Raw genomic sequence first — 136,537 nt, forward strand, 5'->3', positions numbered from 1 at the left:
CTCCTGAATATGGCCCCAGGATAAGGAGGTACCTCTGTCACCCGCGGAACTGTAGGAGGGTGAGAGACACACAGCTTTGGAAAGCCACAGCCTGTGCCTTTCAGTAAAACTGGGATTGTGTAAACATCTGCAGTTTTTTCTGGGCTGCCTGAGCGAGGTGTGAAGACCCGATTCTGTGAACTCACCAGGAAAATACCTGCAGCACAGGAGCCTGGCGCAGGTGCCGCGGGCACAGAACAGGCAGCAAAAGCTCCCCTGGCAGCAGCTGTCAGGGACTGACAGGGGACAAGCTAATCAGGTTTGGGTGAAAAACTAAAGCAAGGCTCCCCCTCTCAGAGGGCTGCCAAGCAGCCGTGCAGGGGAGCGCGTCACCACTAACATCATCGTGTTTCCATGGGGACCAGATTAACAGCACGGTGAGAGAAACCGCACGCCTAATCTCTTCCAGAGAAAAGAGCTTGCTGATACAAGAGATTTTCAAATGTCTTTAATCCAAACTCAGGGTTCTCATTTCCATGTTCTCTCTGATCCTGCTGGAGGTTACCACCCCTTTGCAGCTCCCAGCCCAGCACAATGGCACCAAGCAGCCCAGGTACCCCCAGCCTCCACAGTCCCATGCTACAGTAAAATCTGCCCTCCATCTCTGCAGAAGTTCAGCTGTCTTAAAAAACAGCACGTAAGTACCCCAGCTCATCATGGACAAGTGGCCTGCATAAAGACGTGTGCGTTGGTGCGCTCAGCGTGCATTCTGGCGACGGGATAAGGCACTGAGGGCAAAGACATGAATGCACCACCTCCATCAACAAAAAGGAGAAAAAAAAAAGGAAAAGAAAAAGAAAAAGAAAGATCCAGGTCCTGTCATCTGTATAGCATCAGGCACCTTTTATTCACTTTCTTCCCCTGAGCTTTAGTCCTAGCTGTGTGTCACCCCAGGTAAGAGCAGATCCCACCAGAGTGCCAGCCAGTTTGCCCAGTGTAGTTTGCCCAGTGCAATGGTACACGGCAGTTTTAGAATCATAAAATCAAGTAGGTTGGAAAAGACCTCTAAGATCATCAAGTCCAACCTTTTAGCTAAAAACTTGCTGATAACAACTTCCACAAAGACACATTTGATCAGTGTCACTACAAAAAACACCTTACTATACCTATAGTCACACACATGCTTTGGTTGTGTTTTCTGGGGGACTGGAGACCAGAGCAGTTTCCAGCAAAAGTGGTAAGAAGACAAAGCCTCTGATGAGATGTCGCGGCTGGAATAGTAAGGGCTCCTGAGCCCAGCCTACACGGGCCAGGAAATCCTCCTTCCTAAGCCCTAACCTTCCCCAGACGAACACCCACACCCCAAATTTAATTCCAGTTTGGGAGGTTGGAAGATAGTTACCATGTCCTCTTTTTCTAGTGGCCCTTCAAATTTAAGTACAGCAGAATGAGGTCTGCTTACCTTCATCTGATTTTGGTTCGGTGTGACCTTTTCCTGACAGACACCTTCATATCTCTAAATTCTTTGGGAGTTCTTCCCAGTCCTTCCTCCCCATCCAAGGCAGGCACCCACATTTTCAAGCCATCAGGAAGGGTCTTTCCACACAGGTTTTGATGATTTTTTTTTTTCCAGTGGGTTGCATGCTGTTTTAGCTTCAGCTACTTCTCTAATACCCCATGCAGGTGGGATGCTGCACACCTTTTTGCTTTTCATCAAGGGGGTGCACTGAGCACTACAGATGTGGCCCATACTCTTCTCCAGCTGTGCTGAATCAGAGCCATGCAGAACAGCTCTGGCTGCTGAGCTGAACAAGACATTCAAGGCTCTGCCACCTCCCTGTTGCCTTCAGGAGTTAAGAGGAATTTGGCTACTTGCTTTCTCTTCCCTTCACCCTAGTACCTTGTCAGGAAGTTCCTGACAAAGTCTGACGGTGCCAGAAAGAGATAAAGGAGGGAGTGTGACCAGGAAAGTTCAGTTCAATCTCAATTTCATTCTCATTCCCTTCGCCAAAGGGGTTGATGGTGTTCTGCACATCCAGAGGCATAGTCATGGTTATGTGTTTACGCAGCCTTATCCTAGAGGGCTGGAACTTGTAAGTCAGCTGTAATACAAGGTCTCACCTGAGTCAGCCCTCTGGCCTTCCCCTGGGATCCTGTAGGTGCTGAGGTTTCTCTTTGCAGACCATATATATGCAAGCCCAAAGGTTCCCAAAAGCAGAGCTCTGACACAGGCACAATGCCTTTGGAAAGGGTCAGGCACCAGCAGATGTGTCCTACAGCTGTGAGCAATGAAGGCTTGTTTTCCTCTCCAGCCTCAGTGGAAGCACATTGCAGAAGCACCAGACTACTTCTGATGAGCATCTTTGATTACAGATGAGAGCTGCTGTGGGGTACAGCTGGCTTGCAGGACAAGAGGGAGCAAAGTTAAATGCAGCATATTTTGGGGCAGGGTTTAATCATTCTACTTCCACAAATCCTTTGACTTAAGGGCCCCTGCAGTTTAGCTCATGCCTGGGCATGGTGGCTGGAGTGCAGCAGATGTGGAAGCAAGGGGCGAGTTAACACAGACAGCTGTAAAGGCTGTATTGATGGCAGCTACATCCACAGGTGATTTTTATTTTTGGCTGGCCAGATGATGGGCCCCTGGGCTCTGCCTTGTATCCACAGCCCCTCTGGGTCCGGCAACCAAGACTATTTCATCTGAACATGACCCCAAACTCCTCTAGCTCATCCCTTTGGCCAGTCTCTGGTGAAAGCCCTGATGCCCAGCACAGAAGACAAAAATGCAAAATGTTCCTGTTTGTGTACAAAGAGGTTGTACCATCGCCACCAAGGCCATGTCCAGAGGCCCATGGACCACAACTGAAGACTTCCAGGAGGATGATCTGCAGCCTGATGGTGTCCAGTGCGGCCAGCACCGCCCCGCGATCTGCCCCATCAATCCTTCAGTGCTCCCAGGGGAGCATGGACAAGAGGAAGGGTAGGGAAGAAGCTGGCCTGAGCACACCACGTAGGTGTAGGAGGCAGTATCCGCCTTCTCACCTGCAGCTTTTGGGCACCTTGGTTGGCCTCGGGGAGCAGAAGCAGCAGGACATCTGATGTGTCCAAGGAGCTGGCGGGGACCGAGTACCTCGGAGCTCCCTCCCATGCTCCGGCCGGGTGCCAGGGGAGCATGAGCGGGGACCGGCTTTGCTGACTCGGTCCCAGCTGTCGGGCCCGATGTGTCTCCAGTGGGGTCTGTCACGCTCCGCCGCCGAGGCTTGTTTTTGCTGGCGGGCAGGAGCTCAGCAATGGACAGGCAACCAGAGAGAGGAAAGCGGGGAGAAGAGGGGGCAGATGAGATAAATAGGTACTGTGAGGATAATAAAGGAGGACAGCTGGCCTAGAAAGCTCAAAAGATAAATCGGCAAGAAAAAACTGAAGCTAATTCCGTAGTGCGAGGCTCCTGCTGAGCCCACAGGAGAGAGGCTCCCGCTGTGCCTCCCTGCTGCCGAGCGGAACTGGCGGCCTGTGCCTGGCCATGGCTGGCAGCTGCTGAAGCCCTTCATGTCAGCATAGTTTGCAGCCAAGGAAAGCAGGTGGCTGCACGGCCTTCCCCACGAGCAGGGGACCTTCTCTGCAGGATGGAGGTGGCTGTTGGACAGGCAACACGCTCCCAGTGCAGACTCAGGGATCTGGGCTGTACCAAGCCTCTGCATGCCAGCAAACAAGGCCGAAGTGGGCTGCAGGGTCTTCTGGTTTCTGTACTCCAGTCCTTTCCTTACAGTGTCATTATCTGAGAGACTCCGCTCCTCCAAAGGAGGTAGGCAGAAGTCTTGGTACTACCTCAATGCAGCACTAAGCCCCACGAAGCCCCGGGGAGGCCAGAGATGAAGGCTTGCCACCCTCACCAGGGCTGGCGGGGCTGCATGAAGCACTGAAGCAGTTCACCATCAGTCACCCAGACAATTCGGGCTAAAGGATTTATTACCACTCAGGCCCCCTTATGCACCACGGCACCAGAGGCAGGCAACAGAGGCTATGGTGCCGAGGCAGCCATGTCAGTGTTCCCTAGGATCCCACAGGAGGGCCAGGGCCTGGGCAGGGAGGTAAGCCCACATCTCAGCTCAGTGATTTTCCTGTCCGGGTGAGGTCTGCTCATAAACACGGGGCACTGGCACCTTCACTGATGGCATCAGCAAGCTAGGTCGTTTTGCAAGGTTCCAGACAAAGATGAGGGAAAGTTAGGGAGGAAACAAGGGAGCAGGGAGCAGGCTGTGCTTCCCAGGTTGGTGGAAAAGGGGCAGGGGGGCTAACAAAGAAACCAGAGCCTTGCTTTAATTCCCTGCCAGCCACCACGTCCACAAGCCTTTCTCTCCCAGCACAGGAAAGGCTGCTCACACTTAATCCTCCCCACACGTATTCACACCCCTCCCCTCAGAGCCTGGAGCCTGACTTGGAGAAGTGAAAACAGCCACTGCAAAGTCAAAACTAAGTGGCAGCTTCCCATTTAACCAGCCCTAATTGCCAGCTGAGCAGACGGTTAATCTCCGAGAACATGCTGTGGTACGGGTGTTGCTGAGTCCCCGTAATTGCTTAAGAGCAGCCATTGAGGATGCCAGGAATCAGCCAATTATTCTGCCTAGTTTCTTTTCTTCTTTTTTTTTTTTGTTATTTTTTGTTATTTTTTCCCAGCGTTGTGAATTTGCAAAGAACTTTCTTTGCCCAAAAGCAGCCAGCGCAGGATCTCTCAGCAGTTCGGTAGGGATGAAGAGATTATATCTGGGCTGGCTATTCCAGTGTGGGCAGGAAATGGGGGCAACAGTGGGGACCCCACTCTCACTCCCACCATGGGGAAGGGGGGGGTCCACTGTGAAATCCTTCCATACTGTTACTCTGGAAGTGAAGGGGAGGGAAGGCAGCAGTCACAGAGGTGACTCCCTGAACAGAATTCATCCCAGCAAGCCACTGCTGGCCCTGAGTACAAATCACATCCAATTTCCAGTTCCTCAATGGCTCTATTGAGCAATAAATCAGCTCGGCGTCCAAGCTGGCTGAAGCACTCGAGTTTGCGCAGTTATCTTATTCAGCCCTGAGAAGCTAAAGCCTTCTTTCTTGCCAAGGCCAGCAGGCTGGGGAGAGTCAACCATCCAAATCCCTTCAGAGCTCACCAATAAAAAATAAAACAAAACAAAACAAGCCAAAAAAAAAAAAAAGACAGAAAGCAAGTCCCTGAACTGCAGATCACCTGCACATCTCCATTTGTTCAGCTATTTTTCTCCACACCAGAAGAAATGCGTTTGCCAACCCCTTTCCCAGCAGCAGCAGCAGCAGCCAGTGTGACTTTCCTGTTTCTGCTGCGAGCAGAGTGGTACAGACACGTGGCACTCAGCTGCCCAGGGCGCCTTTGCCTGTCCCCATACAGATGCAAAATTCAGAATCAAGTGATTTTCTCCAGATCCTACAAGGGTCTCACAGTGAACTCCAGGCACGCATCCTAACCCAGCTGCAAGCCACAGCAACCACAGCAACTGCAGCTCCACCACCTTACATTTGTACGTGGCTCTCCATCTCGCAGCCCATCCCTCCTATTATTTCCACCCTTGAAGATACCAAGTGGAATCCATCACTGGCTTAGTGTAGGGAATCTCTTGGTGTCCTCTCTCAGCTGGGATGGGATTGGGGAGCTAACACTGACCCCCAGAACACAAATCCACCCCATCCGACTCAGGCAGGCTGGAAAGCTCCCTGAGAGCTGAAACAAGAGAGGATGTGGGATGTCAGCAAAGGAAAAAAACAGAGCAGAGCAGGAGAAAAGATGACTTAAAATCCCCCAGTGCACCTTCAACTCAAGGAATGCCAGCTACAGTCCTAAAGCCATTATCACAGCAAATCGAGGAAGGCACCTTCGGTAGCATGTCTGATCTCTATGCAACTTCAAAACATGCCCTACAGATGCTGCCAAACCTTCTAGGCAGAGATGGGGGGGGGGTCCACCCTGCCAGGGCTGGGCTCTGCTCATACCCACCAGCCAGCCCCCCAGCAGGGGCTCTGGAGAGCACAGCTGCCCTGGGCATGGGTCTGTGAGTGACCAGGGCTCATGAGCAGCCACAAGCACATCTCCATCCTGCCTTGCATATGGATGCAGCAGAGACAGCATCAAATGATGGACCATGAGCACAACAGCAAGTGACAACCTTCCTACAGGAGGATTTTGTGCTTACCCAGCAAGGCCTCTGTTGTGCTGGAAAGTGACAGTCCTGGGGCTTCCCAGAAGCTCTCTGAGGACAGGAGAGAAACCAGGGGAACATGAGAGCAAAGGTCTGGAGGGCTCTCATCCCAAATAAAAGGCTCTCTTTACCCACAGCATGCCCCTAATCTCTGCATCCCCTCCTGGGCAGCCCTCTCCTCCCCCTGCATGTCCCTGGCACCCACCTTGCTCTGGGGCTGCTCACTTCAGCCTGCAGACGTGATGCTGCAAGAGCCATAATCAGCCCTGAGACACCCCGTGCATCTAAGCCCAATGCAAGGAGGAGGGAAATCATACATTAAAGTAATGAAATAACAAAAAGGTGATTTTCCATCCAAAGTCAAATTGATCCTATCTGTTAAGACTCTCCCCTCATGGGGAAGAGCTGAGGGGAACCAGCCCAGGGCATGTGCTTGCCCTCCCTCCCCTCCAAACCACACAGCCTGGGGAGCAGTGACTTCTCCTTTCTCCACCGCACACATTTACAATTCTCATGCTGACACAGGGACTAAGCACCCTTGCAGGTGAAGGTCCCAGCCCCACTAGTTACTCCGTGGTCTGTGCCATAGCCCCAGGAAATCTTCCACTTGACACCTCCCCTTGGCTCTAGAGAAACCAAGTCCTAACCTATGGGGTTGCTCAGGCTGGTGCTGGAGCAGGCTGTTCCCACAGGGTTGAAAGGATCACAGCGCTTTCATTTTGCACAAACACAAAGCTGAGCCCAGCACTAAGGCCTCCTCCTCCCCCTGCCTTGCCCAGCCCCGTGCCCACGCCACCTTGCTGCCACCCTCCTCCCTAGAGGCAGCTGCACTCCGACACCGTCGCACCTGGGCAAATGGGGGGAGCCACACTGGGGCTGCAGCGGTGTTTCCACGAGGTGCCCCTGCCCTCCTGCTGCCTCTTCTTGCCAGTTGTCCAGCTGTGGATATCAGATTTGGCTGTCCAGGGGGAGAACCACTAAGCCTTCTCACAGCTGCTCCTCGTGCAGAAACCTTTGCACAGGGCAGCGTTAAGGCAGGCGACCATATGCTCCAGCACGGGGGACAACGAGCCACTCGCTGCGATTAGCACCGTCGTGATGAACCGTTGTCATGACTGATGGCACGAGGACTCTGGGGGAGTGGGGAAGGAGCAGATTTTCACAGCAGATAAGGCCTAATGAGCAGAGAAATAACCTCAGCGTGCTGTGGGAGATTTACAGAGCTCCGACAGACATGTCCAGCCTTGCGAGGAAGGAAACACTTCATTGCAAGCAATAGCTGGGGCAGAACAGCCGGGGTGCTGAGAAAGTGCTCTTTTCCCTGGGTTTGGGAGTGGGGGAAGAATCAAACTCTTACATGGAGGAATGAAAGTGAAGGAGGATGCTGCAGAGCAGGACAGGTGCGTTGGGAGCAGGATGGGGGCTCCAGATCTGGCCAGGCACTGCAGCTACCCTGCCGCAGGGAGAGCAAGAAAACCATGCAGATAAAACACATCCACACAGCACCCAGACTGCACTACAGAGGGGAAACCAAGGCACAGAGGGATACAAAGCCAAGCAGTGCCCTTGTGCTGGGGAAAAGGGAAACTTCAAACCTCAATATTGGCCTTTGCGCCTTGCGAGCCCATTCTCAACAGGAATCTCTGTTGTCTAATACTGGCTCAAGAGCACGGCACAGCCGTCCCCACCGCCTCGGGGGAGCTTTGCCATGGGAACTGCTGCCGAGCCACCTTGGATTAGAAGTTACTACAGCTCCGCCAGGAAGCCTGCCCCGTGCTTTCTATTTTTAGCTGCAGGCAGACCTATTCATATCAGTCACTGCTGAAACACGGGTCTTTATGCACACATTTGGTGCAGTAATTCAGGGCCGTGAAGTCAGTTCCTCGGCTTTGAACACAGCTCACCAAGATAAATAATAAACCTACGAGCCGAGTACTCCCCAGCCCAGGGGCGATGGAGGGGGGGGAGCAGGGCTGCACATCGCTGAAGGTGCTCCCATCACACACATTTCTTCCACGGGATCACACCACTGCTTACGTGTGGAGTGAGGCACAGGTCTGAATGTGATTTACCAGCTCAGGGCCATAAACTGCAAGGGAAGCAGGAGAAATGGGATGAGAGACAGGAAGGGTCCTGAGGGAAGCATAAAGAGATTCACAAGGCTCCAAACTGGTGGTTGTTTTCCTGCTTTTTAATTATTTCATCTTAAAATGCTTTTAGAAGGGAAGTGCTTCATTTGTGCTTAACACAGGACAAGTGAAAAAGATGTCTCCTTTTACAGCTATTCACTGTAAAAATATGGAGAGCAAATCTCAGAGGTCCACAATAAGTCAAAGTTTCTTGAGTAAACCAAGGCAGGGAGAAGATGTACACGCTTGGTGCTGGAGCTCCCGGCCAGCCAGCCCTCGTTCTGATGATGCTTTATCGTGCTCCCTCCTTTCACATGCACGATAGCACTTGCCAAATCTAGCCAGTAACATGATTTAAAAACTTAAGAAGCCTTCAGCAGTGCGACTGCACACCTCCTTCCCAGGAACACTGCCTCTGCCCACCATCACCCTGCCCTCTGCCAGTGGAGGGGCTGCAGAGCCCCCAAAAAACCGTGGCACCCACATTCCCCCACTGAGGGGGCACTCCCCAAAAACTGCCCCTATTTATTTCTCCCTGTGTAGCCTGCTGCTTCTGTACCTTCTTAACACCCTGGGGGGGGCATCTCACCCTCTGAGCCCCTGGGCACATCGCCACGGGGAGGCAGTAACTGCAGCCCTGGCAGGAGCACCGCGTTAAGCAGCATGGCACCCCACGCCTCCCAGGGCAGAGCCCTCAAGTCAAGAAGCCTCTGAGTGAAAATCTACAGATATTCATAATTAGCATCCTTAATTCATAATTAACGTCCTGAAACTCTCAACAGGTCTAAAAGCCCCTGCAGAGCCAGGAGCCCCAGCGCCGGTGCAGAGCCATGCTCCTGCCTGGAGGAAATGCGAGAAGCCCTGTGAAGGGGCATGGGAAAACACCGACTCCGAATCCCCATATTTACGGTGCTGACTTCTCTGTAGCTGCCTTGCAGCTGGTGACAAGATGCTGGTTAGCAGCGTTTCTCCTTCTCTTCCCCAATTGTTTTCTGAGTGACAAACCAGAACATGTAAGTACTCCCATGAGCTCCTAACTATAACTCTGTACTTGGGGAGATTTAATCAAGAAATCTTCTGTCTGATTTGATTCAATTTTTGCAGAAAATATTACCTGGAGCTTGCTAGCTATTTTGGGGCTGAAACGGGCTTTCTTGTTACACTTTTACAAAGGAAACCTGAGCATGTTGCTCAGCCCAGAGAGAGCTCTTCACACTGCAGTGCCCTGGGAGGAGAAGAGCCTCAGCCAGAAACTGCCCATCACCCAGCCGACAGGTATTTGCCTGGTCCATCCCTGTGGATCTAACCCCACCACTTTCCACGTGAAGGAAATGCTGCCTAGAACAGCTCACTGGGACTCATCCTACCCGGCCACGCTGCCAGCTCGCTGCTGGCTGTAGCAGGCAAGAGCCCGAGGCACTTTGCTGCGGGGTCCTGCAGTCAGAGAGGCGGCAGGAGGGGGTCTCCTGCTTGCACAGCCAGCCCAGTCCCCACCGGGACCCTGGGTCACTCAGCATGGGAATTGCTGCCAGCAGCCCCAGCCCTGCTGACCCGAGGTGTGAGCAGAGCAGATGGGACAAACGGACAAACTCTCCTCCCATCCGCGCGTTTTCCAGGAGGAGCACTGGCAAATAAATGGACAAAAAAGCCCCAAAGCAAAACAACAAGAAGTGTGAGCGTATTAAGTCTTTTTCCATCCCCGGTTTATGCTTCAGCTGCTACCTTGAGACCGGCACAGAAAGCAACGTGCCGTTTGCTTCACACAGCTCCTGGGACCTGCGTGGCACACTTTCTGCTTGGGCACCTTCACTTCTGGAGGCCATTAGGCAGGGTAATTTCACCAGTTCCTGAGCAAATGCCTGGAGGGGTCTTTGCAAAGCCGGTTCAGCACAGCTGAAATATGGAGGAAATGTTCGTTTGAATCCTAAAGAGAAATGTAATGACTGCTTTGTAGTAAAGCGCATTAAAATCAGGCTCATTTTGGCTGATCGAGGCACGATCTCATCAGCACTCTCCAAGAAGAAATACTTCTGATCCAGCGAGTGAGCTTAACACCTTTACAGAAGAGTTTTCATCAACTGACAACACCCAATTTGGGAAGAATTAGCTCACAGCATCATTCAATCTCAGACTATAAAAACAAGTGCATTTAATCTTTTTTTTTTCTTTTTGTTTTGTTTGTTTTCCGGAGAGGTACTTGCAGTTTGATGGGCCCGGCTCTGCTGAGATGCCATCTGGCTGAACACCCCAGCAGAGGTTTGCCCTGCCAATTCACTTCACTGGGGGCTGTGACCTGCTTGCCCACTGGCACGTTGGTGCAAACAACTGCTGGGGCAAGTGCTGCGTCCTGAGCAGGGTGGCCAGGAGTGAAATGAGACCTTGGTAACACTGCCTGGGGAGCTGGAACGAGCCCCTGGAAAGGCAGCAGCAAGGCCTTGGGGCACCTAAGCCCACCAACACACCACAGAGGGCAAAGACATAGAGCAACCTTTTTGGGGAACGAGAATCAGGGCAAAAAAATCATTGGTGCCACCAGATCATCAGTGCCACTATGAGGATCTAAGTGAGAAACTCAAGGGAATCACTGGGGGCTGAGGTGAGAAATAGCAGTGGGGTATTTGTACTGATGTCCCTAGAAGGATGGAGAGGCTACAGCCTGTCTCCTTCAGGTCATCTCCTTCATACCAAGCACTTGCAAAGGCTTCCCTCCTCTTGCCCCGTCTCATTTCAGACCACAGCACTGCTACCTGTGCTGAAAGAAAACATTGTAGGGAGGAGAGGGTAGCAGACAGTGTTAGAAGCCGGTTTTGCAACATGCAGACTTGTGAATACCCAACTGCATTTTGTTAGAGTCTGGTGGTCTTATTCATTAAAAGGACTTCCACCGAGACAAGCACGCAAAAGGTGTTTGTGGAGCGGGCCGATGTTATACAGCATGCGTCAGCAAAGGGAAGGAAGCGGCGAGCTGTCAGCCCTCCCCAGCGCTGCTGGATGCAGGCACAGCCTCAGCCTTGGCAGCTGCAAGCACTTGCCTGTGCTCATCTGTGGTTGTGTTCCTGTGTGGGATGGTATAGAGATGTTAGGCTACCAAGGGATTATGTATTAGCAAGCATTTGCCCTGACACATGCTTGTGCTCCTGCAGAAACATATGCCGGCAGAGCAAGAAACAAACCCCAAGAAATGCAGCTCCCTCTGGCCGCGGGGTGGAGCACGGGGCTGGCTCCCGAGGGGCTCTCCCCGGTGCCGGGAGGCTGTCCCTGGGCAGAGCACCCCTGCGTGTGCCATCGGCACGGCAAGGAGCAGCTGGAGTGGGTGTACCTGTGGAGGAACCTGTTCAGATGGCAGGCACGGTGCCAGTATGTGACTTCGGGTGAAACTCAAAAACTCAGCTGGTCCCCTCCAGGGAGGAGGTTCCTTCACTGTCGGCCCCAGGCTGATCCTAAGCAAGCCCAATATTTGTCAGTGAGGAGCAAATGAGGAAAAAGGACTTGGCCCCTGGCTTCTGCCTCCTCTCCCAGGTACCAGTGCTGTGCTGCAGCCACCCACCATTTCGGTGACCCGACAGGAACGGGGTGCTGTTATAGGGATATATTCTGCTCCCACATGCTGCTCCAAACACAGCACTGCAGCTGATTTCCCCCCAGTGATTCCCGCCTGGTGTCCCCTGGTGTTTAGGGACATGGGCTGCTTCATCTACATGGGATTTCTTCATCCCCAGCACCGACAATCCTCTGATACTGCTTGGGTTTTGTTGTTGTTGCTGTTGTTTTCAAACTAATCAGAGCCTTGGTGTTGTTTCTCATATCAAAAGCTCCCAGTCAATCTGATTTTCAGAAAACATCGCGTGTCTGGGGAGAAACCTGTAAAATATGGAGCACGCTCTCCATTTGCATCCAAATGTTGAAAAACCTCGTTGCTCCTCTACGATACATCATATCAGTGCTACTCCTGCCATGAAATATTCATGGCCATTTATTATGATGTGCTTTATTATCCCTGTAAAACTCTCCAGTGATCAGCGTCTCTGTTTGCCCAGCCTCCAGCCTGGATCAGTGCTCCTGTCCCTCCCCCAGTGCCAGCAGGGGCTGAATTCATCCCCGTCCCCATCAGCGTTAAGGCCGGTCCTGCAGCACGCCGGGGGCTTGGGGCATCCCAGGCTGCTCCCCTTCCTGTGGCATCAGGAGGGAGACCAGGACACGCTCTGCCTGCAGTAAGCTGAAGGAAAGGAATGAAATTAAAACCGAGATTGACATCCCGAGCCCAGTGTGACAGCACACAGAGCATGGAATTAAATGGCTTTGCGGCTCCTGCATGCATTGGGCCGGCAGTGGGGAGTGCAGCAGGTCTTGCTACCCCTACACCCACCATGCGATGTTAAAAAAATAAAAAATAAACGGAAAGCCTCCATCAGGACAGTTCTTGAATGTTTTATGGCAACTGCTAGACTCATTTTGTCATTATCTACTAGATGCTTTTCAAATGGGTGTCTCGCCGTTTCCTCCCACCTCCCTGCAGGGTCTGGTGCCGGGAGAGCGGCACTGAATTGCTCACACCCACCAAGCTGCCCCCTGCAATAAAGCAGAGTCAAAGGCTGAACCCAGAGGGAAGGTAGGAGAAAGACAGGGACAGTTTCTGGAGCAGACACAGTTTCTGATTCAGAGCAGTCCTTTATAGCAGGACACTTTATAAGAGTCCCATTCTGCAAACCTTTTATTCTTCCTGCAAGAGCTTGCTAGACCGGCCTTTTACGTGCAGAGGGGAGTAAAAAAGATCTACGAGGACGCTGAGAGCTCTGCTTTCATAGAGGCTGCGAAGCTGAATCTCAGTGGGGTGACCTTGATACAACCTCTCGCTTCAAACACAGCAAACAGTTCTGCGTCGAACAAACTGCTGCAAGAGGACTCAGGCTCCTCGCTTGCCAACATCCTGGCACTGCTTTTCCCCAGAGCAGCGCCTTCCAAAAGCAAACTGCATCAGCCTCAGAAAAATAAATAAATCTACTTTCCACATCATTTCATCTTCTGATAACAGTAATGAACTCGGTCCAAGGCATTACTGGGAATTAATGACTGGCTGCCTCCTGACTCACCAGCTCTTCCCGTGCTCGCATAAATTCCGAGGAGCCGTTATGAACCACACATCAAAGAGGAAGCCGAAAATAAAGCAATTGTGCAAAGCCCTGGGATAGATATACAACATGCCAGTCCCACCTGGAAGCCTGGGAATTGAGATGGGCTCCGAGAGGCACGTGCTTGCTGTGCCCACATGGGGACGGGACCCCACCAGCAGCTGCTGGGCAGCTGGGGCTCCCATGCTACACATATCCAAGCTGCGTCACTTTTCCAAAATAAGTTGAAAGCAGCAGACATCACCCTTAGAGAACTGCTCCTCTGGATAATTAAATTCACATCGCATGCTTTACCTCTAACCTTTCTTTGTGGCCAGCTCTCCGGTTTCACCGTGCTCTTGTCTGAGAGATTAAAGAGCCTCCCAGAAGCTCCCCCTGGATGTGGGTACTTCTGGACCATTATCACATCACCTCTAACCTTCTCTTAATAAAATAAAAGAGGATGCCTCATTACTGAAATTAAGCTTTGCAGCTTGTACCTGCTTGGCAATTAGAAAGCTGGGTACCTCCTGCACGCAGGGTCACTCCGACTTGTCCTTCCACCTCACACTGCTCTCTGCAGGGAGAAGAAGGGTTAACAAAATTGACAAATGCTTATTTAAATATCTAGATTTCTTGATCTCCCAGTTGCAAATGTAAATTTGGATGTCACTAGCTCCAGTAATTAGATTTAATGACTAAAGAGCATTTGGAGATTATGCAATTCATGAAGTTCTCCATCAGAAAGGACAGATTAGATCTGCTGCCCTTTTTGAAAAATATGAATTATTGCAATAATATGTGTGTTGAACACGTCTATCCTGGCTGCTTGTCTCAAGAAATTTAACAAAATTAATAAGTCATTTTGTTACCATTTTTTAAGTACAGTCCATGTGCAGGTTTTTATGTACCAGAGCATTCAGCTGGCTGGAGAGGCAGGCAGAGATATGGCTGATAACAGAGTACCTTTTAATTTGGAAAAAAATATAGCTGTTACATTAAACCAAAAGGCTGAGCAGATCCAGTCCAGCCCATAGCCGCATTCATTTACTGTTGGGGCTCACTTCTGCTGGAGTCACACATCCAAACTACTCAGGCTCCAAGGACAATCACTGTAAAATACAGCCCAGTGCAGGAAAGAGACTTGTCTCATGATAGATTATCCCCAGGCGGAACTAGCACGACGCTCCAGGTGCTTGAGAAGACAAGCCCTGAAAAACAATCCTGCACTAGAAATGTGTCCTTCTTCTCTGCCGGGCACCGGCCCTGCCCTTGGGACCCTCGGGGCAGAGTGGGACACCTGGGGGCTGGGGACAGCAGTCATCCCACGTTGGGAGCCAGGCCACAGGTGCTGCAGAGGCATCTCTCGCTAGCCCAGTAGCTGTGTCCCTCCAGGTCTTTAATTAAGGCAGCTTGGGCTTCCCAAGCGGTGGGGTGTGAAAGCAGCACCTCGTAAAAACGTCCCAGCCCCAATAACACTTCTAAATCAGCTTCTTGGGATGCAGCCGTAACAAGCCACATGGAGAAGCCACAGCAGCAAGGGGAAGGTTTTACTGGCTCTTAATTACGAGGTTTGGCACAAGTGTCTGCAGCTGGTGCTCTGGAAAACAGCGAGGAGGAGCACCCTGGCACTGTGCCACCGCCTGCAGCAGCTCCCCATGCTCCTGCACCTTCCCCACTGCACACCTGGAAGGAAGGGCAGAGGGCCCAGGTCCCCAAGAATTTGGGTGGGATGGACGCGCACCCACCTTTGGGACAGACGGGCTCAGTTACACCACAGAGCACACATCTCAGGCTCCGTGCACCAAACATATTTCGCACACAGCTACGTGTGTTGGCACGTCTAGGGCTGCACGCTACAGAGATGGGGACCGGAGGTGTCCCTGAGAAGCTGGATGAGACCCATCCCAGCACACTGCCATCCTGCTCTGCCTTTTTCCCTCCAGAAACTCACTCCTTCATCCCCAGGGTAACACATGGGCGCAGACACTGCAACACCAGCATCCCATTGTTAGCTCTCCAAAGACCCACGAGCCAGCAGCATCGGCCTTTTCTCTTTAGCAGACCTCTGATATTTTTCTGGTGGTGACCTGCGTATAATTAACTGAAACCTCCTGACAGGCCGGCTTCTCCCAGGTTCCTCGCTGAGACCCTCTGAGAAAGGCCCCGCAGGTCAGCAGACTAAAAGCTGCTGATGTGAACAAGTCCCCAGACGGCGAACCTCACGATTAAGAGCTCTTTAACCCAGCTGAATCCCTGCCTGCAGGATCAAAGGCTGCAGCTGGAAGGCTGGATACATTCAGAAAGACATGGTTAATTGTGAGAGCAATTAGCCTCTGTGAGAATTCACCAAGTACGTGACAGATTCTCTGTGCCTGTAAGTGTTTAAACCTCAGAGGAGATCCTTCCGAAAGATACGTCTGTGTTCAGCTGGGGTGGAAGGGCCTGATACAGAAACGGCCCACTTTGTGCAAGAAGCCAGAAGAGACGAACAGAATGGTCCTTTGAGCTGGAAAATCTCTAAAATCTATGAAACTATTAATAGAGTGAGACATTTCCAGTGGGTTTGACAGCTAGATGACAAATCTGTGTTAAATTCCACAGGATCCAAAGAAACTCTACTCGGCCTCATTTTCTGATATCCTCCAAGGGGGTTTCCAAGAGGGGATTATAGTTTTCTATTTTTTAGCTTCAAAATGTTTTTTCTGAACTGGAAAACTTCTGCAGCTCCACTCCGCTTACCTCCCTCTGCTGCTCCATCCTCTCCTGTGTCCCGGCGAGTATGTGGGCGAACCCCCGGAGAGGTGGCAGCAGGGAGCTGTGGCAGCCCCTCCTACCCATGGCACAGTCCCCCCAGGATTTCGCCTTGGCCACTCTTTCATCAATCATTTTATTTTGTTCCTAAAGCCCCAGGAGCTCCGTTGTGCTGCCCACCAGCCATGGAGCCACCCACCATGTCAGCCCCCCGTGAGCACCTTCGGTTCCCCTTGCAGGCGGTGTTGCCCACCCCAGCCACTGACAGACCTGACCCCGTCTCTGCTTCTCCCCTCTTCTGCTCACCTCTGTGGTTTCTGCAAACCACCATCACTCCTCAAAGTCCAGATCAGTCAAATTTGGCTGGAGAAGGAGGTCTGAAGGACATCAACATCCCACCTGCGTGATGAACATGGGTGGCTGGGCAGAGGGAGGAGAGACCCCACCTTGCACTTTCCCACCTCAGACTCATGGCACAACCACATTTGCAGACCCTGGAGAATCCCCCTGGCTTGCACGTGTTCTGCTGCTCCCAGAATAGCTTGGTTTAACATCCCTTTTAACTCTGCTGTGCAGCTTTATCCTCCCAAATTCAGCGGGGTGCTGCAGCTCTCGGTGTCTGCTGCTGGGGCCATGCTTCTCATGCTGCCTGTTCTCTCATCCGCCTCGAACAGAACAAGCAGTCATGAGGCACAGTACATGATGCAAATGATTAAGAATTAATAACTGCTTCTTAGACCAATCATTTCAGCCAAGACTACTGAGAGTTTATTACTTTATATGTATGTTTTGAGCAAGGTGACAGATAATTGAAAATGTAGTATTACTCCCAGTTGTTCATCATCTTCAGTGAACTTACACACACACCCCCAAACATAAAAACCTCATTTCAGAATGCTGCATCCTCCCCTCGCCTTCCTTTGCCGTGCTTGCTTAGCAGGGAAATTCTTCAGGGAAGTCTGACTTACAAGTTTGTGCTGTGCCAAGATAACAGCCAAAAAGCATCACAGGAACGAGACTGACAATGCCTTGTTTGCTGGCAAGGAGATTACACTCGTGTGCGATCACACCTGCTCCTTCAGCAAGAGCTGGGAGGGGAAAGCAAAAACAAACCAAAACACCATCCCTGTATGAACAGGTATAGCCGTAAGTATAATAACACTAAAAATGAGAGTAAACCTGAAGCGTGGCAAGACTGGCAGGGCTGTCAGGGAAAAATGAGCTATGGGTAAGTGAGGGAGGTGCCAGCCACCGCCTGGGCAAAGGAAACCACAGAGCAAACACTCGGAGGGACCCTTCAGAGGTAAGTGGGGTGCTGCGGGTCTGTCGGGGGTCACAGATCAAGAAACAGAGGTCTTGCCTGTGGGTATTTCTTCAGTGGGAAGCAGCAACTGAATATGGAAGAAATGAGTGAAAAGCTGGGAAGGTCCACCAATAACAACAACAACAACAATAATAATGTTTAGGATGTGAAAAGTAGAAGCAGACAGACTCTGAATCTCTGAATTCTGGTAGGACTTCCTGATGGGCATGAAAACAGTACCCTGTACTGTGGAAATCAGCTCCCTTATGAGGCTGCCAGTCCTCCGGAAAGCAAAGAGGTTAACAAAATAGAGGCAGGAGAGATTAAAAGGTTTTCTGCACTTTTGCATCATTTAAATGCGTGCAGGGGACTGCATTCTTCCAGCAGTCCCACTTGGCAGAAGGAAAATAAAAACCACTTGGAGGATTTAACCCAGCAGTCCCCAATTTAATGCGTATTTGTAATGTGAAGTTTGTATAAGGCTGTAGAAAGCTTGGGAAAAAAATACATAAACAGCAACCAATTTACTGGAAGAGGAGTAATTGGCAGAAGGATCCCAGGCTTGTTTCCCTTGGATGCCTTTTGAAGATTTCACTCTTCCTTCTCACAAAAGGGACTTCCCCTCGTGATCATCCTCCATGCTCAATTCAATGCGTCACATGGTGGGCAATGACGGCAAGGGGCTCTCTGCGGCACGGGGCAGGATTTCAAAAGCGTGCTGGCAAGGACGATGCAATCTGGTGCCTGAGGATGGGCAACATCTGAGAAATCTCCCAACAGCGTCAGGGCTCAGACGGGTCTGATCACTGCCTGGGAGAGCTCTCAGCACCTGCTGTTCTCTGTTCCCAGCCATCCTCATGATGCTCCAAAGCCTTTGGAGAAGAGGACCTCTGCTAGTCCTAGGGTTTTCCCCAGTGCCTTCTCTGTGCAGGTAGTCACCACCCAGAGGGGGCTGTCACTGCCCCTCTCCTCTTCCTCCCAGCGCTTGCGGATGGCAAAGCACGGAGCTGCCAGGCAGAAGCTTGCCTTGCCTACTAGCCAAGCCAGTGGTGCTGCCCTCTGGAAACCTTGCATTCCTCCTGCAGGAGATGTGTTTTGTCAGAGTTTCTCTCCCTTATTTCATAGGATCAGTTCCTGCCCCAAGGAAGAGCAGAGAGGAGAGCTGAGCACCAAGACACAGTGGTCCAGAAGCAAGAAAATCACACACACACGCAGCTCCCATAGAGATTAGCATGCTCAGACTGCTAATAAGATGCTGGTTGTTCCTTGCTAACACATTGTCCCCTCTTGCCACTTGATTTCCTGGCCCTGACAGTCCCTGCAAGATGCCCAGGGCCCAGACGTGCTGTTCCCAGACCCTAAAAAGTGCAAACACCCTTCCTTTCCTCTCTTTCCCCCTTGTGCCTCCTTCTCGTGGCTCCTACACGGTACTGAGCACAACCAGGAGTCTGCAGGAGGGGCCAGGCTGCAGCTGGTACAAATCAACGCAGCATCCCTGATTCAGAGTGACCGAGCATCTGATACGAATCCTCCCGCATCAACGACACGTTCCTGGGGACTACTGGCGCTGCAGAGGAGGAGGCTGCACAGAAGGACCCTACCGTCACATTCGATCTCTCATCCCTCTCCGTGCGACGCGTGCCCCGGAGCGCCAGCGGCAGCCAGCCTTGGCCACCGCTCCCAGCCACCTCGAGGACAGGGTCTGGTCGGGCAGAGGGAGAGGCAGATGTGGCACCCTGCCCTGGCAGAAGCACAGCACCCTGTCCCAAAGGCAGCAAGAGATCTGGGACCAAAGGAACCTAGAGAAAACCACAGTGAAGACTGTGTCCCTCCATCCATTGCTGTGCTGTTTCCGTGTCCGTCTGCCTGTCTGCTCTCCCCCTGGGCCAGCCAGGGCTGAGCTTGCAGGGAAAATGTGTGAAATCTCACGTGTGCTGAGAGACACCTGTAATCCAGGGCTTTCCCCAGCAGATCGTCCTTGTCCTTCTCCTCCTGCAGAAAAAGGACGGGGATGGTGGAGGTCAGGCCTTTCAAGCCTGAGGACGGTAAATCCATGTAGCACTCACTCCATTGTCCAGAGATTCATGGCTTTGTTCTCTGAAGGTCAGCTCCAATTGTTCTAGTCAATTAAGGATAATCTATGGCTTCTCCCTCTGCTCTCTCCCTGTCCGTATGCTCCTTGTCAGCAGGAGACCGTTGGTCAAAGGAAAGCCGGAGATGCTCAGAGAGCCGCAACGGGAGGAGCAGGAGGAGGCAGATAGCTCTTCGTCTCACGAGGGGCTCCCAGGGACCCCAGAAAGGCTGGGGGCTGACAGAGAGGAAAATCCCCAGTGATGTAAATGCCCAGGAACCATCTGCAGCCTGGGAACAGAAGAGGGCCCTTGTGGCTACACCACAAAGCAGTCCCTGCTGCAGCGGGTCGGTCTGCCCCTGCAGGGCAGGGACCAGGAACCGAGGCACATTTTCCATCCACGTTTTCCATGGCAGAAGGAGAAGGTGGAAGAGTTCCTCTCCTCCCGGCCCCTGGTTGTCCTTGTTTGCTTTGTTAGCCGGCTTTGTTTGTCTGTTTTGTTTCTGAGCAGCCCTCGGGGCTGTGTTTTGGAGAGAGGGTTTCATCAGGCAAAAGTAAGGTACAAAGATGAGTTAATGAGAACGATTATTCAGTGACAGCTGCTGCCGCTCACCTCCTAACAAGTGTAAGGCACAGCCTTGCAAAAACAAGGCTTTCTCTGATGATTATGTGCAGGGGGATTAACTTAGGAAACTTTGCTTAAGACCTGCAGTGATCTTATTGAAAATCTAGTCAATGAGCAGACAACTACGGGGGAAAAAATACCTTGTTTGGAGTGCAGCTGCGGGGAGCAGAGGGAGCCTGAGACTGGGCTAGAGGCAGGCCGGAGACGTGCGGTCCTTGCGCTGCCATCCCTGGTTTGCACACCCTCATCCCCAGCACACACAGCTGAAGGCGATGGCCCACCTGGGGCTCAGCAAGGCAGAGTCCATTTCCAGAAGCATTTTCTCCCTCAACTGCTGTAGCTCACAGATCAAACCCTCTGTCTCACACCCAAACCTCCCATGCCACGAGCTCCCGCGACGAACACCGGCTGTTTCTCACCGCAGACACTCGCCTCGATGACTACAGTCAGCTCTGCTAATGATTATAGATGTGTTCATACCCGAGAACTACTCTTCATCAGCTTCTCCACACAGGCATGAAATTCCCAAGCCTGGCACATAACGCCTGCCATTTAGCGTCCCCATCAAGCCACAGGGGAAACAAATGGAGTGGAAAACTGGCCCAGGATCCGCGCTTTCCTTCCAAATAGGCACCCCCTGAATGCAGGACTCCTGTTTTCCTCCTGCCTTCCCCTCCAGCCCCCTGCCCAAGGTGGGCGAGCGGCAGTGCCTGGCGTGGGTGCCTCTACCTGTGCAGCCAAGGTGCTGTGCACGGAGCAGGATCTAGTCCCCGGGGTCTCTGCCCCGGCAGCCCTGGTGCCAGCCTCAGCTCCAGCCGGACCCAGTGTGGCAGCCCTGCTGCCTGCCCAGACAGATGGCGAGCAAGCCCTGCCCCGTCTCCCAGGGCTGTTTGGCCACTACCGAGAGCTGCTCTGGCCAAGCCCAGTTTGGCTGGCAGGTGTCCGTGCCCCAAACAGAAACATTTTGGCAGGATGGGGAGGGAGAGGCCATGAGCCGAGTGGATGAGACCGCGGTCCCCTTCCAGGCCAGGGAGGAAAGCTTCCCCCCCCCAGCTCCTGGGCCTTCCTCGCCTGGACACACCAACCCCAGTGCCCAGCAGCTCTTCCCTCCGCTGGCTCCCATCCCTGCTGCATTTCAGGCATCAGCGGCCCCACGCTCACCACCAGCGCTGGCCCTGCTCCCTGGGCAGCATCCCCAAAATACCAGCCAGAGCTCTCCGTGTTTTCCCCACCATTCCCTCTGTGAAGCCCTCCTGCTTGATTCATTCTTGTTCCACCTCCCCCAGCTGACCCCTCAGCTCCGGGGTCCGTTAGCAGTCAGTGCTAATCAGCTCCTGCCGCCGTCCCTTCCTCCTAACGCTCACACGGCAGCTGCTCCGTGTCAGCCCCATCACCAGCGCTGATTTTACAAGGCTGGCTCTTAGGGGCCTGCAGGGGTTTTACGGCCACCTCTAAACACCAGTCTCTGCAAACCACCATCAGACTCCTCCCTTACACAAACCTGGAATACGTCCTTGGCTGTAAAACTCCCATACTCGTCCATACTGCTTTGCTTCCCAGAGAAAGGCAGGAGCAGGGTTATCGTCCTCTCAGGGGATGAGAAAACCACTGTGGGCTCCTCCACAAACCCCAACCCAACCTTTATCAGCCCGCATGGAGGGCCAGAGGTCTGCAAAAATCAATGCTCTTAAAATGAAATAAGAAGCCTTGACAAACTTTTATTTGCCATCTCCGCTCACAGGCAATTAAAGGAGTAGAACATAAGGTCTGATTTTATGTGTTTTTTTTTTTTTTCCTTTCTTTTTCCAGTTTGTAGCTCTTGTACCACAGAAATGCGTCTTGCATGATAACGTCTTGCATGATATACAGGAAGAACCCCCACAGCATAAGAAGCCCAATCAATACCACCGGGCAGCCGGAGCCAAAAACATGACAGAAACGAGCTGGGAACTGGAAGAAAGTAACAGATACCATTCAAACCCCCAGGGAGCGATGAAGGGCCAAAGCGCGCCCTGCCTGGCTGAGCAGCCCCGGCAGGATGGGACTCATGAGATCGGTGCCTGGGAGAAGGGAACTCGTGGCCACCAGGCACCGTGTTGTGGGCAACCGTGTGGGCAACAGCAGGGGGGATGGCCCGGGCACTGCTCTTGCTCCTGCAGAGTTTGTGCTGTCATCGGAGAAATGAGAGGGAGGGAGCTGCCAGGTGACGGAGGGCGAGAGCAGAAACTGCACCTGGAAACTGGGGCAATCTCTGGGGACGGGGGTGGTGGGAGCCAGGGAGCAGGGGAGGCCCCCGCCGCCGCAGACAGAGCCCGGGCGCTGTGTGGGTGATGGCAGCAGCCCGCCCCAAAGAGGATATGGGAAGGATTTATGAGCACAGCTATAATGAAAGCCAGTTATCCGTGACCATCTTAAATCTTGTCAGGGGGAGGATGAGAGGTGTGCAGACGGGAAGATTTAACGCTGTTGTTCCGCAGCATGGGCACACAACAAGCCCCCCGCACAGGCTGCTGCTCGTGCTCCCGGAGCTGCTCGGGGCCGAGCAGTGGGTGCTGAGCTCCTGCTGAGCTCCCCCAGCCCTCACTAACTGTGGCATTGCCAGCCCGCTGTGCTGCTGCTCGTCCCGGCCCCGGGAAGGAGGAAAGCTCCTGTCCCTTCCCTGCCCCACAGCCAGCTCCGCGGGGCTGCAGAGGGCCAGATCCCAAGAAAGTCCTCTCCTCGCCAGCACAAGGTGCACGAAGCAGCCGCCCCCTCGGCATCACACGCACATCGGGAGCAAAACCAGCACCGGGGTGCACACACCCCACACGGACCATCCCCGCTGCCCCAGCCCAGTCCTTGCAGCCTCACCAGCTCCAGCCAGGGGATGGTGTTTCAGCCGGGGACACCAGGGCACAAGGGGACAGGGGAAGAGCAGCACGGCCAGCGCAGCCCCCGTGTGCCCAGCGTCCGGCGCAGGAGCTGCCCGCGTCCCCCTCTGCCTAGCAGCCGAGCCGCGCTCTCCCTGTAGGGAAGGAAATCAGGTAAGCCATGTCTACGAGCACATATGGAGGGGCTGGGACGCTGCCCAAGCTTCAGCTCAAAAAAAAAGTGCACATCTTATGGTACAAATATTTTGGTTTGCCTCCTCCTCTCCAGCCCACAAGCTCCAGCACAGAAACCACAACAGCAGCCCTCAGCGCAGCCGTCTTGGCACTCGCTTCCCTCCGATCCCCACAGCTACCACCGTTTGCTGCGACAAAAGCCTGTGCAGTCTCACCTGGATGTGTGATATCACCCCAGCCCTGTGCGTGACCCCCAGCTGCCTGCACAGACCCACACGCCTGCAGAGAGATGCTCCTGGCAGTGTGGGTGGATGGGGGGCACCTTCTGGCCCCAGGAAGGTGCTGCTTGCCCTAAGGACCATGGCAATTTTCAGAACTAGGGCCAAGGAGAAAGCAGGCTGCCTTGCAGCTCGTGGAGCTGTTTGGCTCCTTTCATTCCCTCCCCAGCAGAAAAGAGCCGGGCCCACTCCCTTTCCTGTTAAGAGGCTAAAAACTAACGCTTGCTCTGCAATGAACCAGCCGCGCTCTGCCATGGCAGGTGCAGCACCCACGCCGCGATGCGCGAGCAGTGCAGGGAGGACGGGAGCTGTCTTTGCGAACAATCAGAGCATCTGCGGCTGTGTCCTGCCATGGCTGAGTGTGACGAGGCACAGGATGCCACCTCCCAGCGATTGCTCCTCCGTGGCAGCCACAAAAATTTCTCTAAAGGCTCAGGGAGGTGGGATAGGAATTTGGTGGTTTGGGAATATATTAATTTGATTCCGATGGGAAGGAGAGGACTTCCCGCAGGGGTTTTCTCCACTGATTCCTCGTGGAAAAAGAGAAAGAGAAGGACCATGTCTAATGAAAAATATATATATTAAAAGCAGTTTTTCACCAGCTTAATGGTTCTTTATTCTTGAGCCAGCTGAGGACCGAGGTGGGCTTTGTTGTGAATGCGCCCAGGCGGCACCTCCCTCTGTGTAGACCCCAAAGCCACACGCCCAGTGCAAAACCTGAGCTGGAGCCCTGCACTTACCTGGGCAAACATTTGTTTTGTGCTCTAATAGCAAGGCAGATGCGCTATTCCCCTGTGTAAACATCCACTCTCCAGACATAAGCACTTCCGAGCTGTGCAACGCTCCTCTGTTCAAACAGCCACTTTCTAGGTGAAATCTGCTGCATTCTCCTGTGTCAACAGAGCCTGCTTGGGGCTGTCCCGGTCTCCTCTAGCCCACCTGTTTTCTTGGATGGGAACACTCCAAGGGCGGCTGTTCATCCATGCAAAGACATCCTCTGTACGGGCATCCTGTAGGGTGCCCTGCTCCTTGCACCCTCTCAGCACATGGGGCTGCAAAACAGTAGGGAGGTGAGCAGCATGGATACAAAAGAAAAGAAAAAAAAAGGGTTAAAATACATACTGGGTAGATATTTTTTACATATGCAACAGATTGCAGAGGTGACATCACACAAGGTCCCAGCTGCTGCTGTTTTGCCCTGGAAAACTCGTGGCTTTTGCCCCAGTTTAAGGTCTATGTCAGGACCTGGGATGTGCAGCGGTGTGTGGGTGAGTCGTTCAGCCTACCCTGGATGCTCGTTTGGACTGCTCAGATGTTCTGCGGCTGCCTGCAAGGGGCTGGGGCAGGATTCGTGTTCCTGTTGAGACGTAAATGCACTGAATATTGAATGAGTCCCCATAGAGGTTCAGCACTGGGAAGGAGAAGGCTCCTACACTTGCTATAGCACCTAACCCACCCATGCCACAGGATGGGGCCACTGCTCTCTCTATATACGTAGGGAAACTGAGGCAGGAAAGGTGACATGAATTGCCCTAGGTCACTCTCACTGCGGTGGCTCAGCCAGAGGGCTGCCCGCTTTAAGGAGGGTAACAAGGAGCAGAGAAGGGCTGCTTGGGGGCCAGGGAATGGAGGGCACACGGTATGGAAGGACTACAGAACAGAGCTCGCTTAGCCTGGACGAAGCAAACAGGCAGTGACATGATTTTTTTTCTCTATAAATACATCTGGAGGGTAAACATCAGGGAGGGGAAAAAGCTATTTAAGCTGAAGGACAACAGTGGCGCAAGAAAACATCCATATTAATGTTTAAAGGAGCAAAAGAGCAGGTTATGGAGAGAAGGGAGGGAGGGGGACACGGCCTGAAGTAAGGGCAGAGGAGATGCAGGCTGTGCCCGTCGCATCCTGCCTGAGGGGGATGCCACCGAGCTGGGGTCCACACGTTCCCCACGGGACAAGGTTACATGGCAAGGCAAAGTTAGACAGTCTTCGGCACCAGGTGGGCAGAAGGAGGGGGTGGCTGCTGTCCTGCTCCCCAGGAGAGTGTCTGATCCCTCCTGCCCTCATCCCCCCAGGTTTCCCAGATGCACTGGCAGGCTCTGCGGAGAGCCAGGAGACCCCGGGGTCGTGCAGGGACCCCACGGTTTCACCCACCAGCACAGCAGCCCCAGCAGATCCCTTGCGCCCCGCTGCCTGCTTGGCTTAGAGCATGGAGCCAGGCATTGCTTCCTCACCCCACTCCCAGCAGCGAGCCGGGATTTCCATAACTGTCAAAAACAAGCCTTTGTTATTAGCCCTGTGAATTATTTAGCCTATCATAATTAATGCAGGACTGTTAGCGACCGTGGCAAAGCTCCTCGGCACGCCTGCCTGCAAACACCGCTCCACTCTGCTTACCATTTCAGCATTAAATATGCATCAGGACTGATAAACGGCTCCGGATCGCCGCGAGCCCGCTGGACAAAGTGCCCTGAGCACCGACACCTCCCTGGGAAAGGGCCACGCCGGGGGCATTTCCAGGCAGGGCAGGCTCACCCGCTCCATGCCCTCACCCCCAGATGGAGACACCCTCCAGCCCCACTGGGCTGCCCCGGGTGCATGAAGAGAGAGCTGGAGTTCAGTTCCCTTCAGTCGTTTCATGGGGTTTAAACAAATGCCCGGAGAGGAGGAGGGAGATGGGGAGTGTATCACCTAATTAACGAGAGGAAATGAATAGCTGCTCTGGAGCTGCTGAGCTCTTTCGCTCCTCTGCCAGACCAGCCCTTAGGAAAAGAAATGAAGCAATGCCAGAGCGTGAGGCTGCCTCAGACTCGGATGTTTCCTTTAGGTAGAGAGCCATGCTCAAAAATACCTGGGGAGCAGGGTCCCATGCAGACAGGTATTATAGGATCCCTCCAGGACTCCCTGCCAAGCTCACCGGCCATTAGATTGGTGACAAATAACCAAATCCAGACAATTCCAGGCTTAGTGCAACAAATGAACCTGCCAGAGATGGCCGCCTGGGAGCCCTTACTGCCCACCCACCAAACTCCCCTCCCGCGAGCATCCCTCTGTCCTGCGGTGTCCTGCGGGACCCCCACGACCCGAGTGCGCCGTGCTGCTCATTCTCTGCCTTCCTTCTGTCCCTGCTGGCTGTTTTGCAGCCCAGCTCCACGAGATCCCTCCGAGCAGCTTTTTGGGGGGCACTCAGGACCATGGCAGCATCCCAGCGTGGAAAAGATCATTTCGGCAGGTGCGACGGGCTGGCGCTGAGACGGAGGTCTGAAAGGGGGGCTGCTGGAGCTGCTCCTGTCCTGCCACTCCAGGGAGTTAAAATAGGGAGAGAAAATAGGAAGCATTAGCCCTGTATTGTGTGGGCTAATCCCGGCCCGGCAGTGAAGTGCACTTAGAGTGACCCTTCTCAAAGCCTCGACTCTCGTTCAATGTTTCTCTGATTTGAGGATCTTTCTGGCTGCAACATCTATTTCTCTGTCAACAGCCCTCGGTGCATCTCGCTTGCTATCTTTAGTCTCGGTTTATCGATCCCTCATTCCTATCTATCCATCTAATTCTTTTGTGCTTATTTCTGCCTGCCACTCCATTTACCGCAGTACACCTGTGCTGTTTTACAACGGGCAGCTCACGTCGGCTGCCGGGCAGGGGCTGGGAGCTGAGCAGCCCGCTGGATGCTCAGCTTTTCGTGGAGAAGAAACCCCCTCGGCAGACATCGCCGCATCCCCCTGACTGTGCCCGGGCAGGGGATAAGCACAGATCAGGCAGCAGCGGCGACGTCGGACCCTCTGCCCTGCTGTGGCACGCCTTATCGGAGGAGATTAGTCAGAGCCTTGATCCTAATGCCGTCTCCGAATCCGAAAGGCAAACCATACCCTTGCAGATAAGGGCATCCTTGACAGCAGCAGCAGCTCTCAGCGCTGCCTGGATCTGGGCGTAGCAGGGCACAGCGGGCAGCAGGGAAAGCTGGATGAAAGGGGAGAAGAAGGGCTGAGAGAAGGGGGAGGATGGAGGTGTGCCTGCTGAACTGCTCTCGTTTTATTTTCACCTTTCGTATCTGGAAAGGTGAACTGGGAAAAAGGGAGGCCAAGAGCAAAGCCCTGTCGCTTACCCCGGCTCGTTAAATCATTGCCATTAATGCAGGCTGTGGTCCACAAGTGGAATGGGGGGAAGGAGAAGGGTTTCACGAAGATTCATGCCTCCAACAAAAACTGTCCCCACGTTGTAGCCCCAGCACCTCTGAGCACCGAGGGAGCAGCCCTGCCATGCAGAGCCCCGGCATGTGCCAACGTCCCCACAAACTGTGGTTTTGAGGGCTTCTTGAGCTGACCGAATTGTTTTACATTCTGCTGTGGTCCTACAGGGACCATGCCTGGTTTATGATCACCAAAGTCCAGGGCTTTAGGGGCAGGACAATTTAGGGACCCAAACACTCACCCATGCTCCAGAGAGAACAGCAGCAGAGAAAGGGGGAGCAGGGCAGTAATTCAGCCTTAATTAGCCTCATCAAATATTTATCTGGTAATTTCCCTGAATTTACAGAGAAAATTAACATCAATATGATTCATTGACTCTTCGAAGATCCCACCGCACAAAGCCCATCCCCTCCAAAAAGGGAGACCAGGCCGAGCACGGAGAACTTGGGCAACGGGAGGTCCAAGGCATTGGGATTTGCTCCAGCAAAGCCTCCAGAGATGCTGGGCTCATCCAGCAGGTGGGGTTCCCCTCCCCTGCACCCTAGGTTTTTGGGGACGTGGAGCTGGGAGGGCATGGTGGCATGAGCAGAAACCAACACCCAATGTCCCTCTCTGGAGCAAGAGGAAAGCTCAGCGGGCCGATGCACAGCAGCACAGCAGCTTGCGTAGCTCACTGGAGCTCTTGAAGGTCCTGGCCAGAGCTGGGTTTGGAGGCTGTGGCTGAGAGAAAAGGGTTTGCAACCCAGCACTGCTGGGAGGGCTGGGAAATGCCACCCCTGGGTTTTACAGCTCGGGTTCAGAGCAATTTGAGATGATCACATTCCCAAATGCCACGCAGAACTTCCTCTCAAAAACTCAGGATCCCAGATCCACCCAAGGTTTTACCACGAAAAGGCTGAAAAAAAGATTGGGGAAGGGAAAAGGAATAAAAGCCAAGCGCTTTGTGCAAACGGGTCCCTAAGCCTGAGCTCTCACAGAAAGCACTCGCTTTGCCCTTCGTGTCTGACAGAAAGCAATCAAGCCAAGGCCAGCTCGCAGGGAACCTTTGCCATTGCTTTGCAGTAGAGAGATTTCCATAAACTGCTGGTTGGTTTGTTTTTTGGTGTTTTTTTTTTTTTCTTATTCGCCCATGAGACATTTTCCCTCAATTTGTCTTTCACAAAAGGTCACTTTTAAAGACAGCAGCCCACTGGCGCCCATCACTCAGAGGCTCTGACAAGCCAAAGGAACTGTCAGACCACATTTTGCCTCCCAGCTACATTCAAGGTTTTGCATTCAATGTTTTTTTTTTTATTATTCTCCTAATGGAGTTTCCCCTCCAAGGCCGCTGCACTACTGGAAACCCAAGAGCATCAGCACCAGGCAGGACTTCACATGGGAGAAGCCTTACAATTAAATTTATTCCCAGGGAGAAGCTACAGCAGCTGACCGCAGTGGGAAATCTCAAAGCAGGCATTCTCCAGGTAGCAGGACACAGGTGCTCAGGAGAGCATCCAGACAGTGGTGAGGTTTGCAGGGACCACATGGGGCTGAATAGGAAGAAGATTTGTGGTGTCCCACATGTAGGCAGGGGAGAGATTTGGGAAACAGTTGGACTCTGGAAGCCTTTTCTGGAGGAGGGATGGTCTCCGTGTCCCTGCTGGCTGGGGACAAGGTCTCCTTGTCCCTGTTATGTGTCACCTTATGTGCAGGGTCCTCCATCCTCAAGCACTGCAGACAAACTCCTCAAGAACTTGTTCTGCTCCTGCCAGCACCTTCTGGAGGACGGCACCAGAGCAGGGACCACAACTGATGCGGCCCAGACCCAACCATGCACATGGCGCGTTAGCTGCAAGCACGTTATCATCATTAAGAGCAACCACGCTTCCCTGCCAGTGAGGGAGCTGCGAGGTGGGCACGAGCAGACACCACCCAGACTCATGAGCCCACCGAGGGCAGCTGCTGACAGCCCCCTGCGGAGGGGAGCGTGGGGCACTCGGGGCTCCCGGGGTCCCAGAGCCAGCGAGGAGAGGCTGCCGTGTCAGCTCGCGTTTGCTGCCTGCCCCCTGATTTCCCTTGGCCTCAGCAGGAGGAGGGCAGGCACAGCCCCCCGGCCCTGCCCCACCAGCCCTCGCCCCACAGCACAGCTCTGGGCAGGAGGGTGACATGGGGACACCTGCCTGGGACAGCCATCAGCCAGCGAGCAGGGAGCAGGGGTATTGCTGCAAGGCAGGGTAAGAGGATAGCAATCACCAGAGCAGTGCTCCAGGTGGCTGAGCCACGTCCCTAATGCAGCCCAGATCAGAGGCAGCAGAGGGAGGCTTTAAAAATCTGCTAGGGACGAGCCTGCCCACAGAAAAGCGCCTCTGTCCCCATGCAGACAGCAGCAGTGTCACTGGTTCAGATCAGCTCCTGCGAGCATTACACCACGCTGAGCCCCTGGAGCAGCAGGGCCCTTTGGTCCCGTACACAGCGATCAGCAGGATCCTTTTTTGGGGTGGAGAACATCCCCTGTGGCTGCTGGGGCTTCCCACCTGCAGACACCACGGCTCCAGCCGCAGCATTATCCCAGCTATGAGCAGGAATTGAAGGACGCTGCGGGGCCAGAAGTGGGCTCCCCCAGCTCCTCTGCCGTCCGCCAGCCCTTCCTGCCACCCCCCAGCCCCTGTCCCCAGACCTTGGCAGCCCCCTGCCCCCCCTGGGGCTAGCAGCAGCGCCTGCCTGCAGCCCGCCCCGGGGAACCGTTCACCACAACACGCTGGCTTTTAATTTGCTTACCCAAGCAATAAAGCGGAAATGAGGAATGGCAGCTAATTAAAAGTATCGATTCACGTGGCATTCAAAGCTACCCGAGAGGGCCAGGAGGGATGAGGAGCCCGCGAGCAGAAGAGGGGACAAGAGGGCCCCGCAGGCTGCCCCCTTGCTCCCTGTCACTGTTTGCCATGGGGAACACTCTTGTCCTCCAGCAGTCCTGCTCTGTGAGGCAATTCTCCAAAACACCAGGTCTTTTCTTCACCAGAGAAGCCCCCAGCATTGCCGTTACATCAGCTCCGTACCAACACTCACCAAGCCCAGCGTGCCCCGTGTATTTATAAGATTAGCTAATGAAAGGCAGGCAAAAATCCTGAAATGGGGGAAAGGCAGAGCTGGGCAGCGGCACGGCTCGCTCAAGGGTTACCGTGTGCAGTCCTCTCTGACCTTCACGTCTGCAAATTCAGCCAGAGGCACCGGTACAGTGACTGGGGAGAAGCTGCTGGGAGGACGAGGAGGTGCCTGGGGGCCGCAGGTCCGGCCAGGGCCCAGTCCAGCAGGAGGGGAAGGTGCTCACAGCAACGTGGGGGCTGAGGCTGCCCGTGTGTGGAGAGCAGGGTGCCTGCTGGGTCCTCGCTTCTCAACGGATTTTGTGTCTTAATTACAAGACAAGCGGAGTGCCTTGACAGCTCTCTGCCAGTGACAGCTATGAATAGACTCGGAAACACCTGCAGTCACCCATGAGCTGAGAAACAGCCGCGCTCTTGCTCCTCGTTACCCATGCCAGCACCTCCCCACCCCTCCATCCTGTGCAGCTACCAACAGCTGGCCTCACACGATGGGAAAAGAGCCAACAACCAGGACTGGAAGCTCCTGGCCCCTCTAATCCCACACACCGAGCGGATGCCTCCACGGCCAAGCTCACAGAGCAGGGTACCCAAGTGCAGCACCACCACCCGAGGACTCAGGAGGGTGATCCTGCAGGCAAGGACTTCTCCTTGGATATGCTCTAACAGCTCCTCTGAGAAGCGCTGGGGTTCCTCCAGAACTTCCTACCTGGGGAACCTTCTTTTCCCCAGCCAGCAGCCTGCGGTGGGCCGAGGGGAGGAGCGTGTCGGGGAGTCATCCCGGGGCTTTCCCTCCGCCCGGGTGCCTTCACCTCCCGCTCACCCTGAGCTGCTGTCATGGCAACACAGACTCCGATTTGGGGAGGAACGGGTACTTCTGCTTGTTTAACCGAGGAGGCGGCAGCACCCCGGTGTTTGAGCAGGGGAGAAAGCACGACAGAGCTGGGGCTCCTGCCACCTGCACAAGGGCTGCGGTGGTCAGCCCCTTCATCCCTGCTCCTCTCAGCTAGGCAACATGACCAGGGGAATCACGATGCTGTGCCCACCTCACACTGAGACCCTGCATGAAGGCACGGGTGATGGAGGGCTTGAACTCCACAGGACAAAACTGGAGCTGAGCACCCTCCAGTCTGTGTGGCACGCTGGGTGCTCAGCACCAGCCTTCCCCTCCAAAGGGCAGACCCATCCTCAGTGAATCAAGACTCACCAAAACATCTCAGGAAGTTTTGTCTCTTTTAAAAGCCTGCAGACACCCACCAGGGGCTGCAAACACCGCACCCATTGCCCAGCACCACCAGAGACCCTTGGGCTGAGCTCACAGCTTCAGGAGGCTCCGGTTCAGCTGAGCCCCTGGCAGACACAGCTCTTCATGAGCAGCTTGAGAAAGGCAAAAAGCAGGTGGACGGGAGGCAGGAGTCATCACTGTTTTGTCCTGCCAAGATGGCTCCATTTCCCTCAGCTCTGAAATGTGTACTTACATTTCCCGGAGGCCCATGAGAGAGCTTTTTCTGGGTATCATCCAGTGATGATTGCTTTCCTAGAAATGGTGCTTGGAGAGGAGGAGGGAAGCCCAGTACCACACAGAGCATTTACAGTTGATTCACCCCAAAATCCCAGTCCTTTTCCTGCCTCTCTGGCAGAGGCAGGCTAGGGCTGAAGATACACCCTCCTTTGGGAGCAGGTTTGCAGAAAACTGCAGCAGAAGGCAGGGGCCTCCCCTGGCCCGATGGCACTGGAAGGGGCAGCTGCCTGGCGAGGCACCCCCACTTCCCCTCAAGTCTGCCTTCTCTGGAGGCAAAACTGCAAAATTTGCTCCATATTTGATGTCTCCCACCCACAGCACACAGCTGAGAAAGCTTCCATTGTAAAGGGGATTATTTTTTGCAATGAGAGAGATCTAGAAAAAAATATGTATTGACAATATAAAGCCAAAGCAGCTTAACGCACCGTGGTGCAGGGGCAAATCTCTGCAGGGAGCAGACCCTTGCACCCTCAGCTTGTCCCTCCAGGTGCCAGCCCGCAGGAGCAGCCTTTGGCAGCTTCTGTTCCCCATCTCCCGGAGAGCCTTATGCCGCAGAGGCTCGTACTGAAGCCACCTGTAAAATGGGCAGCCCCAGAGCTGCATCTGCTGTGCCCCCTGTCCACTGTGCTGGGAATTCAGGCAGCCCAGAAGCGCAGCTGTGCCACTGTGTGCTTCTCGCCAGCATCTGCCTGTCCTGCTCACTGGAAAAATCATGGAGCTGCTGCTAATTTCATTAGCAGGCCCATCAAGCGGTTCATCAATCTATGATTCCCTGGCTTGCCGCCACGAGGAAAACAAGCGGGATCTGCTCCGCATTTGCAAAGCCGTCCTCTGGGGTAATTGGTCTGAAGGCTTCGAGTTTCCCGAGTGGATTATTATCTCGGGTTAAACCTGGGGAAGGAAGAGGTTTTTTGCCCCTTATTTATTTTTTTTCCTCTCCCCCCCCACCCCCCCAGAAGAAGCCGGGATATCCCCCGAGCTGCCAGCAGCTCCCCAAGCATGGGGCAGGAGCTGGGCACCGGGGATGGGCAGGAGCTGGGCACCCAGCCGGGGCTGGCTGCACCCCCCCCCCAGCAAACCCTCCTCCCCTGCAGCTGAGGAGCAAAACCCCGAGCTTTTGAGCCCGCAGCCGGTGGCAGGGCAGTGCCTGGGAGCTGCTGCCGCCGGGCTCGGCCGGTTCCGCGGCTCACAGCTCCCTCTCCCGGCCCCGTGCCGGCATCCTCAGGCTGCAGCCCGCGGCCAGCCCGGCAGCGCCGGGACACGGCACTGGGAGCAGCCGGGGGGGTCCCGGGGGTCGAGAGAGGAAAAAGGCAGAGCAGGAGCCGGTTCGTCTCCACCCCAACCCGCCTGGGTACCAACTAGACGGAAAAGCCTAACACTTCGGTGACGGGCAGCAAAGGAGTTTTGATCTCGCTCGGCCTTCTAACGTTGGTAATTTAACCTTCCCTCGCCCAGCGATCCCAAAAGCAAGGACGTTTCATTTTAAACAGAAAATCCTCATCCATAACGAAGAAAGGCAGTCTCATTTTGAGGGAAAAGAAAGGCCAAAGCAAACACTCTTGGTTTTCCACCATGAGCCTTTCTGGGCTGATATGCTCCCACACCACCCCCTCGTTTTAGCCAAACCATGGGCTGAGTTTGGCCCAGAGCACAAATTTCCCCCAGATTCCCTTCTCCATTGAACTTCCTCCTCCTTGTAAACCAGCCCACCCCACGGACCCAGTGGGCAGGAGCAGGAGGCCCCAGAGGTGTGCATGCAGTCACGGTGAGCTGCGTGGCAGAAGCAAGCAGGGAGGTTGCATCCCCTGGTTCCAGCACCTGCACGGCACCCCTTAGGCGTGGGCATGGGTAGCATTAGTGCTAAGGATGCTGTGCAAGGGGGCTTGCAGGGATTCGGTGGCCCTTCCTGCACTGCACTCTTGCCAACAAGTTGCTTGCATCACGGAGCCCGCGGGGCTTTGCCTGGCAGAGCTTTGCCAGTGGCTGTGCTGGTGCCAGGTTTTTGCCCTTACAGGCATGTCCCCATGACTCTGCCGTTCACGTCTCCTACCGTCAGCAACTGGCCTGCAAGGCCCCAAAACTCCCACCGAGTTCAAGAAAACCTCCTGCCTAAGAAAATAAATGTGTTCTGCGCTCTTTCCGAGCTACTAATGGTAAAGCAAATACGGGCACAGTTGGGTCCCATCACTGCTTTGTTCCTAAAGAACGAGTCCGTTCAGCCAAACCCTTCCTGGCACATCTAGCCGTCATTAGCGAGATGAGAGAGACAGTTACTGTCTTCCTTCTGCACACGGCATGACAGACATTGTCGTTCAGCGAGGAGAGGTCTCTACCTGCGTATTGTACTTGTCATCTGAGTCCTCCACAGTCCAAAAGGAAATCACTCCACCTCTGCAGCAGGAGGGCTCAGGAATGCTGTCCCCCAGGAAAGTGTGGTGCAGGGTACCCAGCTGCTCGTGCCGGGGCAATTTGACAGCTCAAGCACCGAATATAGCAGAAGGGAGAAGAGTGGTGGGCAGGAGAGCAGCTGCCTGCCCCTTCCAGCTGGATATCCAGCCTCGGAGTAGGAGGTGGAGATGACCTATGGAGTCACAGTGACCCAGACAAGCTTCCTCATTTGCAGACATAAGAGGCACAGATTGGGCTTTCTTAGCTAAGTTTGGGTATCCTGCGGGTATGGAGTCACTTAGTGCGGACCGGGTGTCTGCAGGCACTCAGTGGAGACGCTGTATTTACATGAAGTAAGCTATAAGAGCCAGACCTAAAATGCCTTTGTAAATATTTGGCCTGTGATTTGGTCTCTCTCGGTGGGGTGCTTTGTTATCTGCAAGGAATGCAGCATCTAGATCGCCTCCCCTGCCCTGGTGCAGATACGGAGGTGGCACGTGGCAGGTTGTGTGCGCCGAGACTCTGCATCTCCCTGACACACAGGTACATCCAGGTACCCCTCCAGCAAGGGTCACGTCCCACCTCCTGCTAAGGCAAATGGTAAGAGGGAATTGAGTCAGGCAGAGACCATTTGCTAAGCGGGGAGGAATCGTTAGCAGTGGCATTAGCCAGTCCCCTCTTTGTACTGATCCAAGCCCAAGGTCTCGCATTGAGGTGATGAGAACAGAGACAGGCCTGAGGAGGAGCGAGGACAGACACCTGATTTGGAGCCATCTTCTGAGCTGCCACTGAGGCAGTGGCAGCAGCAGTGCTAAGGACCTGAGGGAAGTCCAGGCAAGGCAGCCAGAGGCGCTGCCATGTGAAATAACACATCTCACACAGGGCAAGACATCACCTAGCTGGCCTCTGCGCCCCCGCACTGCATCCCACCAGGTGTAGCTTCTTCCGTAGCCTAAGGCAGACTGTCTGAGCTATCCGAGAAGAAGTCCTCCAGATCCTGCTGCCTCAGCTGGGACTCTAGAACAGTGATGCGTTGCTTGAGCTTCATCTGGGCTTCATTGTACTCTGTCAGAAGGCGGCCGAAGCGGGTGTGAAGCGTGTCCAGGTTCAAGGCCAGCCTGTCCAGCTTCTCTTCCACGCTCTTCCCTTCCATGCTTGCCTCTGCAGCTGACTCGTCCAGCAACCCTTCCTTGGTCAGGATCTCCCGGCCCCGCTCCTCCAAGACCTTTTTGGCATCAGGATACTCTGTGACTGCTTCCATCAGGTCTTCCTTTGACAGGCAGAAAAGATCAGAGTAGCCCAAGCTACGGATGTTGGCCGTGCGCCTGTTGCCCATTTTGCTCCCTTTAATGTTGAGGATGCTGATCTCGCCAAAGCAGCCTCCCGCAGTGAGCAAAGCATACTGTGTTGTTCCATCATCCGCCACCACAGCCAGCTTCCCCTCCTTGATGATGTACATCTCTTTCCCAATATCTCCTTTACGGCAAATGTAATCCCCTGGGCTGAACACCTGAGGGCGAAGCTTCAGCACCAGCTCCACCAGTAGACCTGCCTCACAGTCCTGGAAAATCCTCACCTTCTTCAGTGTCTCCAGGTGAACGTTGATGGCAATCTCTGCCCTTAACTTATCAGGAAGATTCTTGAGGACTTCCCGTTCGTCTACAGCCTTCTTGTTTGTCCACAGGTAGTCAAACCACTTGATGACTTTAGTTTCCATGTCTTTGCTCACCTTGCGGAACTGCATGTAGTGTTTTATGGCATCAATTTTTGCCTGGAACTCTGCCCTGGTGGCGTTCATATTGGATATCATGGATCCCACATTCCCCACGATGGTGGCGAAGATGAGGACACCAATGAGGAAATCGAAGATCACAAAAAGGTATTCTTCATCACGCACAGGGGGCGGGGTTTCTCCAATGGTGGTCAAAGTCAACGTAGACCAGTAGAGACAGTAGACGTACTCCCGGGTGAGATACCCATATTCAGGGTCTGTGACATTGGGATAGACCCAGCTGTCCTCCCCAAAGCCTATGGCCTTGGAGATGGCATAATAAATGCAGGCATTCCAGTGGATGATGACCAGGATGTAAAGAACCAAGTTGCTGATGCGGAAGATGTTGGGGTAGCTGGTTCTGGTCTCCGTCCTGTCAAAGAACTCAAACATGCGGGAGAAGTGCAGCAGCCTGTTGAATCGCAGTTCAGGACGATGCAACCCCACAGCAAAGTAGGCCAGGTCTGTGGGCAGGATGGAGAGAACATCCAGCTTGAACTGTAAGGTGTGGATGTAGTTATCCCGTAACTTCTTCAGGTCCTTAACCAGGAGGCCCTGTTCCAAGAAGCCTAACAGAGAAGCAAATAACAGAATGATCTTGGCTTATGTTCAACTCTTCTACTGGCTTTGTAAGTGCTTCTGATAAATATTTCAGGATATGCCACGCATATTTGTGCATGTATACAGTTATCCAAACATTACCAGTTGCACCTGATCTACTCTGTTTACAAGCTTTTGCTATCACGCAAGCTCCTCATTTGGCAAAAGCCATGTAAAGCTATCACTTAAGGATTTACTCTGTTGCCATGAAGTAATAGGGACATAAAGGTTTCCTTCCTCCGGTCATGAATTACCGCTGTTCTGGACAGAAAGCACAGCCACCTGCCCCATTCCAAGAACATTAAATTCTACCATTTTTCCATGTAGATAATTCATTAGCTGAACTTGTGCAAAATCAGAGACACAGACCTTCGACTATGCCCAAATACTAATAGTAACGTGGGTAATTTTGTACAATTATTCAAAGGTGAAGTTGAAAGCTAGGATGATTAATCTTTCATTCCGAAACTTACTCCATTTCTCAGATCTCTTAATAAGATTATTTCTCTGGGGACTGCTTCATACAAGCGAGAGCCAAGGTAGACAAAACCCTCCTTCTAACGGAGCTGTAGATTAGGTCCCTCCCTTGCAGCTCACCTCCACCTTTAGGGCACTAAAGCAAAGCAATCGCAGGCCAGGAGGCTCCTGCTGCTTACCTGTGCGCAGGCGGATCACTATGTCCCCTATGTAGATGCAGTCTGAGACGTAGTCCAACACCAGCCAGAGGACAATGTAGGTCTTCTGTAGGTCACTGAAGCAAGCCCTGAAGGAGGACCATATAATGGGGCGGTGAGACCAGTAAGTCTCTGTTACAGCCGAGTATAGGCTGATTCTGGGGCTGCTAACTCTGCAACAGAGCTTGGCCACTTGCCCCTCTACTCAGAGAAGATAAAACCATCCTCTCTGAAGAATCTGCCATCCCTTGACCTGCATAAAGCAATGTCTTGAAACCACATCCCAAAAGCTCTGCAAGCAACTTCACCCCGAGATGACAGTCCTTTCCAGCCAGGCCCAGATGAGGGATGCTCTGCGTTTACATGCTGCAGTCACTGTGAGACTGAAGGTCCCTTTCCTTTAGGCACCCCCAGCTCCCCCCCAACACCAGTTGTCTGATTCTTGCTTGAGCCACAACAGCCAGCTGAATAGGAGGATTAGAAGAGACAGGAACCCTACAACCTCCGAGCTCACCTGGCCACCAGCAAGCACCAGTTATAGAGGACAGGAACGGCGATGACAGCCAGCCAGCGGTAATACCAGTCCCCCGCAGGGTCTACCACAAAGATCTGCCATTTCTTCCTGGAAGCAGAGAGAAGGCAGAGCTGTCAACGTGTGAATAAAGGGTTAAACATAGAAAACAGGTTTGGAAGGAACCATCTGAGTCATATCCTTCATCCTTTGCACTAGACTGGATCAAACCTAGCTGCAGCTTGAGTGACAGTCTGTAAGCTAAAACCAAACCCAGGAGTGCTGAGCAAAAACGTCCAGCACTGTTTAAGTTCCTCTATCCCCAAAACAGTGCTTATTAACATACCAGAAGAGAAACTGTAGCGTGGCAAGACAAAGCAGGTGGCCTACGTGCACCACAGAGGCAGAGCCAGACAGGTGTATGAAAGAGGGTGACCAGAAAACTTCTTGTTAGATGGCATCGCCTCTCCCAAACGAGGCATGGATTGGTGCCAGACAGATCTGAGAGAAGAAGATTAATTAGAGCAGGAAGGAAAACATGCTGCAGCTCAGCGGGAGCACCAGGAGGGGCTGCCCAAGCCCCAGAGCGGTGGCCGGCGTCAGAGGGCTGCCATCGCCACACCGCCTGCCTGCAGTCAGTGCTCAGTCCGGGGTCCAGCCTTTGAACTGCTCCCAGGCATCTGATCCTGCTCGTCTTGGGGCTCTGAGATAAGCAGCATGTGCTCCCATGGCCAGATCTCACCGGAGGAGCAGGGGAACAGCAACTCTGCAGCTTGGCTGATAGGCTTGGCTGCTGCCACCTGCCAGGGCAAAACGCCTTCTCCCTTTCCATCCTCCCCTCACTTCCAGCTTTTGAACACGTAAAACTCCCTCCAGCGCTAGGAAGAACAGCCCGCTTGCCAACACATTCCCCGCGCTCACCTCACTGCTTCCAACAGCTTCAAAAGCAAAACCTCTGCCTTGAAGCCTCCCTCCCCAGCGGCACCCAGGCTGCCCGCAGCGTGGGGATCGGCACTCGGAGCAGAGCCAGCGGCGCTGCTTCACGTTCACCCCGGGCACAGCCACAGACAAGCAGGTGGTTCAACCTTCCCATTGCAAGTGAGGAGAAAATGGCAGTGTTTTGCTCAGATAAGGGTTGATGTTTTTTGAGACAGGGACACCTTGCTCGCTGGGACATACAGCACCTGACACCAGGCAGTACTGTTGTAACACCGCACCACAAGCACTAATAACCTCAATAACAGTGTTAGTCAGGTTGGTAATTTCAGCTTTAAATCACCAGTGCTGGAGTCACTGACATTATGCCAATGCATGCTCTGGCAGCAGGGCTGGGGCTGGAAAACCCCAGACTAGCTCAAGACTAGCCCAGAAAGGGGGATAACCACCCTGAAGGCTCTGCACCCCGTTCTGCAGCCTTGGGGGCTCCCCATGCCATGAACAGCAGCTCCATGCTCAGCGTTACCAGGCCTGGGGCTCTTCTCACCCACTGTTCTGAGGACTGGGAAAGCAGCAGAAGTTGCTACCATCTCCCCAGGAGCTCATCCCGGTGAGCCATGGTGTTCTCCTTTCAGAAGTTTGTAGGGCAGCACTAAATAACACAAACCCCAGTGCAGGGATTTTCATCCTATCCCTTAGATGAAGCCAGGCTGGCAGACCAGTGGCATTTACTGGCCGTAAGGCGACAGCACTTGGCTCTGCTCTTGCTTCCCCCACAGATACATCCTCAGCTCAGACAACACAGCTCCTCGCGAGGAGCCCACCGGCAGGGAGCTGCCCTCTGATGGCACACTCAGTGCCTCTCCGATAATTAACAAGCTCCCCTTAACCCTGCAGGGCAGAGCACTTTTTTGTCCACGACTAGTAAAAACCCAGATACAAGGCTCAGATATTTTCCTCCTATAGAACACAATCATTTCTTGGTGCTTTAATTACCAAGTGTAATGGTAGGGTCCAGGCTAGTCCATGAGCTTTGCCCTTTAATTAGCCAGCAGAAGAAAAGCCGGGTTATTGCTTTTCACCAGGAGCGTGAGGCGAGGAGATGAAAGGGCTGGATTTGAAAGAGCCTTTTCAGAAAGCTGCCGTCACAGTGTCTGCCCTTGGAGGTGGTGGAAACAAGCAGCAAACACACTCCCTTCATCTCCCTTCCTCCTGAGATGATGAATGAGGCTGGAAAAGCCCACAGGTTTGTGCTCGCTGGGGTCTCCTGGGGGGTGACCCCACCTTCCTCGGCTTCTCCCCAGCTCCACGTGTGCAAAGGCTGCAGGCACACCTTTTTAGGGACCCAGGGGTGGGTTCAAATGCCAGTCCTGGTGCTGAATTGCTCCAAGGTCGGGCAGGGCAGGGGGGACCCTTCCCACGGCTGCTGCCCTACCTGCCCCCGTTTACCATCACTGCTGGGAGACCCCGAGCACCATGCATGGTCACAGGGAAGGGAGCCTACTTTTTGCTTTTCTCTTCGGTCTCCTCATCCTCTGGATCGCTGCTGGCGTCTGCAGCCACCATCTGGAGCTCCGGGCCCTGGAAGCGCTCGAGGAAGGGGTCAGGCCTCTGCTGCTCCTCGTGCAAGCTCTTGCTGGCCCAGTCCCTCAGCACCAGCACCAGCCGGACTATCCTGGACAGGGAGAGAGGCAGAATCAGGAGGTGTCCATGGAGCAAGGAGAAAGCAAAAGCCTGTGAGCAAGGAAAGGGGCTACAGCTGAGCAGGCCTTACGTGCCTAAACATCATCTTTCTGCACCTTGCAGTGATGGTGTGGGCCCAAGAATACAGGAATATAGTAAGGCAGCCCAGGTCCCACCCTGGCAGAGTCCCACAGCTTCTCCCTGAATCCTGCCACCACTCCCGTGGGGACACAAGGAACATGTGGGTGACAGGGGCAGAGCCGGGCTGCCGGTAAGGGAAAGGAGCCCCCAGACATGGTCCTCTCCATGGGCACCGGGGCATGCAGCAGCACTTCACAGGTGGTCCTTGCAACCCTAAGTCCTACGCAGCAGGAGGGGATCCCGACCCCACACACCCCCAGTGGGTCGAAGCCAGGCGCAAAGGGCTCAGGCTCAGCCAAGAGCCCATGCAGCAGCTCTCCAGCTTCCTCCCTGCGTTGCACAGGACCCGTCCCCGCACCCAGGCACCCAGCCCAGCTGCACACACAGGTACCTGGCCAGAGCTCGCCTGCCTTGGAAAGCGGGGGCAGCCGGCTGCTCCCCCCCTGCCGCGGGAGCCCCTCTCTGCAGCTCCGAGGAGGCCTCATCCTGGGTGGAGCAGGTCCTGCAGTGGGGAGAAGGGAGGGTCACGGCCATACTGCACGTCCCACTGCCTGCCCACGGCCACGCAGGATGAACCAGAGGACGCAGGCAGCCGAGGTTCGCCATCGCAGCCTTGCCCCCAGACCCACGCCAGGTCTCGGCACACCCCGAGCTGGCCCTGCCCCGCCAGCTGTGACCATCCTGACCTGCCGGTGCTGAGCTCCGTCCCCTGCTCGTCGGGCCCTGCTGCGGCTGGGGCGGGCGGGCAGGGGCTGAGGGCGGCCGGGGAGCGGTGCAGGCCGTTACTCTTGGCCGTCATCCTCCCCGCGAGGAGACCGCGGGCACACGCCTGCGCCGGGGACCTGGAAGAGCAGAGAGCAGCCAGGAGTGCAGGGAACACCGGCCTGAGGTCCCAGCTCTGCCCGCGGCCCCTGGAAGGTGCTCTCCCCATCACCAGGGATACTCGGTCATCGCCAGGGCAACAGCACCCACAGCGAGCCCTGCCGTGGGCCTGCAGCTCTCCCGCAGCACTGCTCCCACTGCCTGCCCCATGGCGAGGACACGGGGGTGAGCAGGGAGCTAAGGGCCAGGCCGGCCCCGTGGGGAGATGTCAGGCAGCAGCACGAGGCAGGCGGTGTGTGTACAAGGCCATATGCACCTGAACAGCAGCCTTTCTTCTGTCCAGTGCCCACCCCTGCACTGGAAATTAAGGTTTGCTCTTTAAAAAAAAAAAAAAAACAACAACAACAATAATAAAGCACCTTGCTGAGGTTCCTGCTGGCAAGTGGTACCATCTGGTTTCAGAGAGCATCAGAGAAACTCAACGTTTACACGCAGAGGCTGCTGTGGAGCTGTGAAGTCTGGGAGCTGATTTCTCTAAGAAGTGCCAGATGCCCTGCGGGGCTTGTCTGGCCCCAGCATCACACGCACCCCTCGCACCCCCTGACGCCCGCTTAGTACACAGACATGCACATATGGGAAATTCCCAGCCCTGCCTCGGGGAGGAAGAGGATAAACCCCCCCCCCCGGGGGCACAGCTAGCCCTCCGTGCCCCGCAGTAGGGGTGAGGCAGGCTCCTGGGGGCAGCACGCTGCTGCTCCCGCATGGCGTGCCCACGGGCGATGCTCTGCGTGGGTGCAGGCAATGCCTTGCACGCCCCAGCCCACGTCCCCTCTGCGCTCACACAGCCACACACACACAGCACGCTGCTGGCAGCCCGCACGCACAGAGCTGCCTGCAGCCCAAGCCACCTCCCCGGGGGGGGCAGAGCCACCACCAAGACCCCAGTGCTGTCCACTTACGAGCCTGGCGTCCTCTGAAGCTTCGCTGCCACCTCGCGTGGGCTAGCAGGGCTGGACGGGGAGCATCCTCCCCCAGGAGCCTCCCGGGCTGTCCCCAGTGCCACCCGTGCTCCTGCCCTTCTCCCCGGCCCAAGCAAGGGACCCGGTAGGAGAGTCCCCGCGGTGCCCAGGGAAGGTGACAGCGGGTGCGCGTCTCCTCGCTACGGCACACACCCGGCCCCTGAGCTCCCTCGATGCCCTGAGCAGCTCACTGCACGTCAGAGGAGTTGGTTGCAGTGGCTGCGAGCCCAGGGCTGAAAGGGGAGGAGGGACACGCTGCTCAGGGCTGCTCCGCTTCCCTGCGTACCCCCTTCTCCCCCGCCACCCCTCCTTCCCTCCATCCCGCTACCTCTTGTGCTCAGGGAGCAGGGGTCACGTTTGCTGCTCAGGAGTCCTGGAGAAGGGAGCTGCAGAGTTTGATAACGATCATGAAGCGCACCTTTCACCGGTCTCTGCTCTCTTATGTTGTACACAAAGCCGTTTTGATAACCAGGCAGCAGAAAATTTGCATCCCCAAAGCCATAAAGGAGTTAATTTTTACCCTCTTCCACTTGCATCCTGCCATAGGCACGGGATTTGTGCACCCCAAGCAGGGCTGATCTGAAAGCACCAGCAGCCGGAGTCCCTTCACTACCAAAAGTTTACCTTTACTTTCTTCAAAGCCTTAATTTCCACACACAGGAAAGAAAAAAACGACAGGAAACTTCAGCTTCGGTCAGGGCTGCCGGCAGCGTTGGGCAGGAGGGACACATCTCCTTGCTCTTGTCCCCATGCCACAGACCCAGGCGCTGGCAGCAGCACGTCCCCCTTCCCACCTCTCCTTTTGCTCCCTACCTGCAACCACCTCCAGAAACAACACGGAAACTCCGGGAGCCACTTTGCTTCTGCCCCTTTGGCGCACGCCACGCACCTCCCTCGAGCGCTACATTGCACAAGACGCTTCTTTTTGTACGCACATTGTTGTGGCAGCCACCCTAGGGGACACCCGGCCCTGCCACACGTGCCCACCCTGGAGGGAGAGGAAATAAATAAAAGCATCGCCCCCGGGGCAGGGCTGCAGGTGGGCAGCAGGGAGCTGCTTTGCAGCTCCAGATCCCCAGCTCGTCCTCCTCCCAGCCCCAAAACAGCTGTCCCCGGGCTGCCCAGCTGGCGACGTCTGATTAAACAAGCTCGCGTGGCTCAGACAGCCGGCACCAGGTCAGAGTCCTGCTGGCAAGGGAACGAACCTCACCCATCCCCACCCATCCAGATACAGGGATCAGGCTCCACAATGGCACAAGAGACACATCCAGCACACAGAGTTTATTAAAATACGCATTTTATGGGTTAGTGGTTCCAGATTTAAACCAAGACACACACCTTATGCAGAAGTCATCTTCCATCCCCTCCAGCCCACCAATAATTACCCTCCGGGAACACACACAGTTTGATCACCTCCAAATACTTCCAGTCGGACCACATCCCTGAGCTGCAAGCCACAGGAACCAGCTCAGCACCAGTAAATCCCAGCGCTCTCCTCAGCCCAGACATCAGCCACAGGTTCAGACCTGCAATTACTTGTGGGGCACTTATTTAGTAGTGAACGTCCACCTGCCAGATTTATGCTCACAGATGCTTAATGCAGTTGCAGGCAGGAAACACCTAAGCACCCAGGTCTGTAAATAAGCTATCGGGACATGCGGGTGACCTGCAGATCCAGCTACAATCATTTATAGGTGGCACAGAGAGGCCCTGTTGCCAAGACCTGCCCCAAGCACACAGGCACAGCTCCAGCAGATGTGCTGCATGAACCACCGAGAGTCTCAAATTCCCCCCGAAGCCAGGTGTTCCTGGACTCCAAGGAAAGCAAGAAGCAGCAGAGCTGTTGAACAGCGCTTGTTTTTAGCTAAAGAGCATCTGGGCCGAGACTTCCCCTCACCTGTCTTGTTGCATCCTTGCAGAAATTGCAGCTTGGCAGCAGACCTGGGAGTGATCCTGCCCTCTGGCACCAGCAACCCAACAAACACCTACTTGCTGCCCGAACGGGCACTTTTCCACGGCCCAGCTGTGCTTGCGCTGTTGTTACGAGGTGTTATAACCCAGAGAGTCACCGTGGGGAGTTTCCCATTTCAGTCTCTCTGGGAAAAGGCCAAGCTCCTGGATAAGCCCAGAGCTCAGCAGTGCTGACAGTCACTTTGGACCTGAACATTTGCAAACCCGCTGCTGGGCGGCCTCCAGCGTGCTGAGAGCCCAGGAGATGGCACAGCAGGGGCTGCAGGGATGGGAGTGCCCAGCTCCCCCACGTCCATCCCTCCTATCTACTCCTATACTCCTTGTCTCACCCCAACACCCCCTGACACCCATCTCCAGCTGCTGCGGCACAAGGTCCGGCCTCAGGGTTTCACTTCTCCCACTGCTGATGCTAAAGAGTGGCACCTTGTCATCAGGGCCCGAAGGACACGGGTCCTCCAGGGCCTACAGTGCAAAAAGCAGGTCAAGTTCAGAAGAAACACACGGTTTTACTGTTTGCAAGTAGGTGAGCAAGGATCCTCCCCTGCTCCCGGTGGGCCGGGGCACAGAAAGTCATCTCCTCAGCCAGAGCCACGTGTTGACGAGGCAGGCGGAGATCAGCACGGAGTAGATGAGGGCCTCCTTCTGCTGCCAGGCGTTGCACTGCTCCTCCAGCACGCGCAGCCTCCCCGAGATCCTCGTCAGCTGCAAGGAAAGCAGCGGGGCCATCAGCAGCCCTGCGGTACGGCACAAGAGGCTGGCGCAGGGACAGCGACGGAGGGAAGGAGAAATGGGGGGCTGCCACCCCCTTCAGGTCCTCCCGCGTGGCAGAATTAGCAGCCCTACCTCAGCCTACGAGGGGATGCTTCAGGAAAAGGTCCTTCCCATCGGAAGAGTACCTGAACCATTCCCTGAAGGCAGGTTGGGGGGGGTCTGGCCATCTCCTGCAGCCCCTCAGGGGAGGAGCTTGGTGGGTCAACACACGCCAGCTCTCCCTGCTTCTCCGTGGGAGGCATCACCCAGGGCTGGCTTGGCAACGCCAGCAAATCGAGCCTGAGCAACAGATCCCTGGAGCGCCCTCATCCACCCTCTTGTGGCTCTCCCAGAAAACACCCGCAGCCCTCCACCTCCTCTCTCACCTGCTTTCTCATTGCTGCCATCTCAGCCGTGCCGACCTCCTCCAGGGAGCTTTCCGGGGCTGGGCCAGCCTCCTGGGAGCTGGGGGAGAAAAACAGAGATGCAAACGCTGCTCGAGAGGTGCAATTATCTTCCTGCACACGTGGCACTGCCCCGGGGAGCCGAGCCATGCAGGCAGCGCATGCGTGCCCAGGTCGTGCCAGCTGAATGCAGCTTCAGGAGAGAGGAAACGGCACTTGCACAGCTTCTCCTGATTTCTTCTTACCCCCATCATGCATTTTTACACCCCTCCACCATGCACCCCGGGGCGATCACAACAAAACACACAGCACATGCTACAGCAGCCAAGAGTAAAAACACGTGCTTATGTCTCTTTAGAGGCCCAACAGAGAGAAAACACGGTATTTACCCAGCATCCATTTTCTACAGCCAGAGGAACTCACTGAGGATTGGATAAATCAGAGTTAGAGCAAGACAGACAAACACAGACCGCATGGCCAATGCCAAACTGGAGGGATGGTGTCATTTACGCCGGCGGGTGGGGATCCAGCTGGTGGGAAGCAGCCACCAGCTGGGGGTACCTATCTGAGCACGTGTGTCAGCGAGCAGACAAGGGTCCTGCGTTTGCTGAGACAAGGATCTGCCCTCTCCCATGACTCCCCCACAAGAAAGCGTTGCCTTCTGCCCCCATAGCAAATCTTACTGGAAATGTAAATACGCATCCCAGCCGTGCAACACCTCCTTCCACCCCTGCGGACACGGGGGCCGCCCCTGGGACACGCAGCCGCACCGGCAGAGGCTACGGAGGAGCACCCCTGGAGACACAACCTTGCTCCAGGGCCCACAGCACCGAGCCACAGAATAAAGTCGATGCACGGGGAAACGTCCGACTTGCCACGTTCAGTCTGTTGTTGCTGCCGTCATAGGCTAGCGTTACATGAGCTCGTCTGTAAACCAAGTGTCCCCCACAGGCACCCGCTGATACACTATGGGTTACCAGGTGTCAAACACCACTCCTCTGGGGACCTCAGGAAGGGGGGAATTCACTCCTGTTTGCAACCTGATACTGATCTCACTGAAGAGAAGACAGAAAAGCACGCAGAGATTAAAGGAACCTGCCTGAAAATACATTTATGAGATAATGCCTCCACATAACGTAGCCATGGTATAATATGAAAGCCACAACAGAAAGAAAATCCTATCCCCCGCAGCACAAAGCCATTAAAACTGGACACATTCTGCAGCTTTTAATTGAAAAATCCCAGTTGACACAGGTGACCACCCTTCACAGTAGAGACTAGAAACTACCTCCCGACGACTCGTACCCTTCAAGAGGTCACTGTCATGGAAATATTCCAGTCTCCAGCCACGGCCAGAGTTGTGGGGTTTTTTACATAAAAAATTCAGCATAAGCAAGTCAGCTCAATCACTTTCTACTGCTGTTGCTGGGGGTACGAAAGAGACACTGTATGCCTTTGAAATGACGCAAAGCACCAAGAAGAGGTGTTCCACGGCGCCTGGCTTCAAATGGGCGATCGAGAGCTGGGGAGAGGCTCAGGGCTCACCCCGCTGTGTTACAGCGGCTCCACAAGTTACCTCCTGCCGTGGCACCATGGCTAAACCTCCTCCACGGCTGACAGGAGGAGGGAGAAGGTGCTATGCAGCCACTAACCCGATCAGATAGCACGGCCAGACTTTGTCAAAAAAGCCACGTTTGAGGATGTCCCCGCTTCTCAGTGTGTGCTGGCTATCCCCTGGCAATGCCCGCAGCTCCAGCTGGGGAGGGAAGGAACGATGTGCCAGAGTGGTGCGGGTGATGGATGCTCCCTCTCCTCCCCGTCTGCCTGGAGGTTTTGCTCAAGGAGAACCGGTGCTGTGCGTCTGCGGGAGAGGGTGTTGTGGTGACAGGATCTGGGATTGGGCCGTTTGTCCCGGATTTTGATCCCCTCCCCACACTTCTCTCCGTCGAGCATGCAGAAAAAGTACCACCGAAGAGCAGCTGAGACCCAGCAGTGTCACGGGCGATGTTAGGTCACTTGGGGCAACCAGAGGAATGGTATTAAGGCAAGCAGGAGGCGCCAGCCCAGCTGGGTTAGCGGCGTGCACCCAGCCCGACCGCACCGGGCACCCAAAGCTGAAAGAACAGGCAAGGAGAAGAGACCGGGGCAGCTGTGCGGGAGCATCCCGCCTGCATGGCTCCCATGAGGGTTACGAAGCTCAGGCCTGGCTGCTGCCTCCGCCAGGCAAAGGCAGGTCCTTGCAGAGCGGCAGGGAGGTGGCTCGGGACGAGCCGAAGTCACCTGGATGGCGTCGCGTCTTGCGGGGAGCCCTGGACACGGTGGAAGAGCACCTGGCCCAGGAGGTACATGGTCTGGAAGATGTTCTGCACGGAGTAGATTCTGCCCGTCTCGGCGAGGAGGGGGAGCGGGGCGCTGCGAGTGGGCAGGGGGCACACGTCCGGCCTGGGGTGCACAAAAACCGCGCCGGTTACTTCCTCGCCTCGTACGGCAAAAGCAAAGGCTGACGGGGCCCTTCGTCCCTACGGCTGCTCCAAGCATCTCAGGGCAACGCCAGCGGCACCCAGACCTCCACGTCAGCCGGTGGGAGAAGCCCCTCCAGCGGCCCAGGCGCAGAGGCAGTCTCTCGACTCCTCCAAAGCCAGCCACGGCTGCACGATAAGCAGACCTTCACCATCGCACCTCTCCTGCCTCCCCTGGACAGACCTTGACTTCTTGACAGCTCTGCTCTGGTTTAAGCTAAAGAATTTTCTCCACTGAATCCAGAGCCCAAGACCATGAAGAAAGGACCAGCTTAAACCCCTTCCTGCTCACAAGGTATGCTCAAAGAGCTGAAAAACAAGTATGCTCTTAGCCCACCCTGGCTGTAAGGCACTGCAAGCTTCAACAGTCCACGCAGAAACTCAGTTAAGCCCTGGAACCAGTGTTGGAGCAGGAGAGCATGTCAGGAGGCACTGGGAGGAAGATGGGAAGAGCTGGAGAGACTGGGACCAGCCAAAGCAGGGGCAGCACCATCCTGGTGACCCAATGGCCAGGCAAGGACCAAGAGCGCTGCCCCGAGCTGCAAGTGGGGTCACGCTGTCCTGTGTGTCTCAGAGGGCAGCACATCACCCCGGGGACCAGCACAGCTGCCTTCCAATGCTGCCTGGCATGAACCTCTCCCTACCAACACCAGAGGCCGCTTTCCTCTTAACCAGCTTCGTCCAAGAGCGGGACCAGCCCTGATGTGGATCCGCCACACCTCTGGGCACCAACAGGGAACACCAAACCAAAGCACCACGGACCCCAGGAGACGCTGCCCCTGCCCACCCCAAACTGCTCTGGGTTCGTGCTCACCGCTCGTGGCGCTGGCCCGGGCTGTGCAAGGCCAGCTGGGTGTAGTCACTCGGAATCCTCTCCCGCCGTGACCTGCCGCTGTTGTGGCCCTGTGGGCATCAAACACAGCTGCGTTAGGGCAAAGCCTGCACAGGGCGAGCCCAGCCCCATGCCCTGGGCAGTCTGCAGGGTGAGGACCCCACCAGCACGAGGGAAATGCTCAGTGGCACTGCACAAGCCCCAGCCCGGCTAGATGATGCTGGAGCAGATGGGAAGACGTGCCCGGAGCAGGACAGGGTCAGCAAAGAAGGTGTATTCTGGAGAGAAAGACCTGAACGTGATACATCCAGGAATGGCTCCTGAATTTTAGGGAGGTGAAAGCACTTGAGAAGGCAGAGCAGCAGCTCCAGCATTCAAAACATGCCTTTCTCTACTCAAGTCAGAGGCATCTCTTTGAATTAGTTTCCCACTAGGTTAAAATCTGCTTTCAGCTCCAACACCACAACCCTTTCTGCTGCAGAAACAGCTCCATCTTACACTTCATCCAGGAGAAACAGTGATTGAAAAGGGATTTCAAAAGTACCAGAAGGAGGTTGCAGGGGACTGCACCTACTTCAGCCCGTCTCCTGCTCATAAAATGCAGTAGAAGATCTGGCTGAACTGATGACCCAGTGTGGGACTGTGTACTGATTATGGGGTAGAAACAGGTCCCACTACACCATTGCTGCTAGCACCCTCTGTGGGGAGGAGGTAGCACGCTGGAAAATGGCTCTGGCTTGGGCTGGTAACAGAGCTCCAGAGAAAAACAACCGCTGGGATGCCCCCCACCACCACGACAGGCAAGCCCGGCTGCTCTCGACACAGTACCAGTCGTCTGCGCTTCTGGGAGCTCGGTCTGCCAGCTACGTGCTGAAAAGGGATCTCCCCTGGGGCGGCGGGCTGAGCTGAGGAGTCTGCGGACGCGTGCCACACAACAGAGGGGACCTTCCTTTGCTGCTCCAGCAGGATGGGCCTCAGACCGGCATCTGATATTTCTACAGAGAGGAGAGAGGGAAGCGTTAAACAATCCTGAACATACCCCATTGTCCCCAGGACAGGAGGGAGGAGGGATCCTCCCATGTTGGAGAGCCAACTCACTGTCCAGAGTTAACAGATGCACATCAAAAGCACATCCCGCAGACACGAGTAGTGGGACAGCCTGGAGAGGTGAGAACCGAAAAGCCACACCGCTCCAGGAAAGCAAGTTTGGGGAAATGTTTTTCAAAGCAGGGCCATATATCTCTGCATCTCAAAGCAGGGAGTTTACCAAAGACCAAGAGGGAACTGTAAGAGATGCGGAGGGAGGGCTTTAAAAACAATCCTGCCCCCTAAAATATTAAAGAGCCTCACCAAACTTCAGCCGCCCCAAAAGACAACCTGGGACATTACCTGCAAGAGAGATCCTCTCAGGGATGTGCATCCGAAAGGAAGGAGGAAGATCCTCGGCTGCGGGCTCCTCGTCCACAGGGCTGTAGCTGTCTGCCACCTTCAGCCTGCTGGGGACCTGCATCCTTTGATTGATGGCTTCAGTGAAGAGCAGGTCACAGCGGGCTCGGTCCAGTCCCCAGAACGGCCACATCTTTTTTGTTTTCCTCAGATTGCCGCCAGCGCCTGCCCACGGCCACGCAGGATGAACCAGAGGGGCCTGGGGTTTCACACAGGGAGAAAGAAAGCAGCAGACTGAGAGAAAGCGGTAGCAAGCAGGTCTTCAAAACTGGCACCTGCACGGGGACAAGGCTCGTGCTGTAAGGCAGTTAAACACAGGCAGAAACAGCAATAAAGGCAGCTTTCCATCCAGAAGTAAAGTTTTTCGGAGACCTAGGAATACGTTTTTGTGTTCACACCCCTTAGAGGAAAAGCGAGGTTTTCTAAAAACAAAACACATGCTTTGGTGATAAAATTCCAGGTCACCACAGGAAAAAGTGAGGACTAAACTGACTCCACACACGCTTTCACCACCGGATCCCCTAGGGCTATATCCCATTCCCACACATCTCCTCTACTGCCCGGACAACCAGAAGCTGAATAGGATGTGCCTGAAGCAGAGCTGTCGGACACCAGCCGCCCTCCATGAGGGAAAGGAAAAGCACAGCCCCATGCCGCAGAAGGGCCCCCCCTTTGCTTCTAGGGTGAAATCTCCACCGCAGAAGGGGCTGCCTGCCCCCTGCACAGCCCAGGCAGCTGGGGGAAGGGAAGTTTTTCGTCTTCAAAGCCTGGTGGGGGAGAACAGGAGGCGGCGAGGAGCGTGCAGGGGCCCTGCCTTCTCTGATCACGTCAGGGTCTATTTTTAGCAGCCAGGTCTCTGCATTTGCAGCCCACCAGGCCGCTCACAGCCGGCAGCGGCCACGGCCACCCAGTGCTGCCTCCTCTCCTGCCCTCGTCCCAGCACCCTGCTACCTCCTGGAGCCCTGTGGACCGCAGGAGACACGGCCCCGATCCCCGATCCCATCCCACGGCCCCAGCAGCCAGGCCCCGTAACTCCAGGCCCACGAGGGCGGCAGAACCGGCTCCGTGCCTGCCACAATCAGCACTTCCAGCGATCACCTCCCTCTGTTCTCTCCTCCTCCATCGTTAAAAAGCTTTTTTAATTAAAGAGACAGAAAGTTGTCTGGCGTCATCCGCGGCAGTTTCCGTCCCTGCAAGCCGGCTCTGCCCGGAGAGGCACCATGGGACGTGGTTTCGGGGGCACAGCAGCCCCCAGCCTCGTGGGAGCTGGCTGCCCCACACCGGGAGGGGGGCGTTAATCCTGGGGCTGTCCCTAAAGGCACCGATCCCACAGGAGAAACCTGCACGGGGCGCCCGGCCCCTCGGCCAGCTGCTGCAGCTCCAGGAGCACAGGGAGGGGAGGGAGAAGCAGGCTCTGAGTGTCCAAGCCCCTAGGACCATAAAAAAAATAAATAAACAAACAAAAGCTGTCAAAATCCGTCAGAATAAAGCGCTCAAACGGCCGGATTTCCTCCTTTAACTTTCTCCGGGGCTGTTTCCAGCTCCCGCCGAGCAGCCCCGAGCCCGTCCCAGCCTCCGCGCTGCCTGTGCAGCGAGGGGCGGCTTCGGGCGGAGCCGAGCACGGCCCCCCCGGGGGGGGGGGGAAACCCGCAGCCTCCCGGCCCCCCTGCCCAGCCCAGGCGCCCCTCCGGCAGGGCTGCCCCGGGGGGGGAGGGTCAGCAGCCCCCTGCTGGAGGCCGGAGAGGCCTCGCCTCCCGTTCCCTGCCCCGCGGAGGGGCTGTGGAGGCCGCCCCCCCACACACACACCCCCGCGCCCGCCTCCTCCCGCCCGTTCCGCTGCGTGCCGGGGGCAGCTCGGGGCGGAGCTGGGAGGGGGGGAGGGCCCACTTTTATTATTATTATTATTTTATTTTTTAGCCGTTGAAGCGATTTCCCAACCTGGAAGCAGCAGCTCTTCCTGCCCGGGCGGCCGGCGGGAGGCGACGGCAGGCGGGACAAAGCCCTCCCCCCTTGGCAGCCTGCCGGGGCGCGCTTAAAGCCGCCGCCGGGCGCTGCTCGGACGCCGCCTTCCCCGCGACAGGCGACAGGCGACAGGCGACAGCCCCGCCGGGCCGCAGGCCTGCTCCCCGGGCACCGAGGGAGGCCCTGCTGCTGGCACCTTTGGGCCGCTGTGCGGTGGGCAGGAAGATGGCAGCCCTGGGGGCTCCCCCGCGGGCGTTACCCAAAGCTTCCGCCCTGGTCCCATGTAGCGACCCCGGGGGGGCAAGCTCAAAACTTGGGGGGACCAAAGCGAACCCAGGAGCCACACCGGCTCCCCCCCCGTCCCCATGCACGCAGCACAGGGGGGTCTGCGGGCCAACAACCCCGCACATCCTCCCACAGGGCTCGGCCCACCTCGCTGCGGGACCCCAAGCCAGCCCCAGCACGTCCCCAGAGCCCCCCGGTTCCTGTGGGGAAGCCGCGGAGGCTGCGGCCGCCCGGCACCGAGCTGTGCCCGAGCTAATCTCTTCTGCCTCTCAGTGGAGTCTGCAGCGACAAAACGATCCGTTTGGGATGAACGGCGGTCTTAAACGCTTCTGAATGGGGACGGAGCGCAAGGCCTGACCATCAAAATCCAGTTTTGAAAGGGCTTAAAATAAATCCCACGCTGCCCTAGTCTTGCTATTTAAAGGGGATTATCTAAGAGGTTTAGGAGCGCGCAGAGGTACATCGGGACGAGCCGGGTGCCCGAATCCCCCCCAGCCTTTGGGAAATCCCTCCGCACTTCACCTCCCTCCCGGGGCCCACGGGACGCCCTCCATCTCCCCAGAGCTGCACCCCCTGCCCGGGGAAGCCCCTGCCCGAAGTGGGGTGCCGTTCCCAGCCCCATGGCTGCACACCCCGGTCTCCAACCCGTGCCCACCCTGCAGAGGACCTGGTTGGGGCTGTGCTGCAGGGTGCGTGCGGGGGCCTTGGTGCCACCACCCCACAGCCGCCTCCATCGCCCCGCAGAGCTCAGCCCCGAGACGCAAGCCCAACTGCACCCAGCCAGACACCCCTGTCCCGGTTTGGGGAAAAAGTCACCCTGTGCCACTCAGACAGTGAGGGTTTTTTAATAAATACCTTTTTGCACAGAAATATACCAAGTTTTACAGAATACAAACCGCAAGGATAACGACCGCACATCGAAGACAGAGGATCCGAGAGTGCCCCTCTGTCTCCCTCTGGTCTTTTCCAGCTCTGACCCTGGCGCTCGTGCCAGGTCTTCCCATAGCCCCCACACACTAAGGCCGAAAGGCAGAGTGAAGGCTGGGGAAGGGACGAGGTGCCGGCAGCCGCAGCCCCCATGGGCCTGTATCCTGCCCCAGAAACGGCCACGTTGGGCTGAGGGACCTGCTGCGAGACATCGCTGGGACCGAGCGGGACACGGGCGGCCCACGGACGTACAGCGGCCTTTTGGTGCTGGTGGAGACTCGTGCTGGGGTAAACCCCGCGGGGTGGCAGTGCTGGGAGCTTCTGGGCTAGTCTGGGGGGCTGGGGAGCAGAACCCCCTTCGCAGCCCATCAGACATTACTGGGAAATTAGAGACATTACTGGACAGCCCTGTTGTGTGGACCCCAAAAGTGGCTGCCTAGGAACAGGGGACACGCTGCTCCCACAGCAAAGCACGTGGCTGTGCCCTGCCCGGGCACTGGGACCACCGAGGGGTCAGGCACGGCAGGGTTCAGCCCTGCTCCTGTCCCACCAGCATCCCCGGCTGTGGCACGATCAGTCGGTTCTCAGCCCTGCCGCCGCCTCTCCCAGCACGCCCTCCACACCGCGGCCACGGCCACCCCGTGCTCTGCCCACCAGAGCAGCTTGGAGGACAGTGGGGCCTCAATTCCCCCGCCTGCTCTGGAGGACAAGAGCCCCAGAGAGAGGGCCAGAGAGGACAGAGAGGTTCGGGGCAGGCAGAGGGGAGGTTTGGCACGTCCGCAGCCTCTTTGTGCCTGCATCCCTCCTCTGGGGCAGGCACCAGACAGGTCGCCTCCAGGACGAAGGAGCATCCCCACTGCTTAAAGTCCTGCGAGCACCTTTGGTGGTTCCAAAGTGACTTACATCACATGCAGGACCACCACGAGCCTTGCTCCCTTTCCAAAGGGATCTAGGAGATCACAGAACACCTCCCTGATGGCTCCCTCCCCCTTCTCCCAACAGCAACCATCACTGCAGGCACCGCAGGATGCGATGGGCTCCCTGCTCCCACCAGGCAGCAAACACACACGAGGGAGGCACTTTCTCCCCAGTCACAACTGGGGGCACAGGCAGAAATCAGCACCGCCCCTCCTGCATCCCCGGCTCCTAACGAGAGCACCAAGCAGCAAAACAGGACCCGGTGAGGACTGCGGTCTCAGCACATCACAAACCAGCCCTGCTGACTTGGGCATGGAAAGGACCGACCCCAACACCAGCCCCGCACGTGCCTCGGGTCCAGGAGCTGGTGTGCGCACAGGGTGAGGCTGAGCAGAGCCCCAGGGAGGCAGTGAGGCTGTTTTAATCGTGGGAAATGTTATGTCTGAGGGCAAGTGAGGAAATCGAATGCACCATGGGGAGACCCCCGCGTTGAGCCAGGAACAAGCTGCTGCTCTGCTCTGGCTGCTGCAGCACTTCCGTGAGCGGGGAGCGAGGGGAAGGAGATGGCTGGTAAACTCCGGAGCCATCCCCACATCCCATCCTCACCCTGCTTGGGGACAGCTGGTTTCGGTAAGGAGGGTAAGGCTACTGTGTGATGGCACCAAGTGATGGTACAAGTGAGATGGGGAGCCAACTGGCACCTGAAGGCGGTTCCGGGCACGGCAAGGGGTGGGGGGTGAGTGAGCGTGAGTGTGTGAAGAGGCAACAGGGACACGGACCCGCTATTTGGCCGCAGTGGGGGCAGCAGCCACGATCTCTTCATATTTTGGCGGTGGGTCGTTGTAGGAGATGCTGGTCTCTTCACTGCTGCTGCTCTCTGGGTGCCCCGTCACCTCCTCGTAGGAAGGCGGAGGGGTGGCACTGGACAGTCTGGAGAGGACAGAGACCGAATGCTCTGGCGGACAGAGGGTGCCGTCCTGCTGAGGGGTGCCTCCTGCTCTGCCGTCTCCAGCCCCCCGGTTGCTCGCTTCTCGCTGATTTTCCCCCTGGCTTTGCGACCGCTCCCGGTACACCATGACCCTGGGGAGGCTGCGTCCCGTTCGGCTGGCCAGGTAGCGGTTCTGGGCATAGGAAGGGCGGTGGCGGGTGGCCTTCTGCAGCTGGCACCTCCAGATGATGAAGAGGGCGATGACTATCAGCAGGGCCACTCCCAAGAGGGGCACCACCACGTACATAGCGTCTGAGCGCTCTGTGTTGTGCCCGGGGTCCTTGACAGAGTAGACGGAGTTGGTGTAGCCCTTCCAGAACTCCATCTGCGGCAGGAACGGAGAAGGAACCATCGTGCGCTTGCACATGGGACGAGCAGCCCGCGACCATCCCCAGGCCCACGAAAGAGGCAGAGGTTTTTTGGCTGCCTTGCAGCACCCTCACCGGGGCTGCGAGCCACTCTGCCAACATCTGAGCCGACGGTGGGAACCAGGTGCAAGTGCCTCACGCACCCACCGAGGAGCAGGGCGGGACAAACTCACCGTCTTCTCCTTGTTCTCGAACACTTCCTTGACCTCCTCATAGCTGCAGACCTCCTCGATGCACTCCCGCTCGATGGTGCCCTGCCGAATCTCCTCCAGGAAGCCGTTGGCTCGGGGAAAGCGCTTCAGGACCGAGTGGGCATTCCTGGCCCCCAGGAACGCTGCAAGACACAAGGCGCAGATGCTGAACAGAGGCAAGCCCACGCCTGGCCTCTGCCCAGCCAGGCTTCCCCGCCTGCGGGGCTGCAGCACAGGATTTAGGTGGATCAGGCACCCCAAACGCCACCCAGCCCCGAGCTGCAGCTCAGGGTACCCGCTGAGACGGGGCACAGCCAGAGGGGAGCTCCTGGGGGGCTGCCCAGAGACACGCAGCACCAGCAGTGTCCTTCCACCAGGGCAGAGCTGGGGAGGCACACGGGCACCCCACAGCAGCAGAGCCCCCTGGCATTGCTGCGACGTCCTTGCTGGAGCACAGCTGGGAAGGGAAACGGACCCAGGGCCAGGGCAAGCAGAGCTGCCAGCAAAGGGACACTGAGCCCCCAGGCAACCGGACAGAGCCCCCAGGCGGCAAGCTGCTTGGGCAGATCTGAGGGAGCCTTCTAGCGTTCCCCAGGGACTGCAGGAGAAGCGTCCAACTTCCCCAAATCCCCAAGAGCTTAGCATTGCCTCTCAGAAGAGGCAGGCCGCAGGCCAAGCAGATCTTCAGCAAAGCAATACCCCAGGCCCAGGAGCCGGCCGCCACCACGGCCAGGCCTAAGCAATGACGTGGGGACGGTGCCTGCCCAGCCAAAGCTCAGGCTTTAGGACGAGCGGGTCCTCCTGCGCTTCCAGGAGGGCTCCGGGAGGCGCGGGACCAGGCGCCCAGGGCAGACGGCCTGCTGGAAGCTGGCACGCACGCTGCAGTTGCTGTGGGGCCGTACAAGTTCAAGGTTTGCCCCTGTACAGGCCCCAGAGAAAGCAGCGTGGCTTCTCCCATGCCCAACAAGGGCAAGCAACCTCCGCACCCAGGGACGGCACGGGGATCACGAGCCAAACGCTGAACAGGCCTGAGCAACCTCTCCTCACGCCCGGCATCACCTTCTCAGCCCTACCGCGTCTGGGTGCGGAGGCCTCGCGAACCTCCCTCTGCTCCCACAGCCCGGGAGACTCCGGCTTGCCCACGTCAGCCTGAGAGACGTCCCCCAGAGCACGCGCTCAGAAAGCCGGGCAGGGCCAGCGTTTGGCTGCCTGCAAGAGACGGCCCTTCCGCAGGCTCTGCCCCCGCATTGTGCAGGGGGGAGGCCTCCGTGGGGAGCAGGGAGCAAGCACCTACAGGACCCGCGGCAGCACGGGGAAGGCAGGTGAGCTGCGGCCCAGAAAGCAGCGGTGCACGCAGACCCTTGCAGGACGCAACCATCCCACGCGCGCTTTTTGTAAGGCAGCGCTTCCCTAACGCGGCCGACCACGCGCAGCTGCGGGCTGGCAGCGACCTCACCGCCTCCTCGGAGGCGAACGGATCGCTTCAGGCGGCCGGTCCGCTGCAGCCTGCTTGCCTCCTTCGCCCTCGGGCTCAGCCAGACGAGCCAACCCAAACCCGCGCCGCGGCAGCCGCGGCAGCTGCAGGAGGAGGCGGCGAGGGGCCAGCGGGAGCCTCCCGTCAGAGCAGCTCGGCCGTAACACGGAAATCCTCCCTCTGTAAGGAGCTCGCCAAAGGATCAAACGTAACGCTCATCAGCGGCCTCTCACCAGAGAGACTGACAGGTTTCCTTCTGCTTCATCTTCCCTTCTTCCTGCTTCTAAAACAAGGCAGCAAGGTGGTTGTGAGAAGCCTTGTAAATGTCAAGGCAGGGACAGAGTAAGCAACTACTACAGCGCCGTGCCATGCCGTGCTTGGAGATACCGTGCTCTCTTTGCGCTGCGTGGGTGCGTTTCCTCCCCTGTGATTTATTAATGGCTTGCTTCAGTGAGAGCTTGCAGAGGGCCGAGCCACTGAGGTGTGAATGAAGAACAGCATGAATGATGTGAGTCAGAGACTCTCCCTTCAGAATCGACTTTATTATGCCTTTTTTTTTTTTCCTAAATAACAAGGACAACCGAAAAAAGCATCTCCAAGCGGAACAGAAGGCATCTCGCAGGAGGGCAGGGATCAGCTTGCCTTGGCTTTCCCAGCCAAGGAGCGCTGTCCTGGCTGAAGAGCGAGCAGGTTGGCAGGCCGGCCTTCTCTTGAGCCTCTCCAGAAACAGATGAAATTTTACAAAGACAGTATCCGTTCTGCAATTGTCCCATCTTTCAGTGGAGAAGCCTGGCCTCACCTCCTTCAGCCTCTTTCCGGCTTCCTCAGCACACCTTGGAGCAACGAGCTTGGCTGCAGATCTCACTTGCAGGCTCTCCAGCCCCGCAGAAACCAGTCGCTTGAGCCCTTCCCTGCTTCGCTGAACTGGCCGCTACGACAGAAATAAAAACAGACACACAGACGGGCAGGTATCAGGAGCAACGTCCCAGCTGAAAGCACGCTGCGATGGAGGCATGTGCCTCCTCCCACAGCCAACCTCCCTCAGGGACCTAGAAATGACAGGAGAGCAGAAACTGTCCTTGCTCCCTCCTCTCTTTCACGTGGAAAGCGCTAATAGTTCCCACAGGCCTGGGGAGCAGAGCAGGAAAACGGCAGAGAGAGCCCAGCAGTGGCTGCACTGACTCCTCATGCCTCTCCAAGCCTCCCCACACCCGTGGGAGCACCGGTGCTCAGGAAAGATTGGAGCTTTAGGCAGGGGGAGCAGGAGCTCGCTGCCATCCCCGCTAGGTTTCCTAAGGAACTGCTGGCCCCTGGCGGCCCGCAGGCTGGGCCATGCCTCTACCCACAGCTCGGCTGCCCTGCCCTGGGGACACCCCCAGAGCTGCTTCCCTGCAGGACACAGGGCTGCAGCCCTGGCTCGGTGGGAACGTGCTGACCGCCGCGTAGCACTCCTGCAAGCGACAGCCCTCCAGGTCAGCATGAAAGGGACCGCTCGGCGGGGGGCACTGCCACCGCTAGGGACACCTCCCAGGGACAGCAAGCGCTCCTGAGCCGGCACCCAGGCTCTGGGAGGGAGAAAGGGCAGCAGGGCAGGGAGCCAGCCGGGTACCCCCCTCGTTAGGGCAAGGTCAAAACTGCCTTTTAAAAGCACTGTTTAGGGCAGAACCTGCCTGACGATCTCTGCTGCCTTCCCCACCTAGCACGGCGCAGACAACAAAAGCAGACGTACCTGTCATCCCGGAGTCCTCCTCCTCCTGCCCAGCCTGGACGCGGCCTCCGCCTTCACAGCCGGCTCCGGTGACACCCCGAGCGGACCCCGAGATCCCAGCCAGATCTCCGGCATCCCCCCGTTCACAACGGCCATCCTCCTCGAGCTCCCACCGCAGCGCCGCGCGCAGCCTCCGCGCAGGCTGCCCAGAAGAGCGAGGAGGGCGGGTTGAGCGCAGCCCTTCCCAGACCACGCGCCGCTTTCCTCCCTGCGCCCTCGCTAGTCTCAGCCCGGCTTTCTCCAGGCCAGTCCCTGCGGCCACCAGCCCCAGGTGGCCACAGCTGCCAGGCACGGGCTCCTTCGGACGCCGAGACGCAGCGTGCCCCAGCTGCACGAGCTCCTGCTGGGAGCGCAGAGCGACAGTGCCCCTGGCCACGAGGGCTTCAGGACGGCACGGCACAAGTCATGGGCCACCTCCCTGGGGCACCGAAAAGCCTCAGGGAGGGCTGCCTTGCACAACAAGCCTAATGGGAGTAAAGAAACGCTGCAGCACGCAGGCACTCCTGGAGAGGTCAGCCCTCCAGCGCCTCCTCTCAACTCCCGCCTTGCGCAGAGAGAGGCGCAAGGCAGGCTGGACCTCAGACCATGTTCAGGGATAACAGTCACGGCATCTGAGCCCCCAGGAAAGCACAGGCAGCCCTTCCTTGTGAGGTGACTGCAAAACACTCCCCTTCTCCCCTCCAGCACCACTGCCACCTCTCCACCTGGAGCGGGGAACACTTACTTGCCATGCTGCCTCACTCGGCTACGGGGAGCTCCCACCTACCTGCAGGGAAAAAAAAAAGAAACAAACAACAAGAGAGTCACTGACAGCTTAAATTTCAGCCCAGCAGCCCCTGAAGCCCAAGCCCTCCACCACCCAGGGCCAGATTCATGCAGCACGATATCTGCAGGACCCACGACAGCTGCTAGCCAAGCGCTACCTCCTCCGAGAGCCAGGGAACCCCCCCTCCCCACCCCTGTTTGATGTGGCCTCTGGCCGAGGGCAAAGTAAAACAGGCCCAACCTGCAACCTTGTCAAGCTCCTGCCTTTATTGGACTGCACAGAATTACGGACGCTCGGAAAGCGCCGAGGGCGCTCCGAGAAAAGGAGGCTCCAGAGCAGCCAGCACAGGACGACGAGCGAAAGGGAGAGCCTCCCATTCACGGGACCAAGGCGCACCCGACGAGGACGCGCGGCTGGGAAGCCACCAGCGACGCTCTGCCGAGCGCAGAAAGCACGTCTGGCACCGGAGCCTTCCCGTGCCTGGCACGCCTGCTGCCAGCAGCCGCCTGGGGCGGCCCCTGCGGCATCTGTGCCGCGCCAGGACCCTGCCCCAGAGGCTGACCGAGCTCCCTGGGAAGGGAAGGGAGGGGAAGGGAGGGGAAGGGAAGGGAAGGGAAGGGAGGGGAGGGGAAGGGAGGGGAAGGCAGGGGAGGGGAAGGCAGGGGAAGGGAAAGGCTGGGTGAAGGGGAATCCCTGCAGCTTCGGGGGACGAGGTGACCCGAGGCTCGGACGCTGCCGGCAACAGGCTGGTGCTCTTCCCTCCCAGGGGCTCGACGGGCGCAGGTTCAGCAGCCGCCCCGCTCCGCAGCCGCTCCGCAGCCCCGCCAGGCCCCGCTTCTGCGGCTCCTTCCCGCGACCCGCAGCGGGCGCGGCCGGGCCGCGTTCCCCGCTGCCGGAACGGCGGCTGCGTGGCGGGGGGGGGGGGGAAAGGCCTCGCCTCTCCCGAGGGCCGGCCGGGCTGGGGGCAGGGCGGCAGAAGGGCTCCCCGGGCGCCCGGGGCGTCGGGCTGTTACGGCAGCTCCGGCACCTCGGAGCCAACGCCGCGCTCCGCGAGAGGGGAGCAAAAGCTGCGCGGCCCCGCAGCGCGCCGCTACCCGCCCGCAGGAGGAACCCCCGCTTGGTTTCGGGCTTCGGGTTCTCAGCGCGCTCGGCAGCCCCCGGCCCGGCCCGGCCCGGCCCAGCCCCTCACACCCCTGTGAGGAACCCGCAGCTCCCCCCCCCCCGCCCCGTACCTCATGGCGGCCCCCGCCGCCGCCGCCGCCGCCGGGCAGGAGGGATGCGGACCCGGGCCCCGCCCCCTCGCCGCCCCCCCGCCCAATCGCGTCCGCCCGCACCGCCCCCTCCTCCTCCTCCCGCCGCTGCCATAGGCGGGCGGGCGGAGGGGGTGGGACTTGCCGCCGCCGAGGACGCCGGGAGGTGTAGTCCCGCGGCGGGGCTGCGGAGCGGGCCGCAGGCGGCGCTGCGGGGCCGCGGCAGGGGCTGGGTGCGGGCGGCCCGGCGGGGGGGGTCCGCCCGCGGGGGGCAGGCAGGGCCCCGCACGCTTTATTTATCCGCAAGGCGGCTCCAGCCCCCCGCGGAGCCTGGCAGCACCCGGTCGGGGCGCCGGGCTCCCGCCTGCCCCCGCAGCAGGGCGGCCCCTGTGGTGCTCCCGGCCCCCGGCCCCACGCCGCTCACGGCCTCTCCTCCATCCCCGTGCCACGCACGCCGCCCTCACACCGGCCTGGCCGAGCCGGCTGCTGGCAGCAAGGAGCCGGCCCCCGTAGCAGGCACAGCACCCCCAGTTCTGCCCTCCCCTTCCTCAGCGCCTTCCTCAGCGCCCTCCTCATCCTCCTCCTCCTCATCGTCCCCTTCATCCTCCTCCTCCTCCTCATCGTCCTCTTCATCCTCCTCCTCCTCCTCCTCCTCGCTGCCCGAGTCGTCGTAAAGGCAGAGCGTGGCCTGCACGGGGAAGGTCCGCAGCAGCCTCTCCCCCACGCCGTACAGATAGTCGAAGGACTTGGACCTGGGCCACAGGAGCCTGCGGGGGGAGACGGGCGATGAAGGCCTCCCCCCGCCGCCCTCGGGCACGGCAGGGGCACGGCGGCGGGGCCGTACCTGACCGGGTGGTGGAAAAGCGCCAGCGCCTTGCTGGGGTTGCCGTCCCTTGACGCTTCCGCCACGTCGCGAGGCTGGGCCTGAGGAGACAGAGCCGGGGTGGGAGCTGCCCCGGGGCTCCTGCTGCCCCCTCCTGCTGCCGTGGCGCTCCGGCAGGGCGGGTGGCAGCAGGGGCATTTCCCCCATTTCTCGCCCATCGGTGCGGGATTACACCTTGCAGACCCCACGGCCCCTGTGCAGAGTCCCCGAGGGGCACGACTCCTCCCAGCCCTGCGTTTCCTCGCTCCTCTGCCGTGAGGATTTAGGCCCCTGCGCCCCCGCGAAGGAAGCTGGCATCTAAACCCCAGACGAGGGCCTTTTGCCAGAGTAATCTGCTGCCCAGGCGGCCCGCTAACCCCCTGAGGAATGCCCGCCGGGCCGGGAACAGGCGTCCCTTTGAGGCCCCCACAGAGCAGCTGTGTTCGCCGCGGCTGGCACTGCCCCGGCGAGGCGATGTGCTGGGGGACGTGGGCGCTGAGGGTGGCCCCTTCTCACCCCCCTCTCCCCCCAGACACAGCCACCCCCGCGCAGGCTCCAGCTAGCGCTGGCATGGGGCAGAAGGGATGTCAGGGCGCGGGCACCCTCGGGGGACGTAGGGGTGAAGGAGTGTGGGGCCAAAGGCTGGTTTTCTGCCAAACGTGGACCCCCAACCCTGCCGGTGGGAAAAGGGGAGCCCCAGCAGGGAGCCCAAAACTCACAGTGTCCGTCCGTTCCCGCTGCCGCCCGGTCGCCGCCGCCTCCTCCTCTCGGGGCAGCCACGGTCTCCAGAGAGGCAGGGGCCTGGGTGAGGACAGCGGGTTGGTCACGGTGGCCGCGCTGGCTCCGCACCCCCGGTGCTGGGGTCCCCACCCGAGCCAGGAGCAGCGCAGCCTTCGCCCAAACCCAGCCGGAGCCCACCCGCCCCGACCCCCAGCCACGCAGCACCCGAGGTACCTTCCCCTCTGCTCCAGCCCCGGGGCCGGGCGAGCACCGGGAGGCACCGGGAGGCAGCGGGGAGGCAGGCGGCAGGCAGCGGCTTCCATGTGGGCGGCGGTGTCCCCCCTCCGAGGCTGCGGGCCCTCGGCGAGGACGCCTTTATAGCCCTGCCCCGGCCAGGGACTCGCAAATTCTTCAGGGCAGGGGAGCGCGGGGCTGGGGGCAGCAGTCCCCGGGGTGTGAAATTTGTCCCAGTTGTGTAAACAGAGGGTTGGGGGGGGCTGGGAGCGGGGTGCTGGGATCTCCGGTGGAAAAGCAAAACACAGAAGGGAAAAGTTAGACACCGTTTGTGAGAAAATCACCAGGGGCACCAGGGGGGAAACGGAGGAGGGCAGAGACAATTAACGAGGATGATTAAGTGCTCTTCGTAGCCATTTGCATAAGGGAGAGGGGATTTGGGAAGGGCTCAGGAGCGCTGGGGCATCACGGTGGCATGCGACCGGCATGGTGGGGGCAGCGTGACGGGCTGCAGCGGTGCTGAGCACAGAGCAACCGGGAGCGGGGTGAAGGGATGCTCAGGAGGGGACAGGGGGGAGATGGATGGCAGGGGATGAAACGGTCCTGCCCAGGTTTGTACCCCTCCGGCACCACCACATGTCCTGACCCCCCGTAATGCCCCTGCCCGGGCGCTCAAGGCGAGGTGCTGCCGGCGGTCAGGTCACCTCCCGGTCCTGGGAGAGTTTCACTTTGGGACAAGGAAAGAAAATAGCAAATGGTCGCTGCTGTAGCTCTGCCAGCGTCCAAACACCGGCCGGACCTGGCCTGGCTCCGAGCGCAATTTGTCACCGGGGGCCCTCCCTGCCCCTCTCCATCTGCGGCAGCCGGGGAGCGGGAGGGGGCACGGCGCGAGCGCAGCCCTCATCACCGTCCCCATTTGCTCCTCATTTGGGCCGGGAGCCTTGTGACAACAAACCCCGCCGAGGACGAGCAGGGCCGGGGAGTTCAACCTGCCAGCAGCGGGCACGCAGCCCGGCACGGCTCAGACTCGGGCACAAGATGAGAACAGCGCTGCCACCCGTCGCTGGGGGTGCTGGGGCGCCACGGGACACCTCGCCTCCTGCCCGCTGCGCTGCCCCACGCCCGCTCGGGCTCCAGCCGCTCTCCTCTTGCCACGCCAGCTCCCAGGGGCTGCTGAGCCCCGCAGGCGGCGACGGCCCCGATGTGCCCCCCGCCAGCCGGGCATCGCCGCCAAAGGTGAAGGTTCCCAGGAGCCCGCGGAGACGCAGGGCGAGGGAGGAATTTGGTTTTATTTCTGCAGCTGCTGCTCCTCCTCGCTCTGCTCCCTTCGCTCCCCCCCGCGCCACGAGCCCCCCGCAGCCTGGCATCCCAAGCCACTTAGGCAAACGCCCACCCTGATAATTAGTAGAAAACAAGCAAAACAAGGCAGCCCAGCTCCCCAATCCTTCCTGATGCCGAAAGGGTTTAATTCTGATCTACAATAAGCTTCTGATCCGGGCTGAGATTTGCAGATGGATTTTGCAAAGCCGCCGCGAACGGTTCGCAGTCCCTGATCCCCGGATCCCCGGCCGCTCGCCCTGCCCCGCCGAGCCTCCCCCGGTCCCGCACGCCTGCAGCCACCCTCGGCCCCGCACCGCATCTCCGGCCGCCTCTGTAAGTACGGAGCCCTCGCCTGCCTCAGTTTGCCGGCCCCCGAGGGCCCCGGCTGCTAATTTAGCAGCAGCAGCCCTAAGATCGAGCAGAGGGGCTGGTTAGTGCCTGGGAAAGGAGACAGAAGGCAGGGAACTTTGGTAGCAGACATCTGAGGTGCTGCAGGGGCTGCACCCTCAGCCGGCAACTTTCCCAGGGCGGGAGGCCAGTGGCCGGGCGGCACCGTGTGGTTTGGCGTTTCGCAAGAACCGCACCAGGGGGAATTTTGAAACAAGGCGAAGGGAAAACAAACCCGCGCCTGCCAAACCCCCGCTGCCCGCTCCGAGGCGGGGACGGAGGCAGCAGAGGGGCAGAAACTCCCACCGCGGCACCAGCACCCCCGTGGGGAGCACAGGCTGCGCCCCACTGCAGGACGGGTCACCCCTGCCGTGCCCGATGCGTTTCTGTCCTCTGCGGGCCTCTGGGCTCTCCAGGGGACACAGGTGTCACCGGCACCTGCCATTCCTCCCTGTCACCGTGCCATGGAAAAGCTGGCAGCCAAAGTTCGGCCTCTGCGGGCCTCAAGAGAGCCCTGCGCTCCAGCGGGGCTGGGACAAGAGGATGCCCAGGCAGCAGCAGGAGCCTTAAGTGAGTCCCGACGGGAACAGGAGCAACCCCCTTCCTCTGGTGGGGAAGCCTCGGGGGGGTCACCTCCCAAATCGCCACCGCCAGGTCCCAAACACACAGCACACAGCTGCAGCTTTTTGGCGTTTTCCCTCCGGACAGCGGAAGATAAGGATTAGCTGAGCTTACAAAAGCAGCTCGAGGCGCGCGTAGCAGCAGGGAAGTATTTCCATCCCATACAACACGGGGGGCAGGGAGAGGCAGCTGGGGAGGCTCGCACCGGGACACGCTGCTCCCCCTGCCCTTGCACCTCCTGGTCCCGTGGGAGATGGCCCCGCGGGGCCGGGCGGGCTCCGCATCCCTGCCCACGGCCGCGGCACCGGGGAGAGCTTTGGCGTCCTGCCCGGGCAGCGCTGCTGTGCCTCTGAAGCTTGCCTGGGAAGATAACAGAGGCGAAAGGGTGCTTGGCGCGTCTCCGCAGGCTCGGGTCAATCGTTAATCGGGGAGGGATTGCTCTCCACTCTTGCAGGTAACCTCTCCTCCCCCCTGCTCCCACCCACACGCGGGGCCCGCACAAAACTGGCGCCCAGGGGAGCGGGGCGAAGGCACGGCACGGGGAGAGCAGCCGCCAGCAGGGCCATGGGAAGGTAAGCGTGCGGCAGGCAGAGGCGACGCCCGGCCCCACCATGGTGTCCATGGGGCTCCAGCTGGTGGGCTACGCCATCGCCTTCCTGGGCTACGTGGGCACGCTGACGACCACGCTGCTGCCCAGCTGGAAGATCAGCTCCTACATCGGCTCCAGCATCGTGACGGCCGTGAGCTTCACCAAGGGGCTGTGGATGGAGTGCGCCACGTACAGCACGGGCATCACGCAGTGCGACATCTACAGCTCCATGCTCAACCTGCCCTCCGACGTGCAGGCGGCCCAGGCCCTGATGGTGAGCTCCTGCGCCGTCTCCTCCCTCGCCTGCCTCCTGGCCGTGGCCGGCATGCGGTGCACCGTCTTCAGCCAGGGCTCGCCGGGCAAGGACCGCGTGGCGGTGGCGGGTGGCGTGGCCTTCGTCCTCGGGGGGCTGCTCTGCTTCATCCCGCTGGTGTGGAACATCCACGTGGTGCTGCGGGACTTCTACAACCCCATCCTCCCCGACAGCACCAAGTACGAGATGGGGGAGGCTCTTTACTTGGGCATCATCTCCTCCTTGCTCTCCCTCGTCGGCGGCTTCATCCTCTGCGCCTCCTGCCCTTCGCGGGACTCGCCGGTCACCTACTCGAACGCCTACCCGTCCCGGCTGCTGGCGAGCAAGAGCCCCCGGCCCTCCGTCAGCCCGACGCAGAAGACCAAGAGCGAGTTCAACTCCTACAACCTGACAGGATACGTGTAGCGGCGGCGGGGCCCCTGCCTGGCTCCTCTCCCAGCTCCCCCGAACGCCTGGGCTGGCAGCGAGGGAAGGCGGCGAGAGGAGAGGACGCGGCGGCGCCTCCCCTGCTCAGCCCTCTCCTTCATGCGTGCGTGCTTGGGGGTTTGACTCTCTGACTCTGGTCACCTTGACTGCTCGGAAACCCCAGCTGGCAGCGAAGGACCCCGAATCTGGCTTCTGTTCCCACCTCGGTGCCGCCAGCCCACAGGAGCTGGCCCCGTGGGCCGGCTGGAAGCGCACCCACGGCTGCAGCCCCCAGCCCCAGCAGGGGCAGCCACCCCGCGCCCCCGGGGCTCAGCCGCTGGCCACGGAGGGGTTGTGGGGGGATCAGGGCACCCCCAGGGGCCCTGAGTCACTGCGGGAGGCGGGTGGGGGTGCAGTGCTGATTGCAAACTGATGTCGCAATAAATCTGTGTTTGTAGCTAGGCTGCGACTGAGCTTTCCTCCGGCACCAGGGGGCCAGGAGCCCCCCCAGTGTCTCATTTGGCAGGGCAGGCTGTGGTGGGGCTGTGCTGGCCTGCCTGGCGTCCGTCACGCACAGAGAGCCCCATCCCTTGCCCTGGGTCTTATAGGAGACAAATAAAACACAGCGGGGTCTCGCAGGCGGGTTCTGAGCCCGGGGGTCCTTGCAGGGGCTGGTTTGGGACGGGGAGGCAGGGCCGAGCCCTCTCCACGCAGCCCTTGGGCACTGTGCAGCTGCAGCCCCACAGCTGGCGAGGGCCCGGGTGCGGGCTGCCGGCGGCAGCGAGCGGAGCCACGTGTGCCAGGGCAGGGGAGATGCAGGGGAGGGTGCGGGCAGCCCATCGCGGAGGAACGAGTGCGTTTTAACTCCCGTGCCAGCTCCGATGCCCGTCGGTCCTGCATCCCACTGCCAGAGGCGCGATAACCCCTGCCCCCACGGGGGTTTCAGTTCACCTGCCAGCCCCTCATAAAACAATTTAGATCAGGTCCCGGCGAGGAGGGCACCAGGTTCCCCACTGAGACGTCACCATTAACCTTGCGCCAGTGAAACCGTGTTTACCCGCGGGGCTAACACGGTGCCGATAACAGCGTGAGTCACGCTTTCTCCCCTTCTCCCCGAGGAAGATGCTCACTGTCAGGGACCACGGTGACTTCAGGGCACAGGCCATTCCCCCGCTTCCCCACGGCCCGGGCACAGAGCACGTGCCCAGCTGAGCTGCTCGGTGCTGCCCTGGGGAAGGAGACCCGGGGTCACGGGGGCCGGGGGTGCGAAATGAGCAAGAGCTGCGGCTCCGGACGGTGCCTCAAATGAAGACGGGGGGCAATAAAGTATTAACGTGCCCTTATCTTCTGAAGCAATAGAGGCACTATAAACGCCCAGCACACAAGCCTGCAGCCACACCTGGGCCACGGGCTGCAACCTCCCGGGTCAGTCGCAAGAAATGTGGTTTTCAAGCACGTCACTCTTTCCTAACTTCCTCCTCAGAAGGACACTCGCTCGGCCCCAAGCCTTCTGCAGGCAGCCCCCGCTGCTGCCCCTGCTCCCGAGCAGCACAGAGGTCCCCCCTGCCTTGGGGACAGATGCAGGTGATGCCGCCTTCCCCGGGCATCCCGCAGCACACGAAGCACTTACTAAAAGGGACAGCCCTGGCAGGATCCCCCAGCACCGAGGAGCCCTCCAGGCAGGCGGAGGTTAGCTCCTTCCGCCACCCCACACCTGCCTCCTTCCCTCCCGGGACAGCGGATCCGAAGCAGCAAATAATTCACGGAGGCTCTCTAAGGAGTGTTGGGCTAGGTGCTGGGGGAGACCGTCTCTCCCCCCAGTGCAACCCAGGGAAGCACTCAGAGAGGAGAGAAGGGAGGGAAAGAAAATTGAGGCCAAGTTCCTGATGGGCCGAGGCACTTGGAGACGGCCTCCGCATTCCTCTGCCCTCCTCCTTCCCCAGCTGCCTCCCGCGCTGCGCTGCAGCCTCCCGGCCCCTCGGCAGCAACGGCACTCGTACCTCACCTCCAAAGGCTTCCTGCCCTCCCAAAACCTCGGGGACGGCCTCGGCTGGAGGCACAGAACTGGGACACCGAGGTGAGGCCGGCGGTGCCCGGCTCTCCTGGTTTTAGTGGGAGGCTTTGCGGGTGAGGGCTGGTGAGAAACCAGCTCCTCCTCAGGGAACACCTTCAGTCGGAGGAAAAGCCCGTCCTGCGCCTCGCGGCTACCCATATTCTGAAAAGTGAGCTTTCAGAGGAGCCGTAAAGGATCTTTTGCTCTTGACAGAAAAATACGAGGTAAGCAAGGCGGAACAAACTCCATGACACAGAGGGGAAGTGGACCTTTGGGTGCACCAGAGCAGACTCCTAGAAAGCACTTTCCTGGTTGAGGTCGAACAACAGCTCAGAAATTTATCAGGAGAGCTATAAAAACTGTTTACCTTGAAAAATCAGGTATTAGACCCATGAAAAGGACACAGAGGTTCGATCTTCATGGCATTACGTTAATATCACAATCACATTTTTCCATAATTTAAGTCTAATCTACCCTAGAAGAGTTCCAGGTTAGCGATCTCAGCAAAGCCAGCACGCATGCAATCTGCAGCAGCAACAATCTTTATCAGTGCAGCCTACACCAACTGAGCCAGCAAAACAAGCTTTATCAGCAAGAAACACTTGTACAGGAGTGTAAATAGAAGCTACACCAGGGACTTCACAGAAATGTCATAGAATCACAGGATGGCTTGGGTCGGAAGGGACCGTAAAGCCCACCCAGTCCCAGCCCCCTGCCATGGCAGGGATGCCGCCCACCGGATCAGGTTGCCCAGGGCCTCGTCCAAGCTGGTCTCGGACACCTCCAGGGTTGGAGTAGCTTTGCTGGGCAGCCTGTTCCAGGGAGAGCAGACTCATCTCCAGACAAAATCCATCCTGGAGAACTGGGAAGTGCCTGGAGAGTTGAAGAGAAGTTGTGCCGCACCCTGGGCAGCTCCACTGCCCACCTCTGGTTAACCAGCAGCGTGCTGCAAGGAAGAGAGCGAGGCCAGAGGGTCCCAAAACTTTACATGAACAAACCAAGCTGCAACCACGTTAAACAGGCCACAGAGTCATCCCAAGCAAGCCTGTTGTCCCCATACTCAGGATACACCGGGACATTTGAGGGCTGCAGTCCAGGGGCACCCCTATTTTGGCAGCTGCTAACCTGTAGGTTACTTCTAGGTAACTTCTGTAGGTAACTTCTAGGTCTGTACCTCGAAGACACCCAGCCCGAGAGGCAGCCGAGCCCCTCCAGGCTCTCAGCCGCGCTGCGTGACCCTGGAAGTCATCCTAGAAGCACAGGAACCACGGAGGCTTCACCAGCCCCGGGGCTGCCTCTTGCCTCTGCTTAGGATTTCAAAGGAAGGGTGTGCTTCGAAGAAGCTTTTCCCACACCGGGGAACTAATCTTTCCTTGAGCAGGTGCCTTTTTTCACAGAACTTGCAATACCGTCTCTATTTCTGGGATGTCCAGCTTGCTAAAAAAGGCTAAAACCAGGACAAAACCCACGTCACAAAACAGCATGACTACACTGAACTTGTTTCCCTAGAAAACCTCTTCTTCAGGTCATCAGAGCAAAGTCCCACAACACCGGCTACACCTGGCAGACACTCCCAAGATTGCTACAACGGATGTATTATTACCCAAATTTTCAGCCCTTTTCCTTTTATGGGGTGGGTGGAAGCAAGAAGAGAGCTCTTCCAAGCCATAGAGACACCCAAGAGCTCTGCAGGCATTGCAGAGCTGAGGCCACCACTGGCTCCACAACCTTGATGCTCCCGTGCCCTTTGAGCTCTTCCAGTAAGGCTGTACTGGGAAGACCACGCTGCCCTTTGCCTTTCAGTTTTTCCCTGGCTGCAGCAGAGGCCAGGGGACAGCTGTCAGAGTGTGGGGGAGAGATCAATTAATCTCTGATCAGCCCTACCTTTCCTGCCGTTGCGCACTTCCTCATTAGCCTCCTGCTCTTCCCAACCCACCTCGCTGCTACGGTGGTGCCAGGCTGCGAGGCTGCTCTCTCCATCTCCATCTGGGGCAGGGGGCACAGATAAGAGGCTGCAGATGGCAGGAATAATTACCTCCTTCTTTTCGAGGCAAGGAGAGCGGGCACCGCAGGGCTGGGGACTGTCCCCTCGTTGCACTCCTCAACAAGGGCAATGGCCTCTGCTCCCAAGCCAAGCCCTCGGCAGAATCACAGAATCAGAATCACAGAATTGTAGGGGTTGGAGGGGACCTCAAGAGATCATCGGGTCCAAACCCCCTGCCGAAGCAGGTTAAATGTCCCAGGGCCTGTTCGCACACAAGGGTCTTGCTGTGCCTTACAGCCTGCTCCCCAGAAGTGAAGTAGCCTCCCTCCCAAGTGCACTATGTAGCGCCTAGCATCCCATATACGCCCCTGGCTTGTAAGTCTGCAGCTGCGAACAGCTGCTACTGGTGTTACAGGCAGGTGCAGCTAATTCCCCCAGCTTTGGGACTTCTGGCTGAGTAAAAGTCTGCCAAAAGGAATGATCGTGCCCTCAGGCACTCCGACGGCAGCCCCGTCATGTCGGAAGAGACAAGTTTATCCTCGGCTGTCCCGGAGCGCAGCTACCCCTTCCCATGGGAAATCTTTGTAAAACAGAGGGAAGCTGCCCACGAAACGCAGCGCTAAGACTCCCAGCTCGCGGGTGGGATGGAGCAAGCCGCACTGCTCGCGGCAGCGCGAGCCGAGGGGAAACGCAGCCCTGCTCTTCCCCGGCTCCTCGCACCGCTCCGAGGCTGCAGCAGGGCACCTGCACGCCTCCCACGCAGCGCAGGAGGACAGGCTGGGTTCCTCCGCTGAGCCTTGCCAGGGCTGCCTGCTGCAGCTCCAAGGCTTCATGAGACACGGCATGGTACTGATAGGGAGGACCTGGAGAGCTCTAGGAGGAGAAAGCTTTGCCAAGTGGTCTTATCTCTGGAGATGCTTTACTGACCTCCTCACCTGCAATAAGTATTTATCTTCACTACACAACTTACTTCCCCCAAACCATTACGGCACCGCGAGCTTTTGGCACGGGCGCTACTCAGCGTGCTTTCAGGGATGCAGGAGAGAAGTGCCAAGTTTCAAAATCAGGTACTTTGATATCAGCTTATCTAAGGAAAATAAACAGCTGTACTGTTTGCCAAGTTACACCCATTTAGGAAATGATCCATCGCACAACCATTTTCTGTGTTATTTCTTTACTCCGAGGAAAACAAACCAGCTCAAGAAATGCCAAAGACCCACGTATTACTGCAGAGAGCCTGTATTTTGCCTTGCTGGTAATGCGAGACACAGAGGTAAGAATACGAAACCCGCTAACTGTTCACAAGCTGTTAAACATTTCTGTAGGCGCACAGATCTCTGCCGATCGATGCTTGCATCAAAGCTGCCCTTTACTCACCACCTCCTCATTCAGAAAAGCTCGTTCCTATCGCTAACGCCCAAGCGCCTTATTTCTGTCTGTCATGCAAGTACGGTCTCCGTTCCCTGGGTGGCAGGAATTAAACAGGAGCAGCTCTGAGTTGTTCAGGCTCTGCCACGGCTCCCACCACGGCAGCAGCCAAGATCCTGGAGACAGGGTACAGCTGCACGAGGCACGACAAACATCGGGGATGTCTGTAAATAATCTCGTAAAGAAATAAGGTCAAGTAGTATTGGGGATAAACTTCAGATCCCAGAGCTAGCTATAATGGGATGGAATAAAAAAGATGCAAAGAGCAGCAGCAACTAAGATTACTAGCTAACACATGCGGAGATCAAGCCTAATGGAGGTGTAGACATTTCCTGCTTTAGCAGCAGCTTTGGAGAAGAAAATAAAGCTCCGTTTCTTCCCCTTCCCACGGCAGATGATTCAAAGGATGACTAGCTTATGGTATAAAACTTCCCAGCACGGCCAGAAGCATGACAGCTCCCCACGATCTCTCTGGCTATGCAAAACTGTACTCCACGCAACTGTAAAATTCATGCAAGCGTCCCGAACGCTGTGAAAGCAAACTTCAATTCATTGTGATATCCCGGTGGAGATTTGATCTCTTCAATAGCTCTATGGAAAATTAAATGCCATGGGGGTGTTATCCTGTGGTTTGAGGACCAGCTGGCAAGATGTCAAAACAAAAAAAAAAAAAAGCAAACATAAATGGAGATAAGAAACGCTGCCTTCAAACCATGAATGGAGGGAGATAAGGGAGCTACCTTCAAACTCAAGTGTTACCACCTGCAGGACTGACCTGAAAACACAGCAGACGGCTCAATCTGAAAATGTCAAGACAGCTCATAGACGCAGATCTGAGATCTGGAAACATGAGCTAGAAACAGAGCAGGATTCAAACACAAGGACAGGAAATCAAAAATCGTAGACACAGGCACAGTACCTACAGACTGTAGAAAAGAAACCCACAGTTGCATTGATAACATCCTTTCTGCCTGCACCAGCAACAGCCAGTTGTGCAGTACTGCATGCAAGCCCAGCCATAGGGGAAAAGCAGGCAGCAAAGTCCTCAGCACGCGGGATGAGGCACGCTGTGTGCACACAGCCGGGTTGCTCAACTCCTGACTTTCAGGCAACACACACCACGTGGCTGGGGACACCACCTGAGCAGTTTCTGTCATGTGGTCTCACGCCTTCGCAGGATAAATGAAGTGCTTAAGCCATGTCAGAAGAGCAAAGCTGTGCTGGCCACACACACACACGCGCCCTGGCCTCCAGGCCCACCAAGAGAATGTGCCCGAGAAGGATGTGTCCTTCAGCAAGAACAGGGGATGCGGGAATTTGAGAGGGGTTCTCCTCAGCTCCTTTAAGCCAGTCGTTTTACACCTGCAGGACACCACATTTGATTTGGGAAGCTTCTCAACTGGAGATAAACACAGGCTTGAACAATACTGACGGACTGCCACATGCACTTGCCCTTATTTTCTTCCTCTGAAGCCTGCTGGAGGCAGGACAGGGAGCTACAGCATCCTTTGGTCCGTGTGACCCTTCTCCTGCGTCGTACCTGGCTGCTCTCAAAACCGACGTCTGCATCATGTTCGTCTGCACTCCCTGAGCCAAAAGGATGGACGTGCAGCTGGCTAAAAAAGAGCCAGGAAAGCAGGCCTGAAAAGAAAGTTTAAAGGAGAAGCTCCCCCCACAGGACAGCTACTGCTGAAAGAAGCTGCCTTAGCCACGCTAGCCCGGAGCCTCGCAGATCTGACTGCACGCCCCAACGTCACCATGCCACCAACTGTTCCCATAGCTACATACAGAGATAAATTTAGTTCGAGGAACCTTGTGTTGCTACATTATTTAACAAACAAACAGATGCACTCGGGAGGAATACGCAGGCAGGGACCCAGTTTAGCTGCTGCGTGGGCTGATCGAGAGCGCGGACTCAAGGCTGCCTCCCCGAGTGCAAGGGCCCAGAACCTCACCATCACGCTGCCCCCCGGCAGTGTCCGACCGCTAACCGTGCTCAGAGCCCTGCCTGTGCCATCCCCACGGCTCACAACACCTCCAGGTTCCCAGCCCCCGAGGAAACCCAGCCTCCAGCGACAGAGAGCAGAAAGCAGGTCCTGTCAGAGCAGGGGAGGGTGAGGAAGAGAACCTCCTGCCCCACCACAATCACCACCAGGAGCACGAGTGAAGAAACCAGGGGTTTATTGATGATGTACGAAAGGCCCAGCGGCAGCAGAGAGATGGCTACTCCTGCGTGCGGTTTGCCTCCAGTATGGTCTGCAAGATCTCATCCACCTGATCTGACTCAAAGTCAATATCCCGGAGCTCCAAGTGGGGGAGGATGAGCGAGAGGAGCCAGCTCACGTTCCTACGCAGGTTCTTAAGTCTCTCCGTAACACTGTGGGCGAGAGAAAAGCCAAGAGAGGAGTCAGAGGTGAGCGCCTGGATCCGGTACCTCCCATCGCAGACACAGCTGCCACCTTCCCTGCTAGAAGTACCACGAGCACTGGGGTTTCCAGCTCCATCCCATAATTATCTCCATTACAGACCCAACACTGTGGGAGGGATCCAGCAACAATGTGCCACAGTGTAGCGCTGACACTGCATGGACAAAGCACTTTTCTGTAAGGCATCTTTGAAGCCTCATCAAATTACGTGGATTCCTCTGCTGATTCTACCTCCTCACAGCAGCAGGATCCTCAGCTATAATCCCGTTACCTACACAGCAGCGTGACGAGTATCAGGGCAGCAGTGTCCCACGGAAATGGCAGCCCATGTTTACTCCTGCCCTCTTCCCCCACGTTAGGGATGATGGGGACTGCCAAACGGCCAGCCCACCGTGCTGACCTCTTCACATCGTCTTTCTCTGGGCCCCTGCAGGAAACCTGTGCCTCCCTGAGCGCCTCTAAGTGCCTCTCTGTATCCTTGAGTCTCTCCATCAGTTCAGCCTTCTCCTCTGTGGACTTCGCCAGCTTTGCTTTCAGCTCCTGCAGCTCAGCTTGGCAGTAACCCGTGTGTTTTTCGCCCCAGTACAAGCCTTCCACCTTCTGAGGTCTGAGCGTTGCCAGTTCCTGTTGGCTTTTCAATAATTCTGTTTTCAGGCAACACTTCTCACGCTCAATTTCCTCCACCTGAAATGCGAGGAGGGTGCACGCACAGGAATGGTATCAATCAGCAAGATAAAATGAGTTTTGCCAGGCCCGAAGGAAGAGTTAAGAGTCAGCAAATCAAGGACAAAGCCCAACGCATTCTTTATGCAGACGTCATGTCTCCTCCTCACTCCTCTTTGACCCACCTTCTCCGAAACCCTCCCAACCAGCAGGGATACACAGCTGCATATTCGTTACCTTGCACCGAAGCAAATCCCTCTCCGCAGAAATGTTCTTCAGTTCCACAGAGGTGTTCTCCGCTGCTCTTCTCACATCCTCCTGCTCTGTTATACCCTCCTGCTCCTGGGTGTTGAGGACCTGCAATTCTTCTCCTCCTCTGTCTCCATCACTGAGGTGTGGGGCTTTCTCCACCTTTAATTTGTGAAGTCTCTGCTTCCATCCAAAAGGGCAGAGCTGAATGGGAGCTCCACCACCCGTAGCAGCCTTCAAAACACTGACAACTGGCACAAAAGGTTTCTTGTCTACGCCCTTTGCGCTCCTGCATGCATTGACACAAACACTCATGTCTGCAGACCGTCTTTTTGCTTTCAATTTTGGCATTTGCTCTTTCTGCCCCCTTTGGATCACGTCAGTCTTCTTCTTACCTTCTGCTGAGCTACTGGGCAATGCCTCAAGGCAGCATCGCTCCCAGCGTGACACACTGTTAGCAAGGCTGGTGCCCAGCTGCTCTTCAAGCACACGAGTGTGCAAGCTGCCACCTACATTCACATCCTCCTGTTTTCTGCACAAAAGGCTTTCCCTTTCTCGGTAAGGTAACACAAAGCTCTTCTGAAGAGAGGAAGAACGGGGGCTAGGAGAAGTCAGGTCTGGGGGTGAAACCACCACTATGTTCTCAGACTTCTCCAGTATTTCTTCTTTTTTGGTCAACTTGGATTTGCTGGAAAACAAAAAAACGGGGGTGAGAGCAGGCAGGAGCGTCTCCAGTTCACAGCACAGCTGACCTCAGTAGCTGCTGCAACTGTAGCACACTATCAAGCTCTTGACTGCGGGCATCAATCCTCCTCCTGGCCAGGTGTTTGCTGCCCAGTACAAGGCGTCGCTGCTAAGGAAAACTCGTGGTATCTGTCTTTCACACCATACTGCTCCTCACGCTCCCTCTCTCCCCTTACAACTGGTAGCTGTCATGCCCATTTCAAGCAGGGGACACATCAGGCCTACGGAGCTGAAAGATCCTGGCTCCCTACCAGCCAGCCCCACTGCCCGTCCCCCATCTGAGACAGCAGTGGGGTTGACCTGTGGTCCCCGGAAAAAGCAATTCAGAAGTGTGCTAAACGTCCTATCTGAAATTCATTTGCCAAATGCGCTTCATTTCACATGCCAGGCAGGTCTGTTGCCAATGGGCTGCCACTCTAAGTTTCTCCAGCTATAAAATCATTTGGAGCACGTTTGTCCACAAACCCACCCAGATCTTGCACCTGTCGAAGCCCCAGATGCCTGACCCGTTTGTAACACAGCCAAATTCAGGAAGGGAAAGGCCAGTCTACTCGCGAGTCTGTGACACGTCCCAGGCCCTCTGGTGGATTCCCAACAGCGCTGGGCAAACAGATGACAGGACAGGTAACGTGGACACAAGGAGGAGCTCAGAAAAAAGCAGAGTGGAGGGTAAAAGGGATGTTGGAAGACATGAGCAGGGTTGGAGTGCAAAGATGTTGGTGGAGCTTGTTAGAGGTGCTCTGGAGAGCTTGCCTGGAAAAAACAGTTCAATGTGACAGCAGTGGAGAGATAAGAGGGGCCAGGGAATAGCTAAGACAGGAGTAACTGGAGTAGCAGCAGGCGTTTGGCCCCACAATGAGAGGCAGCTTTGAGAATTACTACTCGGAGTCAGCTAGTGATGAGCGGGACTATTATCAAACAATGTTTTCAAACCTGGTATAATCTACTGGGCTTCTCCCCCCCAGAGATCCCAGCACAGAGAAGCATAAGGCCAGCCGGATCCGCGATACACTAACCAGCTGCGTCGCGTGCAAGCGATCCCACAGAGAGAGGGAGAAATGTGAGGGTCCACTTCAGCGCATCGCATCCATTCTCTAAAAATACCCCGGCAGCCCCAAGGCACTGCCCTGATGCAGCCCAGAGGCCGTCCAGGGAGAAAGGCAGGACGTGGCGAGGCTGCCCCTCGGCCAGGCTGCCACCTGGGGCAGAGGCAGGCTGGCAGTGCCACCGTGTGGGAAAAAGGCCACATTGCTCCCTCCTGAAATGCACTAACGGTGTCAGCACTTACAGAATTACAAACAGCCCGGGAGCGGGTAAGGAAGATAATTCGAAAATATACAAATAAATAAACCATATCTCGAAAAAAATACTTTAAGAGAATGTGAGACTTAGAGAAATTATTTTCTCCAGAAACCTTCTTTCGTACTGGAAGCCACGTGGTCTTCAGCTTCCCTTGGACAGAAACATCCTCTGTACAGAGCGATTCCTAGAGCTGAATGCTCTGGCTCTGGCAGTCACATCAGCTGCCATTCAGACTGACCATGGGGCTGGAGAACTGTAAAGATGGAAATTAATTTAAGTCCAAGGGGTGTGAAGGTGTTAACACCGACATGGACAGGCCACTGGCTGAGCTGAAACTTGGAGGATTTAAAACCATCAATTTGATCCTCCCTCAGTTCCTCCCTGCTCACCTTCTCTGTGGGGATACAGGAGGATGGAGGAGTGTTTGAGCCCTGCAAACCAGTCTCCCAGTAAGGGAGGACGGATAAGGACAGATCCACTGGCTCTGGCCAGCACACTACTTCCAACGAACTGCACCTCACCAAGACCTTCCACGCTGACCTCAGAATGGATCCCAACACGTGGGCAGAAGAAAGAACACGGGTGGGGCAGAAGCACGCAACCGATTACCACTTACCCTGCTGTTAAGCAGCCGTCTCGCTCCCGAGGTCCATCTTCTCCCTGGACTGCAGTTATCTTTTTGAGAGGAAGGGAAAAGGCATCAGTCCCGTGAGCGTCCTTTTCCTCAGGCTCCAGCTTCCCGGTGCAGGTGAAACTGCTGGTTTTAGCAGGCAATGACACTGATGCAGGGGGTGACACCTGGGGGAGAAATGAACGTTCAGAAGTGTAAAACAACAGCCCTCGATACATCAGCTGCACTGGGGGAAACCAAAACTTAGCCAAGAGGAAAGACGCGCAGTGAGACAACCAAGTCCCTTCCGAGCAGGTTCCACCAGACAGGTACTAAAATCAATACACCCCAGCAACAACGATCCTTGGGACTCAGCCAGGAAGGATCAGTTTCCAGTCCCTCTAATATCCATTTGGCTACGGGGGGCCGGTCTTGTTCCCAACAGACACCACTCCAAGGAGCTCTGCCAGCTGCGACCTGGCCTCCTTGCAGTTAACTGACTCATGACGAATGTATGCAGTCACTGGCCACAAAGTAATGACCGCTCCCTTGCCACCCCGCCGCCCTGTACCACGGAAGCACAGGTGGTGTTTCAGGCTGCAGAAGCGTATCTCCTTGATTTGGGAACAGCGTGTTAGTTCCTCTGTGCTTTGACAAAGCACTTGCAGCTGTGCAGTGAGAGCTTTCACGCTTATTACAGACAAACGTGCAGCAGACACACTGCCTCTACATCCATGCACCTGGAACAACATGAAATTACCATGTCGTGGAGGAAACGTGAGCAAAGCGGAGAAAGAAGAACCGGATGCCACAACACGGAAGAGACGACAAAGGTGAGTGAGGACAGAGTTACTCCCAGAAACCCTCCAAGGCTCAAATCGGGGCAGACTCTCTATGACAGCGAACGAACTCTCCTTCACATAAGTGGTCTGCACTAGGCAAGTTTATTAGAGATGGTGCACAGCAGAAAAATGGTTTGTGCGAAGGAGGAAGAGAAATCCCCTGTCCTTACCAGGTTTGCCCTTTCCAATGAACTGAGAAAAAGACATGAAGGTGTGCAGAACTGAAGGCACGTGACATGAAGGTGTCTTTGGGAAGACGGCACACAGAGGGACTGGGCTGGAGCTGCAGGGCTACAGGAAGGCATCTGAACACTACGGTGAGTGTTGGGAGGGAGCTGTCCCTACAGGATGGCCAACCTGATCGCATGCTGCAGTGTCCAGAGCTGCCCAGAGAACCCATTCTGGGCAGCCGTGTCCGAAATACAGTTCTCCTGAAAACTCAAAACATCGGAGTCTTTATGTAGCCAGTTAACCTGCAAACAGGAGAGGAGGCCACACAGAACCTGTCCTGCAACCCCAGAAAAAGCAGCAGGAAGCTTTCTGCTCTTTTTCTCCTCTTCCGGACAGGAGTGGCAGGACAGGGTCAGGAACTGCCTTGGTCCCTGTTAAGAGTTCGAAGCACTTCTACGCTGTAGGCAGATAAAAATTAAGGTCTCATTTTATCCGATGCTCCGACATCATGTGTTGGTGTCTCTCCTGTTGGGGGAATGCGAACAACAGCAGGGCAGGGGTAAGAACCTACCAAGCCCTAGAGCATCGAGCACAAAGGCTTTCCCTGCGCTGGTTCTTGCAGCCTTCTCCCACCTGCCTCACCTGCTGTTCCACACTCTCCTCAGACAATGACAACCTCCTCTTTTCCTCTCCACTCTGCTCCCTAGAACACAGAAGGGAAAAAAAGCAAGTTTCTTCTTGCTGTCATACTGAGGAGTATAACGTTCTTTTGCCAGGAGAAGAATGGGATAGAGGAGGAACGCAGCAGACATCTCCCACATTAGAACCATGTGCCACTGCTGCATAAGGGACACCCAATGCCTCCCTTTCCCCACTTCTTGCTCAAGGTAGCTGAGCTGCAAAGTAGAACTGGATATACTCACCGCTTCCTGCATTTCTGTCTGTATCTGGGGCTGTTCTCATCACTGTGTTCCAGTTCCTCGGGCACCAAACAGCTTCTACAAGAGCAGTCAACCGGTCAACCATATTTGAGTGTGTGAAAGAACGGGTTGACTCCCCTCAGCCATCAAAAATCTCCACTGTTTGGACAGCTCAGCAACATCGCTAATCCTTTAGGATTTCAGATAAAAGAGGATCAAGAGAATAACTGAAGAAGTTAAATGCTTCTGTGCTGAAACACTAAATGGGAAAGAGCCACTTGAGTCACAAAATAACATAGATGAAGAGCAATAAAGTACGGACTACGAGATGGAGTTCAGCCCACTATACAGTATGCCAGCCAGTTCTGCTTCGGTTTCGAGCTGACAGAGAAATGCATCACAGCCAGCGTGGGCAGCGTAGACCACTAATAGCAGCTGCTTCAAAGGAGAGAAACTGTCACAGTCACGAGCCACGGGACAACAGGAAAGTTCCCCCTGTGCACCGCTATGCGCTTGCAGGGATGTCCTGAAGCACAGGGTACAAATTCTGCATACACAGATTTTCAAAGCCAATAAAAATAAATGTAAGCATCACTTTTGTGACAGTCACAAGTAGTGCACAGATGCTTCCACTGAACTGTTAAACACATTCTTAGGTCTCCCTCCTCAGACGGTAACGCTAATTTAGAAATAATCTGTACACCTAGGCAATCCTAATTACTCCTTCCACAGTAACTTACTTGCCTGCTCTGCTCTGCCACCACCTTGCTGTGTGATTGCTCACTTGAACCAGGTCGTTCTGAAGGTACTCACAAATCCCACAGTCCATTTGTATGGCTTGACAAAGAACTGTCTCAAATCTGTAATCTATGCTGCTTCCTCTCCCAGATCACAGACTTTTAATGTATCAAGCAGCTTTAAACGGAGCCACTCCTTTATTAGCTTTCTCTGTTGAAAAGTGGCTTTATTATCTACTTCCTATGCCATAAAAACTTACCCTCTCCCTCCAAAGCCAAATGATTTCCATAACAATATTATGAAGGCTATCTTATTTATCTTTGTGGAATGCCAAATTTCAGTGGATAAAGGCAGTTCAGCCATTTAAACTGGTTGCACTCCAGAATTTGTTCATCAGAGGAAAGGATGTTCCTTCAGTAAAATCTAGACAGTTGGTCTCAGTCCCAAGTCTATCAGTTCTTTCTGCTTAGCACTTTAGCTGATATCCTTAGCAAGGAGGCGAAGCTTTTTTTATCTTCCAATAGGTCAGCAGATCTCAACGAGAAACCATATTTTGTTATTAGCGGGTTTAACATTTGGCTGTAATTCAATCAGTACATTTAACTAAAACCCACCCACTCCTACAGAAGTGCTTTTAATTTAAATGGCCAGCTTCCGCTGCTCAGTCTCATTTTAAATGCATCAGGAAAAAGAGATCAGACAGTGACCATAGCAAGCGTGTACTGAAATAGGTTCCTATTTTAACACCGTCTGTTTTAAGAAATATGTATATTCACAGGTATGTGGAGGGAAAGCAGGAACTCGTGCATTTGGCAGAAACCATCTGTATTTCAAAGATGTGTGATGGCATGGAGAAAAGTCACTCAGGATTCAACCTGCGAGTCCCTTACCTGTATTTGTGGAGGGGATGGAGATGACAAAACCACTTTTCTGGAAACGATGTAAGGTCAGTTCTGTCAGGGAGCTTCCTCCACTTCAGACACTCTTCACATTGTACCCATATCTGGTCTGGTCTGTCTCTGCAAAAACCAACACTCAGTCTGAGTATCTCAAGTGCAGAATAAACACCAGGAAAGGCTGCTCAGAACGAGCATTGATCCCAAGGCAATCCCAGCACAGCACATGGAATGGTCGGGGGCAGCCAGCACGCCTCTGCTCTCCCATGGACAGCCTGCCCAGGGTGTGATATCCCCCCAGTAACTACAGGGCCTAACTCCCCAGGTTCACATTTCAGTTCCCTACAGGAAGGAGGGGTCCTGTCACCCCCTCACAGCCTCTGTCCCTCCGGGTGGCACATCCCCATCTCGTGCTGGCTGAGGAAAACACTGGGCTTTTAATGCTGGAAAAGATCAGAGCAGTGCCAAGCTGGTCCTTACGCTATTACACAAGCTGCATCCACGTTTCCCAAGTTCATCTGTTGCATCTTTGCTTTCCAATAGTTGTTGAGTTTCTGTCCCAGCACAGAGATCATCCGTCTGGAAGGAAGAACTCCATAAGAAGTCGGACAAATCCCACTGGCACAATGGGCAGAACAAGGAACAACCAGGGCAAAAACAACCCCCTTCCCCAGGGTCTTGATTCAGACTTGCAATTCCAGGTTTTAGGTTGACCCTACTTTGTCACCCACCCCACACTTGCCAAAAATGGACCAATATCACCATAAAAAATGTCAGGCCATCCCCAAGAGCTGCTCCACTGCCTCAAACCCTTCCTGATCCTCTCTGGGGTGTGTCGGTTTTGGTATTCAAAGTCACATACACCTCCCGTGAAAACCAGAGCAAAACCTGGCCTCCCTGGGGACCCATGGGCTGCACAGCACACGGGGAGCCATTCCCTCTGGCCACAAACCTGCGGGTAGCACAAACATGCTAGACTGCATCAAAGGGCCATTCCACACCTCTGCAACTAAGGAGGCCTGGCTAGACCCACCCCAATTAGTTCTGCACAAACCTACTTTGGCCCGTTCTGCCCCCGTCTTGCTTAAAGTTGTCACAAGTTTTAGTTGCCACAAGTCCCCTTCCCCAGGCGCAGCACTTCCCAAAGTGCTGCAACCCCAGGAGAGCAGGGGCTGGTGCCCAGAGGGAGGATGTCGCCTCCTTCTGTTGCACCCCTTTACTGGAGGCTCCCTGAAAGCATCCAACTTTATTTTTTTGGCTTTGGAGGTCTGCTCCTAGATTGGGCAGCTCTGCTAAAGTGAACATGGTCACAGACTCCACTCAACTCTATTTTGTTCCAAACAGAGTCCAATTGCAAGGCTGGACTCCTGTGGGGGAACAAGCATGGATGCCAGACCTGAAGGAACACAGACACCGTGTCCTTTCCTCAACCCAGGGCTCCATGTTTGCACCAGACTTCCAGGACAAAATTCTCGATGATCTCTAGGCATAATAGGGAAAGTAAAAATGGTCTAATTTGGAGCTACTTCAGAATAAACAGACCTAAGAACACGTGCAGTGCTCAGAACAAAGGCTGTATCACAGAAAAGCCCTCTCCAAGCAGCATCCCCGGGCAAAGGTCTGTCTTACCGGTACTCCTTGCTTTCTTCAAAGTCCTGTTTGTTGTGTGTTGGTTTCAAGAAGTTGCATTCAATTACCCCAATCACACCTACACCTTCCCCCTGCATTGGGGGACAGAAACAAAAGGAAAGAGCTGCTTTAGCCAGTTCTGCTCACAACAAAAAAGAAAGTAGCCCTTTGAGGAGTGCAGATGCCCCAAATCCTGTGATACAAAGGTTGATGGCAACACCATGGCCTGTGTCTTGCAGGCCACCAGCCTGTATGAGGTACAAACCCCATGCCATAAGGGTATTTTGAGCATATACTGAAGCTTTTTGTTCCAGAAAGCAAAGCACATGCTGGCTTAACTAACAGATGAGAACTTTCAAGGCTACGACGGTCATCTCCAAGGTGTGCCATAGCTCTGAGATACTGCTGCAAGGCCACAGCTAGAACTCAGTACTCCCCAGACAGCTTCCTGATGGGGTGCAGGCTATCCTGCCAGAGCAGATCACCATTTGGGGACCACCCTGGAAGACAGGCAAGCCTGCCTGTCCTCTGGTAGCACCTCCAGCCACAGCAGTATTAAACAGCAGCAGGACATTCCTAGTTAACTAAAACCTGGACAACCACCCGCTGTCCAGACACACACAATGATCTGATCCTAAAAACATGGCCTCTGACATCAGGTCCCTTAGTTCACCTCTGAACACTGTGCAAAGTAGATACAAGGCTGCTTTCAAGCCTTTTTTTTTCCCCCTCTCCCATATGAAAAGGGTTAAAAGACAAGTCCCGCCACTCACCTTCTTTTGGCAGCCCACCTTCTCATAAGATCTGATGAGCCGGTTCTTGTGGTACATCATGATCCCATAGTGGTTTTTGTTCTTGCAGTTGAATCCAAAGGTGATCTTCACCCTTTCGCTCTGAGGGAAAACATGTCAAGGAAGAACGAAACAACAAGCCCTAGAGGAGGAGTAGGGGAGATGCACATGAGTTCCGCAGGAAGAAGTGAAGCACACCAGAGAGGCTGCAGGATCGAGCAGCCCACGCTGCATTCCTCAGCACGCCACCTCCTTTCCTCGGGAGGAAAACAGCACTCGGCCTACCAACAACCACCTCGTGCACGCAGCCAACAATCAGATAAGAACAAGTGTAACTGACTGAAGGTGAGCTGGATACAGCAGTACTGAGTGGAGTCACTTTGTTCCTGCCAAGTCAAAATATGCTTTGGTTATAGCTTTAATAAAACCTCTGATAGTCATTTACATTGCCCTGATAATAGAACAGGCAGATCTGTGCAAGGAAGCTGCCTCTGAGTATATCACAAACAAGATAACTAATGACTAGTAATTTTACTTGCGATTAAAAGATAAGCAACCAGTGTTTACAAAACAAAACAAGCACATTCAGTCAGGGCTGCAGAAATCTTAACAACTAATAATGACACCAAAGTCCATCAAAGAAGGAAGAGCTCACCTTCAGCAGACTGCAGTTACATGAACTCAGTTCCAGATAGACTGCTCTCGGATAGGGAACTGTGGTATTAGGATTAAAATATTTAGCTGTCCTTTTTTTTGTCTAAATACATTCTAATTTGCTTATTTCTTAAAGTCAGAGTTCATGTCTTTGCAATGTACATAGTCATCGTGTGCTTTTCAGTACAATGCCACTTCATACGTACACAGCAGATATTAAACTCCAAATCGTGACGAGCTGTTATTTCACGCACACTGGTTATGCAAGGACAAAGCGCCTTTGAAGCAAGTATGTACGTAGAGAATTTAAGCAAATAAAGTCTTTTCATATTTGATCAATGTTTTCATATTAACGTAAGCACAGAAATTCAGGACCCCAAACCACCAGTTAAGCACGTGGGAGGAAAGGGGGTAAAAGATGCTCAGACGTAATTCAAAATAAAGTGAAAAGAAAAAAAAATATATGCAAAGTTCTTTCTGGGAGAGATTTGAAGGGAAAATTTTTCTCTGCACTTGGCTTTGACTTGGGGATAATAGTCTGTGCTCTGTGGGCACTGTTCTCCAAAAGCACATCAACCTTTTAGAAGGTATTTTCAAAGCAGAACTAACCAGGCAGAAGAAGCCTCAAGTCCTTCTCCGTGTCATTCTGCCCTACCACAAGACATTACCTTTGGGGTACGGCAGGAACTGGCTGACATGCAGCTTGACCCCTCAGCCCTGGTATCCACGGCTCCAGTCGAAGCAGCTTTGAAAGCTCCTTTCTAAGCTTCACATCAGGACTTGGCTTCTCAAACATGACCAGGAGATGGGAAGAAGAAAATAATTCAGCCTCTCTGCTCATTTAACTCTTGAGTTCCTCTATGCATTAGACAAGGCCTGAGCCTAGCCATGATGTTGGGGTAAACTGCCACCATGTACTGAGGGAGCAATGCCAAAAGGCGTCAGGAAGGATACAGAGAATCTCGGCTTGTATAGATCGTGTTCAGTGTTCGCCAAGCTTTTGGTGATCAGCTGAGCGTTCACCTTCTTCTGCCGCAGGACGATCTGCATACAAGGCTTCAGGTACAAGATACTGCAGTATGCCTACGAGAAGGGATGGCACAACGCAACAGGAAGCAGAATCCTAGTCTTGTGTAACCTTTTCCAGGTGAACCCAAAATCTAGTTTGGATTTCATGGTTTTTGCAGCTCATGTGCATAACAAGCCCAGGGAAAGGCCGCCCTGCTCCCTTTCAGCCCTCATCAACTTACCCGTAACGAGTACTCCATTTCCGGGGCAGGAAACTCTTGAACCTCCTCCTGACAGCGCAGCCCCTTTCTCCTTGGAATCTCTGCACCGTCTGCAAGGAAGTCAGCTAACCGAATATCATGCTTATCTGTATCAAAATCCAGCTCCGGCTTCCCATCTTTATTTCTGAAAAACACCAGACACAAAAATAAGGACAATCTTCTCCCGTCATCAGCTCCCCAGTCTGCTCTTCCGTATCAGGGTCCCAAGGGAATTTCCTGAGGAGCTGATAAACCAGCTTATTTCACACGCCCCACGGATCTCATTAGCCAATTGTTTAATTAGACGTTTCAGTGCAGAACGCCAAAGAAGCAGAACACTTCAGAGCAGTCTTGGTACACAGAAAATGAAGGTTTTCCATTGCACAGGTGTGACAGACAACTAGAGCCATCCCTCTAACTCACAGCGGGGCATCCCAAGCACTCAGTCATCCCGATGGAGAAGGGGGAAACCCCTGCAGTTGTTCCTCCAGCAGCCAGACTGGATGAAAGCAGCCCGAGACCACCCAGGCCAAGGACTGTCCAGAAGCTGCCTCTGCTATCAGTTCTTCCCCATGCTTAGGGGGCACTGCTGCCTCACCGGGCACCCCAGCCCCATACCTGTGAATGTTCCAGATGAGGACGCGCGTGCCCTTTTTGCCTGGAATGTCATCGAACTGTGCCAGCAGCTCCTCACGAGTGTTGAAGAGGGTATGCTCCAGGATGGCCTTCAGGCTGAGCAGAGAGTCTTCAGTAACAATTATTTTCTCTAGAAGCCACACGGTCAAGGAGAACAGAGTTGCCCTCTCCACCTTTCTCCCTTTTGCCACAGGAGGACAAAAAAAAAAATAAAAAATCAGCTACAAAGAGCTTGCCACAGGCCCGATTTCTCAGAGACGTGAGACGCAACGCAGACTACAGGAGGATGGTCTTAGACAAAGACTGAGCCAGGACAGACATGACAGTAGGATGCTCTGAAGAAAAACACTTATCAAGCTGTGTTATCGACACAAGTATGAAGCAGGGTAGGGCACAGACATAAGGCAATAACGCCATGCCAGCTGATAATGTACAAGCAGGGCTGTACCAGCAGTGCCGGGGAGCTGTGTATTATCAAATGCCTTTAGCACGAAGGAAACACAGCCCAGAAATATGCTAGCATTCCCCAGGCAGCACCAGTATGGGTGCAGAAAAGCAGCAGAGAGCATAGCTCCTGGGCAGGGCATGCATACATGGGTCTGTATGGGGGAAAAGGGACCAAAACAGATAGTCCACAGGTTGGGAGCAGGCCTGCAATGGCTTGCCAGGAGCCAGGTTAGCAGCAGATGCCCCCAGGCAGACACATGACAAGTTCCAGCCCAAGCAGAAGGGAACGATATTGGATGGCAGTGTATTAACAGCAAGGCCTGCTGCAGGGATTCTCCAGGTACAGCACTGTTACAGTTACTCCCATCCCTCCAAACATCATGGCAGTGCTGCTGCCCCCCTGTGCCCCTTTGGATGAGAGTAGCAGCTCAGCCACTCGGCCAGGAAGGATACTGTTCTGTTGGCTGAACGGCACCAGCGGGACGATCACTTCCTCAGCGTGTACAAGTTCCAGGTAGGTCTGGGAAAAGAGCCCCACGCTGAGAGCGCCTCCATTCTTGGTGAACACAATGGCATCCTTCCCCAGCCGCATGGAGCCAGACTGGAAGCCATTTCCATTCAATCCAGAGGTTGGGTGGTCTCTCTTCTCAGTCTTCTCTGTGAAACCAAAGCTGAAAGCACAGGAAGGAGTGGACTGTTATTTTGTGGATCTGCCACATCTCAACCTAGACCACTACATGTTTGCCCCAGAGCAGCTTTTAATGCTTTGCTTCCCTCCCTGCCTTCTTACTATCACCAGCTTTCTGCTCTCTTACCAAAGAAGAAAGATTTTGCAAGGAGCTTCCATCTGCTATTGCTGTACCTCATTCAGGTTTCCTGAAGCTTTCTGTCACCCTCCCCCACTTCGATTCACAGGCAAGTACAGAAAAAATTACCACGCCCAGGGCATTTCTTTCCTCCTTCCCACACAATACAGGGCAGAAAGGGGACATGGCCTGATTTTTTTGTTTATTTCCTGAAACCCATTTGCTTTTCTGAAGAACTGTGGACTTTGCGTGTGCTGCATTTCAAGAAAGGTTAGTTTCTCTGCTTTGCTCCCTCATGTTTTGTTTATATCAAATCAAATTGTCAGAGAAAAAAATAACCAGGTCCTAACCCCTCCACTTCCAACCCTGAAATGACCATGCTTTACAGAGCAAGCTAGAAAAGGAGCAACTCATAAAGGAAAATCAAAGCCAGGATATTTTGTAGCAGCACCAATTCTGGGACAGGAGACAACCATGGCTGGTGTGAGGATCGTCCCCCACCAGGAGACATCCCTGTCCACATGGGCACTTCTGACAGACATGGGAGAGGAAGGAGATGCTGCAGATGCAGATGACACCAGGAACATGGAAGTGGGCCTGACAGAAGAGCAAGAAGGGAGACCTCAGGTGCAGGCTGGGCACCTGCCAGCAACACAGCAGCCTCTTTGAAAATATGAAAGAGGCAGTTAAAGGAAAAAAACAGATTTCTGCTGTCCTGTGACTGACTTCAGAAGAACACTTATTCTGTCGTGTTTTCCTCACTACGGGTAGCACCTAGCGTCCTCCCTGCGTGTGCACACATTATGCTGGATGCTGACAATCGGAAGCCAAAGGCCAGTGGCGATGCTGACAGCTGGGAGAATGCAGCCCAGCAACTGGATGCGGGAGGGCTTGCGGCTCGTTACCTGAGCACGTGGTGGAGCTTGTGAGGAGTCATTCCTGCCCCGTTATCCGTAAAAGTTAAACAAAGGTGACCCTTGAGCTTCACAACATCAATGCAGAGAAGCTTAGCTGTCACACCGGGATCTGAAGCACCGTCTAGGGAAGGAAGAACCACGGGCGGTGAGAAGTATGGTACGTAGGCTGGAAGCAGTATGGGACATTGCCCTTCTTCCCTCCCAAACCCTGCCTGCCCTCCGGTCAATTCCAGCGGGTCAGTTTCCCGACCGCACCTCTCCCAACCACCAGGGAAGCAGGGGCGGCACAGCCGCTAACCCTACTGCTGACAAGGGACATCTTTTCCGCCCCTGAGGCCGAGCTGCTCCAGAGCCACAGGGCAGGAGCACAGGGGGACACTGCGACACCGGTGAGCGGCTGGGCTCCAACAGCTGCGCCCCCACCGCCGGGGTACGGGGGGGTGAGCGACACAAACCGAGCCCAAAGGCACCGCCGGCAGGCACCAGGCTCCTCTCCCGGTGCTTACCGAGCAGCTCGGCCACGGCGCTGAAAGGCCCCGTGTGGCTGGAGCCGCAGCCCCGCAGGTAACGGCTGGCAGCGGCTGCCATCGCGCCGCACCCTGACGGCCCCCCGCATGCCACAAGATGGCAGCCCCCGCGCGGCGCTCCCGTACGGCAAGATGGCTGCCCCCACGCGGGCCGGCGGCTCCTAGCGTTAACTTCCTCCTTCCCCCGGCGGGGCGACATGGCGGCGCCCAGCGCCGTACAAGAAGATGGCGGCGGCCGGCGCCAAGCCACAGCTGGGGCCTCAGAACGTTCCTCGCCCCTGCGCGGCTGCAGTGACTTGTAAATGAGCACTCAGAGGAATACCTTATAAATGCATTTATTTACGTGGCTTCCCCTCCCCTTCCTTGCCACGAAAGGCAGAATGCAGACACAAAGGTAGAACGGGAGGAAAAAGCCCGCACAGCCCAACAGCGTACAGACGGTGACAGGACTGTACGTAGGAGGCCCCACGCTGCCCAGGCCCTCACGAAGGTCCTCGTGTGCCATCAAGGCAGAGGGAAGCCACGCTTCCTCAGCACCCTTCCGAGAGGCCACGTCCAGCCCCAATACCCCAAGCCATCCCTGCTGGCTCAGGCTGGGACAGAGCTGCTTCTCCCCTCCAAAATCCTAAATCCCCAGCTCTCTCCCTTCCCCACTCTGAGATTTACAGACTGCCACGTTAACTCCCAACAGTCCTTCGCTGTCCCAGTTATGACCAAGGAGCTCCCATGGTCCATGCAAGCCTACAAGGTCCCCGCTCCTCCATCCCTTACTTGGCGGGGGGGGTCTCTCCAGCAGAGGAGCAGGGGGCGGCAGAGTCTGCCTCTGTCAGCTGCCCCTTGCTTTTCCCAAATTCAATCACCAGCGGCTTCCCCTGCAAAATGTACCCGTTCACCAACAGCATCGCAGCCTGGGCCGACTGAATATCTGCAAGAAAAGAGCAAAATGGGCTGAGATGACACAGCAGGTTCTGACACAGGCACACACGGTGCTCACACGTCATCAGTCTGCACCGTGATCCAGCGCAGTTCTGGGGTTCTCCAGCTGAATAAATACAGCAGCAGAACGCATCCCCGCTGTTTTGATGAATCCTCCCCCAGCCCAGAGCAAAGACTATGCCATGATATGAAGGAAAGGGAGCAAAGTCCCCTCCTGCTCCATGGAGAGAGGACTCTGCACCAGCCGAGGGTCCGGTGGGAAGATGTGGCACCTTCCGGAGTCAGGGAAGAACCGAGAGGCAGGAGGCAGCGACTCACCGGGGAAGGTGATAAAAGCCTGACCCCTCATCCGGCCGCTCAGCAGGCGGAACTGGATCAGCGGGCTGTTCTCCTTCTGGAACCGAGCAAACAACGACACTAGGTCCTTCATCGTCACTCGAGGGCCCAGGTTCTTCAAATACAGCACCTGCAACAGAGAGAGACAGGGTCAGCTGGCCTGTGCCATGCCAACAGATGCTTTTTAGCCCATTCCCAGTCTGTACACCTCAAACGTATGAATTATTTCAGCCACTCTGCCATCCCGTATTTATAAACCATCTGCCATATTTATAAAACAACACAAGCACCAGCTACCAGTTAAGCACAGTTTAAATAAAGTCACAGCCAGTCTCCGAAGGGCTCAGAGAGGGAGAGGACAGTTTGTCTAGGGACATGCCAGAGCCAGGAGGGGCTAGGGTCTGCAGCACAGCTGTTTGCCAGCTGTGTAACCTCCCACTAGAGCCAGCAGCCCCCTGCTCTCCCTTGGCAGGCAGGATCAAGCAAGCACCCTCCAGGCAGCAGCCATGCAGCAGCGAAGAGGAGCTTCTGCTTGCTGAAGCAGCTTTTGGGCATGCTGGCTGGGAAGGTGAATAAATCATGGTTCATCTCCAAATACCTTGTTGGGCTCTCCAGGATGGTAGGAAGCAAACCTGGGTATATTTCGGAGTTCTTCCTCTGAGAGACGGTTCTTGCAGATCTCCTCCTCTGGGAGGAACTCCACTGGCTCTTTTATAGTCACAGGTCTTGGAGGGGACTGATGGGGCTTTGCTGCAGGAAGGCTGGGACTTTTTTCCTGGTCTGTCTGCTCTTCCTGGTCTGGAAGCGATGACTCCTCGACCACAGGATGCTGTGGGGCCGGGGAAGGGAGCAAGCATGGGTCACTCTTGGTTGGCTGGACTTCTTCAGGTAGCTGCTTGCTCAGCAGCTCTTGGTAAACACTCTCCAGGTGAACCATGGGGTCCTTTTCATCTGTTATCCTCCGAGTGTCATCTAATGCGCAACAGAGAAACGCGGCAATGTGACCACCACCAAACACCTGCAAAACGCAGACTGCAAAAGAGACACAGACGGGACCGCAAAACAGGAAAAACCCCGTCCTGAACCAGCCTCCATGCGGGTTAATTAAAATAGGAAGGGCAGCCCTAGCAGGCAGCAGGTGCTGGTGTCCCTGCTTAGAACAAACGCACAGACAGGAGCAGCACCACCACTAGTGCTTTGTGCAGTGCTCGTTTCTTCCAGAGCTGACCTCAGCAGCTTATCTGCAGCCACACTTCAGCACATTCTAGCAATTCCTTCACCACACCCTGGCTCCTCCTGCATGCACGGCCAGGATGTGCCATGCTACCTTTCTGTGCTGTGACTTGGAATATAAATATTTGGTTTCTAGGGACAACACCACGTTAAACTCCTGGGTTTAAAGAAAGTCCATCCCACGGGCTTGCTGCATGGAAATGAGGGGCACATCTCCCAGCCTACCAGCCTCAGCTTTGCCACTTCTCAGTTTTGCTAACTTCCACAACACTGACACCAAAGGAGGGAGAAGGGGACAGAGGATGCTGGCGCAGCTGTACTTTATAGAGCAAACACTGACCAAAGTGGTGTTTTAGGAGATAGGAGATGAAGTTTAGGAGTTCCTCCTCATCTTGTTTGTTATTTGTCTTAAAAACAAATCCCAGTGGGTTCACGCCTGTACATTTCTCCAGCTAAAGCAGACTGGAGCAGCTTTTATCAACTCTGAACACCACCAGACTCTCCATCCAGAAAGCCAAATGAAACCACTGGCTCGGAGACAACACTGCTGAGGTGAGAAGTGGTGTCATGCAATGGTCAGGGTACTGGGAATCAGCAGCTGGCCTCCATTTCCACCCCTGCTACTGGGCTACCAGGAAGGGCCTTTAACAAGTCACTTCTCTTTCCTGCTCTGTGCCTTTGCTTCTCTTCTACCCTTGAAAATACCCCCACCCACACGGTGCCAAAACAGAACACCTTCAGGGACAGAAAGCCAGACGGAAATGTGTCGGACCCCCACGCACCCATCTCTCCCTGCTGGAGCAGAGACAGGAACAGCCACCAGCACACAAACCTTGGTGGTAGAGTGCCCGGAGGAAGGAGTGGCGGTCCGTTCCCTGAAAGAGGGCATTTTCAATCTCCATCTCCCGCCGGCTCAACTGCTTGCTGCCAGCAAACCTCTGGGGCAGCGCGAGGATGCGCTGACGCTCTTCCATCTTCTCCTGGATGGCATGGAGTCGGTCCTGCGTGGCCTCCGGGGCCGCTCCCAGCCCAGAGCCCTGGAAGACAGGCACAGCTTTGCTCAGGCACAGCACGTGCCTCCTCCTCAGAGGTTGGTTCAGCAGCCAGCCTTCACGTTCTCCTGCCCTGGAGCTAGGAACCATCCCCCAAATTGCAGCTCACCAATAAGTCCTGTTACTGCAAGGTTGGGACGGAAATACAAGCACTGAGAAAGCCTCAGTTCTTGAGAGAAGTGGACAAACAGCCCCTATCTCCCGACCTTTCTGATCTGCTTTCCTTTCCCCAGCCTCACTGTCTTACGGTTTCTGTGTCCTCTTTCCCAGCAGTCCCCATCTCTGTCAGCTACATGCATTTTCTAAAGCCCTCTACAGTAACTGCACGAACTCCTCTTTGGCATTTCTTTTTCCACAGCTATAGCATCCACAAGCCTAAACCTCCACAAAGCTTTTGGTGTCCGACGCCGACATCCCTTGGAGAACCTTGTCTGCTGAGAGGTGGACCCCAAGCTTGGCACCTGAGGGAAGGTTTACGCTGAGGACTAAATTCCTGGTCAGCTTCACACAAGCCAGCTTTCAGTAACCATCCCGATCCTGCACCTCTGACGCTGGACTAGCTAGCCTAGCTGAGACTAAATCTTCCTGTATGAATAATAAACCTCCTTGCATGGGGCCAGGGCACTGCTAAGATTCACCAGACTTGCACTCCAAAGCCCAGCGACATACCCCAACACCTGCAGGGGCATTTCTGCCCCCACCTCAATCTCTATCAGAATCCCAAGGATACATTTTTCTGAGGTTGTAGCTGGATTTTCTTTTCTCAAATTCAGTTCAAGAATTAGTGGCAAATGCTTCTGTTTCAGGCAAGAAATCAGGCTTTCTCCTTGCACTGCTCACAACCTAAAAGACCTTCCCATGGCTCTCTCTCCCTCCTTGCCTGGGCCAGTATCTGCCCTACTTCCATTCACCGTTTCACAGCTTCTTTGGGGCACAAAAGGCTATTTATATGGAATAGCAATTCTGGGAAATCATTTGTAGCACTTCGTTTTCAAAAAAGCTGCAAGTTAGCAGCTGAAAGTAACAGCAGCCTACACTTGATACCTTGCTGAGAGCTCCACAGGCAATCTGGAGTCCTCTGTCTCAGCTGATTCCTCCTTGGTGGAATCTTTTCACTCGGGGCCTCCACATACAAAGTTGCACATCTCTACTGGACTTGAGCTCTCTACATTTTCTTCTCCTCTCACGAGCTGTAGAGAACGTACTCTAATGTCACTGGTTCTTTCTGTCAGAGTACTGTTTTCCATTCTATTCTTTATTTCTAAACACCCCAGAACCAATTTTATAGCAAATACAACAAACAAACTTGTAGCACTGATATTTATTTTCACTCTTAAATTACCCAAGTTTAAACGCAGGCTCCACCATGGCTGGGTTTGCATTTAAACACCAAAGCAAGAAATGACTTCAGCTGAAGAGAGGCAAACCCATGATTACTGCAGACAGCTTCCTTCTGCACATGGCTACTGATCAGGAAAAGGAGGAGTAGAAGATGGGTGGAAGCCAAGGATCAGCTCAAGTCCTATTTTGCACCTTTTATTTTACCAAATTAAGAGCAAGACACTCCAGTACACCTGACAGAATAACCCCCAAAGCACCTTGTCTCTGGGATGTGAAAGGGGCGAAGGCAGGGGAAGGAGACGACCTGCTTTGGTCCAGCCTTTAAATCCGTCTTTCAGGCGTATGAACAGCTGAAATGATTTGCTCAAGGCCATCAGGGTGGCCTGTGACAGGAATATAGTCAGGTCTTGCTGTGGTGCGAAGAACCAACTCTTCTTTCCTCCACAGCTTTTAGCGCAGACCCTTTAACCAAAGAAAACAGGCCAGAAAAAATGCCTGATAGTGCTGGCTACAGGCAAGAGATACACGGAGTGGCCATCCTTCACCGAAGGACTCACAAAGAACTTGAGCTTTCTAAAGAGGTGTAGAAAAGGGTTTTCTGTGGGGTTAGAGAGGCTTGAGCACGTTTGGATGGAGCAGAGCGTGCCTCACCTTCCCCGCCGAAGCCCGGTTCTTCCAGAGCAGGATCTCCGGGTCCGAGAGCCCCAGCTCGCGGAGAGCCGCAGTCTCTTTGTCGCTCTCCTGCAAGGCCTGGAACTGCGACAGGGTCAGGGCTCCTGCAGCCTCTTCCCCAAAAGGCTTGTAGAAAGCCGCGGGGGCAAAGCATCGCCGCTTCGACTTGCACCTGCAACCCGAAGAGGCAGAAGCGCCTTAGGGTCCCCAACCCCGGCGAGGTGCCACCGCTGCTGTCCCCCAGCACGGCCACCCTTCCCTCCCCCCCCCCAGGGCTCTCCGGGCAGGTCGGGACTCACTGCTCGATGGAGACGGAGGTGTCCAGCTGGTGCTGGAGCAGGCTCTTCAGCTGCCTCTCGCCTTCCGTCTCCAAGTCTTCCAGGAGCACCTCATCGCTGGCCAGGCTGCTGTTGACCCTGGGGAGCAGAGGCAGCGCTCAGGGGACACCCGCAGCCCCGCACACCGGCACGGCTCCCGGAGCGACATGCCACCCCCCCCCCGGACCCGCTCCCCGCCGGCCCGGCCCGCTCACCTCCGCATGGCCGCGGCTCTCGCCTCCCGCCCGGGACTCCAACTCCCGGCAGCCCCCGCGAGCGGCCGTGCCGGCCGGCGGAGGGCGGACCCGCGCGGGGGCTGCTGGGAATCGTAGTGCGGGAGGACCGAGCGCCTCCTGGCGCCTGTGCAGAGCCGCGGCACAGAACAGGCCCGAGGACAAAAGCGACGATTCCGATAAAATCAGTGAAGTATTACAGTGAGGTAGCCCTTCCCTTTTATTTCAGAGAATAATTATGTACGGAACTAGGGGGAAGAGAAAAAGTAAATATAAAGATATAAAGCACACCCACTGCATGAAGGGCAAATGAGAATTGGGGGCAGCTCTGCTAAATACACGATTACTCATTTACTGCATTAGTAAATACACCATGGAATGTGCATAAACTGCATTGTTATTAAAATACCCTTCGTCTTAAGTCTTCACAGCAGATTTTTTAACATGTTCACCTCCACTCTTGCAACTGAACACGTTCCACTACTGCATTTGGTACTAAATGTTCACTTGAAAAATACCTAATGTTTTCCAACTAAAAATCCTGCTTACTGGACTATTTGAAGGCACAAAGTAAAAAGCAGCTCATCCAAAAACTACAGGAAATGAGGCCCACTTTGTGAAGTACAAGCAACCTCCAGTTTGTGATATGGGGAAGCTAAATCTATCAGACTTCTACAGCTTCTTGTGAGGACAGCTGTTCATTAAACCGCCTCTGTAAGGCTCTGAATAAATTTCATAAAGTTCTGATAGAAAATATTCAAGTTACAATTAAGTACAGAGCTGGAGAGGTCAGTTGTGAAGTCCCACAGTGCTCAAATCCCTCAAGCACAGCATTTTTGTATCTAACAATCTGCACACAGCTATAAAAAACAAAACAAAAGCATATACTTTGAGCACAAACTTCATGCAGGCTCTCAGAGCAGAGTTGGTGAATTCTAAAGACACTGCAAAGAGTAGCTTTGGAGTAAAAAGCTTTATTGCAACAAAAAGAAAAGCAGAGCACAAGTTTAGACTTAGGTCCCCACCAGCCTCTTTCCTATGTGGATATTGGGTTTATATTAACAATTTGAGACTTTCAATCAAAAGTGATCCGAAAACTGCGCTCTTGCTCCTTGCGGCGGCTCTCACAAACCTTTGTCACTTCTTCCACCTTTCTCTGCAACAAGGCTGGGGGAAAGAAGAAAAAAGTGATCAATTTCACAATCATCCTAAAATATAACCCTGCACAGTTAAGCCTGGGGAAAGAGAGAAAAACACTTTCAGTTTTAACATTCACTGGGATTTGACAGTGCACAGTGAAACAGGAAGACAACACAAAGCACTGCTAACCTTCCCCGGCCTTTAAAGGTTGTCCAAGAAGTATTGTGGCAGGGACTAGCAAGCAGAATCAGAAGAAAAAAAACCTGACATGTTGTTGACACTTCTTGCTGAGCCAGCTTGTAGTTTCAGGGCACAGCACCAGAGAGCAGAGCAAACCCCTCCTGAAGAGGAGCTGCAAGCTGGTCTGCAGCTTGAAAGGAAGTAATTGCTGTATAAAGGAACTTCCCCTGCCCACCTCATGCTAAACTACTTCTGAATTATGCAAATTACAGGTTAGTCAATCTGTTTGAAGTGTATACATATTTTCCTGCAGGATATCACACAGCCATAACAAGCTTTTAACTGTAAATACAGAAAAGAGTGCAATCATACAGAAGAGCTGCGGATCACTTGCAGTCGCAGTACAGATAACCTGTTATATATATTTCCAAATCAGTGATCTGCACATAAGCTACTGATTGACTATCAACTTTAAATGCAGGAGGCATTGCAACATACAAAAATTCTTGGCACAAGCTAGAGCAATGTTTAATTTAATTTCATGAAAGCTTATCAGAAGTTATTCAACAGGGCTACGGCATTATGTCAGTCTGTGGCTTGGAGATATTCCAGTTTAAGTTTTAATTTTAGAGTTTGCCAAACCCAGAATCTTCCAGTAACATATTAAACACCACATTGCAGTTTGTCAGTTTTCAAAAATTCACTGTGCAAAAGTGATCGTGGCATGAAATGACAGTCTGCTTCACCATCCCAACTCAGAACTCGGTTGTAACTAAGAAAAGAATTCCTGTTCCTCTCAGGAAAAGGAAATTTCAGAACAAGGTTTTGTCCAAATCCTCTTTTCACTGAGGCCACTTTATGGAAGGAACATCCCCCTGTATCCGTGTTCAGCAAGTCCATTCGTGTTCAGCTTCTGTTACACTGACAAGTTAACAGTAGTTTGATTAAAGTGCCCCAGCTCCACGTAATTCTTGAACACATCAGACAAGTTAATAACCGCTGTGTACACACCGGCCTAGAAAAGATCACTGGCTGTTGTGAGACAGCCCCGAAGGTGTTTCATGGGAAATAAAACTGATAAAACTGATAACACTACCTATAGAACAGATGTCTCTCTTTTGTGGAGTTCAGTTGTTTCGTTCATTCGTTTTTGATTTAAAGAAGAATGTTAAGAAATGGATCTTTCCCAGGCCTACTCTCAAGTTACTAATGACAAGAGCTGCTTGGCGGGTTATGTTCAGAACTGCATCTTCCTCCCCCTTCAGTAACAGGAATTCTCCTCCTTGCCAAGAACTCCACAGAAACAGATACATTAATTTAACTGCATTTTCTTAGGCTTTTTGCTTCTTATTTGAAGATAAACTGAAGCTGAATTGTTTCTTTAGAAAATGCACATTTATCAGTAAAGATAATGAATTCTGATTAACTGACAAGACAATTACTTTAGTATAGAATGACTGAAAAAATTATCTCCTTTCTAGTAAAGTTGAAATGAAACAGATTGCTTTTTTCAAACATTCTGTAGAGTCAGCATTCTGGTGCCAGAGGAGCTATACCAGATCTCATGATAAAGGCATGTTGGGAATGTGAAAGCTAGCATTTGTCTTCTAGAAGAAAAAGGCAAATTTAATCCAGACCTAAGCAAGCCAACAGTGCTATTTAAAAAGAAATTACTAGCATGCCTGCTTTCACCCAAGAATTACAGCAGGTGTGAACAGCCCTGCAGTCAGCCAGCCACAATTTGGTACTGGTGAGAGCTGCACTGCTTTATTCTGCAATGCCCTCCTGTGGCTGCTGACATCTGTTAAAAGCAAAGCCACAGAATTCTTGAACCCCTCACAAGGACACGGTCCCTATTAGAAGGGTTCGTTTGTTTTGTTTTCAGTGTTGAGCCCTGAAAGCATCACATTATATTAGTTGAGTGAATCCAAAACATGAAATAACAGTAACTACGCTATCAAGTTTTCACTATAGAGCACGTTTTCTGCCCTGCATTAATTCTCAAGCGATTGCTATTTTGACATTTCCACACTATTACTCCAGTTACCATGCTTGCAGATAAACACATGCAGATCAGTCCTGCCTTGATTTGGCTTTTCCACAGTTCACAGGGGAATGCTGCTAACACTAACCTCCCCTATCTCCACCCTCCTCAAAACATACATTTTCTTATTTCTAAGGAGAATCCAGGAACACTTCACATCATCTGCTTTGCATTGATGCATTTCAAATAGTACTTTTTATAAAATACCAGCTGTTATCACAAACCACTTTTCAGCAGAGGCCCTCAAGGCACATCAAGAGGATTCAAGCAGAGAAGGGACAATGTAATTGAAGACAAGGAGGAGAAGATTCCTCAGTGATCTTCAGGAACTCACTTATATCCAAGGTACACTTGCATACACACTACACACTTCGTATTTACATTCCCCCAAAGCTGCAAGATGAACTCTCACCTGAGTTCTGGTCAATCCACTGCAATGAATCCATGTGTGCATTCAAAATTTTACAGATCTGCTGAAGCTGAATCAAAAGAGAAGGTGAGAGCTATTTGTTACAGTACATTAAAACTAACAGCAGTAAGAGACAGCCTTCCTGTCCCCGTCTTCGGAGTATAGAAGTAATATTTCTCACATACAACTCCACTAACACAGCAGTCATTTTTGCCGTGCAGCAACTGTGCTAGTTTGCTTCTCCTCGACATCAAGAAAACAGACTGAGTGTATGCCTGTGGCTTAGTTTTAGCCAAATTCAACCATAAGATCCACCACATCATTAATCTTAGTCTTGAGGTGGAAGAAGTTAAAAAAGGGAAAAAACTCAGTCTGAACCACCAAATGGAAATTTTTACTGAAAAAAGCCTTGTAGTAAAGAGATGCAAGGAGTAACAAGATCAATTTAATACCTATCAGGAAGCTAGCAATTCTGGTCTTCTACTAAAGTAGTACAGAAAGTTCAACAGCTACTGCATCTCATACAAAATGGAGGAGCAGGTAGCAGAATAAAAGTCAAGAAAGGTCTCAAACTAGTTATTTAGGCAATATTACACCAAAAGAGGAAAAAAATTCACACCAGAATTAGATACTTTGAAAGCTACCATAATCACAGACTAAGTGGGCAAGCCAGGCTGGCTTGCATTGTGCTATAATGCAAGTCTTACCAGAAGTGAATGAAATGAAAGATGAAACAAAATACGTTACCTAGCTTGAAACTAAAAGCAGAGTATCCAAGAGCAAGCAAATGAAGAGTTAGCACTGTTTAAATATCCTGTGACTCTTTTCCAGCATTAAAAAAAAAAATCAAGCTTGGATTTACCGGGTCACTGGTGTCTGCTGGGCCTCCCGATGTATTCAAGTGCTCAATGATGTCCTTGAGATCTTGTGCCATACGCTTCAACTGAGCATCTATGTTTTCAGCCAACTTATAGCTGCGAAACGCATGGGAACCAAGGTCAGAACATTTAAAGTGTACTTCAGCAGACCTACGACCAATCACACTAACTTCAGTCAATCAGAACTAGCATTCGTGCCTTTTAACCAGGGCATAGCAGATATGCGAAGAGCACCATGAGAGGCATTTTATTACACAGATGAAGTAACTCCTGATGTATTTCACTCTATAAGATATAGAGAGACAGACATGCAAAACTGCTGAGCTCTTTCTGGAAGGTTCAGTCAGAATTGAACCACCTGTCCAGATTCTTCGAGATTCTCTCTTGAACAAAACACTTCTTTAATTATCTTGCTAAAATTCAACACTTATGCTTAGAAGAAAGCTTGAGCTGCACATAGTGCATTCTGTTCTCACTTTTATCACTGAATAATCATTAATTTTTAGAGATTAAGCCTAAATTAGAAACCTTTCCCCAGACAGCTGATTAGAACATCCAACAAAGCTCTTTTCATGCTCATTAAGGGGCTTCCAGTTGCAATTCTCATATTTCTAATGCATAAAATATAAGTTGCCATGCGTAAAAGTGGATTACATATTTGAAAAAGGCCATTGATAGTTGTGTTATCATGCATCCCAATTATAATTGATTGATCATCATCATATTAGTCTGTTTTAGCACATGTTCAAACAGATTTTTGTCTTACGTCCTCTCCCGTTCTTCATCTGCATGCTGCAAATAGATAGTCCCACTCTGTTCCTTCACAGACTCCTCCAGAGGGGTCAACAAGTCTTCAAGCTCTTTCTGCTGAGACAGAATGAAGTCTAGCTCCTGATCCAATCTGAAAAGAAAAAAAGACCTACAATTTAGAACAGGCTTAGAGGCTATATACATTCTAGAACTTCCACACAATGCAAAATGATGCAAAAAAATGAAAAAATTCTCTCAAGTGTTTCTTACCTCTTCTGATCAAGCTTCACTTTCTCTACTTCTCTGTGTAATGAAGTAATCTGTAAGCAGAAGACAATTAATTATAGCAGGAATACTCAAAAAGTAATCTCAAAAGAAAATGAGTGGAACTGAGAAAGCTATCATCATAAAAATATCTACTAGAAAAGCAAAACAGTTGCACAAATGTTTACAGATGAAAAGTTTACTAATGGAGTTTTGGCTATAAAAAAATAAAGACTAGACACTGAGTTTTTCAAAGGCATTTCACATTTACCTTTTTAAAAGCAGAAAGTCTTACCAGAGGGCTTGCTGCATGTGGCACAATGCCTTTAACAATCTAAGCAAGCAAAATGAGTTCAAACTGGATATCACCTTACCTTCTCTCCATTCTCTATCAGTGTCCGATCCCAGGCATTAACTTGTGTAGCTTGATGAAGAAAGTGTTTCTCTTGATCTTCCAGTTCTAGACTCCACTTATTTATCAAACTCTCAAGCTGGGCATAAGTCATCACTGGAGGCGCACTGAGAGGAAGCGTGAGACAGTACAGAATATAAGATCAAAAAAGTCCAAGTGTGGTAACACCCGTTTCCCCTTCCTCCACCAGATACCAGCATTAATACTGACTCTTGTCCCAGTCAGGAAATAGTTGTAATAAGACTCACCTGGTTGTTGCGGTGGTTATAGCAGTTGTAGAAGTCACAGCTCCAATAGCACCCGTTGTAGTTAATGGCTTAAGATTCAAAGCAAAACTAGAAGCAGAAGTGCCTGAATGAAGAGATTCAGGTCAAACAACAAAAGAGAACATCCGGTAACAAACTGAGAACAGATCCAATACACAATTCTAATGCAATGCTTTATGAGCTCAAATGTCCCTTTAACAAAAAGCAAATCCTGGGTGTGTCAAGAAGGAAACCAAGCACATCTTGACACAATTAACAACAGTGGACTGTAAATACCTGACTGCTAGATCTAGTCAAATGAGGAACTGACGATCTGCCCTTAACCTGTGCATTATTCAAAAAAACAGAGCCAACACCCCTCTCAATCTGTTTCAATATTAGATCTAAAATCCATCAGCACATCCAGTTCCTGCCCTGAACCATTGCTGCTATAGTGCGCTTTGTAGGAGACTGATTTCTGTTTTTACAAAGCTAAGGAACATTTATCAGATGCTGCCGCCAGCCAGTCATACAACACTTTAGGTATTGAACTAAATTCTTCAGTCGCTCTAGAAACAAGCTTGAGAAATGCCTTGAGCTGAGCAGCATCCATATTGTTACAGTGAACACTGACAAGTAACTGCAGCCCGAAAAGGATGCGCAGTCCTGAATCCTAACACTGTGCAGCGCTGCAGATCTTCACGAGTGTCAACATTTCAATGCAGCACTTAACACCACATTTCTGGGAAGAAAAACTAGTGAAATCCTATGCTTTTAAACTTAAAATGTGGAAAAAACAGCTTAATAGGGCAGAATCAAAACATAAAACATTTCTCCCTAACTTTCCCCACAAATCTTTGGCCTCTCCCTTCCCTTCTATCCGAAATAGAGAAATCTAAAGCAATTTTGCATCTACATAGACAGGCTAGAGGAGAAGCAGCTAATGTACCTGCTTACTCCAGACTAGAACATCAAAGCCCTGAAGGCCTTCACGCACACCCTGCTGTGGGCACTCTCAGAAGCCATAAGTAACTGTGGACTTGTGGATATGGAAAAGGAGGATCACAAAGAAATATTGTGTTACTTTCAGTCACTGGACACTAGAAATTAGCACTGCTGTGCTGCTACACTAGCATGGGCCTTTACACCACTCCTAGAAGAAAGTCAGGCTTCCTTCTCTTCATCTTTTATCAGCATCTACTTACTTGTGGCTGTGCTTGTTGCTGCAGCTGTTGTTCCAGGAGCTTTTAAGCCAAATCCAGAAGTTCCAAGACCAGCTGTACCAGTGGAAGGAGCACCAACTGTGAACCGAAGACAACATTAAGAGTTTGCATGTCCCATTAAATACAGTTCCCCTTTGAAAAACCACCCTGCCTGTCCACCCACCTTCACTGGGTCTTCTGTTTGCATTAGCCATGGTCACTGTTTACACGGAGGATCATACAGACACATGAAAAGAGGCATGCTGAAGCCATAAAATAGCCAGTGGCATTGTTGTTCTTATGATACTTACAGAAAACTACTAGCTCAGCTGTCAAACTACAACCATTTCTCTTACTTTGAATTATCTGACATTTAACTCAAACTACAACTGATTAATTAAAAATAACGACTAACAAAACTTCTGAAGCTCCCTGGGAGCATCTAAGTTTTCAGAGCTAGGTGTAAGGCAGTATTATCATATGGAAAAGTTGTATTAACTCTAGTAAACATTAACCTTTGCTGTAGCTCGTCTCCATAATCAAAGGAAACCAAAGTGTTAACATGTCCTTGCAGGTTGAGAAAGGAAGCTGTTAGGACTCACTTTAAACTTCAGCTTCTGCCTTGAAGCTGTCGGAAAACAGATACTATTTCCTGCCAAAAATAATTTTGCAAGAGGAAACAAGTCAATTATTACCAGAGGAACTTGTACATGTACAGCTGTATGAATACAGTGTGTTTTTACCACACTGCACCTCCACTGTCGCAGGCCACTCTGCTCTTTAAGCGTGAGCACCTAATACAAGACTCAAAAGCAGATGTAACCAGATTCAAGGCACTGGTCTGGGAAAACGGCAGCATCACCAGAAAGCTCAGCTGTGGTATTACGCAGACAAAAATTCACATACAGATTAAATTCCCACTTGCTGCTTTGCCCACTGAGTCTAAAGCGTGCTTTATTTTGTACAAAATTTTCTGTGCCTTGCTACTGAAGAAGTTTTGCCACAATTTAAAGAGGGAAGGCACCAAGCAGCAAGAAGAGCCTTGTCCCGTATTATCTCAGCAACTGATGCTTCGCTACAGACAGACAGCACCTCATCAATAAATGCTAGTCATTTATTCCCCCAACACACCAGATCTGCATACTGTGACTCACGTGAGAGGCCTGTGGTGGTAGATGAGGTCGGTGCTGAAGAACTTGCTATAGATGCAAACAAAGTAGGGCCCGTTGAACCAAGAAGGGAAGCTGTGGTGGTAGCCGCCGTTGTGGAAGCTGTGGATGTTACTACAAACAGAAAAGTGGAGGTTTTGTACAAGCAGAGCCCTTGGGGCTTTCACACATTTCAGAAGAACCACGCTACGAGTGGGACACAAATTTGCCTAATTACACCATCTTTTGCATGGGTACAAGAGAATTTTAAATTATTTTTCCTGTGTTCTGCTTCAATTTTCTCTTTTCCAATGTACCCTTTAAACTTGTAGTTCCCTTCCATTACACTCCAGAAAGATGTGCAGAACAGAATGTTGCACGGGACACAATACAGCACACTAATCAAGCTTTGTAACTACATTCAATGAGCTTTCACAGAGTACTGATGCCATTGCAAACTCACAGTAACAGTTCCAGACCACCTCCAGAAGCCAGTTTAGAAAACTATACCCAGAAGGGCAACAGATTCACCGAGTTTGAGTAATCATTTCCTAAAATCTATTCCTACCTCCCAGTTTGTTTCCAAAGGACAGAGTGGGTCCCTGGCTGGTAGTAGCAGTCAGAGTTGCCGTCGGTGCACTAGTGGCTGCTGTTGAAGTCAACGATCCAAAGTTTAGACCTGGAACAAAACAGGATACATAGAAAAGGAAAGATGAACCTCTTACTACAGAGAAACTGATCACAGTATTCAAGTCAGCAGAAGTAACAGTTTAAGCAAAACATTAACATTTAATGTAACGAATACTCTGCATTATCCAGCAAATGAAGTAGAGCTAGGAAGATTACTTAAAAGGCTTTAACAAATGATTTAATGCAGATGAACATCATCCTAACCCCAGATCTTCCTTCAGAGGCCTGAACTATCACCAAGTAAATCAAAAGCTGCAAACTGAATTTCTGCCAATTCTACAGAAGCAAACAGGCTCGTGCACACCCCGCAGCACTCCTTCCCCACTGCTTCGAGCCCTTTCCCCTCACATTAGGAAAGCCACCAAAAACATTTTTTATAAGGCTTCAAAGAGAGCTGGCACCTCTACACACCCTTTTAATATTATTTCAGCCTCGCTTTTCAAACCCATCACGTAAGTAATACTTGTAAAACACCACTCAGCTTAGAAGCCTGTATCCATGGCACTCAAGCCCTACCCACAACAGCCCAGACATACTGTCAAAGCCAGAGCAAGGTGCCATTCTGAGCAACTTCTCCATAGATACTTTGCTAGCCACACTGTTAGCCAAGAGGCAGGCTCATTAGTTCACTTACACATACAAACTCCGCCAAAGACAGCTCACGTTTCAAGCCCAGGCACTCACCCGAGGACTGTGTCCCAAGGCTGAAGGGGGCTGCAGGCTGGGTTGTGGTTCCTAAGGCGGCCGCAGTGGTGGCCGCAGCAGCAGGTGCTGCTCCAAAGGTCAGCCCCGCGGGCGCTGCTTGCGGAGTCGTGGTGCTTGCAGCACCGATGTTGAAGCCGGTTGTTCCCGCCTGGGTCGTGGTACCGCTAGCGAAAGTAAAGCCTCCGGTTGTCCCAGACTGAGTGGTGGTGGTTGTCGTCGTGGTGGTGGCGGCGGCGGCAGCTCCAAACACGAAGCCAGCAGGGGCTGCTGCTTGACTCGAGGGTGTGCTGGTTGGTACAGAGCTACCAAACCCAAACCCCCCTGTGATTCCAGTAGCCTGAGTTGTGCTACTGCTTCCAAAGTTCAATTTGGGTGCATTTCCCCTACAAAAGAAAAAAAAAGTAGTGAGTCAGTCTGTTTAAGACACATCCAGTGAATACTGAGTCAGCTCTCTTACGGACCATTTGCTGACAAAACAACAGAAAGCATCTTTGAAAATGACAGGCGCTCTACCAGGATCATATTTCTGTTTTGACAAAGACTGTATTATAAGTCCTGTCAACTGCAATACTGTTAAGTCTCCTTATATTGACACCCCCTTAATTACTTCTGCCTATCAATACGCTATAAGACATTTACAGCAGCGTAATAAAGCTGTTTATTCTCTCAGCTTTTAAGCGTCTTTTCCACTTCCTCCACACAAGCCTGTTCTTTTAATTACGCATCACAACTAGCCCCAAGTTGAGCTCCCTTCCCTCCGCTGTGACGTAGCAGGCTTCCGAAACAACAAATCGGAAGAAACATTTCAAAGCTCGGCAGTCACTTTCAGGAGAAAACAGCCCCACCTGAGCAAGGGGGGGACTCAACGCTTCAGATACGGATCACAAAAGACGTTTTCTATTCATAATTGAAGCCCTTAGCCCTCTTTCCCACAACTCAACGGCAGGGTGAATTACAGAACGAGCAGCTCTTAAAGCCAGCTCCGGGCAGCGGTACTGACAAGCAGCAGGCAGGCCTCGCCGCTCGCGGTAAGCGCGGCGGATCCCGGAGCACCAAAGCGACCGCTGGGGGCCCCCCCGCCCCCGGGAGCGCCGCTCACCCCACTGGGAACACGCTGGCTGCCGGCGCGGCGGCGGCAGGCGTCCCGAAGCTGAAGCCTGCGGGCGGCGCGGTGGTGGCGGGCGTGCTGAAGGAGAAGAGCGCCGCGGGCTGGCTGCTGGCGGGCGTCGGCGCCGCGCTGCCGAAGCTGAAGCCCCCCGACGGGGCGGGCGTGAAGGAGAAGCCGGCGGCCGTCGTGGTGGCGGCGGTCTTCGGCGTGCCGAACGTGAAGCCGCCGCCGCCGCCGGCCGAGGCCGAGCCGAAGCTGAACTGGTTCATGGCGGAGCGGCCCGGGCGGGACCCGCGGCCTCCCCCGGCCCCGTCACGGAGCCCGCCCGCAGCACCCACCGGCGGCCAGGCCCCGCCGCGCGCGCTGATGACGCGCTCCGCGCACGCGCCCGGCGGCTTTCAAGTCCCTGCTCCCGCCCCTCTCGCCCAGCCTCCCAATCGCCACCCAGCTTTTCACCGCCTTCATTCTCTACTGGCTGAGCCTGCCGTCGCTCCTGAGTCGCCACGCCGGATTGGCTGGCTGGAAGAAGCGGGGAGGAGCTGGAGAGCGGTTGCTATGGCGACGGGGACGCGGGGCCGGGGGCGCAGTGCTGGCCTCAGCGCGGGGGGCCGTGAGGTGCTGCCGGGCGCGGCCCGGGCCGCTCCCTGTTCTCTGCAGCCAGAGAGCCTTTTGGGGGCAAAAACCTGCAGTTTGGGTCCCTCATAAAAAAGATCGGGTCCCCTTATGCATGTATTGACACACACAATATTTAAATCAAGAGCAATGCCCCTAGAACATAAAGCCCCCGAGGAGTGACAGTACAGAACAAAGCGCTGCTCCTTCCGTCTCTGACCCCTGGTTTTCTCTGCCTACAGCAGCAGCTATGGACTTGGACTGTATGTCCTCAGCCTCGTCCCTGCAGGCCCTCGCCAAACTGCTCAGTGATGCACCTGACGATGATGATGATGATGACGACCAAGGGGTGAGTCTGTCACGAGAACTGGTGCCTCTTCCACCTGTTGCACCGCAGCCGATCCGTGTTAGCTACGGAGATGCAAATCCCTTTTTTCCCAGTCTGAGTAAAAAGAGAATTAAAACCTTAGAAGGTTTTGGAGCGACTGAAACAGATAGGAGATATTTTTAACATAATATGCTCTTGAAGGAAGATGCTGTCCCAGGAGTATGAGGAGAGATTGTGACCAGAGAATGGGAGGGATATTCACTTCTTTCATCCTAAAGGAAATGAGAACACGTACTTGAGAGACCTATAGTTACTTAGATTTCCACCTACTTTTCCCTGAAGTCTGTTAGAGGTGAAGGCAATTACGGTTAGGATTTCATATGAAGAAAAAAAAAAAGTTGCTTCTCAATTTCTGCATAAAGACTAAAACATCCAGAGGCAACTAAATGCATTAAATCTGTATCAGACATCTGAGAACTGTAGAGATAACTGATCACTGAAGTACAGTAGGTATGTTGGAGATGATAGAATATGGTAGAGTGAGTAACCATGCTAAGATGAAAGATCTGAACGGTTAATGAGAGAAATATCTCTATTCTTTTTTATTGGTTCACCTCAGGACTAGAAGAAAATCACATATTTTGGAAAAATGTCTGTTTCTCCTGCAATATACAACTGCTGCTTTAATTTAGGCATGTATATGTGCTGGGGAGAAATACCTAGGTCTGTCATGCGCAGGGAAGACCACGGGTACCACCAATCACAATGTGCACGGCCTCAGTGAAAGCTCAAAACTTTGGCAAGTCTGAGGATTTTCAACAAGTTGTATGGCGACACGAATAACAAAAATTGGCAAAAGTCTTAGTGCTCCTCTGTGGCATCAGTTCTTCCAGGAGCCAGCTGGCTGACCCAGCAGTTGTGCACTAGTAGTGGCAATGGGACTGTTTGGGGGAAAAGAGATGCATCTCTTGAAGTTTCTTTCAGTAGATGATAGATGTGGTCCATCATACTCTAGCTACACTTCAGCTCTTTAATGCTTGATTTCTAAAGCTAGCATTACTGCTGTACATCTTTGCAGTAAACATCCTGATTTTAAAAGAATTTGTTTACATCTTATTAATAAAATGAATGACACTTCAGAGGCAGAAATGGAAAATTGCCACAAGTGATGTCAATTAAGTCTGAGTCAATCTGGGTAATTTGAAATCTTTATTTTGATTTAATTTAATGTTCTGTGCATATGAGGCACTTTTTATCAAACCAAGGAATTTCTCTATGTATAGATATGCCTCACATTGGCCTATTAACACTAAATTGATTCATAATTAGAGGAAAATGTTGTTGCCTCATATGATCTCTACTGTTAAAAGGAATCTAAATGCTATGTTGGGATTTGCATGTAGCCCCCTTGCTTTCACTCAATATTTTCATGGCAGGCAAAGCAAGACAATTTTGTCAAAATGCCATAGAAACTAATGCTCAAGAAGCACATCTGGCTTTAACGCTACTTTTGGGAGTCCTGTCTAAACCCAGTTAGTTATCAAAGCTCCTCTCCGCAAAGTGAGAGTAAGAGGGCATGTTCGGTGATTCAGGCTTGAAACTGGGAGAATTCTTTTTTTTTTTTCTAGCAGTGATTTACTTGACCTCAGATAATGTTATACTTACTGCCATACATACTCATTGTTATGGGGCTGCTGTCTATGAAAATTAACTGGAGTTCAATTTGGCTTTTTTTGCAGCCACGCTGTTCTGTTAGTGCTATGACTCCTGGTAGCATTGGACCAGTAAAGAAAGAGACCTCTGGTAAGAAGGAGTGTTTGTATGTCTTAGCGTTCAGTTGTGTGTTAGCAGACTGTAACAGCTGCAGTAAATTACCACAAATAGTTTGCTTCAGTAAGTGGGTGGACTTTAGAGATGGAAATAGCACTGCATTTTGGTTACGCTAAAATTCTCATTTTCCTGAAAACTTAACCACAAAGCGTACAAAGAGCAGCAGAAAGGGTAACTCTAGAGGGTACCAGCCGCAAGTGGTGATAATAACCTGAGTAGAGAATGCAGCCTGGTCATGGGCTGGGGGGGGTGAGTCATAACCGAGCAGCAAAAGGCTCCAAATAAGCACTCTCATGGAATTGTTATTTCTTACTTAGAGCAAACACGGAAGATGGACTTTCAGTACTCATCCTAAAGATCTTCATGGAGTAAACTGCATGGAACTGAGTCTGTGCTTGTAGTGTTAAAGAGTTGTGAAATATACCATGAAACACAGACATGTTGTTACTCCCAAAAGTTTCACAACCCTATTTAGACAACACGTGAGATGAAAAATAAGCTTTGTTCAGGGCTGCCCTCAACAAACCGAAAGCTGTTTTTCAGTTTTTTCCTTACTGCACCTTGTTCTTTGCCTTGAAACCCAGTTCAACTAAATTCGCTATCTGACTCCAGGTGTTCTGGCATCCTATAGAAAGGCAGACTCTCGGACAATGAAAACAAATACCCTGAAGGTTCATAAATTTGTGTCAACACCTTGAATTGTACTCAGGAGAGAAAAGAAGTCAAGTCTAGTCTTAGCAAAGTTAATGTGAAGTTCTTCCTGGGACTGACAGTGTCACATAATTGGACAGCTTAGACCCGTAAGACAGTTTAAGAAGGACCGGGATGAAATTAACAGGAAAGGAACTGTCGTAAATGCAACCAACTGTTTTTGCTTGGAATCCAGAAATAACCAGAGATTTTACTATAAAAACCTCCAGGTTGCAGATTTACCAGCTAACTAGAAAATGTATTTTTCGTTGTGGAATAGGTATAAACCATGTTATTCTTCCCATGGACTTTCATGAGTCTTCGGTACCTTATCTGTGCTGTGCTCAATAGTTAATGGGAAGAACTGGGTTTATATGTGAGGAAGAGATCCTTTTGTAAATGACTCTGCTCACTTAAAATCTCACGTCAGGGGCATGGGGAAAGATTAATACTTCATACTTCTACACATTTTGAAGGACTAGATATTTCATGCCTGATAGGACAATTTCCTTGACACAGAGGTTGAGTGAAGGAGATTTAAGGGAATAGAATAGAAAACATCCTCCCTCTGCAAATTCTGATTCATATCATATCAAGGGGAAGGAGACTGTAATCAGTAATTATAATGGTTTTTTTTTGATACAAAGATTTTTCTTAAGTCTAGAAAAATGAAAGTTTGCTGAAAACCTAGAGAAACAGACATTCTATAAAACATGACAGTGTGATTTTTCTCATCACTTACAGGTACTTCTGAAGTGAAATCTGAAAACAAGAAAACTATTTGGAATACGGAGGAGGTCCCAGAAGGATCTGAATTTGATGATACCTGGGATCCTAGAGAACAGCCAGAGTAAGTCAGTTGAGACGGCGTGCATGGGTTTTACATAATTTCATTGGAAAAATGAGTTAACTTCAATGTGAGTGAAAAATAGCAGTCTGAAAAGCTAGTCATGAAAGGGCAAAGGAATGATATCAGTGTTTCCGCTAAAGCAACAAGCGAGGAAGGATTTTAACTTCTCCCTTGGAAGCCTTCTGATCTCGTAACAGAAATGTAGAGTTGGTTTTTGCTGTCATAAGATTATTTGCAGTGTCAGATACTTGTACCAAATGGGATTAGGAGGGGAAGGAGACCAGCAAAGTGATTTACTATCTTTGAAACATGCCAAGTTTGTGTGAAATACCTGGCTCTTCCTGCTGCAACTGAAACATGTTCATTTTTCATTCTCAAATTCATAAAATACTAAAACTCATGTTTATATTTCAAATAATTAAACTCTTCAGAGACAAATACTACAGTAGGAAGGAAGGCTACATGCAGGCAGTTTTAAACTTTTTAAAATCTTGTTACTCAATCATAGTCTGTCAAGGGACAGCCTAAAACCAGTCTTTTCCTTTGGTCATAGAAATACAATGTTTTTGAAATAGATAGTGAGGCAAGTTATGCTGCAGTTTGTAGAGGTCAGAAAGCCTTCAGGGTCAAGTAATTCACAAAGAAGACTTTGAATTTATAATCATTGTGTTCTGATGCACTATGCCAGAGTTTGAGATGTCAGAACAGATGCACTGAAATCCAGGAAGCTGCCTATTGCACACGAGATCGTAGTCCAGAATCATCACTTTTCTCTGCACATAAGTCATGCCATTATTTTTTCAATTTCCTGATATAAAAACTGGACTGAGCCCAGTCTGAAGTTAGGCTCAGCATTTCCAAAAATGGTTTGGCTTTCAGCTGCATCCTTACATACTGTTGTGTGCTTGTTCTTGAAACTGTCACCTGTGAGGTACAGAACATGTTTTCTTTGTCTGGGGGCACAACAGAGGCTTTTCTCATGCTATTTTTGACCTTCCCCTCTCTGCTGGGTAAAGTGTGGTCTTTCTCTAGCCTCAAGTAATTGTCCTGTGTTGCGCAGATGAGAAGAGAATATAAAACTTTGTAATAGTTGATCAAATTAAATCATGGAAAAAGGCCCAAAAGGAAAACTGATGGTTAGAGGTGCATCCAGAGTGGTTAGACAGATTTCTCATTGACTTAGGAATTATTACATATGCACATGAACACTGGAGATGTGAAAAAGACTTTCCATACACTTTTTCCAACAGCTTTGAGAAGCGACTCCATTTATTTTGCTCAATTTAGCAGGAGTAATATGTTCTAAATACATTCTTTTAGTTTGCATTTCCTCATTCATTAAATATCAAGTGGAAGGGAACATGTGATTCTAGATTTTGTAGGGTTCTAAATTAAACAAATTGATTTTGAGGGGAAGAAAATCGATGTTGGCCAAATGCAAAGCAATTAAAATTAGACAAGATAACAGTGGTGTTCTCGGGCTGCAAGAATAGGCTGAATGACAGAACAGAACACGTGTAATTGTGACAGCATCCTTTTCAAAGCCTTTTCTCAAGAGTTTTTGGGTTTTGACTAGTTGATAAGTATCATTTTCACTTGGAATGCATTTTCTGTTCCATGATCCTGCAAAGGCTGGTTAGTTAAGTAGAGACAGCAAAGTGACAATCCTAAAAGATGGAGTGAATGTTCTTCACATGTCTTGTAGCTAACTCTGTCATGACTCTGGACAGAATTCCAGTGCGGTTGGCTTGAAGGCTTGAAGGGAGACTGAAAAGTAGGAGGAAATGTGATAAGGATATCAGCATTCATACAAAGGTTTATGGTCCCCGGAGAAATACAATCTCCTTTGGTTTCCTGCCTCTTCTCTGGTATTAGGCAACTACTTCTCTCTTTCAGGTATGAGATTTTATTCAAACAGCAGGTGGGAACAGAAGATGTCTTCTTTGGGATGAGCAGGAAAGACCCTTCCACAGCCTGCTGTGAAGATATGGTGGTGAGCTAAACCTGTATCTCCCATCCTTTCCTTGTGCCCTTTCTCTGAAGACTTGTCTTCAGTCTGTCCTTCTTCTTGAGAGAGAGAATGTAAACACCACGCTGTATGGCTGTCTTTGGCTTCCTGTAGGATTTTCTTACAGTTATCTAAGCATCTGTAGATATTTACATTTGCTAACCTGAGGAACTCATGTATATCTCCTCAAGGACCTAGTGTGTCCGAGAGAATCTGTGCTAAAGTGTGTGCCACACAGACTAGAGGGAAATGAAAGTAACTCTAAAATGAGTTTTCATCATGGACACAGTTTTGGGGTGGAGAGGGACTGAGAGTTTTCATCTGTCTGCATTTATTACCGTGTGTGCGTTAGCACAATGCTACAGTACTGACAGTTTTTCAAGTTACAGGGAACAGATTCTGTCCCATTATTATATGATCAAAGACTTCCCTGCTTTCTGAACTTCATGACTGGTATAACTGCTGTGCAATTTTTCTCGCTGAAGCAAGCTGTCCTTGGAATACACAAATCCAGGGGCTTTTGGTGGGTAAAGAATACCTGCCAAGTATACTATCAGCCCAGGATTTTGTAGAAAATTAAGGTATCAACACACATCACTAAGCTATTGAAAACAATTATCGCTTTGTCATATTTTCTCTAATACATATTACCTACTCAGAATGTTGCTCTGACACTAGCATCAAAATGTTCATGGAGATGGTGTATTTTATGGCTTGTAGGTCTATATTTCTAATCACAGTTTTGCCTCTGGCTGTCATTTCAGATTAAAATCAAGCTGCCGGAGACAAAGGTCTCAGACATCACATTAGATATCCAGGACAAGGTTCTTGACCTTCGAACTCCCCAAAAGTAAGTGAAACATAATTGATAGAAGTACAAGTAATATATTATTTGAAAGGAAGATTAACCAAGCCTTCCAGAGAATGCTGGAAATCAAAGGTAGAGACAAAGATGGGATTATTAATTACACAGAAGAAATAAACAACTATATTTCACCCTTATGTCTATAGTTTGCTAGCTTTAAATCTGTGATACTATTCAAGCAAAAATAGTTTTAAAACAGATTTTTGGTTATCTAAGCAGTAGGGCTTCCAGGGCCCAAAATGTCTGGCAAAAAAACTGCCCAGTCTTTAAGGACTTCTTGGGAATTAGCTTTTTAAATACTAATTTGTACAAATGAACAACTGAAGGTGCTCAGAAATGTGCAGACACTTTCAGGTGTTGAAACTCTGGACATAACTAGGCATGGATGCAGACATGGAAGTGGTGCAAGGTTTCCCTGAAGAGATACCCTTTGAGTTTGTTACAGGACTAGCTATTTCAAAACTATGAAGATAACAAACTGACTGACTTATACTCAGGCTTCTCACAATCTTCCTCCATATTTCCATCTGTGCAATTGCTCTGCCTGAGATGCACAGGTAATTGCCATGTCTGTTCTGCTCTAAATTCTTCACAATAAAGTGTTTTCATAAGAAAGCTCGACCCTCTACCTGCACCTTTCTGCACTGAATAGGATGTGGGAAGATTCATATGTGAATAGCTTCCTGCAAATCAGTTCAAGGTGTGCACCATAGATTAAGGCCAGAATAAATTCTCTCCCTAGAGAACTAACTGCAGAAAAGTCACTTTTCTCACGGACAAAACCAGCCTGAATCGGTTACCCCTTGCATGAATTTAACCTGAAGATGCAACAGTACTAAAAGAATGCTTGAAAGTTCTGGCTCTGAAACAGGTAAAGCAGGAGGAATAATTGTCCAGCTAATAACTAGCATGACCTGTAGTTACTAAAAGAGGTAGCTTAATGCAATACTGCAGATGTAGGAAAGCTTCAGCTTCCTTTTTCTTTTGCAATTCTGTCTTTTTGGTGACTCAGATCTGCCATTATCTTAGTATCCAGCTGTCACAAGCCTAGCAAATCAAAGTTTGTTGTAAATCTAATGGTTGCTTGGGTACAGCCTGAGCCAGTGCTGCCTTTGTAAATTTAAGTGCAAATCTTCTCAGTATGAAAGAAACAAATAAGATTTCAAGTTCTCCATACCAAAAAACATTGTGATCTCACAGATGTATGGGAAAGCTCAAAGGAATTGTTTCCAATTCTGTAGTCCTAGGGTTGATTCTAAGCCCAGCTGATTTTAAGGACTTTTCCAAATTATAACAACTTGTTGCCTTCAGTAGGTGGGATGCAAAGATGTTTGGAATGTGCTGCTTTCATCTATGGCTGCTGTTACACAGATGAAAAGGTCTGGAAGAGTCACCAGGATTTTAAACCCCAGTTTGAAGTAACCCCTATCCAGGCTACCATGTTGTCTTGTAGGGCTTTATAGTGTTTGGCTGGGCAAATTTCTTTATTCTAAGGTCTACTTGTTTCTCTTTTGCACTATCAAATCAGTGGAGGTTAAAGACTGGCCAATCATTCATATCGTTAATAGATAAGCCTGTGATAAAGAGGAAAGAGTCCAAATTCTGCATGAGCAAGTAAGCTTGAACTATTATTAGAGTTGAAGGAGTCCAGACCTAGACATCCTCATGAGGAGATAAACCAGAAGTATTGTCAGACATTCCAGGAATGTCTGCCATAGCAAGGGAATGTCAAATAACCCCTGAGTCAAATATCTAACCTTTGTGTAGTATGGGCCTGAGCCAAAGGTAGGGGATCACTGAATTAATCTTCAATGTAGGTTACAAAAAAGAATTTCAACAGCTTTACAACTCTGTTCGCTCTTGTAACTGTGTTTTGCACTGTAGATATATCTTTTGTGAAACTGGACTGTCCAGAATCTCCAGCTGTGCTAGTTATTTCTTATAAGACAAGCTCCTAAAGACACTTTCAGGCTTTAGGCATTATTCAGATTTTTACCACCAGGAGAGCGTTATCAATGCAGCTCTTCATCTGCATTTAAAATGCAGCATTGTGTATAAGCAAGAACAGTGGAGAGAGCTCACAATCCATCATTGGAAGCTTTTGTCGTAGCCACAGAGAAAAGAAAGGAAGCGTTGGAAATATTCCAGGGCCTGTATAGCTGTGCATCAAGTATTGCAGGTACTCCACAATCTATCATGAGAAGGATATACTGAATGGACTTTCCTTGGTATACTGATCGGTGAATTGCAAGAGTAACTTTCAGTGTCATCTTAATTGCTCACATAGTTTGGAACATTAAAACTCAGTGTCCTCTTTTACAGGAAGCTGCTGCTGCATCTCCCTTGCCCCGTAGACAGCAAGAATGGTAAAGCTCGTTTCCTCTCTGAGGAGGAGATCTTAGAAGTCACCTTGAGGATGACAAGGGAGTTTGATTTCATCAATTTTGCCTGACGGATAGAGAAGTGGAGAAAGTTTTCAAACAGTAATCTCTAAATTTGAAGTCTTCTCAAAATCTAAGTGGTCCTGAAATAGGAGATTGTTCCCCTTGAACAGTCCAAGGGGAACATCCTTGGATAAATTCAGTAGGTCGGGAGGAAAAAAGACTTATTTATAGCACCCATAGGTTCTGTAAGCTGGAGCTGTCTGGCTCTTGCACTGATCTGGTTAGTATTCTGCTTCCTTCAGTCTGTTACAGGCTCTGTGAACTAGAAGATAGGAGATTACAAATTCTGTAAGCCAGGGAAAGTATTTTTTTGGTTATGGCTGATAAGTAGCACAATGGTGCCCTGGCCATTGACGCTGGTTCTTAGTTACTGTTAGAAGACTTGCAAGTGATATTTGTTTGGCCTCCAGTACTGGCACTGGGACCAGTTCAGAACCCACTCTTAGCTATTTGGTGAGAAAATCAAAGCTCTTCAGGGATCCGTATCTACACCTCCGAGGCTTCTTTACCCTGGCAGAACAAGGTAACCAACTACAACTGTGTTGCTGAACAACTTGGCTCTTTCGAACAATTTTTGACAATGTGTGGTTCGATGTCATCTATTGTCATCTGCTGCCCCTCCAGCTATTCTTCTGATTTCTATTAATAAAAGAATGTGCTCTAATGAACAGTTCCAGTTACCTTTCACTCTGCCTTCTCCGCATTATGTCCTGAGAGACTTCCTAAACGTGGAATGAGAGGAACTTTGCATAACAAAGTACCACTTTCTTAAAGGGCAGAAGTGCACAGGAGCTTTTCTTTTGGCCTTTGGGTCTAATCTAGAGCAACAGAGACGAGTAACCATGATGTTACCAGCTTCTGGGCAAATACATTCACTTAGCATTGTTAGTCATGCAGCAAGCAAAGATATCTGCTCAATGATCAAAGAGGTGAGGACAAACAGGACTTACACTTTGATGGAATTTAAGCACGCTTAACTAAAATCTTGTAATCACTTTAATGACAAAATAGATTGGGTCCTGAATTTGCCTGGCATAAAAATAAATAAATAAATAAATAAATAAAGACTAGCTAGATTGTGGATAGTATCTATGCAGCTATATTTGTGACAGGAAATTTGTGACTGAGAACTGAGACAACTGAGAAGATGAATTTTCCGTGATGGATGAAAGACACTGATGGTGATTTTTTCAGACATCTTTTTGGTCAATTAGAATGTTCAGAATTTGTTTGTAATATACTTCCTTATAACTCTAGGATGAAGTTAGCTGATGTTTGTATGCTTCAACCACTTCCCTTAAAGCAGACCTATTCCTTGGGTCTGAATAATACTGCTCAACCTCTGCTTTAGTGTTAATGCACTGGATTGCATGGAAAATGGGTACCTCAGTTGTTATGATTCATTACAAGCAGTTGGATATGCTGACAACACTAAGGGGCTACTCCAGTTTGTATTTGCTAAAGTTTCCATAAATTGCATTTGAATGTCTCTTATTCATACTCCAGGGAAGCCATGGTGGAGGGGAACAATGCAGATGTATGAAGAGGCTGAGATCATTCCTCCTGACTCAGTTTGTACCGCATGTGGTTGCCAAGAAGTTACAGTAATGCTGTTTCTTGGAAAAAAAGGTTGCCTTGAGGTACTGAGACAATATGCTGTTATGCTGTTGATTTTTTATGTACATTACAAAATGGAAGGTTGACGCTGTATTTATACACAGGTGAACATAACATTTGCCAAAGGTCATTCAGTAAGTCCATGGCAAAGCAGAGAGTACAGCTCTGCTCTTCTGAGCCCTATTCCAGTCCTCCAACCACGAGGCAATATTCCCCTTATAGTTGGATGTAGTAATTACCTAAGCTTTCAATCATAAGTTCTGCATAATTTAATGTTAGTGCTTGATACTGACTACAAAGGTGAGTTTGGCTCATTGTGCCTCTTTCCAGTCCTTCTAATAGGAAATGAGAATGTGCCACACTGGTATTCATGTCCTGTTTTCTCCCCAAATCTTTTTTTAACCTGGGTACATTTCATCTGCATTCAAGAGACAAAAATCTCAAAGGTACATATGTTTTATAAGAAAGTTGGCTGCTGAATACAAATACATGGGAGGGAAATACAATTTAGTTCTGCCTAAAGGGAAGTTCTTGTGTATTTTGGGGCTTGTATTTTTTTTATATGCTGGCCAGTCACTCTACACCCATATTCCAGGCTACAGTAGATCATCCTCACCAGTCCATGGGAGGAAGCTGGCGAGTTGGTGACATAACTGGATAGAGAGGATATTGCAGGGCAGGGCACGCTGAAACTGCAGTGTTAGGGTATCCAAACACAGGGGACAAGCTCAGTAGAAGCCAGGCTTCATATTTTCCAGTGTTCAAAAGGACAAACTATTGTTGTGCTTTCAAGACAGTAGAAACATCTGCCCAGAGATGTGCAGATTGCTGTTCTGGTCAGGTCAACTGCCATCACCACCTGGAGATCCTCTTGTGTTCTTACTTTCTTTTCATCAAGGAGACAGAGGCTGCCCTAGAAAAAAAGTTTTTTTTCTGCAGATCATCCCAAGAGGAAGGTGGTCAAAGGGACATGCAAGCTAACTTTCCCAGAAAATTGGGAGGTACAGCTGGCTACAAGAGAGTTAACTTTTTTGCAAGTGTTTGAAGGCAATTTTGCTTTGCTGAACTAGCTCTGGTAGAAATGCTTTTTGAAGGGGATACAAAACCCCCTTTGCCTCTGAACATCAAAGCTATTGCCTAAGTACCACTCCAACACCTGCAGGCATCTTAATTAATCAAAATTATGAGCCCAGTTAAACAACCTAGCCATTAAGCCCCAGCCATTAAGCATCATCAAGCTTTATTTGGTTCCCTAAGAAACATCTTGATTAAATGTATTGCAGTTAACTAGAGGGTACTGTAGCTGTGGAAATGAGATAGAGGCTGTTTACAGTAGCATTCCGATAAACTGCAGGTTGTTGTATTGCCTCGGTCATGCATTGCGTCCTCCAGTTGTGGTGGCAGAGTCACTGCTCCCATTTTGACTTGCTCCTGCCTTCCATCTGAACCACGGTCTTGTGCTAAAGCACACAGCCCAGCTTGCTCTGTTTCTGTTCTCCTCACATTCACTTTTGCCTACATGTTGAACTTCCGAGGCAAAGCTACTTTCTTCATTCTACAGCCTGAGAAACAGAAAAACTAGAGGAGTTGTTCCATATAAGTGCCTGAGACAGAACAACAACTTAAATTTAGATTTTTCCTTTAAACGTGCAGACTAGCTTCTGGACTGTTCTCATTTCTATCTTTCTCCAGGTAGCAGCATGCTATAGGCCTTGTATTTGTTTTAAAACAAAAATTACTTCACATTTTTGCTGTTCAGCATAAAGTTTGTATCCAGACTTTCTACGTACTTCTTTCTTTGTGTGACACACTGTTTTATCAGTATCTGCTTCCCACCAGATAAAGGTTATCTGAAATAGCTAAGCTGGATCTAATAACTAACTCGGTATACAGACGGATCTCTCACTCCCCTACAGCATATGGAGAAGGTAAGGAGACAAGATCAGTATCGCTTCTGTCTCTCCCATCTAGCCTTGGCCCCCAGTGCTCTGTGTGTGACTGGGCGCCTGGGGGCAGAAGGAGCTTCCCAGCGCCCCTCGCAGCTTGCAGTGCCAGCACTGGCAGAGGAACACCAATACACAAAGGAAGCTTTCAGTGAAGTACTGTCCCCAGGACATCCCAGATTGTCTCATTCAGGCAGCAGGGGACTGCTTTTAGCAGTACCTACTCCAGATGTTTGGCAGCCTGAGCTCCCGGATATACAGCAAGGCAGTCTGATGGCAAGAGCACGCAGCAGCACCAAGCCACGCAGGCAGTGGCTTGAGCGTGGCCAGCGTGCTCGCTGAGCGCTCATACAACCACTGCCCATGCACCGTCTCACACCAGAGTGGGTGCCTTTGGGCCTGCTGGTGTTAGCAGACCTTTACCCTCTTCTCTGTGGTGCCTGCAGCTTGGATTTACCCTTATTCTCTGGGATCTCCTTCAGGAGCTGCTGCCAGGCACAGTTGGTCAGTCTGCTGTCTTGGACCCGGGGAAGGTGCCTTGAATCTACTGCGGGTGGCTTGTTTCTGTCCTGTAATCTGCACAAACGGGACAACTTCTCTGTTTGTCCCTCTTCACTCATTCTGTCTCCTTCAGGCAGATTTTACATGCGGATTGTGATGCCGAGCAGCCCCATTTTTCCCTTTCCCTCCCAGTTATTTGTTCCAGTCTCATTTCAGGGGACTCTGATTTCCCCTGAGTGCTTCATCTCACTTCCCCCAGTTGTCCTCACATTCGGACATGTCTCACCAGTCTCCCCACAGGTGGCATTCGGCACATCTGACCCTGGCTGGACGTGCCAGATGTTGGCGAAGTGCCTGATCCACCTCTCCTCGCCCAGCCTAATGCAGGGCTGAAGCTTTGTTCTGCGTCTGCTCCGCATGCGTGCAGGGGGCACCGCAGCACTGCAGGTCAGAACCCGAAGTGCATTAGGCAGTTACATCGAAGGTCTGAGGCTGCAGGCCAAGGCAGAGCTGTGCAAGGAGCCTGGGCAAAAATGGGAAGGGGCCCCTCTAACAGACAAGCCTAGCGTGCGTCTGTTCCTCAAACACGACCAGCCCCACACTGCCCTGGTGCAAATAGTGAGGCCATCCAGAAAAAGCCAGAATCGTTCAGCATTTCAGCCTTTCCCAAAGCCTGAAAGTTTCCTTTTGCTTCCTGATATGTCTCTGCGTGTCCCAGCAGGGTACTTAAAGAAGTTTTTGAGATCCAGCCCACGGCAACAGTGACACAGACAACACAGGAACGCCTTTGGTTTTGGAATATTTCTCTCAATCCAATGAAATCTTTGACCACTTTGGCCTTTCTCAACTCAAGGTCTCCTTTTCATCTCTTTCCTGTCTTCATGCACTCGTTTCTGAAGAGAAGATCATAGGAATTTACCAGTATGCTAGCTGATGCTGTCCACCTACAATCCTTGGAGACCATCTCTCTTTAATTATTAGCCTCCTTTGTGGATCCCAGCAGCCTGTCAGCTTGCTTCTGATGTTGATAATCCAAGTTATTTTAACTTGGTGGTATCACAACCCAGCAAAGGTTGCTAAGGCAGCTCGGTTGCATTTGGTCGCCTGTCTCCTGCAGCTGCAAGGCAGAGAAGAAAAATCTTCTGGAAAGTTCTTCACCCATTGGAAAGCTGTATAAAAAGGGGAGGGATAGGAATGGGGATGGATACAGTGGATTTCGTTAAATTTTAAGGAGATTATGCCTTTTTCTCAGGCTGGGGACGCAGGCGATGGGTTCTCCTGATCAACAACTTTCTACCCCAAGGTTCCTGCAGCTCTATCCCTCAGGCAGAGCCCCAGGTGGCACTGAGGCAAGCAGGCAAATTCATAAAGGGGAGGCAGGGGTTGTCTTCACCTGGGATGGCCAGCTCTGCCTGGTCTCACCTGAGCTGATCCCAGCTACCTGGGAGTCAAAGGGCCCCATCCGGGGGGTTAAACGAGTGCACAGCTAGCAGGAAGAGCCCGTGCTGTGTTCATGGAGGGGAAAAACAAAGGGGGTATGACTGCTGTGCAAGGAGCAGTAAGGTAGCTGGAAGATATGTGATTTGTCTTGGTTTTGGGGCTGTCTGCATTGTGGCCGGGGTGATTCAAGAAGTAATTGGGTGATGGCCGGATGTGGGAAGCTCTGACAAGGTGAGAAATGTTTCTGGTTTGTTCTGTGTCACGGGCATTGCAAGAAGGCTTGAGTGTCAGTGTGATTTAGCGGGCTGCGTGGCTTCTGGTGGCCTCAACAAAACACTGAGTGTGCCACCAAGCACCACCCTGATCGTGATTTGCCTTTAGTACCTCGCCACCCGGCCTGGATGAGGGTGTATCTGTGCGGGGGGGGGGCTCAAGGATGTGGGCACTGGAGGCCTTGTGGGAAGTCAGGGCTGGGGTCATGTAGAGCCGAAACTGTGTTGTAAGGCAGCGAGCAACAGGCTGAATGGTGTGTGGTGATGGAGAGAGACAGGGATGGTGGGGAAGTGAGGTGTGCTGGGCAAAAGTGCAGTAGGCAGGGGAGGGAAAGCATCGAGGTTCCTTGAAACCACTATGCTGAAGGGAAAGGTCGGAGCAGACAGAGCTCAGGACAGATTAAGTACCTCTGTTAGAGTGTCACCAGCCCTAGAAATACTGGGCCAAGAGAAGCTGTGGAAAGGGAAGTGTGCTTGGAATAGCTATGAGGTCTCCAAGAGAAGCTGAGAGCTAAGGTTGCACAGATCTATTGAGCCGGGAACCCTGTCTCGCTCCAGGGTCAGCTCAAGGTGGCACACAGCAATTACTTTCATCAGCACGGGAAGAAAGGGGAATTGGTGCGGGAGGAGGGGGAAACGTGGCCGCAGACCACAAACCCTCACAGATGCAGCCTGACTTTGTGCCGTCCTTGCTGCGGCTGTTTCAGGGTAAGCAGAGTTAGTGGGTGAAGTATGTGGCGTCAGCTGCCGTGCTGCAACGCCGAATGCCACCTCTGCGTCTAGGACCGTGTGTGCGCCTTCTTGGCTCCGTTCTTTTCCCCATTTAGAGCACATCTTGTTGTTGGGTGCATGTTTTGGTTGTATTTAATTAAAAAATAAATAAATAAAATAATCTAAGATAAATGATGAGACTAGAGTTGCTCTTACTCTGCAGCAAGGTGCTACCTCCGGGCCAGGATGTCTCCTGGATGAAGAGCCAGGGTTTCATCATCCAGAAGGTTGTCTGGACCAGCACTCAGATAAGAGAGAGATGAAGTTGATCAACTGTTTGCTGTGCTGTGGGGACTGAATGAGAACACCCTGTCTCTGCTGCTCTCTGTAACTGTGAATTCCCCAGCTTATGCTCTGTGGGTTTAAATAAGACCTCTGCTTCTATTTGGAAGTAGTTTTTTTTGTTTTCCTGAATAAAACATCTTCTCCAATTCTGTTGCCCCTCCCCAAGCCATAGTCGAGCAGCATCTCAGGCTAGTTCCTTAAATCAAGAGAACTGTTTATGTCCTTGGAGGCTGGAATAATAACAGCTGAAGAAAGCCATGAGACGCAGGAGGAATTCATTTGTAAGTTAATGAAGGCTGTGCAGTGCAGCGGAAGGATGGTCGGGGATGTTCCTGGGCAGCATTTACCAAGCTAGATTTCTTTCTGTCGGCATTGTTCTCCCTTGAAGCATTGTGGACCAGCTTAAATACCACTTACGTATCAGTTTATTATAGTTTTCCTTGTTCCAAAGATGTGCTCTGTGTAACAGCCAGCGTCCAGCGTTGTGGCAAAAATGGAGGAAAGCTCTCAAAAGAGAGAACCTACTTGCTAGTTATATGCCCTTTAAAAAGGAAAAGAAGCAAAAAAAAGAATGCTTGAGTGGACAAAGTGTCGATGCTTGAGTTGGTGAGGCTTGGAGCTGTTCAGGCCCCCCAAGGCCAGCAGCTGAGGCCAGCCCTTTGCCTCCTCTCACTGCACCTGGCCCTGGAGACCGGGCAGCAGCCCGCTGGCATGGGGGCTCCGGGAAAGCAGCTTGTTCTTTGTCCTGCAGTCAGCTGCTGGCACTGCTGCTGGGGCTGACAGCTGATGGTCGGTGTGCCTTCTGGGATGCGGAAGCCTTTCCAAGTGCAAATGGGCTTGTTCGTATCAGCCAGTGAATAGCTGCCCAATAGTAAATTGGGCTTTGCAAATAAATTGATTCTTTTCACCCCTTCCAGACCAGCAGCACAACTGTAACATTCAACTTGGATCAAAGAGAGGAGGTAAAGACTCCGAGTCCTTCTTTCCTTGCCCAGAGAAACTTTGTGATGTTGTTTCCCACAACCTGAAATCCTTCATTCAGTCTAAAGCAAAACCAACTGGTCTGGGGTTTCTTCAACAAAAGCAAGGGAATTCGAAGACTGCATTCTTGAAACCAGCAGCGTCTGCTTTTCTACCAGCTAATGTGTGATTTGGAGTTGCTCTTCTGGTGGGAAAAGGAGATCCTGGAGTGAATGTTTAGGTTCTGCCCGGGCACTGGGGTGGTCGGAGCAGGCCAGCGGTGCCATATTACAGCACCGCTTCTGCTGTGAGTCAGAAGCAGGCTCGTCACCGTCATGTGGCTTTCCAGTCACAAGGATGTGTTTGTCCTCTCTCACACTGCTGTGTCTCTTGAAGGAAGAGGGGCCTGAACTCGGATCTGTGACTTACTCTGCCATGGGTCTGCAGCAAGACCTTCGCTATCCAAAGGAGCAGGCCTGCTTCTGCTTTCTCTTTCTGCCTCTTATCAGCTTAGGTCTTAGATCTCCAACCCTTAGGTACAGGCACTTAGATGCAGGAGAACCTAGCGCAGACCTTGGTGGTCAGAGCTCTCCTGCAGAAGCAGGCTGCGGCCGTAGTCCCTGTGGATTTGGATCTGTGATAGAGCCAGAACCCATGCCCTGCTTTCCCCCGTTGTAGGAGCACAAGTGGGTTTCTTTTCCATCTAGTTTCTTCTTGACATGCAGGGTGTAAAAACATAATTCCAGCTAACACTGATAGAGGCGTAGAGGTCTCATAGTAATTAACCACCAAGCTCAGAAGTTACTGAGAGTGGGAGGGGAAAGGAGCTGCAAACAGCGTGATCGTATCAGCTGCCTTTTTTTAAGAAATTCTGCCAAAACAAATTAAATTGCTTAGAGAGCTCTGGGAGTGGGGAAACAAGACTGAAATTGCTTGGGGAGAGGAGATGGGCAGATCCATGGCACAAGAACAGAGCTGTGGACCCAGGTCAGAGTAGCTGGAGGTAATGTGCATAACGCTCGCAATGACTTAGCAGACCTGAAGGCGATGTTGCAAAAAAAACCATGTTGTTAGCCCTCCCGTTCCCAGCACCAGAGGCTGCGTGATGAAGTTGGGCACCCGTATCTCTAAGTTGTCTGCAAATACAGGCAACGGTAAGCTGTAGTTTTTGTTTGGTTAATCCCTGTTCTCCCATGGCTAACCACCTGCTTGAGCCTCAAGGGACAGACGCACACCCAGCAAGTGAGGAAACAATGGGAAATACTGGCTTTTATGTTCTCGGCAGTACCCCCTCTTGTTTTTAGGGAAGGGAGGTTAGTGGGTTGGCTTGGACCAAGCTTAACGGGCAGTGAGGCAGCTACCTTGGATGTTCTTCCCCAGAACTGTGCTGGCATGGCAATTCTGCTGTGCCTGCAGCCTCCCAAGGCGCAGCTACACCTAGTACTACAAATGCGGCATCCTAAAGCACAATGTTTTATTTTTGTCTCTGTTTTACGTTCCTGAGATCTGGGCTCCCGAATTCTGGCGTGACACTTGCTGCAGGCTCCTTCAGGTTGCTAAGGGAGGCAGAAATTCCTCCAGAAGTCTTAGCTCCCCATTCGCTGCTGCCGTCTGAGCTCTGAAGCAGCACTGGATTAAGATAACGACTAGCTGGGCAGAGACCAGGGCTGCTGCCTCGTTGATGCAATGCCAAGCGGGCTGCGAGCTTTCAATAAAAAGTAATTAATGGTAGAGCAGACTCCTGCAATCCTGCAGGGTCCCTTCTATTTCTGTTAGCAAGTCAGGCTTCTAAAGGCAACAGGATCACAATGGCTTGACTTTCTTCTCTGGCCAAATAAGAAAGAGCACTTAATTCAGTGGCCTCGCATTTATCTTCTGCCCTTCATTAGCACCATCTGTCTCCCTTTGCCTGCTAAAAGGCTACTGTGCCTATCCTCACAGCCGGGACAATACAAATATTGCTCAATTAGAGCAATGCTCCAAACACGATTATTCAATTGCAATGTTAATTGAATTATTTGAGTTTAATTATTCCATCAGGAATTCTGTCAGTACAGCCGAAGTTGCTCGCTTTCTCTCCGGGCTAGCGGCACAATGCAGCATCTGGCCATTCGGGGAAGGGCTGCTTCTGCTCGGATTCAGAGAGCCCTAATTAGGCTGGGGAAAGTCTGGCACCGCTCAGAAATGATGCTCTCAAGTTCAGGGACAGGTGTTGAGGCTGCAGGGACCCTCTTGACTCAATGAGTTTCCAGGCACAAAAATATTTGCAAGCAGAGAACAGTGACTGTTTATGCAGAAATAATTTTGCTGGAGAGCTGGTGTCAAAAATACTTGTGAGGGATTTGTGAGTGAAACAATCCATCCTGAGAAGAGCTATGTGGCAGAAGCCAGAAGGACTAACAGCACAACACGAGCACGTAGTGAAGGCTGCATACGTCCAGCAATGCAGATACAAAGGGCTGCTCACGGGCCACGTTTGTTCCTGAGCTGCTCGAGAAGAAGCAGGGTGAGAAGAGCTGGGGTTAACGAGATGTGGACCTGTAAGCCCTTAACCCCTTTGGTGGTCCCAAGGCGTAGGCACGCAGTGCACTGGAAGCTGCTTTCCTGCCTCCTTGAGGCAAGGGCAACCACCGCCTCTGTCCCGGGCAGCACTGATCTCACATCCCAACACCCTACGGTCTTGTCACTATCTTTGCTTTTTCTCAAGAAAAAGATCATCAGGAGCCCTTGACTTGTGGGTCACGTTATGCCTAAGAAGGGTACTTAAAAATCTCCTTACCCTTCCCTTCAACCACGAAAGCCTCCTTGGCTCTTTGTAAGAACAGCAGCATCCATTTAGAGCTCTGACAGGAGTGGAGATAACCCTGTCCATCCCAGCAGGACCTCTTCACCCTCTTACAGCTCGAGTCCCGCTAACACTTGTGCTCTGCAGCAGCCCAGGACTCAGGCTAGCACGGGCAGCCCTGGGCTCGGTGCTTGACGCCTGCATTGCACTCTGTAAATGTGTTTAGCATCTGCGCTGTGCTAAAGGTGCTGTCCCCTAAAGGGTGGACGTCACTGGGGGATGGGGGTGCACATCCTGCAGAATAACTGCGCAGAAATGCAAAAATAGCTCCTAAAAAGCCTCCAGAGATGAGTGATCCTAACGGCTGCTCCCGATGTCTCGGGCTTTGCATCCCCCTTGTGTAGCCGCAGAGCACTCGGGAGCTTGCTGCTCCAGACGCATCCAGTCCATTGCGTCGCACTGGTTATTTGAATTTCCAGGCTGATTTTTGTGTTAATTTCCATATTCTCCAACATTACTCTTGCGGGCTCTCTCAATCATCTCCATCTACATGCCTGTGTGTATACACACGAGTGCCTTTCTGCATCTCCAACCTGCAGCCTCATCTCTGTTTGAGATGTTACCCTATCAGCATTATCTTCAAAGCACTGCCTATTTCCCATTTAACAGGGAATTGGATTTCTGCAGCCCGCAGTATCTCGGCATCTCTCCTCTCTGCACCCTCTCTGTTTTCTTGCCCGCTCTCCAGGATGTCCCTGCCATTCTGGCAGTGCCTCCTTATTTCATTTCAGGCAGATCCGGTCTGTGAAGCTCAAGCTTTCAAAGCCGCTTCAGTGCCAGCGGGTGCACCAAGGCATCAGCTGGGGCTTTTCAGACGCACCTACGGCATCCCTGTGCTGCAGCTTGCTGGCTGTTCCCCTGGCAAAATGGAACGGATCCACGGGGAAAGCAATAGCTTGGCACGGGGGAGCCTTCATCCAGCACCATCCTCTGCCTCAGGCCCTGTGGTAGCCCTGGGAGCCCTACCTCCTGCTTGAAATTGGAGGGATATGGGGGGCTCTGAATGTCACCAGGGACCTGGATCGTGCAAGCCGCACACAGCCAGCGCCATGCTGGCTGGTGGGGTTTGCGGATGCGCTCTCACCACCAGAAGCGCGAGGCAGGGGCACACGGGTACCGAGGAGGAGCCACCTCCCGTCCCCTGCCTGTGCCAGGGCGGGTTTGCCATAAATCCATACCCATTTACGTCACGGGCGTTCGGAGCCAAACCCTAAGGGTATTGGAAAGTGGCCTTCAGATGCGTAATTTTGTTCTTTAGGCTCTGACTCCTCATTTAATATTTCACAATCTTGGCAACGCGCTGCTGTGCCAGAGACACCCACAGAGGCCGGCTGGAGGTTCAGCAATTGACATTTACATTATTATGATGGGGCTCCAGAGCTCACGCTCGGCGAGGAGAACAGGACTGTTCCTTCCCTCTAGCTGAAAACACAGCGTTTGCAAAAGCTCTCGGCACTGGCTCCGAGCTCTAATCCAGCTGGTGGTTATAGATTTCAGACAGGAGTTAGGACAGCGCTGCGTTTGAAAACCTTGCCCGAGGTTTTCTTTAAATGGAAGTCTGGGCTAGGGTAAAACCATCAAGAAATGTGTGGGCTCTCGATAAGTGTGCTCCTGGGTCAGATGATCCTGCTCTGAAGCACTTCCAGATCCTCTGCAGACACCGGTTTAAATAATTGCCCTTCAGTTTGGAAATATCGGCTCTTCTTTTGTATCAAATAACACCTAACATCGCCGTTACTGAAAGCGAGTGGGATAAAATTGCCTTCCTCATTTCTCCCAGCGTGTTGACTTTATGCATTTGGCAGCATCTGCAGCCTGATCAATCTTCCCTTCTCTCGGACAGGCGCTTCCTTTTGCTGATGTCAGGGCAGAGCCTTCAACACACCGGGAGGGGAAGGGAGAGGAGGCAGTTCTGAATTGTCCGGGGGATAAATCCCTCCAGAGCAGGGAGAAAACCGCTGCCTCCTGCAGAACAGGCCTGGCAGAGGTCCGGAGATCTTCACTCTGCAGGCGCTGGCTGTGAGCGGCCGAGCTCCTGTCATGCTGGGGCACGGGTACCACACGGACCCCGAGCTGTGCCTCACCCCACGTTAAGGAGCCATCGCTTTGTGGCAGCTGACTGATCGTCAAGGAAAGGGCACCGCAGGGCTGGCAGGAGGGCCGTCCCTTGCCACTCCTCTTCGCCCTCCTCCTTTACGAGCTGCGTGGCCTCCTGACCCACGCGTGGGCCGCGGGATCAGCTCAGGAGGAGGCTCAAACCGCAGATGGACACCTTCACTCACGTCGGGCTGCAGGAGCCCCTCCGGCACGTGGCAGAAGCGCGCAGCATCCCCCTGCGCTCGCCGGTGTCTAACCAGCACTGCCGCCTGCTCCTCCTCAGATCCCTTCGTCCCCGCCGTGGTTCAGGCGCCGTCTCTTTTCCTCATCGCTGTAGATTATCCCTTTCATTCTCTTCAAGAGGCCTCCCGTCGCCTCTTAAATCTTTCCACTTCTGCTCATTTAAATATTGCAGCCCACTCCGGAAACCTGATAAAGCTGGATATGGCGAGGATTGCGTCCCCAAGGGAGGCTTTCATTCTTGCTCAAGAGGCGCTGGGAGCCGCTCTCTGTGCGGGGATGCTGGAGGGCAGCTGGGTGGCAGCCCGAGCGTGCTGCTCCCCGTCTGCCAGGGGTGCAGGGACGGTCCCCAGTGACCCCACAGGGTATGGAGGCGCTTAGAAGGCCGCCGTGCTGCTCCGCTGGCTGTGACGTGAGCCTTTCCCACCCCTTGGGACACAAAGGTGGCACCTGGGGAGAAGCCCGCAGGTCAGGCTGCCGGCACAGCATTTCTGGCCTCAGCACTCTCTCGCTCCCTTGTGCCTCGCTGCTGCCCCTCCTGCAGGCTCGCTGTGTGCTGAGCGAGATGGGAAGAAATCTTCCTCTCCAATTAGCGCTTTTCATGCGATTGCAGCCGGGTGCTCCCTCGGATGCCCAGCCACCGAAGAGCACTGGTTTTACAGCCGCGGCAGGGGGAGCGTAATCTCCATTCCTTGCTTTATTAGTGCCGTAACTACCTCGGGCTGCAGTTACCTTTAATTACTGGCTCTGCTGGGGCTGGTTGTGCCTCTTTCGGCAAACAGTTTGGAAGTCCTTGCTCCCAAACAATGAAAGCACTTACTGTCACTTATCTTTCAAATCGGAGCTAATATTTAGCCGGCACCTTGCATTCAGTCTGCTTCTCCGCGCCTGCACAGAGAAAAGCCGCGCAATCAAGTCATTCACAGAAGTGTTTGAAAGCTGCTCTCCAGCAGTGCCACTGCACGCTGCTTTGGGATGGGGCATCAAGGAGGACATCGTGTCTGCTAGCATTGTCTTGCTGTTGTGCTGTTAGGAGGCTTCCTTCGCTTTGTGCATCGTTCCAGAGAGAAAATGTCTTTGTTACAGACTGAAAATGTCTTCATGTGCGTGAAGTGGGCATGGGAGAGGCGGCTGGTACCCCAGGGCTGGAGGGGACTGCAAGGAAGCTGCTGACTGAATGCTGGCTTTGGAAGAGGGGTGCTGCTCATCCAGGTAAGGCAAAGGAGTCAGGGCTGGTGTTCCTGGCCCTGTCGTGACACGGAGCATGGCTGCAGCATAAATCCCAGGGGGGGAGCATCAGTGAAACACCAGCACTTGTGCAGCTCCATAGCAGTGTTAATCAGGGCGCGTAAGGCGCCCTTGGAGGGAAGTGGAAGTCCCAAGGCAGAGGCAGCGGCAGAGGGAGCTGGCTGGGGGTCACCTTCCCTCCACACGTGTGAAATGAGACCTGGTCCCTCCTCCCCGGGAGCTCAGCAAGCGGGCAATGTCTTCTCAGGATGCCCAGGGAGCAGGAAACTTCTGGAAACATAAGCCAGGAAAACAGGCTTGTTTGCAGTGAAATCATTATTCCCTGGATTTAGCAGCAGCTGAAGGGAGCGGGAGCAGTCCTGGCATGCCCAGCCTGTTGTTTCTATTTACACACAGCCTCGGGAGCAGAAAGCGCAGCATCAAGTTGTCCTCAGCAAACACGGGCTCTGCCAGCAAGAGCTGTGCTCTCGTCAGCCCTGCAGAGACCGGGGAGCAGGCAGGGAAGTGGTCCTGCTCCCTCCTGCTGGCCGTGGCGGTCCCGTGGGACGCTGCTGGGGGGAGCGGTGCCTTAGTGAAGGACACAGCACCTTCACCCATCGCGTTTCTTTCGACCTGGGGCCGGTGCTGCCCAGGCAGGAGGTGGCTGCAAGGAGCAGGGGGGTGCTGATGCAAGGCACAGGAGGGGTGTGGGGACAGCCAGCGGTGCCAGGTGGCAGCTGGGGACAGCCTCCGTCACCCTCCTGGCAGGAAACCTCTGCCTCTGTGCTGTTACCCCATCCACAGCAAAGTCACAGGCTATGGAGGAGGGTAGGATGGGGGGTTTAACACCCCTCGGTGCTTGCCAGGCGTGGAGGGAGATGAAATGCACCGTTCTCCAGACTGGGGTTTCCAAATGCCATTAAGAGAGCAGAGTGTGCTCCAGCCCCAGTGGCTGGGCCCTGGCAGCTGGCAGGGGAAGGAAATAATTGATCGCTTTCTCCCCGTGATCCAAAATGGTTTCGATGTCAGGCCATTCATTGCGGTGGCTGGAATACTAACACAATTCATTTGAGCTGCAGCCCCGCAAATGGGTGGCTTTACTAATGGCTAATCTGGGATGATGGATGGGCTGGGGGGATGCTGCTGCTGAGTAAGGAGAAGGCAGCGGGCGGGAGGGACAGGGGAACGGAGGGGACAGAGGGACAGGGAGAGGGGAGGGGGCAGAGGCAGCCCAGAGCACCCTGTCCATGAATTTTGGTGGAATTTTGCCACCTGGTTTTGCCAGGTCTGGCAAAATGAAAGATTAGCAGAGAGATGACAAGCCCTCTACCCACCCCTCCCTTCGTAAAAATTAATTTTTTTTTTTAATTAAAAGCACCCCGAGGGCTGCCAGCATTCTCAGGTAAATGAAAGGCAAAGCTGAACGTGAAAGAAAGAGCAGCAAGAAACAATCAGACCGGCAGTCCCAGGAGACAGCAGCCGTGCTAATCAGCAGCAGGCAGGGGCCGGCACCTTCCCGAGCACGAGCCCAGGCTGGAAGGGGGATCTGCTCCCCGCGGGCCCGTGCCTGCTCCCAGCTCCGCAGCAGCACCTGGTGCCTGGGGAGCGTTGCTCCTGGTCTGGCCGGGGGAGAGGAGGTGGCCCGGTGGGGTGGCTTGGAGGGAAGGGGACCCTTAGGGGATGCTTTGGCTGTGTCCCGCCCCCAGCTGATTCCCCAGGCATGGAGGGGCCGTGCTGGGCTCTCCCCCAGCACCTTTCCACCCAAAAAGCAGCCTCCATGCGCACACGCCCGTGAGCAGATTGATCTGAAACGGTGACAGATCAGGAAGGAGCCTCTCAGCTATCGATCACCTACTGATTAGCTCTCGGTATTCAGCCTGTAAATAAGATTAGGGTGTAAATCTAAAAAGGAAGCAGACAGATGATAAGATTCCGCTCATTTACAATAAGCTCAAAGAAGCTTTCCCCCTTCGCCCCCCTCCAGCTTTATTAAGAAGCCCAACAAAATACCCTGGGGACAAGAAGGAAGAGAGAGAAGTGATTCAAAGGGAACATCAAAAGGCATTTCCATCTATTTTAGCATGGAAAGCACCAGGCTCAGAGCTGCTCCCAGCCCAGCACAGCGGCTGCTCCGAACAGGGCTGCCCCGGTCAGCTCCTGGCCAGGACTTCGCCTCCTCCCTGCAAGAGACACCCCCACCCCTGGGTTTTGTAAGGTCTCGAGCGAGTTGCTATTTTGATGGCCATCATTTTGAAGTGTTAGATCAGGAATTCAATGCCATAGTCTGTTCACACTCCTTTCAGCCCGTCTCCGTAAAAGAGGAAAGCACAAATGCGTTGCAGCTAAAAATAATGCGCTCCTCTTCCTTCTCCACGCTGCTCTCGTGCTGTTTCAGGCTCCTAGCAGTGCCCTGGCTCTTCCAGGACAAACCGAAGGAGGCTGTGGCTTCACGGCAGGACATTTAAGTTATGCACACCTTCGCCAGCACTGGAGGCATCTTGTGGTGTCGAGCAGCAGAAATAAACCCCAGCCCCTGGAGTCATGGGAATTACTGAGATTTTGTAATCCTTGAGGAAACCTTGACTCTTTCCTTGGACAACCACAGGAGGTTTCTCCCTGCGCCTGAGCGGGGCTTTGGCAGCGGTGCCAGCGCGCCCACGGTGCCAGGCGCTGCCCGCTGCGGCAGCAGGCGGCCCTGCTCCAGGAGCCGGGCTGCTAAATACCACGGGATTGATGTGGAAACCACGACTCATTCATTTTTAAATACCAGCTCTTGGATTCTTATCCTCCGCTACTAGGTGTGTATCCCCAAGCCTCTCCGGGTATTTATGAGATCTTGAAATTTAATCCTTAAAGAATATATTAAAAATACAGCTCTTCACGCCGTTCTCTGATTTCAGGGGCTGAATTCTGAAGGAAGGAACAAGCATCACGAGACACACGTGGTGAGACGGGGAAAACCCACAGCGTTTCACACAGGTGGGATCGTTGCTGCAGGAGCCCTGATCCGTTTGGGGAAAGTGACTGCCCTTGTGCTTTCACGGCCTTTGGATAGCTACCCATTTCCCCCTGTTTTCCTCTGTTAAAAAGAGGAAAAAACTTGCACATCCTTCAGGGCGAGGTGCCTGCTTCACAGACCCGGGGCGTCCATGGATTACTGCTTGGGGTAAGGAATGAGATAACACGTCGAAAGTCTGTACGTGCGTGGGGTGAGTTTCTGGAGGGGCTCGTGCCTCCTGGGGAAAATTCAAAGGCATCTACAAATCCCCTCGTGTGCTGTTGTAGCTGCTGAGGGATGGGGCAGCCCCCGAGCCACAGCATCGCTGGCACAAAACCCCCAGACGTTTGAAGGCATAGCTGAAGGTCCCTTCCTCTCCGTACCTTTTCAAGCCCACCGCCTCATCCGTGCCAGGGAATGAGTTGATTTCCAGCAGCCTGCCCAAGAGCACACCTGCTGCCCGAGGATCAGCTGTTACACGCCCCGATGCTGCTGTGCTGGAGTGGTTTGGGAGGAGAAGCTGCAGCTGCGCTGCCCCAGCCAGAGCCAGCTTCTCCAGCTTGCAGATTGGCTCCAACCGCCGGCAAAAATTCACACCCGTGCAGAGAAAAAAAAAAAAAAAAACGCCAAAAAGGTGAAAAGACAGGGAAAAGTTATAAACAACTCTGAAAACGACTGCTTAGAATAGAAATAGGTGTGTAACCATGGCTTCGGCTCTGCAGTGCCTGCCTGAAATGCAGATGCCTGCCACTGGCTCTGCTGGGCTGGAGCCCGAGGAAACCGCTCCGGCCCTGGGGCTGGGGGCGATGCTCAGGCTGGGGACAGGGCTGGCGTGGCCCAGATGGTGTCCTCCAGGGAGCAGTCCCTGTGCCAGGAGCGGGGATGGAGGTGCTCCTTATGAAAGCACCGGCGCATGAATGACCCCAGCCCCGGGGCTGCAGGCTCCGGCCAGAACCTCTCCTGGGCTCCAGCCATGCAACGTGGAATCCGTCCTCCTGGGGCAGGCAAAGGCCACTCCTGTCCCCAGCCGTGTCCCACACGTCCAGCTGCCACCAGCACTTCCACTCCTACGGCATCCCCGCTGTGGAGGGATTTACAGCACAGGCAGGGAACCGGGGTGCGAGCGCGCGCCAAGAATGAGAATTCAATATCCGAATGCCTTCGGTTCCTTCTTCCAAATAAATCACGGCATGACTCTAATTATTGTGCTTGCCTGGGTACACACCGGCTTAATACGGAAAATGAGCGTGGAGGATTTATTACTGCTGATCCTTGATCTTTCATTTTTGATATTAAAACATGTTTAATTCATTGCAACAGAGATTAAAATAAGGAAGGCCGCAGACAGGCGCCCGGCTCGCTCTGGGAGAATTTGGTCGCTGCACTGCCCGCGTCGGGAGCTGGACAGTGCCTGCTCCTCCTCCCCTCCAAGCCGATTGTGAAGCCGGGGCCTGGCTAAATCATATTTCATTTCGCCACCGTGCTTCCCCTGGCTGTGGATTTGTGGTTGTTTGGACAGCAGTACTAGAGAGGCAGCGTCAGAAATAACTGATTTCTCCCGGACAGGCGGGTGGCTGCAGAGCTCGTAACCTCGTTAGATGCAACGGGAGTTGGAAGTTCCGGAGGTTTTAAGCTTTCCTAAACAAACGGCCATCCCTGCTGCTATGAATCAGCTCTTGCTTTCAGAGCAATTCTCCTCTGTGCTACAGAAGCCCTTGGCCTTTGGGGCCCAGTTTGCATCAAATCTCCAGCTATCGCGAAAGTGTTTCCTGCGTAGTCTGGGAGCGTTCTTTGGATCCTGAACATTTTTTGCCCGTTTTTCTTTTCCAGACAGCACTGCCGTGTGGTTCTGCAGAGCGACGTCACCCCGGCCGCTCGCACGGGGCCTTTGCAGCTGCCTTGGTGGGAGCAGAGCACCCAGCAGCAGTCTGCCCGCGAGCCTGGCAGGCAGGAGCCAAGCCAGAAACCCCACACAGAAACATCAACGTCCACCGTGAGGGTGAAGACACATCCAGAGGCTCAAGGGGCTGTTGCAAGAGGCAGCACTCCTGCCCCGGAGCCTTGGCAGCTCCAGCAGGGTGGGCACCCCCCAAAAAAACGCAGAGCGACCCGCGCCCCCCTGGCGGAGCTGCTCCGGCAGCCCCCAGCTCCTGCCCCGGCTCCGGCCCCGCGAGCCCAGGGCAGAGCCCGGGGGAGGAAAATTGAAGTTTGTGGCTCTTGCTCCGCTTCAGTGCCTTCCAGTCAATACTATGTCCCTCCACAGTACGTATTTCATCTTTATGGAGCTCTGCCCCCGGCCAGAGCCCAGCGCCTGGGTGCACAGCATCCAGCCGGGGCTTTGCTGCATCCAGACCCACACCTCTCAGCCGTCCACTGCCAACAATTGCCCTTCACCCCGTGTTCCTGGGGCCTTTTAAAGCGCAGCTACGTGTGCCATCGCCCCCAGCAGCGTCTGACACCTGCAGCCCCCCCAGCGCTTCTCCAGGCTGAGCCCCGGCCCCTGCTGTGCCCCCTGCCCCAGCTCCATCCCTGCCCCGGCCTTCCCCCGGTGCCTGCGTTTATTTGGGGTTGATTTGTGCTGTGTTAAGACATTCTTGTTAGTACAGAAGGAAAGAGGTCT

At 53.1% G+C, this 136,537-nt stretch overlaps 8 protein-coding genes and 1 long non-coding RNA gene across 16 annotated transcripts; 2 read left to right on the forward strand and 7 right to left on the reverse strand.

Moving 5' to 3' along the window:
* Window positions 1-35,623: 35,623 nt before the first annotated feature.
* On the reverse strand, window positions 35,624-41,786 carry CNGA2 (cyclic nucleotide gated channel subunit alpha 2). The gene is made up of 6 exons (XM_035541626.1): window positions 41,674-41,786; window positions 41,379-41,489; window positions 40,668-40,838; window positions 38,231-38,338; window positions 37,699-37,805; window positions 35,624-37,011 (listed from the first exon to the last, which is right to left on the reverse strand). The coding sequence occupies exons 1-6, from the start codon at window positions 41,784-41,786 to the stop codon at window positions 35,624-35,626; spliced, it is 1,998 nt and encodes a 665-aa protein (XP_035397519.1).
* Window positions 41,787-44,094: 2,308 nt separating this feature from the next.
* FATE1 (fetal and adult testis expressed 1) lies at window positions 44,095-52,792 on the reverse strand. The gene is made up of 7 exons (XM_035541590.1): window positions 52,689-52,792; window positions 50,694-50,949; window positions 50,133-50,299; window positions 49,287-49,375; window positions 48,234-48,395; window positions 45,936-46,014; window positions 44,095-45,501 (listed from the first exon to the last, which is right to left on the reverse strand). The coding sequence occupies exons 2-7, from the start codon at window positions 50,881-50,883 to the stop codon at window positions 45,370-45,372; spliced, it is 819 nt and encodes a 272-aa protein (XP_035397483.1). The 5' UTR covers window positions 50,884-50,949; window positions 52,689-52,792; the 3' UTR covers window positions 44,095-45,369.
* Window positions 52,793-53,823: 1,031 nt separating this feature from the next.
* PRRG3 (proline rich and Gla domain 3) lies at window positions 53,824-58,128 on the reverse strand. Its single transcript, XM_050713452.1, has 5 exons — window positions 58,097-58,128; window positions 57,846-57,967; window positions 57,463-57,564; window positions 56,372-56,532; window positions 53,824-56,155 (listed from the first exon to the last, which is right to left on the reverse strand). The coding sequence occupies exons 1-5, from the start codon at window positions 58,126-58,128 to the stop codon at window positions 55,625-55,627; spliced, it is 948 nt and encodes a 315-aa protein (XP_050569409.1). The 3' UTR covers window positions 53,824-55,624.
* Window positions 58,129-58,386: 258 nt separating this feature from the next.
* Window positions 58,387-61,735, reverse strand: LOC118245403 (uncharacterized). Of its 5 annotated transcripts, none has more exons than XR_004777856.2 (4): window positions 61,630-61,735; window positions 60,356-60,397; window positions 59,593-59,773; window positions 58,387-58,794 (listed from the first exon to the last, which is right to left on the reverse strand). It is a non-coding gene; the product is annotated as an uncharacterized LOC118245403 (long non-coding RNA). The 5 variants fall into 5 exon arrangements; XR_004777857.2 differs by lacking the exon at window positions 61,630-61,735 and adding an exon at window positions 61,116-61,230; XR_004777858.2 differs by lacking the exon at window positions 61,630-61,735 and adding an exon at window positions 60,638-60,940.
* Window positions 61,736-65,624: 3,889 nt separating this feature from the next.
* Window positions 65,625-67,559, forward strand: CLDN2 (claudin 2). Of its 2 annotated transcripts, XM_035541760.1 has the most exons (2): window positions 65,625-66,654; window positions 66,867-67,554. In XM_035541760.1, exons 1-2 carry the CDS (start codon window positions 66,403-66,405, stop codon window positions 67,248-67,250), a joined length of 636 nt encoding a protein of 211 aa, XP_035397653.1. In that variant the 5' UTR covers window positions 65,625-66,402; the 3' UTR covers window positions 67,251-67,554. The 2 variants fall into 2 exon arrangements, with proteins under 2 accessions (XP_035397653.1, XP_035397652.1); XM_035541759.1 differs by having other exon boundaries at window positions 66,167-67,559.
* A 7,169-nt stretch (window positions 67,560-74,728) lies between these two features.
* Window positions 74,729-89,923, reverse strand: MORC4 (MORC family CW-type zinc finger 4). 2 transcript variants are annotated; one of them, XM_035541678.2, is made up of 16 exons: window positions 89,779-89,923; window positions 89,261-89,393; window positions 88,003-88,220; window positions 87,085-87,232; window positions 86,449-86,611; window positions 86,153-86,281; window positions 84,527-84,646; window positions 83,754-83,845; window positions 82,605-82,703; window positions 82,119-82,247; window positions 80,494-80,568; window positions 80,213-80,273; window positions 78,564-78,745; window positions 75,890-76,589; window positions 75,390-75,673; window positions 74,729-74,940 (listed from the first exon to the last, which is right to left on the reverse strand). In XM_035541678.2, the coding sequence occupies exons 1-16, from the start codon at window positions 89,858-89,860 to the stop codon at window positions 74,787-74,789; spliced, it is 2,769 nt and encodes a 922-aa protein (XP_035397571.1). In that variant the 5' UTR covers window positions 89,861-89,923; the 3' UTR covers window positions 74,729-74,786. The 2 variants fall into 2 exon arrangements, with proteins under 2 accessions (XP_035397571.1, XP_050569336.1); XM_050713379.1 differs by lacking the exon at window positions 75,390-75,673.
* Window positions 89,924-90,118: 195 nt separating this feature from the next.
* On the reverse strand, window positions 90,119-96,163 carry RBM41 (RNA binding motif protein 41). The gene is made up of 7 exons (XM_035541677.1): window positions 95,902-96,163; window positions 95,669-95,785; window positions 95,349-95,541; window positions 93,137-93,341; window positions 91,670-92,043; window positions 91,054-91,201; window positions 90,119-90,724 (listed from the first exon to the last, which is right to left on the reverse strand). Exons 1-7 carry the CDS (start codon window positions 95,907-95,909, stop codon window positions 90,567-90,569), a joined length of 1,203 nt encoding a protein of 400 aa, XP_035397570.1. The 5' UTR covers window positions 95,910-96,163; the 3' UTR covers window positions 90,119-90,566.
* Window positions 96,164-96,877: 714 nt separating this feature from the next.
* Window positions 96,878-107,472, reverse strand: NUP62CL (nucleoporin 62 C-terminal like). Its single transcript, XM_035541675.2, has 12 exons — window positions 107,086-107,472; window positions 105,966-106,369; window positions 105,160-105,270; window positions 104,598-104,726; window positions 103,447-103,542; window positions 102,245-102,347; window positions 101,959-102,103; window positions 101,591-101,640; window positions 101,337-101,471; window positions 100,555-100,666; window positions 99,696-99,762; window positions 96,878-97,086 (listed from the first exon to the last, which is right to left on the reverse strand). Exons 1-12 carry the CDS (start codon window positions 107,361-107,363, stop codon window positions 96,995-96,997), a joined length of 1,722 nt encoding a protein of 573 aa, XP_035397568.1. The 5' UTR covers window positions 107,364-107,472; the 3' UTR covers window positions 96,878-96,994.
* DNAAF6 (dynein axonemal assembly factor 6) lies at window positions 106,873-117,311 on the forward strand. 2 transcript variants are annotated; one of them, XM_035541676.2, is made up of 7 exons: window positions 106,873-107,014; window positions 107,949-108,055; window positions 109,774-109,837; window positions 111,299-111,404; window positions 113,301-113,397; window positions 114,177-114,262; window positions 116,600-117,311. In XM_035541676.2, the coding sequence occupies exons 2-7, from the start codon at window positions 107,957-107,959 to the stop codon at window positions 116,727-116,729; spliced, it is 582 nt and encodes a 193-aa protein (XP_035397569.1). In that variant the 5' UTR covers window positions 106,873-107,014; window positions 107,949-107,956; the 3' UTR covers window positions 116,730-117,311. The 2 variants fall into 2 exon arrangements, with proteins under 2 accessions (XP_035397569.1, XP_050569337.1); XM_050713380.1 differs by lacking the exon at window positions 106,873-107,014 and having other exon boundaries at window positions 107,901-108,055.
* The last annotated feature ends 19,226 nt before the right edge of the window (window positions 117,312-136,537 follow it).

Source organism: Cygnus atratus, chromosome 13 (genome assembly GCF_013377495.2).
Source record: "Cygnus atratus isolate AKBS03 ecotype Queensland, Australia chromosome 13, CAtr_DNAZoo_HiC_assembly, whole genome shotgun sequence".
In the NCBI taxonomy this organism is placed as follows: Eukaryota; Metazoa; Chordata; class Aves; order Anseriformes; family Anatidae; genus Cygnus; species Cygnus atratus.

What these genes read in the sequence shown, in the direction of transcription:
- RBM41 (XM_035541677.1), bottom strand. An exon ending in CCGGGCACTCTACCACCAAG is followed by an intron (nt 92,044 to 93,136) that starts GTTTGTGTGCTG and finishes GTTGCGCATTAG; the next exon opens with ATGACACTCGGAGGATAACA. An exon ending in ATCCTGGAGAGCCCAACAAG is followed by an intron (nt 91,202 to 91,669) that starts GTATTTGGAGAT and finishes TCTCTGTTGCAG; the next exon opens with GTGCTGTATTTGAAGAACCT.
- FATE1 (XM_035541590.1), bottom strand. Translation starts at nt 50,883, where the DNA reads ATGTGGCCGTTCTGGGGACTGGACCGAGCCCGCTGTGACCTGCTCTTC. An exon ending in TGAGAGGATCTCTCTTGCAG is followed by an intron (nt 50,300 to 50,693) that starts GTAATGTCCCAG and finishes TCCTCTCTGTAG; the next exon opens with AAATATCAGATGCCGGTCTG. An exon ending in CAAGACGCGACGCCATCCAG is followed by an intron (nt 46,015 to 48,233) that starts GTGACTTCGGCT and finishes TTTCTCCCCCAG; the next exon opens with CTCCCAGGAGGCTGGCCCAG.
- CLDN2 (XM_035541759.1), top strand. Translation starts at nt 66,403, where the DNA reads ATGGTGTCCATGGGGCTCCAGCTGGTGGGCTACGCCATCGCCTTCCTG.
- DNAAF6 (XM_035541676.2), top strand. Translation starts at nt 107,957, where the DNA reads ATGGACTTGGACTGTATGTCCTCAGCCTCGTCCCTGCAGGCCCTCGCC. An exon ending in AGTAAAGAAAGAGACCTCTG is followed by an intron (nt 109,838 to 111,298) that starts GTAAGAAGGAGT and finishes CATCACTTACAG; the next exon opens with GTACTTCTGAAGTGAAATCT. An exon ending in GACCTTCGAACTCCCCAAAA is followed by an intron (nt 114,263 to 116,599) that starts GTAAGTGAAACA and finishes CCTCTTTTACAG; the next exon opens with GAAGCTGCTGCTGCATCTCC.
- MORC4 (XM_035541678.2), bottom strand. Translation starts at nt 89,860, where the DNA reads ATGGCAGCCGCTGCCAGCCGTTACCTGCGGGGCTGCGGCTCCAGCCAC. An exon ending in GCCGTTCAGCCAACAGAACA is followed by an intron (nt 87,233 to 88,002) that starts GTATCCTTCCTG and finishes TGTGGCTTCTAG; the next exon opens with AGAAAATAATTGTTACTGAA. An exon ending in AAATGGAGTACTCGTTACGG is followed by an intron (nt 86,282 to 86,448) that starts GTAAGTTGATGA and finishes CCCTTCTCGTAG; the next exon opens with GCATACTGCAGTATCTTGTA.
- PRRG3 (XM_050713452.1), bottom strand. Translation starts at nt 58,128, where the DNA reads ATGAAGCAGAAGGAAACCTGTCAGTCTCTCTG. An exon ending in GAAACCTGTCAGTCTCTCTG is followed by an intron (nt 57,968 to 58,096) that starts GTGAGAGGCCGC and finishes CTCCTCCTGCAG; the next exon opens with CTGCCGCGGCTGCCGCGGCG. An exon ending in GGCCTCCGCACCCAGACGCG is followed by an intron (nt 56,533 to 57,462) that starts GTAGGGCTGAGA and finishes TGTGTCTTGCAG; the next exon opens with CGTTCCTGGGGGCCAGGAAT.
- CNGA2 (XM_035541626.1), bottom strand. Translation starts at nt 41,786, where the DNA reads ATGACGGCCAAGAGTAACGGCCTGCACCGCTCCCCGGCCGCCCTCAGC. An exon ending in ACGGAGCTCAGCACCGGCAG is followed by an intron (nt 41,490 to 41,673) that starts GTCAGGATGGTC and finishes TCCCCACTGCAG; the next exon opens with GACCTGCTCCACCCAGGATG. An exon ending in TGGTGCTTGCTGGTGGCCAG is followed by an intron (nt 37,806 to 38,230) that starts GTGAGCTCGGAG and finishes GTCCTCCTTCAG; the next exon opens with GGCTTGCTTCAGTGACCTAC.
- NUP62CL (XM_035541675.2), bottom strand. Translation starts at nt 107,363, where the DNA reads ATGAACCAGTTCAGCTTCGGCTCGGCCTCGGCCGGCGGCGGCGGCGGC. An exon ending in CCTTGGGACACAGTCCTCGG is followed by an intron (nt 105,271 to 105,965) that starts GTGAGTGCCTGG and finishes GTTTTGTTCCAG; the next exon opens with GTCTAAACTTTGGATCGTTG. An exon ending in CAGCAGACACCAGTGACCCG is followed by an intron (nt 99,763 to 100,554) that starts GTAAATCCAAGC and finishes CTTTTGATTCAG; the next exon opens with CTTCAGCAGATCTGTAAAAT.